Source organism: Podarcis liolepis (genome assembly GCF_965112155.1).
Source record: "Podarcis liolepis genome assembly, chromosome: 17".
Lineage (NCBI taxonomy): Eukaryota > Metazoa > Chordata > Lepidosauria > Squamata > Lacertidae > Podarcis > Podarcis liolepis.
In genome coordinates, this window is record NC_139571.1 from 35,125,303 (window position 1) to 35,267,763 (window position 142,461).

General features: G+C 44.3%; 5 protein-coding genes, 2 long non-coding RNA genes and 3 gene segments (V, D, J or C); 3 read left to right on the plus strand and 7 right to left on the minus strand.

Moving 5' to 3' along the window:
* Positions 1–469: 469 nt before the first annotated feature.
* On the plus strand, positions 470–8,372 carry LOC310696288. 2 transcript variants are annotated; one of them, XR_014520526.1, is made up of 3 exons: positions 470–647; positions 4,351–4,531; positions 7,800–8,372. It is a non-coding gene; the product is annotated as an uncharacterized lncRNA (long non-coding RNA). The 2 variants fall into 2 exon arrangements; XR_014520527.1 differs by having other exon boundaries at positions 4,364–4,531.
* A 4,356-nt stretch (positions 8,373–12,728) lies between these two features.
* On the minus strand, positions 12,729–37,221 carry LOC310696257 (T-cell receptor beta-2 chain C region-like). The segment is given in 6 exons: positions 37,126–37,221; positions 36,878–37,025; positions 16,944–17,279; positions 16,004–16,033; positions 13,764–13,870; positions 12,729–13,497 (listed from the first exon to the last, which is right to left on the minus strand).
* A 574-nt stretch (positions 37,222–37,795) lies between these two features.
* LOC310696271 (Ig heavy chain V region 3-like) lies at positions 37,796–40,982 on the minus strand. The segment is given in 3 exons: positions 40,895–40,982; positions 40,039–40,336; positions 37,796–38,095 (listed from the first exon to the last, which is right to left on the minus strand).
* Positions 40,983–45,794: 4,812 nt separating this feature from the next.
* LOC310696665 (anionic trypsin-like) lies at positions 45,795–53,549 on the minus strand. Its single transcript, XM_083482401.1, has 5 exons — positions 53,494–53,549; positions 52,049–52,208; positions 50,018–50,271; positions 48,382–48,518; positions 45,795–46,045 (listed from the first exon to the last, which is right to left on the minus strand). Exons 1-5 carry the CDS (start codon positions 53,531–53,533, stop codon positions 45,896–45,898), a joined length of 741 nt encoding a protein of 246 aa, XP_083338527.1. The 5' UTR covers positions 53,534–53,549; the 3' UTR covers positions 45,795–45,895.
* A 5,800-nt stretch (positions 53,550–59,349) lies between these two features.
* On the minus strand, positions 59,350–67,180 carry LOC310696262 (trypsin-like; the record flags this gene model as incomplete). The annotated part of the gene is made up of 5 exons (XM_083481585.1): positions 59,350–59,499; positions 60,486–60,622; positions 62,517–62,773; positions 64,393–64,549; positions 67,141–67,180. The coding sequence occupies 5 exons, from the start codon at positions 67,178–67,180 to the stop codon at positions 59,350–59,352; spliced, it is 741 nt and encodes a 246-aa protein (XP_083337711.1).
* A 17-nt stretch (positions 67,181–67,197) lies between these two features.
* Positions 67,198–68,705, minus strand: LOC310696670 (T cell receptor beta variable 4-2-like). The segment is given in 3 exons: positions 68,450–68,705; positions 67,935–68,347; positions 67,198–67,206 (listed from the first exon to the last, which is right to left on the minus strand).
* A 21,070-nt stretch (positions 68,706–89,775) lies between these two features.
* LOC310696259 (trypsin I-P38-like) lies at positions 89,776–102,977 on the plus strand. The gene is made up of 5 exons (XM_083481583.1): positions 89,776–89,876; positions 91,155–91,320; positions 98,188–98,441; positions 100,635–100,771; positions 102,696–102,977. The coding sequence occupies exons 1-5, from the start codon at positions 89,837–89,839 to the stop codon at positions 102,843–102,845; spliced, it is 747 nt and encodes a 248-aa protein (XP_083337709.1). The 5' UTR covers positions 89,776–89,836; the 3' UTR covers positions 102,846–102,977.
* A 100-nt stretch (positions 102,978–103,077) lies between these two features.
* On the minus strand, positions 103,078–103,998 carry LOC310697150. Its single transcript, XR_014520966.1, has 2 exons — positions 103,922–103,998; positions 103,078–103,578 (listed from the first exon to the last, which is right to left on the minus strand). It is a non-coding gene; the product is annotated as an uncharacterized lncRNA (long non-coding RNA).
* Positions 103,999–109,669: 5,671 nt separating this feature from the next.
* Positions 109,670–126,673, plus strand: ADAD1 (adenosine deaminase domain containing 1). Of its 4 annotated transcripts, none has more exons than XM_083481466.1 (12): positions 109,670–109,725; positions 113,243–113,458; positions 114,778–114,966; positions 115,669–115,836; positions 116,234–116,320; positions 117,373–117,498; positions 118,192–118,315; positions 118,651–118,821; positions 119,844–120,070; positions 121,355–121,592; positions 122,139–122,271; positions 124,885–126,673. In XM_083481466.1, exons 2-12 carry the CDS (start codon positions 113,254–113,256, stop codon positions 124,996–124,998), a joined length of 1,782 nt encoding a protein of 593 aa, XP_083337592.1. In that variant the 5' UTR covers positions 109,670–109,725; positions 113,243–113,253; the 3' UTR covers positions 124,999–126,673. The 4 variants fall into 4 exon arrangements, with proteins under 4 accessions (XP_083337592.1, XP_083337595.1, XP_083337594.1 ...); XM_083481469.1 differs by having other exon boundaries at positions 109,691–109,898; XM_083481468.1 differs by lacking the exon at positions 109,670–109,725 and adding an exon at positions 112,866–113,110.
* Positions 126,674–130,313: 3,640 nt separating this feature from the next.
* Positions 130,314–135,364, minus strand: LOC310696274 (uncharacterized protein). The gene is made up of 3 exons (XM_083481599.1): positions 135,229–135,364; positions 134,686–134,911; positions 130,314–131,337 (listed from the first exon to the last, which is right to left on the minus strand). The coding sequence occupies exons 1-3, from the start codon at positions 135,329–135,331 to the stop codon at positions 131,325–131,327; spliced, it is 342 nt and encodes a 113-aa protein (XP_083337725.1). The 5' UTR covers positions 135,332–135,364; the 3' UTR covers positions 130,314–131,324.
* Positions 135,365–142,461: the final 7,097 nt, after the last annotated feature.

Genomic DNA, 142,461 nt, shown 5'->3' on the forward strand with positions numbered 1-142,461 from the left:
TCTCTCTCTCTCTCTCAACATCCTCTGAGGTGCGCCTAGGATTTTGCACAAGATGGGATTATTATTCGTTTAAATTGCCACGTTTGCCCTGTTATGTGCCAACAAGAATGGTCTTAAGCTACAGTGGTGCCCCGCAAGAGGAATGCCTCGCAAGAAGAAAAACCCGCTAGACGAAAGGGTTTTCCGTTTTTCGATGTGCTTTGCAAGACGAATTTCCCTATGGGCTTGCTTCAGAAGACGAAAACGTCTTGCGAGTCTTGTGATTTTTTTCGCTCCCCCCCCCTTTTTCTAAGCTGCTAAGCCACTAATAGCCTTTTAGCCGCTAATCCGCTAAGCCTTTAATAGCCGCTAAACCGCTAATAGCGCTAATCCGCTAAGCCGCTAATAGGGTTGCTTCACAAGACGAAAAAACCGCTAGACGAAGAGACTCGCGGAATGGATTATTTTCGTCTTGCAAGGCACCACTGTATTTTAATGGGAGCAGGAGAGGTGTGGTTCTTCCATTGCAGGGGGTTGGACTAAATGACCTTTGGGATGACCAGCTCTACAACTCTATGATTCTATGGTCTTCAAAAACACGAGAACGGCTCAGAAAACACTGGCACACTGTAAGATAACAACGGCACCATCTGGGTGATCTGTAAAAGGTAAGTGAATAAAAGTTAGCAATTCCAGGAAAGTGGGCAAGTGTGGGAAAACAACCTGTGGGGTATATCCTCTGGCTTTGCTTGATTCCTTGTCTCAGAGCAGGCCCCATTCACCAGACCACATGCCTCTTGGAGGAAAATGAAGGCCCAGACTTTCAAAATGCTGATTATTTACTGTATTTATTGCTGAAAGAAGAATATCAGCCTCTTTTTGCCCTTCCGATGTGTTGTTTTAGGCTCAGGCAACTGTGGTTGTGCTTCTGTGCCTTTGGGCATGTTTGAGAGTTGCATTGTGATGCCTCAGTTGTTGATTTTAAGTGTTTATTTGATTGTGTGGTATTATTTTGTTAAGCTGTCCTGTTTTGTTAAGCTGTCCTCTGTGTTGGAACACAGAGTGACTCATAACTGAAATAAATGAATATCTCTTGCTGGAAATTGTGGCAGATTGCTATATTTCAGCCCCACTTCCTGCTAGCTGGTTAAACTGGACATGTTATTGGGGGAAATTGTGTGTGTGTTCAGTAATACTGTAGCAATAGTCCTAGGAATATTAATGGTAGTTGCGAGGGGGGCGGGGGAGCAATCAAATAGTTAAAGAAAAACCAGGGCACATCTTGTTCACTTCAGATCTGGATTGTGTAGGCTTAAATTACAGGAGGTTTCATGTGAACATTAGGAGAAATTCTTTGATAATAGGAGCAGTTCTGGAAATTGAATCAGTTACCGTATTTATGTGAATCTAATGCTCCATCAAATCTAATGTGCACCTCAAATTTCAATACCTTGAAACAAAAAAAGGATTTGCTATGTCAGCGGTGTTTTTCAAGCTTGTAATCAAATCTAATGGGCACCCTAAATTTGGCTAAGAAAGTTGTGCATGACATTCGAGTAAGTACAGTGGTGTTGTTGTTTAGTCGTTTAGTCGTGTTCAACACTTCGTGACCCCATGGACCAGAGCACGCCAGGCACTCCTGTCTTCCACTGCCTCCCGCAGTTTGGTCAGACTCATGTTTGTAGCTTCGAGAACACTGTCCAACCACCTCGTCCTCTTTCGTCCCCTTCTCCTTGTGCCCTCCATCTTTCCCAACATCAGGGTCTTTTCCAGGGAATCTTCTCTTCTCATGAGGTGGCCAAAGTATTGGAGCCTCAACTTCAGGATCTGTCCTTCCAGTGAGCACTCAGGTCTAATTTCCTTAAGAATGGATGCGTTTGATCTTCTTGCAGTCCATGGGACTCTCAAGAGTCTCCTCCAGCACCATAATTCAAAAGCATCAATTCTTCGGCGATCAGCCTTCTTTATGGTCCAGCTCTCACTTCCATACATCACTACTGGGAAAACCATGGCTTTAACTATACGGACCTTTGTTGGTAAGGTGATGTCTCTACTTTTTAAGATATTGTCTAGATTTGCCATCGCCTTTCTCCCAAGGAGCAGGCGTCTTTTAATTTCGTGACTGCTGTCACCATCTGCAGTGATCATGGAGCCCAAGAAAATAAAATCTCTCACTGCCTCAATTTCTTCCCCTTCTGTTTGCCAGGAGGTGATGGGAGTACAGTGGTACCTCGAGTTAAGTACTTAATTCGTTCTGGAGGTCCGTTCTTAACCTGAAACTGTTCTTAACCTGAAGCACCAGGTTTATCTAATGGGGCCTCCCGCTGCTGCCGCGCCACTGGAGCACTATTTCTGTTCTCATCCTGAAGCAAAGTTCTTAACCCAAGGTACTATTTCTGAGTTAGCGGAGCCATATGTAACCTGAAGCGTATGTAACCCGAGGTACCACTGTACAGTACTTAGAGGGGTGATTGTAGATGTAATAAATGGGACCTGATACAATCGTATCTTGGTTTTCAAACAGCTTAGTTTTTGAACGTTTTGGCTCCTGAACGCCGCAAACTCAGATATGACTGTTCCGGTTTGCGAACTATTTTTGGAAGCCGATCGTCCAATGGGGCTTCTGCTGCTTCCAATTGCAATCAGAAGCCGCGCTGTGGTTTCTGAACGTTTTGGAAGTTGAACGGTCCTCCGGAACAGATTACGTTCGACTTCCAAAGGAAGTGCAGTTACAATTAACATCACTAGGTGGCGCTGACAATACTAGAGAGTTACATAAGATTAGAGGTACAATAAACGAAGTATTCTTTTTTATTCAGCAGTCTGAGTGTGTGTCTTCTCCTTCATATGAAGCACCCAGGGCACTGGCTCCTGAGGGCCAAGGCACAGTGTCCCTCTGGGCTGGTCCCCCTCAATGTTCAGAGGGCCCTGCTCACAAAAGATCTTCAGGCAGAGGGCTGGAGGGCCACCTGTTGACGATGTTGTAGCTCCAAGGCGGTGATCCCATACTGTGGTCCGTGGATCACCAGTGGTCTGCATGTTTCATTCGGGTGGCCCATGTCATGTCTGCATTAAATGGTATTTTTAATTGCATTTCTATTGCTGCTTTTATTATTTATGTAACTGCATTTTTAATGTATTACGATATGAATTCAGCCAGCGCCAATTGTAATACAACAGAAGAAGAAGAAGAAGAGTTTGGATTTGATATCTTGCTTTATCACTACCTGAAGGAGTCTCAAAGCGGCTGACATTCTCCTTTCCCTTCCTCCCCCACAACAAACACTCTGTGAGGTGAGTGGGGCTGAGAGACTTCAGAGAAGTGTGACTGGCCCAAGGTCACCCAGCAGCTGCAGGTGGAGGAGCGGAGACGCGAACCTGGTTCACTAGATTACAAGTCTACCGCTCTTAACCACTACACCACACTGGCTCCCTTACAGAATGCAGTCTGTAAGAAGCAATAAAACACAATGATCGTACAGCACCCAGCACACTACGTTGAAATTGCAGGGAAACCAGTGAGTGCTCCACCAAGTCCCCCAGCAATTTTCAAGTGTCCATTGGTGGGAAGCCATTGCAGAAAAGGCCTGTTCTCGTGTTGCCACCCTCCGGACCTCACAGACCCTCCAAGTGTCCCTGTTTTCCAGGGGCAGTCCTGGATTTACAGAAGCCATTCTGCTCTCTGATTGGATCCTGGAATGTCCCGCTTTCCCTTAGGGCATCCCTATTTTCATCAGAGAAATGTTGGAGGGTATGAAGTTATGTGACCACCGAGCCAAGGAGGTACGTAAGTATACAGCCTTTACAAGACAACTGAAGGCAGCCCTATATAGGGATGTTTTTAAATGTTTTAGTATGTTTTTATATATGTTGGAAGCTGCCCAGAGTGTCTGGGGCAACCCAGCCAGATGGGTGGGGTATAAATAATAACATTATTACTATTCCTTCCAGTAGCACCTTAAAGACCAACTAAGTTAGTTCTTGGTATGAGCTTTCGTGTGCATGCACACTTCTTCAGATACACTGAAACAGAAGTTGCCAGATCCTTCTATATAGTGAGAAGGTGGGGAGGGGTATTACTCAGGAGGGTGGTGGGAATGGGAATGAAGAAGTGTGCATGCACACGAAAGCTCATACCAAGAACTAACTTAGTTGGTCTTTAAGGTGCTACTGGAAGGAATTTTTTCATTTTGACTATGGCAGACCAACACGGCTACCTATCTGTAATTATTACTATTATTATGATGGAATAGGGCATCCCTATTTTCATTGGAGAAATGTTGGGGGTATGATATTATTTATAAGAAAATCTTGGTGGAGACAGTGCCAATATCATAGGTGAGGGTGGAGTATTTGTGTCTGCAACTTCAGGCGTCTTCACCAGGGTGCACTGTAAACGAGGAATGTGACTGCAACGAAATGTTGTCCGCAAAGGCATAGAAACCAAGTCAAAGGAAGGACTCAGAAGGCAGCAGCGAGCCAAGAGAACAAGATTACATGGCAACCCTGTGGCCGATTTGTGCTTTGCTTTGGCTTGCCATAGGCATTTCATGTAAGTAGAGCAGCTCTTCCCATCTGTGTTGACTGTTTGCATTTGAGTTAAGTTAGCAATATGTGGCTTTGAGCGTATAACAATTAGAGGGGCATTGTCAAGGCACCCAGCTGAGCTGGTGTAGTTTAGAAGGTGGTGCAGAAATCCGTGGTTCATGCTCCTCAGGTCTGGGATGGCGAAATCTGTGGCCCTCCAGCGTTTGAAACATGGGAATTGGAATAAGTGCCAATTTCCTTTCACCAGGAAATGTCTGTTGCAACAGCTCAAGATATCAGCAGTTACTTGGTCGTTTGTGCTGTCGATCTCAGTGTTCTTAGACTCCCAACTTCTATCACCCAGCTGGCATGGCCAGTTGTAAGAAATGATGGGGCTGTAGTCTAGAGCCACAGGTTAGCCACTGCTGCATTAGGTGACCTGCAGCAAATGATTTTGCCTCTCTCGGTCCTCTGGGATAATAGCCCAGACCTCCCTTAGAAAGTGGTTTATACAGATTGCTGAGATAACGGTATGTGAGCCACTTCAAATACCGTATCAGCAGTACCATTTGGAAAGTCAACTTCACATGATGGGATTTACTAGGAAAAGTCTTTCCTCTGCTACATGTGTCAGTCTAAGCAAGTCAGCCTGGATAGCTCAGTTGGTTAGAGCGTGGCGCTGATAACACCAAGGTTGCAGGTTCAGTCCCTGTATGGGACAGCTGCAAATTCCTTCATTGCACAGGGTTGGACTAGATGATCCTCAGGGTCCCTCTACAATTCTATGAAGTGTGCTGATAACATGCCAACATCACATAGCCCTTGGGGGCACTCTGTCTGGTTGTGGACACCTCATACTGACTTAGGCCAACCTGCATGGTGGAGGCATTCAAACAGCACTCCCTGCCCCCAGGATTGCAGAACCAGGTCGGCAACCGCAGAAGATAAAGGAATGTGCACATCTGTTTTAAGACAAATCACCAGTATGGATAGCTTTTATTGAATCCCTCGTGGGAGGAAAAACTCAGCAAACTTCCCTATGCCTCGTGTGCGAAATGAAGGCGATGGATAACATTGATTGAATCAATCAGCACTGCTCAATTTGTTTCTCTAGGTTGGGGAAATTTCAAAACAAAGTGAAGAGGGAGACAGATGGTAGTTTCTAAAAAGGAGGAAATGCGAGATTGCCATGTTTGTGCTCGTTACTTTTGCTCTGCTACGTATATCTGGCCGAAGCAAAATTCTGAAGCAGTGTACAAATTGGCAAAACCTCTTTTGCCCCCCCCCCCAAACCATAAAAAACCCAAGGTCCATCAAGGCCAGCACCCTGAGTGGAATTTGCCTAATGAGTCGCATTAAATGGGAGCCCTCTGCAAGGATTTCCACCTGTGCAATGGGGCTTTGCACCCCTGCGTCCCCTGGAATTGGCTGGGGGGTGGGTGTCACAAGACCCTCCGGAACAGCATGTGGTTGGAAGGGGGAAAGTCCCATTGTCTCCCCCCCCCCCATTTCCAGCAGGGACCAACAAGATACTACAGGAAATTCCCAATGATGGCACACAAGCAACAAACCTCCCTGGGTGAGGAGTAGATATGCTAATCCTGAACATGGAGGGTCCATTTCATTATCATGGTTATTATAACAATGTGATAACTGGGTTTGGGGTGGAGGGGAAGATGTGCACACCCCCAGCCAGCACAGACTATCATGCCACCTGGTCCATTGCCTCTCTCTAGCCCTTGGGACATTATAGGGCATTGGGTAAGCTGCATGTCATTCTGGGGAACTGCAGCAGACCTTTGTTCTTTCATACAAAGTCAAGGTGTCCTGGAAAGGGGGCAGTCCCCTAGAGCAAGGTTCGGCAGACTTCAGACCTAGGTATTTTTTACAAAAATCTCATAGTTCACCAACAGGAGCCAAGCAAAAGACACCTGCTTCCTGAATTAAGGAATTACGAGCCATGAAATTAGCACTGCGGGTGACGCTGTGGGTTAAACCACAGAGCCTAGGGCTTGCTGATCAGAAGGTCGGTGGTTCGAATCCCCGCGACGGGGTGAGCTCCCGTTGCTCGGTCCCTGCTCCTGCCAACCTAGCAGTTCAAAAGCACCTCAAAGTGCAAGTAGATAAATAGGAACCGCACTGGCGGGAAGGTAAACGGCGTTTCCGTGCGCTGCTCTGGTTCGCCAGAAGCAGCTTAGTCATGCTGGCCACATGACCCAGAAGCTGTGCGCCGGCTCCCTTGGCCAATAAAGCGAGATGAGCGCCGCAACCCCAGAGTCGGTCACGACTGGACCTAATGGCCAGAGGTCCCTTTAGCTTACTAGAAGTAGTCCTTCCACAACACAAAAATCCACTCCTAGTTACCCTCTTCCCAGCTTTCTTAATTTCAGCAGCGTAATGTAGGTGCCTGGGTGCTGCTGTTATTGATAATCCTATGCAGTCTCTGAAAACCTTGTGTCATCTACCGGAAATCACCCAGCGATCCAGCAGTCGAATCCAACCTGCCTTTGCCCATCCTGTATCAAGCACCAAGCAATACCTCTCTGAATATCACGCCATAGATTTATTTAGTGGGAGATATTCCAGATGGGCTTTCCTGTTTGCTGATGGGCTAAAAGCCCACAATCGTAATTGACTTTGAAGATACTGGCTGCTTGTATGAGAAAACCTAGTTATAATGAATAGTAATAATTATGGCAACCATCCCCCCCACCCTGAAGTCAAGGGCAAAGTTCCAGTTGATTTTCCTGCTGGTAGACTGCATTCTCTTGAGCAGGGGGCAAAAGTTTTATAATGTGCTCTGCTATAAACATTATAGTTCCGTAAGCTTTTTAATTATTTGAGGGACATAAAGCATGAACTACGAATGCAGGATGGCAAGCAATTAATTGTTAAACAAAGCCAGAATGGAGGATCTGTAAGCAATTAATCGTGAACAATATATTGCCATGTGAAAATGTTAATTAGTTTTTCAAACACCGGAGGAGGGTGGTGGGTTAACTTATATGTGGTGGTGGTGGGACGTGTAGGAATGTATTTTCTTGGGCTGAATGAAATGTCACTGGAAATGAAAAATCAAAGCTAGCTAGGGTTCCTTATGTGAAACATCCTACAGATATTCTCAACTACAACTCCCATCGTCCTTGACCATTTGCCATGCCGTCAGGAGCAGATGGGAGCTTCAACAATATCTGGACAACACCACATTGGCTACCCCTAACATAGACACGCAGCAATAATGAAATATTCTTAACTGTAATAAGAGTTTTTCTGCTTTCTTTGGTGGATCCTAGGTGATGGTTCTCCAACCATTGTTCAGACACCACAGTCGGTGATACAGCGGCCAGAGAGCAAGGTATCTCTTAATTGCAACATAAATGGGGCATCCAACCCCTATATCTACTGGTACAGGCAAATTCTCAAAGGACAGATTCAGCTGCTCGCCTATTCTGTTGCCGTGGGATCCTCATCTGCCGAGGGACCGCCCCACATCCAAGGATCAAGACCTGAAGACACCAAGTTCTTCCTGAGCATCAAAAACCTCATGGCCGATGACACTGGGATTTATTATTGTGCCTGGAGCCCACACACTGTGCAAAGTGAATGTAACACCTCAACAAAAACCCTCCTCCTTGCTTGTGGCTCCATCTGCTCCCACACCGCAGGGAAGTGGGGAAAAGGTGTATTCTTTGAGTCATCAAGTTCCTTCCTGTTGAAATCACAAGGAAGGGGGCCCACATTAAATGCCTCCTGAAAATCGCGGCTCAGCTGAACAATGCACAATGTGACGAATTTGTGGGGTGCCTGAACACACACCCCTTCTAATTTCTGGATGCCAGGCACTGGGTTTAGCATGGTAAAATACAGACCAAGAGATGCAGAGCAGTGAAGCAGCACTCGGGTGAACAACATGTGAAAAACAGCTGCTGCAGAAATAATAATAATAGTAATTATTATTATTATTATTATTATTATTATTATTATTATTATTATTACCCTGCCCATCTGGCTGGGTTTCCCCAGGCACTCTGGGCAGCTTCCAACAAAGATTAAAAATACATTAAAACATGTGTTATGTGCATATGTGTTATGTGTATAGATACAAAACAATATATCCAATAAGATGCCGCTAGATGGCACCCTGTCAAAGGGATGCTGGATGTTATTTTTGTGGCCATAAACCCACCTGAAATGTCACCTCCTAAGCAGAGGTGGAAAGTGATCCATTGCAGCAACAATTTGGGACTTCTAAATAAAACACTTATGTGAGTAGCAGCCTGTATGGAATATCAGCTAAGACTTTACCTGTGAGTTTAGGGAGAAGTTATAAGCTGGCTCAGCTCCAGCCTCCCACACTTATTATCTTTCCTGCATTGGAAAAGTATTGATATCCCTTACAGGGTTGTGGTAAGGAGCACCAGGATGGTGGCTGGGTCTTCTAAAGGATCTACATTGGCTCCCAGTATGTTTCTGAGCACAATTCAAAGGGTTGGTGCTTACCTTTAAAGCCCTAAACAGCTTTGGTCCTGTATACCTGAAGGAGCGTCTCCATCCCCATCATTCAGGTTACAGGGTACCAGGCAGAGGGCCTTCTCAGTAGTTGCGCCTGCACTGTGGAACACCCTCTCACCAGATGTCAAGGAAATAAACAACTATCTGGCTTTTAGAAGACATCCGAAGGCAACCCTGTACAAGGAATTTTTCAATGTTTGATGTTCGAATTTGTTGGAAGCTGCACAAAGTGGCTGGGGTAACCTAGTCAGATGGGCAGGTTATTATTATTTTTATTTGAACACCTTTTATTTGAACTCCTACCTCCTTTATTTTTTTAAAAACATACACTGCTCTTCACATGTAAATAGATCCCAAAGAGGTTCACAATATACACATAACCTTTAAAAATAATAAATAGCAACAGCTACAACATCCAGATAGCCACATGGTTTCGACAACTGCCGCAGCAGGAGCCCAAACAGAACTCAAATATCTGTCGTTGGGAAATGCCAGGCTAAAAACAAAGATCTCTGGGCAAGCCAAACATCATTGCTGCACACCTGAATGCCACAGGGAGCTCAGTTCACAGCTACAACATACGTTTAAAGCACATTTCACAAAGGCCTTCCTTTGTATTAATCGCCACCATGTGTTCCCTGCCAGGTGCATCCATGTGCCCCCTTCCCTTCCTTGACATCAGTTGTGCCTGTTGTGTCACTGCAGTGGCAACACCAAAAAGAAATAAGAAATTGGTGCACTAGAAGGGGCACTAGAAGGGGCAAGGCACATGGAGTGGGGGGTTAACTTTGTCCCACAGGTTAGATTACAATGAAGTGAAAAAGTGGATCCTCCAAGTGTCCCTATTTTCCAGGGACAGTCCCAGATTTACAGAAGCCAAGCTGATTTCTGATTTGACCCTGGAATTTCCCACTTTTCCTTAGGACGTCCCTATTTTCGTGGGAGAACTGGGCATGAGATACACGTAGAAAAAAAACAACCAGTGATTTAATGAGGTAGCATGTGCAACAAGGAAGCTGGCAGCCACCTGGTGGGTGCCACACAAAAACTGGCTGCATGGAGTTATCCAACCCCTAAGCAGCCCTGTACAGTGGTACCTCGGGTTGCATACACTCCAGGTTACATACGCTTCAGGTTACAGACTCCGCTAACCCAGAAATAGTGCTTCAGGTTAATAACTTTGCTTCAGGATGAGAACAGAAATCGTTCTGCGGCGGCAGCAGGAGGCCCCATTAGCTAAAGTGGTGCTTCTGGGTAAGCACAGTTTCACGTTAAGAACGGACCTCCGGAACGAATTAAGTACCGTACTTAACCCGAGGTACCACTGTATAGAGAAGTTTTTCTAAAAATGTTTAATGCTTTATTATGTTTTTTTATATGTTGGAAGCCACCCAGAGTGGCTGGGGAAACCCAGTCAGATAGATGGGGTATAAATAAAAATTATTATCATTATTATTATTAATGATGGAGGGTATGAGATCAACAAGGTCAGGGTGATATCCAGGAATACTCTGCTACAGAGCACACCAGGCCATGTGTTGTTGATCTTCAGACACTCATCCTGGAAGAACAAAACTTCAAAAGGGAAACTTTTACAATGGTCACATGCGTACCATACATTTAAATCATATGGCTCCTACTGCCCCAGGAATCCTGGGAATTGTAGTTTATTAAGGGTGCTGGGGAATTACAGCTATGTTGGGTGTAGGCTACAGTTCCCAATAGTCTTTGGGGAAAGCCATGTGTTTTAAATGTATGGTGTGGATATTTGGAGAAGTTGACATGAGATAACCCTTTGCCCGTAAGAAACCCAATGCCTTGTACTTCCACTGTTATACTGTGTACATCTATACTTTACTCTGTATTCAGTAGCCTTTGCTTCTAAGTTCCAGACAAATACCGTATTTTTCGCTCCGTAAGACACACCAGACCACAAGACGCACCTAGTTTTTGGAGGAGGAAAACAAGAAAAAAATAAAATCTGAATCTCAGAAGCCAGAATAGCAAGAGGGATCACTGCGCAGTGAAAGCAGCAATCCCTCTTGCTGTTCTGGCTTCTGTGATAGGTGCGCAGCCTGCATTCGCTCCATAAGACGCACACACATTTCCCCTTACGTTTTAGGAGGGAAAAAGTGAGTCTTATAGAGCAAAAAATACGGTAACTAGTTTCTAAGGCACTGTCAGAAGAAGGCCCCCCCAAGGCAAGAGCTCCGCTGTCTCTCGCTCTTCTCTGTCACAATAAAAACTGAATTAAAAAGGAAATGGCACAAGGACATGCTGAGGACACATTATTCTCACAGTAAGAGTCATCTAGGCGACTCAGCAGCCTTCAGAAAGGAAAGGAAAGAGAGGACTCGATGTCGCTGAAATCCAGAGTGCTCATTTGTTATAGAGGCACGTTTGTGTCGGCAGGGGAGAGGTATCAAAGCACGTCAGGAGTAGTGCACAACAAATACCCACTGAACTTTCCATTTGAAATGCTGCACACACTGACCACAACCGGTGCACCTGCATCACGGAGCAACAGCTTTTGGCTGAGGCAGGAGATTGATTGTGCGATAGCGCCAGGCCCTGAAGCCGCCATTGTGGGTGGGACAACGCGTGCTATTTCTAACCGTGGCAGGAAAAGTGCCTGATCACCGAAGCCCCACGCTGCAACGAAACCTGCTCTGTGGTAACCACTGCTTGAGAGAAACAAGCAAATGTCAAGCCACATCCTGTTGTACGCATGAATGCCTTGCCTCGCTTGCTTATTTTCTTAAAGGGGGCGTTTTCGAGGTTGGCTAAGCAAATGACCCAATTTCTACAGGTCCGTCTAAAACAGTGTTTTCCAACCTTGGGTCTGCAACTGCTTTTGGACTACAATTCCCATCATCCCTGACCACTGGTCTTGCTAGCTAGGGATGATGGGAGTTGTAGTCCAAAAGGAGCTGAAGACCCAAAGTTGGGAAACAGTGATCTAAAACATCCTTGTTGCGTAGCAAAAGTTCATGATGCTTCTCAGTTTGGTGCTTCTAGGTGACTTTAAAAGCACGTTGGGCACAAGCGACAAGCACCTTGAAGAAGAGAAAACTTTGGCGGGCACAACTTGTCATTCAGGGGCAAGGAGTTTCCACCTTTAAGGACCCCTGACCATTAGGTCCAGTCGTGGCCGACTCTGGGGTTGCGGCACTCATCTCGCTTTACTGGCCAAGGGAGCCACCGTACAGCTTCCGGGTCATGTGGCCAGCATGACTAAGCCGCTTCTGGTGAACCAGAGCAGCGCACAGAAATGCCGTTTACCTTCCTGCCGGAGCAGTACCTATTTATCTACTTGCACTTTGACGTGCTTTTGAACTGCTAGGTTGGCAGGAGCAGGGACCGAGCAACGGGAGCTCACCCCGTCGCAGGGATTTGAACCGCTGACCTTCTGATCGGCAAGTCCTAGGCTCTGTGGTTTAACCCACAGCACCACCCGCGTCCACCGTTAATCGGTAGCAAAACATTGTATGTGCCCAATACTCTTGCTTTCATGATGTCATAATGCCTTTATTTCAAAAGCATTAAATCTATATTTAGCTAAAACAACCCTTGCCCTCCCTGCTAGCAAGCAGTCACAAGAAAACACATAGCCTCTCTTTGGAAAAAGACATTCACAACATCACCTTAGTTTGGATCTGAACTATTTTGACGCAACAGTTTATGAAAGGAAACACAGGAGTCTCAGCAAAAAGGATTTGGCGACTTTACTAAAAAACGTATCATGTTGGCTGCGGCTCGATCTCTGCACAAGAGTGATGCATAAGGCTCATTGAAAATCAATAGTACTTTAAGGTTGGAAGTCTAAGCATATGTATTTCCTAGTAAACATAGTTAAAAGTGGCGTGAAAGGCAAGGAACTCTGGGGGGGGGGGGAGTGCTGTGGCCTTACTAAAATAAAGCATTTAATTTTTTTAAGTGTTTTTATTGAAAAGTTTTGGCATAAAATACAATAAGAATCAAGCTAGCTTATAGAACAAGAATATTAAAAAAGCTGAAAGATAAAAAGTAAGAGGGGGGAAACACTTATATGGCCGTTTTCCATATTTATATCATGTATATACTGTCATTTATCCCTATGCAGAGAGGTAGACCTTCCCATCTTCCACCTGGGAGCCTGCTTTGCCCCCAGCCTCTCACCCTGGGAGATCCTTTCTACCCTACAGGGACAGCCCCACCAACTGTCCCCTGCCTTTGTGTGTCCTCCTCAGTCCAAGGTAAAGGACTTCTCTCCCCCCCCCCCAAAAAAAGCTTTTTATAAATGTTTCCAATGCAAAATAATAAAGCATTTAAGAGAACCAAAGAGATTATTTACTGACTGACCCTAAGCAACTGTTTTTGTTTTAAGAAAATGCTACTTTGGACTTCCGAGGTTGAGAGTATCCATCTTCCCTTCTGTCTTCATGGAGTTCACTCAGCTCAGGATAGATGCCCCCAGGTAAAACGTGCCTATGGTGCCAACTGTCATGGAACAGGAAGCAGAACAGAGCAGATTGTTACTTCTGGGCTAAATGCACCAGAATAATGAAAGATCGGGGGGGGGGGGTCCACAGAGTGCTTTTCCTCAGGGAACAGCAACACAACAAGAAGAAGTATGGATTAGCCTGTGGTGTTTAAAGGCTAAACAGAGTGAATTCAGTGCTGGGTCACAGCGGAAGAATCCGTATGTCACATTTTCAAAAGAAATTGGTGGGCCCAGGGCGGAAAGAATCAACACTGTACTTTACCTTTTTTCTTAGTTTTAATCCCATCACAAAGGCTCCATACAAGGTGCTCTTGAGAATGAGAAGAATATACACCAGTTCCCCAAGATAGGCTCCCGTGAGATACGACTCTAAAAATCAAGGGTGGGAAAGAAACGTGAATGATCACAAGGTCATCTACAGACGGTGGAGGTAGAACATGGCCACCATGACTACAACTCCCATCATCCACCCTGCTAGCTGTGGATGATGGGAGTTGTAGTCCAAAAGCAGCTGGAGGCCCAAGTTTGGGAAACGCTGGCCAAAAGTCATCCAAGCTGGTAGCCATCACCACATCTTGTGGCAGCAAAGTCCACAGTTTAACTCCCCCCCCCCAATGATATATATATATTTGTACAAATAGTACCTAATATTCCATTCCGCCTCCCCCCAAGAAATATTCCATACTACAATGCATTTTTATACATGATTTTCCCTAATTGAAGCATTTTTGGGTGCCCTTTCCCATAAAGTATGCTTCCTTCGTATGTGCCTTTTTTCGATGGAGAACGTCAACATAAAATTCAGAAAAGTGTGACAGCTGCATTTCTGTCTGCATGCTGGTTCAGGAAAATCTTCCTTTAGTTTGAGATGATATTGGGCACTTAAAGGTGGCTGGGAAATACCCAGTCTAGGGCTGTTCAGTCTAGGGTTACCTGACACACAACCATAAGTTTCACTTGTCTGTAGAGCCAATCAAATATAAGGAGGAAGAAATTTAGATGAAGTTCAGATAAAGCTTGGCCAGCTTCAAGGAACTGCTCATGTTTGTGCACCAGCTTATATTCAGATGGCACAATTTTCAGGGTTACATATTAAAACAGCACACAAGGCTCTGCATGAAGCAAGCAACTAACCCAGAGAACAATTAATGGCAATTCCTATTTGTGTAGCTTTTGACTGGAGGAACGGAGGTTATTAGATGAACAGATCTGTCAATGGGCAAAGAAACATGGATCAAAATGCAGGCACCTGCCCATCTACAGTTGCTGCGCTAATATTGTACCCATCCAGGATCAGGGTCAAAACCGAGGGTTCAGACTGGAGTCGAAGCCTTCTGAATAAGACGGGAGCAGGTGCTTTCTTGCAGGTTCTGGGGCCATTTTGGAAACAGCAGGGGAGGTCTACAGAGGACAGCTTGGAACATCCTCAAGCCTTGCTATACCTGCCTTCCCTGCTCATTCCTGAAGGATGGGGCTATTATTCTTCTCTTGCGGTGCTGCAGGCCATGCAATGAAAGCTACAGGCAATCTACAGTTGCCCTCATGTGCTCTGAGACTTCTGCTGGGAGTTGGGGTAGCAATATTGCTTTCCCTTCACCATGTTGGAAGCCCAGGATGATGACACGCCTGTATGAGTGCCCTGGAGGCTATCAGTAGGTGAGATGACGTTTATCATGGACTGTGTTATGTACTGAGTTGAATAGGATCCAAAATGCAGCAGTCTGATTGGTCCTAGAACAATAGGATCCAAAATGCAGCAGTCTGATTGGTCCTAGAACAATAGGATTCAGAATGCAGCAGTCTGATTGGTCCTAGAACAATGCAGCAGTATGATTGGTCTGCAGGAGCCACCCAATCCAGCTCCAGGTGGAAGTGAATCCACAACCTGATTGGCCACAGGAGAATCCCAGAATTAGCCAATCACGTGCAGCCCATTGTGTAAATAATGTATATAAAACAGATATTTGGGGGGAACTTTCATTCCTCATCACCACTATGAGCTGAATAAAGAGCATGAAATCCACTCTCGACTCCGAGTATATTTCAGATTGGCCGTGCCAAAATGTTTTGGAGCAGAACCAAGAGGTCCCCCTGCTGCCCAGTCACACTGAACTCAGAAGTAATCAAACCTACACAGGTAACCTCCTGCCTTCATGTACAGATCGTCATCCTCCCTAAACAGGAAGCTGTGTACACTGAAGTCAATGGGACTTAATTCCGACCATGTTTATTGCAAGGGCTGTTAGGTAGAAGACTGGTTGGCAGAAGGGCTCTAGCTCACTGGTAGGGGCATCTGATACAAAGCTCCCAAGGTTCAAACCTTGGCATCTCTAGCTAGGGCTGCGAGAGACCTTTGTAGAAATCCTGTACGGTTGCTGCCAGCCAGTGCTGACAAAACTGAGCTAGGTGAGTCAGTGGTCTGGCTCAGTATAAGGGAGGTTTCTTGTGTTTTTATTTCCAGTGAAATTCCAGCATTGAAAGCACAAGGTAATTTGGGTTTACCTCTTGCAGCCTCGCTGCCGCCACCACAATCTGAAAGCAGAAGGGGGAGAAGACACATTAGCTATCCTTAGACCTGGAAAAACTGAAAGTAGACAGGGAAAGTGACAGGTGGGTATGTGGGGGTGGGGGGTAATATTTCCAAAGCATGGCTTTAAAAACCCAAATGTGCATGTACTTCTGCTGAATGTCCCCAGAGGTTGTGTGTAAAAAAAAAAAAGGGGGGGGGGAAATAATGAACAATATATTGATAGCAAAATGATCTTTGCCCCCCGCCTGCAAAAGGCAGGAATGGAATCTTCCTTGAATATTGGCATCAGAAGATTTGGCTAGGTGTGAAAACAGCCACAATTTCTCGAACACATTTAGGGAAACTACATGCTATTTGGAAATCCATTGAGGATCAGTTGGTAGGATAAGACAAATGCAATGAAAGGAGTTCATCAACAAATGTTTGAATATGATAGAACACATTACTAGGAAAATGTATTAGAGATGAGGAATGGTTTGCAGTCAAATGGATCTGGGAGCATTTTGCCCATGTACAGTGGTACCTCAGGTTACATACGCTTCAGGTTACATATTCTTCAGGTTACAGACTCCGCTAACCCAGAAATAGCGCTTCAGGTTAAGACCTTTGCTTCAGGATGAGAACAGAAATCGTGTTCCGGTGGCGCGGCAGCAGCAGGAGGCCCCATTAGCTAAAGTGGTGCTTCAGGTTAAGAATAGTTTCAGGTTAAGAACAGACCTCTGGAACGAATTAAGTACTTAACCAGAGGTACCACTGTAAATAAAACTTTTTAAAAATGTGACCAGGACTGTGTATGGTGCAAAACTACAGGAATGCATAGAGAACGTGGTGGCTTGTGGTAGATTTCACCTTCCTGGGAATCTGAGCTCCCTAGTCTTTAGGGCAGTCTTTGCTAACCTGCTTTTCACTTACCTGCACCATTTATGTCATCCTCATAGTCTGTGGATCCTTCTGTACCGTGGAAACTGACTCTGCACACAAACTTATTATCTGCATTCTGCCACTCTTCCTTGGTGATTCTTAAACGGCTGGTCATTGAATAGCGCTTCGCGGTGTTGTCATATACTGGGTCCTCTGTCTTTACCCCGGCCGTTCTCTTCTCATTATTCACGGTCCAGCTCAGGGCGACATGATCTGGGAAGAAATCGGTGACTAAACACACAATGGTGGCTTTCTCCTTTTCATCGACCTCCTGCTTTGGCGGAGCAAATATGGTCACTTGAGGGGGGCTGACATCTTGGTCAACTCCTGGAAGAGAAAGGAACAAGGTAAACAGAGATGATATACCTCCTTGACCTTCGGTTGGCTATTTTGCCACTTTCAACGACATCACTTTCAACTTGCACGTGCAAACAGGCCATTGTGGATTTCACTTCTCCCTTGATGTCACCTGAAACTGGGGATGTGCAGATCGGTCCATGGTGGCGTCTCCCAGTTGCCCCATTTTTCCAATCTTATGTTAACTTCTCCACATTTCGGCATCCGTTTGAGATTTATTTTAAAGTAAGCATGAAAAATTCCAACTCTAAATAGACACATGTGAACTGAATGAACTTTATTACGGTCACAGACCAGGATAAAAACCAAACAAAAAGCAAAAATCCTATAAATAAAATAGCACTTAGGATTTTTTTTTAACAAATAATTGTTAGAGCAAATAAGGACAAAGAAACAAGCATTGGATAAAACATCTGAATAACATGGATAATGGATGGGTAAAAACTGATAATTAAAACAGATAAGAACTAAAAACAAATAAAAACACACAGTTAAGACAACTGTAAGAGCATAAGAACTAAAAGACTCGCAGCACAATGCTATGCACATTTACTCAGAAGTAACTCCCATTTAGCTCAGTGGAACTTACACCCAACTGAGTGTGCATATGTTTAAAGGGGGAAAAGGCTCTAAATCAGGATTTCCCAAACTTGGGTCTCCAGCAGTTTTTGGACTACAACTCCCATCATCCCTAGCTAGCAGAACCAGTGGTCAGGGATGATGGGAACTGTAGTCCAAAAACAGCTGGATATCCAAGTTTGGGAAACCTTGCTCTAAATGATGAGTTTGTTTTCAGTTCCAGGTTGGATAGCTTAAATCTTTCAAATGAAGTGTCATGGGTAGGCAAACTAAGGCCCGGGGGCTGGATCTGGCCCAATCGCCTTCTCTATCCAGCCCGTGGACGGTCTGGGAATCAGCATGTTTTTACATGAGTAGAATGTGTCCTTTTATTTAAAATGCATCTCTGGGTTATGTGTGGGGCATAGGAATTCGTTCATTTATTTATTTTTTACAAAATATAGTCCGGCCTCCCACAAGGTCTGAGCAACAGTGGACTGGCCCCCTACTGAAAAAGTTTGCTGACTAGATCCTACCATTGTGGTTATGGTTGCAATAATACTACCAGCCCTGATGCCAAGAATGAGCAGACCATCCATATTTTGCCAAGTTAAATAGCAACAATACAATGCAATGTGGAGCTGAAAACTCATTTGCACCAATTCTCTTCACAAGCTAGTCTATGTGTGTGCATGCCCATGTGGGCACTGTCCATTTTAACACTGTCATAACACTGTCCATTTTAAAGACTAATTTTGCTAATATTAAAAAGCTTCATCTATTATTGAAGGGGCGGAGAACAGAGCTCCTATTTGTGTGAGGGGAAAATATTTCACGGAATGGTTTCAGAGTTACCAAAATTCCCAGTTTTGCCATTTGGAGCCATAAAAATAATTGTGTACGAGAGGGAGCGGAGGGATGGGGGAGATAGGAAATACATGACTTTAGTCCACATTTTCCCCATTTTTCTTGCTCCTCATATCATTGTGGAACAAGAATTTCCTCCTCCCCACCCCACTCATAATTGCCTCGGGTGAAACAGAACCTGCAAATATTCGAAACAAGCTTTTAAAACCCAGCAAATTGTGTTAGAGGCAAAATGATGAGCATGCACATCACAGACACCAGTCCCTCTCTCAAACTACTTGCCGGTGCTCTGAGAAGAAGCAGGTACTCTAATTAGTCTCCGGCGAGATTCATGTGCCTATGCAATGGTGACTAAGAAATTCACCTTATTTCAGTAGGACTTGAAATGGGACACAGAATATTAGTATAAAGTCCAAACCTTATACCCCTGCCCTCTGCACATACAAACAGGCAAAAGTTCCACCAGAACCACCAACTTACAGCCAAGACCGTACCTAAGACAGTGAGTCTTGTTCCACTTCCAAAATGAAGTTCATATGCAGAGCACAGAGGTACGAGGCACTACGAAAATCATTTGCCTTCTTCTCTAGGCAGCAAACCAGTGCTTTTTTCCTGGGGGGGACGCAGACCCCTAAACATTTTGTGAATCTTTGTCCTATTGTCCATTTACTGTATCCCCCCCCCAATTTGAACTATAAAATTGTGATTTTTTTTCTTGAGTCGAAATGAGAGTACCCCAAACATTGTTTTTAAGAAAAAAAAGCACTGCACCAAACTGTCGTTTAGATATATCTTTGCCATGGAAGTTCACACTCAAACTGCATTTCTACAGCAGACTATTTGGGGTTTACTTAAAGATGTTTTTGATAGCTGGAGAACAGGAGAAGGGGGAGACAAGTGGAGACCCCAGGAGCACATCTGACCCCTTAAGTGGGGAGGGGGACCTATTGGTTCCCTGAATTGTCAACTCTGGAGGAGTGGGTTTTAAGTGAGATGGTGGCTGTGACTAGGGGTGGGGATGGGGGGAGTTCAGTTCACATTTAAAGGCAAACCTACCAAACTTTCTGCAAGAAGATGTGAATCAAAGCACAACCATCCTTTGAATTTCGAGCTTCCCCGAATTTTGAAATGCATTTCTCTCTTTTTAATTAAACGTCAAACTATATCTAATACACATTTCCTCTATTCCATTTATTGTCATTCTCAATCTGCTGCTCATCATTCAAATTCTGCCAGCCATTTCGTTTCACTACAGTTCTTTCTCAAATGTTCCATAAAGGGTTTCCAGTCTTCAGTTTTAAAAAGTTGGTTACGTTGGTCTCCCGCTCTTGCTTCCCAGGGAGTGTAAAATGCAGTTCTCCAGCAGAGTAGTATGTACAAAAAGGCTAGGATAACATGTGCATAAAATGCATATATTAGCGAAAGCACTCTGCAAACATGCATTACAGTGGGGAAACTTGCTTTGCAAAAATGTATATATTAATATTACAATTCTGGTGAATTTTCATGAGGGATATTTTTAAAAAGAAAGAAACTGATGTGGGAACCTGAACCTTGTGGTTGTGAGAAAGGCCACACCAGCAGTCCTCTTTAGGGCTGATCTGTATGTACCACCATCCTCTCCAGTTGTCAAAGGGATTTTTAGTGAAAACAAGTAGTTCTGGAGGAGGTAAAGTTTCAGGGTCAACAAAGACTGCACAGTGGTACCTCGGGTTAAGAACGTAATTCGTTCTGGAGGTCTGTTCTTAACTGATCTTAACCTGAGGTACCACTTTAGCTAATGGGGCCTCCCGCTGTCGCTGCCACGCAATTTCTGTTCTCATCTTGAAGCAAAGTTCTTAACCTGAGGTACTATTTCTGGGTTAGCGGAGTCCGTAACCTGAAGCGTCTGTAACCCGAGGTACCAATGAAGTCCTTTGACCTACCTCTTAGGTAGCAAATTTGTGTCTGGGGTATACCACTTTTAGACTGGGAGTGAGGGGCTCTCATCACTGAAGCCTGCTCTGGTGAAGGTGGAAACACATTTTTCAGACAGAAATCGGGGCTACCAGAACTCTAAAACCCGAAACATGAAAAGATTCAAGAAATTTAGTCGTGTGAGTCCCCAACTGCAATATGAAATAGGGCGTCCATATACAGTGGTACCTCAGGCTACATACGCTTCAGGTTACAGACTCTGCTAACCCATAAATAGTACCTCGGGTTAAGAACTGTGCTTCAGGATGAGAACAGAAATCGTGCTCCAGCGGCGCGGCAGCAGCAGGAGGCCCCATTAGCTAAAGTGGTGCTTCAGGTTAAGAACGGTTTCAGGTTAAGTACAGACCTCCGGAACGAATTATGCACTTAACCTGAGGTACCACTGTATTCTTTTACCACCTTGAGAACTAGGCCAATGTGGAACTCCAGAAGTAGCCGTTGACCCTACAATTAGTTTTCCTCCTCCAGAAACTACGACCAGTGTGGTGTAGAAATCCAGTGAGGTGTCGTGGTTAGACTGTTGCTTGACAAGGACCTGGGAGAACAGGGTTCAAATCCTTACTCGGCCACATGAAACCCACTGGGCGACCTTGGACCCATCTCAGTCTCTCCGCCTAACCCTAACTCACAGGGTGCTGTGAGGATAAAATGGGGTTGTGGGAGAATCATGTATACCACATTGAGCTTCTCGCAAGAAAGGCAGGCCATAAAAGCAACAGTGATAGCTGTTGAGCCTGAAACTAGAAGTGAAATGGTTATGCATTCATGGTTAAATGGCTCTCCTCAAGGAGCCCTGTTCCCTGCCGGATCATAGCAGCTGGGGTGGGCTGTGTGCCAAGTGGTCCCCCCACCCCCACCCCCCAAAAAAATCAATTTCCGAAGAGGGGTTTGCTTCAGGACTGCAGGAGTGGAGGAAATGGTTACCCACCTACCCCTGCTGCAATCCCAGTAATTATCATTCTCTCCCAGCTGTTGCTGCTGCTTGCATTTTTAAATGCTTGCGTGTTAAATGCAGAGATATCCTTAACACCACAACTCACTTGGCCCTAATTCTGCCCATTTTCCTTTTTCCTTTCTTCGTATCCACCAGAGTTAAGTCCTGGTGTCAAAACCAGATCCCAGAGCTCAGTCAAGGCAGAAGATAAAGTGTTGCTTTGCCTTCTCCTGATATCATTTTTTTTTGTAGAGTTCATGGTGTGTTGTTTTTTTTAAGTCAATGTTTTCTCAGGTTCAAATCCATGCAATCCCTGGTTCAAATCCCACATCAGCCATGAACTCTTGGGTGCTTTATAACTGTAAGCTATAATAATTTTGATTATTGTTGTTATTCTCACAAGGGGCCTTTTCCCTGAATGGGTTTGTATCGTACTTTGAATTGTGGCCACCGTGCATTTTGCTATTTTAGTTCCTCTGTGCCCCCTGCCTGCTGCCCCCTTGGTTCCTTTTAAGAGTAGATATTCTGACACTCAACTTGGAAATCTTAGAGATGCCAGCGTTTTACTTCCGCACGCAATCCAGCCAGAGCTGAGTCGCCCCTTTAAGATTCAGCAGAAAAGTGAAGCCTGTGCACCAGTCCTTCCTAGTGAAATCAATGGGGACAGTTAAAGGAACTGGGTGCTAATCCTACAGTCCTACATGCCTTGCAACCTTTGGCAAATTTCTTGCCTACCATTCCACCCACCGAGAGAACCCAAAATGCCAGACAATCCCAACATTCATTTAAAGGGTCCCACTCATCCTCAAAAACATTAGTGTTTCTGACTAGAATCCATCACCAAAAGTGTGCTTTGAATCTCATCTTTTTAAATGTTACAATGCAAAACAAAAAACCACAAACCTTTGCCCAAATCATTTATGGCTTCCCGAGTCCCTGGATTCTGTAGATTAGTTCAGCTGAGGTTTGCATCAATTGCACAGGCACATTTTTAATTTATTTGCTTCTGCTTTCTCTCGTGCTGCCAGCCCTGTGGCAAGACTTCCTTGCGCCTACCGTTCATGTGTTTCTTACCTAGTACAGTGAGCCGCGTTCCTTGCCCGAATTGCAGCTTTTCAGCGGAACACGGCATCACGTTCCTGTAGGCAAACCTTTACTAAAGAGCTAAAGGCACCTAGCCTCCCAACATGACACAGGTGAGGACAGGGAATGGTCTGCGTGTTTGTTATGCCTGTTCCCACACCTGAGCTGCCTCCCATGATTCCCACAGCTTAAGGCTATGCCTGCTTTAATTTGTGTGCTTGGCTCCACATTAGGCGTTTGCCTTCCAGAGTCTGGTGAAGCCAGACGTGCTAATAAACTGAGGTTGGAACTAGGTCGGTGGAGTTTCCCAAAGTGCTTGAAATTGACCATCTGGGACAGAGGGTGAAAAAAGACCTAGAAGTCAAAAGGTCAAAAGGAGCCTAGGTAGTGGGAAAGAATGTGGAGTTTCACTTCTAAAACAGTTTTTTCTTTACTTTCTTTCATTTACACTTATGGGAATTCGGTTTGGGGACAATGGCAACTTTATAAGCTCCTCAAGAGCTCAATAAACAGAGATTTGGGAAATCCCAGAGGAAGCACAAGACACATACACACACCTTTCCATTTTCTCTGGTATTGTTAAGATGATGAGAACCAATAAATGAAAGGCAGAGTGATCTAGTGGTTAGAGTGCCCATCTAGGACTCAGCCATGGAACTCACTGAGGGGACCTTGGCTCAGACGCTCTCTCTCCCTCGGTCTAGTCTACCTCACAAGGCTGTTGTGGGGAGAAAATGGAGGAGGGCAAGCAATGAGAAAGAACTAGAGATGCTACCTCGAGTGGAAATAAAATAATCAGACGATGACATTGCCGTACCTCACATAATTGTCACTCCTGTAAAATTTACCATATACAGTAAATCGTTAAATGTGAGCAGATATCTGAAGTGCTTTTGCAGCCCTTAAAATGAGCCATTATTTTAATTCCACCCCCACATTGCCAACCCCTTCTGCTTACCTAAAACAGTCAGTCGAGTTCCTTGGCCAAAGCTCAGAGGGTTATTGTAACACAGTGTGAAACCGTTATCGCCAAAGAGGGAATATCTCTCCTCAAAGATTGGGGAAGGTCTCTCAAAGAGAACGCCACCTGCGCAGGCAACCGCTTTGCCCTTAACTTTTTATCTGGCTGCCTGCTGCTGGGAAAAGCCTCTGGCCTAACAAACACAGCAACATCTGCAAGCCACAGGTTCCCCAAACTTGCTCCACAGCTTCCCAGATACTCCTGGAACATAGGAAGTTGCCTTGCCCTAGATTAGACTATGTATCGTCCAGACAAACCAGTATTGTCTAGACCAGGGGTCAGCAAACTTTTTCAGCAGGGGGCTGGTCCACTGTCCCTCGGACCTTGTGGGGGGCCGGACTGTATTTTTTTTAGGGGGCGTGGGAATGAATGGATTCCTATGCCTCACAAATAACCCAGAGATGCATTTTAAATAAAAGCACACATTCTACCCATGCAAAAATGTGCTGATTCCCGGACCGTCCGCGGGACGGATTTATAAGGCGATTGGGCTGGATCCAGCCCCCGGGCCTTAGCTTGCCTACCCATGGTCTAGGCTTTCCCAACCTTCTGCCCTCCAGATGTTTGGGACTACAGCTCCAATCATGCCTACTGGACATGCTAGCCAGGGTGAATAGCTGCTAGAGTGCAGAACATCTGGATGGCACTAGGTTGAGAGACAACTGTCCTAGTATATACACTAGCATGGTCAAATGTAACCCATGAACCAGCTGGTCGCAGGTATGGGCAGCCACAATTCCCATCTTTCCAGTGCTTATATTTCTAAATACCATGGTCATGCTATTTACTCCTAATGTATTATATCAATGACTGCCTTGTTTAGGTAGATGAGGAGGGCTTCTGCAAAATGTGCAGATTCTGATCATATTCATCCTCTGCTGTTTGGAACAGATGGCAGAGCATGAGACTCTTAATTTCAGGGTTATGGGTTCGAAACCCACGTTGGGCAAAAGGATTCCTGCATTGCAGGGGGTTGACTACAGGACCCTCGCGGCCCCTTCTATCTCTATGTTCCTATTGTAGCAGGAACCCCCCCACCCCAATCATTCTGTTTGCACAAACTTCACACACACTCACACTCACACACTACATACGCCACATTTCTGTTATAAATTCATAGAAAATCAACCATACATCAGATTTGCACTGTTCCATTTTTATTTTGCACTGTTCCATTTTTATTTTACTATCAAAGGAAGGGTGGCTTGGTTTCTGGTCAGCCATAATCTCTTCAGCATACCAGCACATCCACAGGAGCCCTGATAACCCCAGACAGAAGACAATCATAATGACAAAGAACTTGCATATGGTAGTGGATTCAGAACAGACTGAAACAAAGGACAATGATCAGATCTTCCCTCTGGGGGCAGGAAACTGCAAACTCTCCTTTGTCTCCTGGAAGTGACTCATGGGCAGGGGGAAGGCCAGGTGACTGGACGCTCAGGTTACCCCCACAATTCCTCCCTCAACCCCTCCTTTCTGTAATGTATGCATGATGTCAACCCCTTCTGTAATGTATGCATGATGTCAACCCCTCCTTTCTGTAATGTATGCATGATGTTTCTGGGGGTGGGCTTGACCTAGAGGAGGGGAATTTCAAAAGTTTTTATAAGGTCTTGCAGCCCATTGTTCTGGGTCTTTTCCTCTCTCTTGCAAGTGAAGGAAATACCCTGTTGCAACAGTTCAATAAAGGCCAAGCCTACAGGCTGCTGTTTTGCTCCAAGTTATCCTGGTTGGTGTCTTTGTTTTGTCCAAGAGAGCCCTCGGATTTTTCCGTTAACAGTTGGCGACCGCGACTCAGGGACACTTGGTTCTCCTGTAAAGGTGAGAGGGGAGATAGAAGGGATCGGGCGCCACTGGGCAACCTTAGCCCAGGGATCCTTCTTCCTCTCCCTGCCTCCTCTTTGCGGGCGGTAATCAATCGTCACCAAAAGCTCAACCAGGGGAGCAAAGGCGAGGTCAAGCCGGCTAAAAAGAAAAGGATCCTGGGATTTGCGGGGGACATCTTCGAACGTGAGTATGGTTTGAAGTAAATGCATTGGGAGGGGGGTGGAAAAGTAACGACCCCACGACAGCCAGACTTTCCTTCTTTCATTTCTGGCGTAGCCCCTCGGAGTCGGCCGGGTGCGCTCTAACTTTACCCTTTTCTAACCCGATTCTCCCCTTCGGAAAGTGGCCAGGGAGATCGCGGAACTTTACTGTGTGGCGCATACCTCTCGGAGTCGTCTGGGTACGCCAAAACCTTTCTCTTTCTCTCCCCTCAATTTCTTACACGGTGTGTGGCCGGGGAAATTGTGGTACCTTTTGCTGTTTTCCGATGTTCCCCCCCGGGGTCGTCCAGGAACATCTTAATCTCTCTATCTCTTTTCTCCCCCGTTTTCCGTCTTGGAATTGAGTCCGGGAAAGCGTGGCTCTTTTACTGTTTCTCTGACATCCCTCTCTCGGAGTCGTCCAGGGGAGTCTTTCAAGTATTCTCTTACTCTCCACCTACCCTAACTCTGCAAATGAAGCTGCCCCTCCTGCCTGGCGACCTTTGTTAGGGATGACCTGGGTATGTGAGAACGCAAGGTCGTTTGCTCCCCTTTCAAAACTTTGTTTTCTCGGACCCCCAATCTGGCACTGCATAGCGCAGGCGTCCAGTAGGGAGTTCCAAACTTAGTCTCAAAGGCTAGGCAGGAGGCTGTCGTGGAGGGAAGAAGGGGCGGTTCACGAGGTGGGGCCCCGCACTAGGACCAGTTGTGTAGGCAGTACTGCAGTAAAAAAAAAAAAATTCCAGGATCCGTGCTTGTGTATCGGGTGAAGAGAGAGACCCGGAGGTTTTGAGGCTGATGAATGAGGTTTATTGAGGATGATTTGATCATGGTTCAGTGGTAGGAAAGGCCACGTTAAAATAGAGATAAACAGAGGTACCTTAAAAAAAAAATTACTGAAAGAATACTATTTTCTCTACCCACTTCCTCTCTTTGTGTTGTGTTTCTTGTTTTCTTCTCTTTGTCCGTCCATCTTTAAACTTTAGTGCACACCGCTTGCGAATTACCCCTCTAAATCACAGAGTAATGGGGGCCCACTCTTCTCAACACTCTGATTGGACTCCTCCTGGCAACAAAGCTTCCATGAAGCCTTTTTGCCCCAGAGAGGATTCTAATATGCCCCTCCAGCTTGTCATCTCCAATTAGAGAAAAAATAGAAATAAAATAAAGGGAAAAAAATGGTCAAGTTTGTGTTGTTAAACTGTAGCCTAGAGCTAGAACATGAAACTGTAAACTTAATGGTGCTCAGAAGGCAGTAGATAAAATAACAGCCCAGCATTAGAGATCTTAGTTTCTCTTAAAATAAATATTTCAAGGGTTTGTATTTACATTGGCCTTGGCATCCACAAACTGTTCTTAAATGCACATAGTTTTAAATTGCAAGCTTGCTTCAAAATTGTAAATCTAAGGAAGCCATGTTGCGCCTTATTGATCTTAAACAAAACAAAATGGAGAATGGAGTGTACAAATCTTTGTTATTTGAGAGAGGCTCTAAAAGAGAGTTTCCCTCCCAAGTGGTGAAATCCTGTACACGTGCTACTTGTGTTCTGAAAGGGGGATTACCCCACCTCTTTCTTCTAGTTTTAAGTGAGGAGGGTGATTTTAAGTCTAATGGTAAATGATGTTTTATTGTAACTTTTGAGTTTGCTCCAGTCTATTTTGGAAGGAGAAGTTAACCAAATGTTTCTGCTGCAAAAGCCTAGTTGAGCACAACTGCTCTCTCAAGCTAAAATGCAGTGTATGTATTTCATTAAGCGTATGCCTATAAAAGTATGGTGTTCATTCTAAGAAAAAATATTTGAGTCCAGTTTCAACTTTGATTTGGTTGGACAGAAGAGTTATTGTAAGGCTCCTGATATCAGTCTCTATAAGACTTCATGGCCTCTTTTGTTAGAAAATGCCCCCCCTCCCCCTTGTTTCACTCTGCCTCTTTCAGTTGGTTTCTCCCTTCTTACTTCTGTGTTAGGTAAATTTACTCCCGAGTAAGCTTCCTTTAAAGGAAACTGCAAAGAGAGGAAGGGGGCAACACTTGTGTATTCCCTTTAAAAAAATCAAATCTAGGGCTGCTTTAACTGTGCTTTATAAGAGATCCTCTCAGGAGTATAGATGTTTCCTTTCCCAGCTGTAAAATCTGTACTTAAATGTGTATGCCTCTTTGGTAGTACAAATCTTGCTGCGAAATCTTACTGTGAACCCTATATTTTGGAGGGTGGGACTAGATGACCCCAGGGTCCCTTTCAACTCTCCCAATTTGTGGCTGTGTGGAAGACCATGTGTCTGCAAGCATTGGAGGGTAATTCTTAAATTCTGGTGTGGTAGTGGAGTTGAAATTCAGCCTAGCTTTGCTTTTAGTTTTAAAGGGTGCGAGATGAAGCCATGATGTTTTGAAGCACAACTGGTAACATCAAGCATTTGGGTGATTACAGTGTTTATCATTTTGTCTACTATTAAAAAAATCAGACTTCAAAGTCAACTCAATACATAGACGCCTTGACCATCCATCCTGTAAATAAAGGGCAGTACAATTTGTCTGCAAATGATAAGGCTAAATTGAATGACAATGTTAAAAAATCCTATAAATTCTAACTCTGGCCATTTTTACTCATAAATAAGAGAGCGGTTGATTGTTCCGCGAATGGCCAGAAGGATATTAGCCCTTTCCTGTACATAAAGGAAGCAGTCTCAGTTTGCTTGGGCTGAAATTGCTAGCTTTGGTGAATACTTAAATTGCTGAGTTTCTCTTTTTTGTTTAAAATCAAACCCTGTTTTCAAAATCTACTCCTTACCCTTCCTTTCCCTTATTCATATGGTAATTTAGCCAAAGGATGCAACATTTTCAATAGTATAAAAGGTTTGCTGAGACATGAACTCTGCACATGCACAGAGGCTAGATCAGCTAAAGAAGAGAGAGAGAGGAAGGGGGGAACTGTAAGGGGGGAGAGGAGGTTTCTTGGAACCATTGAGGGAAATCACCCTTAATCTGTCTTTGCTTCAGGGGCTACTTAAGACAAAAGGCTAAAAAAAACAAAACAAAACAAAACAACAACTAGCCCATCAAAAGTCAAGAGCTTTCCAAGTTCCAAATCTTAACATGCCAAATTCTTTTCACAGGTAAATATCAAAGCATTCCCCCCTCAATGGGAATTTTAGGAACAGCATTTCCTGACAAGCTTCTCACATGAAATAATTTTCCCTTTTAACAGGATATGTGAACCCCGATAACAAAGTGTTTGTCCCTTTTTCCTCCCACAGCAACTTTCTTTCTGTTCTGTGAAACAAGTCTGAATCCCTGCTATATTAGTAACTTCCATCTCTTTGTGGCCTTGACACTTTTTTTTTAAGTTACAAATAATCTGTTTTCATTTATTTAATCCGTTTCTCCATGATGTCTATGAAGTTAATCGAAGCACAACCAAACATTGTTTGTGGAATGGTATTTGTTTACCTTTTTGCCTGAGCATTTCTTATTAATTCTGTCATTTTGGCTAGTGCAAGGTACCTGCACAACTTTAAATTGCCATTCATTTTCTTGGTATTAACTCATTTCCCAGTATTAACATTACAGTTGATGTTGTCACATCAAGAAACACTATTTTATTTTCATTTCGGATGTTAGAATGCCAAAACAGATTACTTCAGGTTACTTATTAATTGTGTGTTTTAGCATTTATTTATTTGGTTCCTCATAGGTCATTTTGTGTGTGTGTGTTTTACTTTGGGGACATGTTCATCACATGTTGAAAGTCAGTTTCATGAAGTTCTTTTATCAGATAGCACATGGTGAATTTAAAGTTTTTTCCCCATGGTTTTCCCATTTTTTCAGTCTAGTAGTAATCTGCGTGGTTTTGATAATATATTTAATAATAATTCTTTTCTAAATCTGATGTCTTTGTGTCAAGTTTGTTTTCATCTGACTGGTAATCTAATTTTTTTGCTTTCTTTTGTATTTTTTAACCTTTGTATTTTTTACAGTTCTCTTTCTATACATGTGGAGTAATTTTTATTTTATAATATGAAAAGAACAACAACAGCAAAAACTAAGTGAAGGAAAGCAAACAAACTTAGCAGATAATAACAGTAATTATGTGGAAATGTGATAATAATATTGAAATGAATAAAATGCTTAATGTGCTAAGATTGTTATTATTTGCAGCTTCCCATGGAAACTGGAGGACATCCTTTTTGCCTTTTGCCCCCTCCTTTTTCTAACTGTCTTTAAGCCCCAAAACCCTGCCCCTTACAGGATATCACCTATACAGATGTGCAATGATGAAAAGCAGCAACAACCCCTCAACTCAGTTCTTCCGTCATCACAAGACACCAGAGTTTTCAAGTGCCCACAGCTATCTCTTTCAAAGGATATAGACTGCCAGGGGAGTGGGCCTGACAAAGGGGGGTGGAGTTGACTTGCAAGGACATCTTTTCACTTGAACCTCAAGCCTCTGTGCTCCAGGATTCAAAAGATACATGCGTAAAAGATCACAATTGTGTCAAGATATGCAACTGATATTTAATTAGTTTGTTTTGTTTTAAGTGTTATTATGTAGGAATGTTGAAATGTGTCTGACAGTGTGTTATTCCCACAAGGGGGGGGCTATTTTGTGTGTAATTATTTTTATGTTTAATGTCTTATTGCTTGCACACCAATTCTCATGCATTTTATACTTTCTGATAGCTCACACTATTGTGTAGTCCAATGTTTAGATAACCACATTTCATTGTCCCACCTGGCACTCTGCCAACTTTCCCTATCCACTTTAAAATGTGCTAAAACTTGCTTTACCAAGGAGAAGCTTATAAGATACATGAAGGTGCATATGCTTTGGTTTAGCAGGAATGATCCCTTATAGAGTTAAATTGTCTTATTTGGACAAAGTGCCCTTTTAAGAACGGTTTTCCTTTAACAGACTGGTTTGAAAGGTTGAGAACCATGGGCACATAAATTCAAATTGGACTCAGTTTGAATTGGGCAAGTGTATCCAGGCTGCAATTAGCTCTTTGATCCTTAAAGTGCAAGTGAGCAACTCCCATGACTGCAAGACCAGAGCCTGTAATAATAATAACAAATCCCATGGATTTTGGCCCAAGGCAAAGACATTTCTCTCAGGACGTGTCCGAAACCTGTGCCAACTGTGGTGGGTACCAGGCTACATGATAAATATGAAAGCCTTAAGTGGATTCACCAGGGATTGCCACTACTGCGACACCATGCCGATGTGAGACCACAGAAGAGCTACCTTGACACCTGAGAACACACAAATGGCGGGGGGGAAGCAAACTGCACTTTTCAGTCATTAGTGGACCTTCCTGCCTAAATGTAAAGCATAGATCACTATTGAGAAAACACTTCTTCCAAGGTGCTAGAATACCACAAGTAACTGAGCAACAAAATATTAATTTACGTGATATCCTATGTCTAACTATGTGCACTGTTACACCATTATATTTCTATGCAAATATCCTTAAAGTAGCATGATATCCAAGTCCCTTTCAGGTTCACATGGACACACACATCTGGGACGGAGAATACCAGGTTATTATTTACCACCTTAAATTGTGCGGAGAAAAGGATTGCAAAGTAGCCACCTTTGCAATCTTATCTCCGAAGGGGGGAACTGTAGCAGGAACCCCCCCACCCCAATCATTCTGTTTGCACAAACTTCACACACACTCACACTCACACACTACATACGCCACATTTCTGTTATAAATTCATAGAAAATCAACCATACATCAGATTTGCACTGTTCCATTTTTATTTTGCACTGTTCCATTTTTATTTTACTATCAAAGGAAGGGTGGCTTGGTTTCTGGTCAGCCATAATCTCTTCAGCATACCAGCACATCCACAGGAGCCCTGATAACCCCAGACAGAAGACAATCATAATGACAAAGAACTTGCATATGGTAGTGGATTCAGAACAGACTGAAACAAAGGACAATGATCAGATCTTCCCTCTGGGGGCAGGAAACTGCAAACTCTCCTTTGTCTCCTGGAAGTGACTCATGGGCAGGGGGAAGGCCAGGTGACTGGACGCTCAGGTTACCCCCACAATTCCTCCCTCAACCCCTCCTTTCTGTAATGTATGCATGATGTCAACCCCTTCTGTAATGTATGCATGATGTCAACCCCTCCTTTCTGTAATGTATGCATGATGTTTCTGGGGGTGGGCTTGACCTAGAGGAGGGGAATTTCAAAAGTTTTTATAAGGTCTTGCAGCCCATTGTTCTGGGTCTTTTCCTCTCTCTTGCAAGTGAAGGAAATACCCTGTTGCAACAGTTCAATAAAGGCCAAGCCTACAGGCTGCTGTTTTGCTCCAAGTTATCCTGGTTGGTGTCTTTGTTTTGTCCAAGAGAGCCCTCGGATTTTTCCGTTAACACTATGACACACCAGTCCAGCTAACACATTTATATTTCCTGCTTCTGTCTTCTCTCCCCCCGGGCTTTAAGAGATTGGCCTTTTGCTCTCTCCCTCTTTGTCAGCTTTCAGATTGAATGTGCAATGGATTGCCTGTGGCTACCTTTGAGCCCGATGTATGGAAGTGAGAGCTGGACCATCAAGAAGGCTGATCGCCGAAGAATGGATGCTTTTGAATTATGGTGCTGGAGGAGACTCTTGAGAGTCCCATGGACTGCAAGAAGATCAAACCTATCCATTCTGAAGGAAATCAGCCCTGAGTGCTCACTGGAAGGACAGATCCTGAAGCTGTGGCTCCAATACTTTGGCTACCTCATGAGAAGAGAAGACTCTCTGGAAAAGACCCTGATGTTGGGAAAGATTGAGGGCACAAGGAGAAGGGGACAACAGAGGACGAGATGGTTGTACAGTGTTCTTGAAGCTACCAGCATGAGTTTGACCAAACTGCGGGAGGCAGTGGAAGACAGGAGTGCCTGGCGTGCTCTGATCCATGGGGCCACAAAGAGTCGGACATGACTAAACGACTAAACAACAACAACAACCTTTGAGCCCTCAGTACAGTTTTGGGCAAACCAATTCCTAATTTTTTGTTTTGTTTAACAAAGCTCTCTTTTCTGTCTGGGACAGCTATGGAGTCAATGTTTGGAGCCAAGCTGCTTGTTAGGAGGAGGTTTCCCGCAGGTCAGCCAATTTGTGCCACACAATATATATCTAGTTTTGTTAAGATAGCAACGTGGAACTCGAAAGAATGTTAGATTTACCATTTTTTCAGTACAGAGGTTCGTGAGAAGGTTCGTCTTCTTACCTAATACCGTCAGCCTGGTCCCTGCTCCAAAGTGTAACGGATCAGTGTTTGCACAGCCAACTAGCTCATGAAATAACCCCACTTTGATTCCCCACAAGGTAATCCTCTGTCTGCTACAGTTGGAAAGCTGCTCTGTCAAAGTTCCTCCTCTCTGCCACTACTTCATAAGTTACCCAATGCTGATAAGACATGAAAAGAAATGAGGCTTTCTGTTGGAAGGCAGAGACATTTGTTTCCTCCTGATCTGTCACAGAAATTAATTGCAGAGCACACGTTATCTAAGGCATCTGTTTCTTGACAACATCTCTCCCCCTCCCCCTCTGCCCTTTAATTCCTTGGAGGCTCCAGGACAACGATAGATGAGCTGAGAATGTCACCTGCATGCTCTCTGAGCATGGAATCTGCTACTACATTAGGATTGTGATAATTTGCATGTGTGTGGATGGGACTTTAAGGACCTAACACCCCCAGACAGAATATTCACACCGTTTCATTTTATTCTCATAGAATGCTCACATGACTTTGCATGCAATACTTCTCAGTGAAGCTATCTCACAAATTCATAGCCAAGGTTGATGATCAGCAGAGATACGTGAAATGGGTCACCACCAATTCCCTTCTAGGGTGGCCTATTTTCAGGGCTGTTGGAGGACAGTCCTGTGTCTGAAGGTGTCTTCTACCTGAGGGCTGTCCAATTATGCAAACTTATTTTATAAATTTGCATATATACATATAAAATCCCAAGCAAGTTGGCCTCCTCTTTTTGTCATCCCTTTGGGCAACGCATCTGACCGCCCAAAGTCTCCATAAAGCAGGGGGAGGTGGGTGAAGGTATGGTATAAAGCTGTTGTTGGACTACAACTCCCATCGTCCCTAGCTAGCAGGGCTTGTGGTCAGGGATGATGGGAATTGTAGTCCAAAAACAGCTGGAAAGTTTGGGGAACCCTGATATAAAGCATGGTTTGGCAGGCAGGAATGAAAACTTCCATCCAGAGCTTTCCACCACACTTTCATTTTGTCTCTGAAATCACTTCTCTCCAGCAATATTTCTCCCAGTGGAGCTTCATGAATGGAAGTAATCCCTTTTTTTGGGGGGGGGACCAGCCAGAGAGTAGCAGTTCCATGGAGAGAGCATGCACAAAGGAAGGATTCAAGCCCCCTCCTCCCTTTCTTTAAACCTCCCCCAGCTTTATAGAAAAATCAGCACAACTTGGGTTTAGTTTTGCCTTTATCACAGGGGTGGGGAGCCCTCAATATGTTGCCAGACTACAAATCCCATCATTTCTGACCCTTCTAAGCTCGCTGGTGCTGACGGGAACTGTAGTTCAACAATTTCCCTCGCTTTATCACATCCAGCCTTCAGTAATCAGGTGCTAAGACACCAAGTGATGCACAGATGTGGAGAGTTATTCCTTGCGGAGAATGAAAAGACCTCTCTTGGGTGTCCCTACTAATTATTTAGCCAGTCTGTTCCTGCACTGAAATGGTTCGTTGGAGACTTGCCACAGACATTTTGCTTCAAACAGAGGTGGAATTTAAGAGTTCCTCCTCAGGCAAAACACCTGTGGAGTTTTGAAGGGAGCCAAATAGGTGTGAATAAGATTAGCTGAAACTCTTTCTCTCCTTCTCTACGCACACCAACCTAAGTAGTCCCCAAACTTCTCCTGGAGCAAAATTGCCAGTGAATTTGGGGATTGCTCCTAAGGCAAAAACATCTATTGCTGCTCAGGGGAATCCAAAATAAGTCTTGATGACTAACACATTTTCTTGGTAGGTGTGCTGATTCACAACATCCCCATTTCATTTTAGGGAACAGTTTAAAAAGGACCTACATCCCAGACCCCTTTGCTTTTACAAACCTCTGTCGCAATTAGCCAATTCCAATACAAAAAAAAAATGAAATAATTCACCATGGATTTTCTTACCAAGTACTGTGAGTCGAGTGCCCTTCCCAAAGTAAGCTTCAGAGTACACAGTGAAAAAGCCATCACCTAAAAACAATGGTGTTTTCTAACATAGATACTGCCTTTCTCTCGCCTTTTTCTGACCTGCCTGGCCCAACAATTGCCAGCCAAAAAATGAACAAGGGGTGGGAAGGCACGTCCTAATTTCCTCTGGTACAACTGTGTTTCCTGACCATGACCCTTGCAGAATGAAATTGCAGCCTCTATGGTTAACGTATGTCCAGGATTTTCATTGTTTGATTCAGATTAAGATGCCTCTTTCTTCCTACTCCCATTTTTAGGTTAAATTTTGAGCATATCAATAGCTCACTTGGTAGATCATGAGACTTCTTAATCTCAGGTTCATGGGTTCAAGCCCTACCCTGGGTAAAAAAAAATCCTGCATTTTAGGGGGTTGGACTAGATAACCAAAGGGGTCCCTTCCAACTCTACAATTCTATAACTCTGCTTATTCTCTGCATTTGTGAGAGGGGCATGTTTTTAGCTTCTTACTAATTGGGATACGATTGTAGTCTTGGGACACAGCTCATTTGGATGTCCTCCAAAGCAAACATAACTCTTCTCTTGAGCAGGGGATTTTAATTGGGCTTGCACACAGAAACCTTTCCTGGAGATTGTGTTCCTTATTAGTTTCTTCTAACAAACAGAATTTTCTTAGGGAGATAAAAAACTCACCTAGAACCGTCAGCCTGGTTCCTTGGCCAAAGTTCAGTGGGGTGTTTGACACAGTGTTAAACAGAGTAGCAAGAATAAATTTCCCAGAGAAGTTATCTCTGGTTAAGACAGGGTGATTTAGGAGCTCACAAGTGACTTATCTCATACGGCAAAGATAAAAACAAAACCACGTCAACAGTGTTTTCAGAAAATGATGGGACTTCTTATCTTTAGGTGGGGAAACTTCCAGAATATTTCTCTCCACCCTGCCCTGTCTCCAGACCCATTTCATCTCATAGAATTTCACCTTGACCTCCTTCTGTTTCTCCAAGATAACTATGGAAGAAGTGGGAAAGATATCTAGCAAACCTACCCATGGATCAACCAAGTCCCAAAGGGGCATCTGCATGTTAGACTTTACTGTAGCAAAGCCAGTCTTGTGGTGGCACTTTAAAGACTAATAGATTTATGGTGTATCGTGTGCTTTCACAGATCAGAGCCTGCCTCTGGCAGATGCACAAAATGTTATCTCCAGTTGGGAGATTTAGGATGTGTGGCCAAGAAGCAAAGGTCAGCTGTAGGGAAAGGGGCCAGACAGGACTGCTGCTGCCTTTTCTGTGGTATGGCCCTTTGGCTCCATCTGGCAAACTTTTTCTTTCTTGGTTCCCCTATATACCTGCATTTAATTGCACTGCAGTCTGAACCAAGAAAGTCACAGGACTCTTCGTTGCTTGTAAAACCTGTTTGTTCTATTTATATTTTAAGCCAGGACATTCCACAACACCTATTTTATGTATAATGCTTCTCTCCTTATTTAGTATTATCACTTTTTTAAAAGACAGTTTGAAATGGGGAAGGGTGCATACCAAAGTATATATTCTGCAGTCTAAAGAACCAAATATGTAGCTTTGGAAAATAATCTCATATGCCCAGGACTGAGATGATTTGTTTAAACTTAAGGCTCTAGAGAACAAACTGAAGGGAATGTTGTTTGCCCAATAGTGGTCTAGGAAGAGGGGATGTCTTCAGACAGAAAGGGTCTAAACTACACACACACACACACACACACACACACACACACACACACACACACACTTAGTTTGGTCTTGTGGAAGTTCAGCTGCCATGCTTTCCTCCAAATAATTGTAGTTTAATGAGGGTGCTGAGCAATATTCCCTATCCCTGGCAGAACTACAGTTCCCAGGAATGAGGGAATGATTATTCAATATTTCAAGTTATGGTGGAGGAAGTACTTACCTAAAACAGTGAGTCGAGTCCCTTTCCCAAAATACAGGATATTGTTGGAACACTGTGTTACCAGGCTTGGTAATATTGCCCATACTTTGCCTCGTAAAGTGTTTTGAAAGCAGGGTCTCCAGAATGATATTCCCTTAGGGGCAGATTCCTAGAACGAGAAAGAGCGTCACTGTGAGAGGAGACATGATTTAATAAGAGTGAATTCAAACAACTTCTCATCACAACAACTGGACCGCTTAAAAACCTACCTTAAAAACTTGCAGGGGCAATAATTGTGCAGAGAGGTGATTATGGAAATCCACCCTGAATGAGCAACTTAATGGAAGCATTGAGGATTTTATCCTTTTTTGAGCAGATTATAGACTTAGTCAGCCCCATCTTTCATGAGAAATCCAATAAACAGAAGGTCTCTGTGGGTTCTTCTACCCCAGTGTTCTTCAACTGATGGAGCATGATTCAGAACTGGAATTCATGCCAGCAGCCTCAGCTGGGTCACTCCAGGGGTACCAAATGCCATCTTCTTTTTGTAATTGTTTTTAAAGGAAAAGAGGCATAAAGAGTGAGAATGATGCATGGAGAGAAGGGAAAAGGACTGAGAGAAAGAGTAGGACACCTAAGATGTTTTGGGCCACTTTGGAAGTCTTGCGGGTTAGGAACGTGGGACAAAAATTCCAGAAATAATAATAATAATAACAATAATATTAATAATAATAATAAAAGGAACGAATGAATAAAATATGTGGCCAAATATTAAAAGCGGTTCTTCGATTGGAAATAATGGTGGCTCCCAAGTCTGAAAAGGCTGTGAAGTTCTTCATTGTTAGATCTGCTGTGAAACCCTGGCTGGAGCCCATTTGTTAAGCAAGGGAGGGTTTTTGTAAAGGCCTCTTGAAGAAACGAATCATTGTGAGCCCCCTGTCCCCACAATGATTTACTCTCATACAGTAATGGCTCCTCCCTGAGTTTCACCACAGACACCAACAGCCAGATGAAGGTTTCAGCCAAGTCAGGGAACAGTGGCAGAACTGGTGGGAACCGTCAAAGACATGTAACCAGACGCAGAATTTCCTTAGGGGGGTCCTCCGCTCAGGAAGCCACAGTGACCCGTGTTTCCCCTCCTCCTCCTTATTGCTATGCCAGCTGCCATATATAGTTTATATAGTCTTCAGGGGCATGTGATGAGTGGTGAACTAGAGGTAGAGCTCTCTGCCTGCCTTCCTGTTCAGAAAAAAAAATGAGCTTTTAATTCTAAAGAAAAGTTGTACAGAATAAAAACAAAACATTTACCAGAGAAAAGCTAAAGGATAGTGCCGTGGGTCAGAATGCAACTGAGGACTCTCCAGCTCAAATTTTACCTCATGGGCAAAATGGAAATCATAATCCTAGCCTACCCAACAGACAGGTACACAATCCTTCCAATAAGGATTCCTGAGGGAGCTCTTTAAACAGCCAAACACCCAAATTGTTATTAAATGCTCAGCGATGCATGTATACCTAGGTGATATTTCTTCTATGTGAGACGATTAAAAAATGCAATAATTCTCTCTTAAGAAGCCACTTTTATTTAAGGTGGTATCTTATTTCCTGTTAGCCAATCCAATCTGATTCTCCGATTCATGGGGGAGGAGCTAAAATCTTGCGCAAGATCCCTCCTGATTTGTTCTGCTCACATGACTATATATAATAGCACGTGACTGAACATCATACAGAGCTACAGGGTTGGGTGGGCATTCCTGCTGTCAGTGAGTGGAAGTTTGTGGAAGGTAATCTTTTTTTGAGAATGGGGCGTGATCCAATATTTTCTATTCATAGTGTGAGTTCTCCAAAGAGTAAAGGCAGTTGTTATATTCTTAGAGCACTGACTAAGGTTGAGTAAGTTTTGACTAAGTGCCCCAATTACATTCCTTTTAAAAAAAATAATTTTCTTTCCTTGAGCAAGTTTGAGTGGATGGAATTTTGCAAGTTTTCAATATGGCTTAATTTGAACCAAGGGGGTGGGGGAAGCCTGCTATGGAGGGTGTTGATTGGCTAGTATTTGTGATGTCATCAAGCTGCGTTTGACCAGTCTACAAAAACATTTTATAATTATTCTGAAAATAATTTCATTTTTAATAAAATGAGAGAGAAACACACGTCTCACAAAAAGATTAAAGGATAATAAGAAAGGACTGATTTGTGAACCAGTGCTCACCCTTTTCTTTTAGTTAGCATTTTATAAGTTTACAATGTTTCCAGATAATAACTTTACAATAAACTGAAAACAACATATGGCTGCACATTGCCATTGTTATTGAAATTGAAATTAACACTCATTTCTCCATGAATTAACTGGGTAGATTTATTGCATTCTGTCATAGTAGGCTAATCTGATCTTTATCACCACAGACCAAATCTTTTCAATCCATTCATAAATAGTAAGAGATGAGCTTCCCCCCCTTTTTTTTGCAATTACTGTTTTTTGCTGAGGTGAGAAGATCAAATTAGTCACCACCTTTACATTATTATTCCTTATCATAACATCTTTTAAGTTGCCAAGGGGGGAGGAAAGCCCCCACAAAATTTGCAAATGCCTAACATTTATGAAACAAAGTTGATATAGAATCCGGATTCTATATCTTTATAGATATCGATATCTACCAGTTCCCCTGGACAGGGCACCGAGACAAGGGGGTGCAAAATGGAGAAGATCCATAACTGAGAATATCCATTTTGGAGCACAGATTTTGACCTTGCACAGAGCAGCATACAGTGGTACCTCGGGTTACATACGCTTCAGGTTACAGACTCCGCTAACCCAGAAATAGTGCTTCAGGTTAAGAACTTTGCTTCAGGATGAGAACAGAAATCGTGCTCCGGCAGCGCAGCAGCAGCAGGAGGCTCCATTAGCTAAAGTGGTGCTTCAGGTTAAGAACAGTTTCAGGTTAAGAACAGACCTCCGGAATGAATTAAGTACTTAACCCGAGGTAACGCTGTATTACGAAAGGTTACCAAAGTCGGCTCCTGGAGGCAACTGGCTGAGCCGAGTGTTCGTGAGGGACAAAGAGAGAGGCCTGAAGGACTACATTCGCTCCTGAGTTCCTCATCTCCACCCTATAGGACTGTTTTTGTGGAGAGCAGCTGAAGGTTTGCAGCATGGTGCGGCTCCAGACGAACAGAAGTACCTGGCAGCATCCTCAGGTCTCAGCTCGCTTATTTGCAGGGAGCAGTGCTTTTTATCCTCGCTTCCCATCCTGAATCGCCCGCCTTTAAACCTGTCTTCAAAAGAGGGCTCTGGAGTCCCTCTAACCAGGATACCAATGAATTCCAGCTCTCCTCCTGCTGCCGGCTGCCGATACCAGTACATCCAGCTGTGGTCTATGCCGATCTGGTGGCAATTCATTTTGGCCGTGTCTCCAAGCTGCTTTACTTCCCACAGGGGAGTCTGGGAGAGAAACAAGCGCTGTTCTCCATCGCAAAGAACTGTCAAGAGGCAAGGAAAGGATGCAATCAGAAAGGCTGTAGGTTGTATCCAGTGTCCTGGTGATCAGGAACACAAGCTACTCAACAGCCAAGAAAATATAATTTATCCGTTAAAAAATGCCATATATGACTTGGTCTCTCTCTCTCTCAACCTTTGTTTGCTAAGACGGGAGAAATGAGAGGCAAAGATGGTTTGGAAGAGGGGTCTTTGCCTGGGGTCTTCCCACTCACCCCACTCACCCCACTCTTCTAATCAGGCTTTTGTGGATTTTAGTTGTTAAAAAAGCTGCCAAACTTATTTGATCAGAAGTGGCAGTAGGGCAGAAAGAAATTATCTGTCTACCATGGGGCACATGCCTCTCCCACCACTTCCACATTTTAAAAGCAGTCTTTCACCAGCCTAATTCTTTCTTTCTTTCTTTCTTTCTTTCTTTCTTTCTTTCTTTCTTTCTTTCTTTCTTTCTTTATCTCTTTCTTTCTCTCTTTCTCTCTTTCTCTCTTTCTCTCTTTCTCTCTTTCTCTCTCTCTCTCTCTCCCCCGCCCACCTCTCCCTCTTACAAAGAGGCACGAAGAGCCACGAAAGGATCAGGAGCAGTTGAGACATCATTTGATCTGTACACTGAACTGAGCTCAAATGATGAAAGAGGTGAACTCCTGGCACAGACCATGAAGGAAATTATGTCAGTTGATTTGCACTTCCTGTGCCCAAACTGGCCGACGATAGCTCGAGATATGTCAAGTCCTTCTTAGTTTATTAATAATCTCTTTCGACTCTGCTGCTTGCGAGTAGGCCTTGCGCTATGCAAGCATGGGCAGGTGTTCACGGCTGGCACTGGAAATCTCACACACCCGCCACCCAGACACACACAAAATACATACACACACAATCCGGGGGCCATTTCAAGTGTGCCAAGTAGGGTCAATGGAATGCCACAGCCCAACCGTTGACCTAACATGTGGCCTGGCTTGCCCTCGTGCTGGATTTCTGGCCTCTGTAAGTGACACTCCCCAAATTTGAAGCATTCAGTGTGCAAACACCCAATTTACCATGAATCAGGGCATCTTGGTTCACTCCCAGAAACCATTCCTAAGAACCCAAGCAGCTGAATGAAATGTCAAAGGGGAAGTACCACAACAAAGCCTATGTCCGGGCTGTCAGGAGTTCAGCCTACACTCGAGTAGGACTCTGGCATGTTCCCTCCCTCCTGGTCGATTGTTTGGGAGCTTCAAAAGCTTTCTTCTACCCAAACATCACAGCGACCGATACCAACTGACACCGGTACACTTAGAGATCTGCAGAGTTTGCACAGTTGTGTAACAGACCTCAGCAACTCAGCATTTTAGCTAATCTACTTTATTTACATATAAACACACACAGAGCACTGCAACATGGCTCCCTCTCTCTCTCTAGCATCAGATAACAAAGAGAAAAAGAACAAAAGACAATAGTCCCACTTCACGGAACACAGTAACACAAACATCCTGCCTCCATCACTTTCCACTCTATGGAGTCAAAACACATACCGTCATGTGAAAGACAAAAGTCCCATGATTGCAATCATAGATCAGGAATTCTAACACTGTTGTGGGGTTTTGTATGTAGAATCTGTGGGTTAGATCCAGACTTATAGCGTAATCCTATTGTTCCCACCCCCCACGAGCAAATTATAGCTTGTGGTGTTGGGATGGCACAAAGATTCAGTCCCAAGCTATACCCAGTGTTATAAGAATTCTAAGGTCTCAAAAACAAGATAAATGTTCATTAGTGCACAAGGTAAACACACATACGTAAGGATATAAACCACATGTCTGAAATAGTACAGGAGAGCAATCCAGAAGCCATCTTAATAACCCCAAATATTTATTCTGTAGAAGGAAATATATTGGAGAAACTTTTCCCAGTAGTACTTTTCAAATCCTGTCTGAAGGGGATATTTTGTGTATGAATAGGGTATGTCTGTGACCTGGATTCTTACCATCTCAAATGAATGGGCACACTGGCTAAGTAATGCAATCAGTGGCCATCATCAAGTACAGTCGTACCTCCGAAGTCAAACGGAATCTGTTCCGGGAGTCTGTTTGACTTCCAAAACGTTTGGAAACCAAAGCACGGCTTCAGATTGGCTGCAGGAAGTTCCTGCAGCCAATCAGAAGCCACGGAAGCCCCATTGGATGATCGGCTTCCAAAAATAGTTCATAAATCGGAACAGTCACTTCCGGGTTTGTGGTGTTCAGGAGTCAAAACGTTCGAGAACTAAGCTGTTTGAAAACCAAGGTACAACTGTATCTTGTCAGATAGGAGACACTCTCAAAATTTCTGTGGGAGACTGCCTCTTAATGTGACATGTGTATGATGCTTTTTGGGTGGTCTTTGGCTAAGGGGTTGGGCAATTTCAACTAATTCAGAGCATATACAGTGTGCTGCAACTTTCAGTTCCTCCAATTATTTTGCATCCCTGCACCCACATGACTAATGCACAAATGCGCTCATGGGTAAAATACATGCTCTGCCCATTTTCTTGGCATGTTTTAATGTTTGATGGAGCAGGTAGCAAAATACGTGAACGCTGTCATCTCTCTCCAGTATATGAAAAGTCAGTATTAATAACTAACACTCCATAAATGCTTGATTGACAGACTGAACATTTTTCAACACATGCTCCCATCTGCATCATTTCTACCAGTCTGGCTTATTTTAAGAGGGTTTCTTTCTCTTGAAGAGTCAAAGGCTTCTGTGCATACTGCCATCTGCTGTCATGCTGAGCCATGCAATTCACGTGAACATTGATTTGTTTTATTCATTTCATAACATTTAAAGGTAAAGGTAAAGGGACCCCTGACCATTAGGTCCAGTCGTGGCTGACTCTGGGGTTGCGGTGCTCATCTCGCTTTATTGGCCAGCATGACTAAGCCGCTTCTGGCGAACCAGAGCAGCGCACGGAAATGCCATTTACCTTCCTGCCAGAGTGGTACCTATTTATCTACTTGCACTTTGACATGCTTTCAAACTGCTAGGTTGGCAGGAGCAGGGACTGAGCAATGGGAGCGCACCCCGTCATGGGGATTCGAACCGCCGACCTTCTGATCAGCAAGTCCTAGGCTCTGTGGTTTAACCCACAGCGCCACCCGCGTCATAACATTTATATTGTTGTAATTGATTGGGGGAGGGGTGGGAAGCATCAAAGCGGTTTGCAAAAGATCATCATCATTATTTAATGTTCAGGAGGAATTTTAAAACATTACTGTTCATAGATCCTGACAGCCTTGATATCCCAGGTCAGATCAGGGCCACTCCAAGGTGCAGGATCAGGCCTTGGATCGGGGCCCCACGTACAGCCCTGGTATTTTTTGACATTTTAAGAAATGTTTCTGTTCTTTAAGAGGAAAGTCAAAACAAAAGTGGAGAAAGGGGCACAATAAATGTTTAAATGAACAAATACGTGTGCTGGTTTAGAAATAAAATAGGCAGACAGCCCCCCCAAAGCATGGGCAAGGAGTGGCAGGAGGGGTGACCGAATCTGTGTTTGTTTCATGGGCCAACCTAGCAGATCTGTAAACTCCACTGTGAACCCAGAAGGAAGCCTAGGTTTAGGGTTGCCATATTTCAAAAAGTAAAATTCCTGACACCCACAAAGTGCCAGGCTTTTTTTTTTTAGGAAGACCCCATAATTGTTGAACTTTTCTTTCCTGTCATACAACTGGGTTTCCCCTGACATTTTGCCGACTCAGCAAAATTACACACACACACACACACACACACACACACACACACACACACCATTTTTACACCTGAAAACCAGGACATGTCAGGAATTTTCCTGACGTATGGCAAGCCTACCTGGTTTACTTCTCTAAAGTGGGAGGGGGTTACACAGCCACTCCTGATTTGCAGGGACATTTTTGTACACCCCCTGTATTTACCTATGGAAGCTTCTGGTTTTTCATGGGGGGGGGAAGTCCCTAAAGCGGCCAGCAGAGGGAAGCCTCCAACTGTAATGTTTTGAAGCAGAGGACAGAGTTATTGCGGGATATTCTTCACATAGATCCGATACCTTAACTAAATCCACATACAAGAGGGAACGAAAGGCTATCTAGAGAACTAACAAATCGCCTGACTCTGCACATGGTATCCATCAAAGGCTGATGCAGAATTTCTGCCTTCCCAAGATGGAAGACAAACAAACAGGCTTCAGACTGAAGGATCTTAGTCTAAGTTCCTCCACTGCATACCCTCCAACATTTATCTGATGAAAATAGGGACATCTTTGGCTTGCCGATCAGAAGGTCGGCGGTTCGAATCCCCGCGATGGGGTGAGCTCCCGTTGCTCAGTCCCTGCTCCTGCCAACCTAGCAGTTCGAAAGCACGTCAAAGTGCAAGTAGATAAATAGGTACCACTCTGGCGGGAAGGTAAACGGCATTTCCGTGCGCTGCTTTGGTTCGCCAGAAGCGGCTTAGTCATGCTGGCCACATGACCTGGAAGCTGTACGCCGGCTCCCTCAGCCAATAAAGCGAGATGAGTGCCACAACCCCAGAGTCAGCCACGACTGGACCTAAGGGTCAGGGGTCCCTTTACCTTTCCCTTTTACTACTATATTTTACTATTTATACCCCACCCATCTGACTGGGTTGTCCCAGCCACTCTGGGTGGCTTCCAACATATATAAAACCATAATGTTTAATGAACATTAAAAAAACTTCCCTATACAGGGCTGCTCTCAGATGGCTTGGGGATGGCATAGCGCCAAACCCACCAACATTTCTCCAATTAAAATAGGGATGTTCTAAGTAAAAACAGGACATTCTGGGATCAAATTAGAAACCGGAATGTCTTCTGTAAGTCTGGGACTGTCTCTGGAAAATAGGAACACTCGGAGGGTCTGGCACTGCCAAGAGAAAAGGAAGCACTGCAGAATTTAAATTTCATCTTTGCATTGCAGCATGGTAATGTTATTGTGCATAAGTCGCCTGAAATTCATATTCTTTTCCTGTTGGGTATTTGTTTATTTTCTTAGTTGCTTTATCTTGCCCAGGGCAACTCACAGCAACTTGCAACCAGCCAACCAAAAGACAATAACCCATGTACAGTACATACATTAAAGCAAAAGGGGAAAAGAAATATATATTTTTAAAAATCCCACCTAATTCTAAAAGGGTTAGGGTTAGAAAATCTGAGTTTGCTCAGTGTGATGCTGTTTCTAATATGTTAACATTTTAAATGTGTTCTTTTTCCTTTTAGGTTTTTTTTAAAGGGTTCTTTTGTAATCGAATGTTAGTTGCAAGTCGTCTTGGTAGGAATCATCATAAATAAATAAATGCACTTTATAAATAGGTTAAAAAGAAGTGGAAATATGAAAGTGAACAGTGCCCTGATAAAAGTCTATAGCACAGATATGCCCTTTGATTGGAGTGTGGTGAAAAGAAAACAACCATGAACCAGGATAAGTTTAGTAATCTGTATTCATTTATTTCCTTGGAATTCTTTTTTTATATTGTTATTATTAAGACGAATTACATGAGAAGGGTGCTAGTATGTTGAAACTAGAGGAGGGATTGCTGTCTTAGTTAGCAGCAATGGTTTCCTGGATCCAGTCAATATAGTTGCAGACCTTGGTGTAGACTCCGGGGTAGCCAGAGAGAGCGCAGCCCATTCCCCATGAAACGATGCCCTGGAGCTCGCCATTGCAGACCACGGGGCCACCGGAATCCCCCTGCGAGACAAAAGAGGTTGCAAGTGAAACATGGCATGCATGCAGCCCAGGTCATGTTGCTTTTCCTTGTACGACAGCTAAAATATCCATTAAAAACACAAGAAGTGCCAACGGTGGAGGAATGGCAGATGAAGATGATGGACTTTTGGGAGCTAGCCGACCTGACCAGAAGAGTCCGCGACCAGGAGGAGGAGGAGTACCAGGAGCAATGGATGAAATTTAAAGACTATTCAGCTAAATATGCTAAGATAACTCAAATAGAAATACTTGCAAGTACCAGATTGGCTTAGGATTTAAATATGTGATGTTATAGAATAATATGTCTAAAGTTAATATGAAAATAAAGAAAGATGTTAACTGACTAAGTAAATTTTATGAGAAATTAGTTTTGGAAAACTCCTACAATGATATACATTGAAACTCAGCCAGGGGGGTTTGAGGAAGTCGAATGTTAACAAAAGTGGAACTATTATAGTTAGGATTTATGTTTGTTTGTTTGTCCATGTTTGTTATAAATTTGGAAAATCAATAAAAAAAATTGGAAAAAATATCAATTGAAGTCTTGTTTTCCCTTGAATTCTGGGAATCTCTCTTCTCCATGTCTCTGCCCCAGTTTTGGGGCTTCTTCTGCCCAGCCCACAAGAACAGAAGAGCAGCAGCAACCAGAGTCCTCCCGTTCTCACAGTAAAATGGTCACACCAAGCAAGTGCCCAGATAACATGGCAGTGTTCTACAGCATGTGCTGCTATAGAACATGTGCTCTACAGCAAGCGATGAGTCAAATAGTCAGTTTTGGTTTCTGATTTTCCAGACTTAAGTTTAATTTGCCTCTCCTGGTATGTCCCACAGAGGAACTTACGGTCTTCAAACAAAAACATCTTGGAGGTCCTGGGCCACAGAGAGGTTAGGCTGGCCTCAACCAGAGCCAGGGCTTTTTCGGCTGTGGCTCCGATCTGGTGGAACGCTCTGTCACAAGAGACCAGGGCCCTGCGGGACTTGACATCTTTCCGCAGGACCTGCAAGACAGAGCTGATCCACCAGGCCTTTGGCCAGGGCACAACATGACCCCCTCCTTTGACAGAGCCCACTGGTCTGATCTCAACTGATTTTATAATGAAATGATTTTAGAATGTTGTATCATTTTACTGTTGTTAGCCGCTCTGAGCCCGGCTTCGGCTGGGGAGGGCGGGATATAAATAATTTTTTTAAAAAATTATTATTATTATTATTATTATTATTATTATTATTAGTTCTCCACATTTCCACCTAAGGTTTTGTGTTTTTTTTAAGTCCTCGGGATAATTTATCAGCATTTTTGCATGAATTTCTCTGAATATACACATTTTTATATGCAATGCTGGCTAATATACAGACTTTTGCAAAGCGATTTCCCGCAATATACTGCATTTTTGAAACGTTATTTTCACCAATATATGCATTTTTAGACACACTTTACCCTAGTGCGTATGTATTTTTTGTTTATGTGACTTGCTTAAAGAACTGCATTGCAATATTTGGAGACATGTGAATTTAGGGCAGAGCTGTGCTTTGGTTTGTGTATTGTTTTAGAAAGTGTGAATTATGTAGGTTTCCCTTCACATGGGAACTGAACTGAATTTCTACCCCCTCCTTGTGCTGCAATATAGTTGCTTTGCAGTGTGAATTCAGCCTCTGAGGAAGCAAGCAGTGATTCTTGCTTAAGATGCTGATTTCGCCCTCAGACAAAGTGTGCAATCTGATCCTTCGCAAATATCCCCACCTCCACCACAGACAAAGGTGGAAGCAGCATAAACACAAAGTGTATTATGCAAACATGGGTGTAGCCAAGGGGAGGGGCAGCTGCCCCCCTCATCAGGTAAAACAATAGAAATAACTAACTGACCAATCACATCGGTTCTGCCCCCTCTAACAAAAGGCCTGCCCCCCCAAAAAACATCCAGGCATGCAAAGTTCAAGCTTTGCTCCCACTCAGGGCTAACATCTTACAGGATACCTGTAACTATTTGTGGCTGCTGCCAAAGAAAGCAGAGTGGCAAAAAAAAAAAAAAAATGTGGTTAATTACAGTGGTACCTCGGCTTACAGATGCTTCAGGTTACAGACTCTGCTAACCCAGAAATATTACCTCGGGTTAAGAACTTTGCTTCAGGATGAGAACAGAAATCGTGTGGCGGCAATGGGAGGCCCCATCGGCTAAAGTGGTACCTCAGGTTAAGAACAGTTTCAGGTTAAGAATGGACCTCCAGGATGAATTAAGTTCTTAACCCGAGGTCCCACTGTATTTTCAAGGGCTCAGAGCTCCTCATTTAATAATGGAACTAAAGGCGAATCCTCTCACCTGGCAGGAGTCTTTGCCGCCCTCCAAGTACCCGACACAGATCATGTTGTCAGTGATTTGCCCTGGATAAGCATCTCGGCACTCGGCGTCAGCGAGGATGGGAGCGTTCAAGCACTGAAGAAGGTCAGGGTAGTTGACTGGAAGGAAAAGGAAAAGGGGTGCAACTAAGACAAGAAGCCAGGAATGTTGGGAAGAGAGATGTTGTCTATCTTTGTGAGCCTCTAAAGGTAAAGGTAAAGGGACCCCTGACCATTAGGTCCAGTTGTGACCGACTCTGGTGTTGTGGTGTTCCTCTTGCTTTATTGGCTGAGAGAGCCGGCGTACAGCTTGTGGGTCATGTGGCCAGTATGACTAAGCTGCTTCTGGCGAACCAGAGCAGCGCACGGAAATGCCGTTTACCTTCCCGCCGGAGCGGTACCTATTTATCTACTTGCACTTTGACGTGCTTTCGAACTGCTAGGTTGGCAGGAGCAGGGGCAGTGCAACGGGAGCTCACCCCATCACGGTGATTCGAACTGCAGCCTTCTGATCGGCAAGTCCTAGGCTCTGTGGTTTAACCCACAGCGCCACCCGTGTCCCTATTTGTGGGCCTCTAGCCTTATGTAAAAAGGCATAAGGGCTTCACTGATCAGCTCACAAGATATCAAAATTTTGGGGATGCTTCCATTTCATTTATTGAATTTATATACCACCCTATACCCAGAGATCTCAGGGTGCTTCACAAAAAAGATCACAATATATAAAATAAAAATAGAAACAATAATAAGGTAAAGGTAAAGGTACCCCTGCCCATATGGGCCAGTCTTGACAGACTCTAGGGTTGTGCGCTCATCTTACTCTATAGGCCGGGAGCCAGCGCTGTCTGCAGACACGTCCGGGTCACGTGGCCAGCATGACAAACCATATCTGGCGAGCCAGCGCAGCACACGGAACACCGTTTACCTTCCCGCTGGTAAGCGGTCCCTATTTATCTACCTGCACCCGGGGGTGCTTTTGAACTGCAAGGTTGGCAGGCGCTGGGACCGAACGACGGGAGTGCACCCTGCCGCGGGGATTCGAACCGCTGACCATGCGATCGGCAAGTCCTAGGCGCTGAGGTTTTACCCACAGCGCCACACCGCGTCCCTAGAAACAATAGTAACACCCCCCCAAAAAAGGAGCTACATTTTTAAAGGGTATAGGATGTCAGTCAGGTCAACCAAAGGCCTGGTTAAAAAGGAACGTTTTTGCCTGGCAAACTTCCCTGGGGAGAGCATTCCACAGGCGGGGAGCCACTGCAGAGAAGGCCCCGTTTTTGTGTTGCCACCCTCCGGACCTCTCGAGGAGGAGGCACATGAAGGAGGGCCTCAGAAGATGATCTCAGGGTCCGGGTAGGTTCATATGGGAAGAGGCGGACCTTGAGGTATTGCAGTCCTGAGCCGTTTAAGGCTTTATAGGTCAAAACCAACACTATGAATTGGGCCTGACATCTTTTCTATCTGCCCCATCAGACCTTTGGGGATCGACGAGAAAGTGGGCTGATTTGTTAACTGTGGAATTAGGTATTGCTGAGATGGGAACCTTGGTTGAAAGGTAGTTTAAATAATAAGTAAATAAATAAAAACCGATGGGTTGACTAAACCATGTTCATGCTCACCTCCACTGCTAAGAGTGTTGCCCCACCCTGAGATCAAGCATTCAGTTCCGGCAGCTGCGCATCCGCTAGGCAAGGTGATGGGGGTGATGCGTGCGGAAATCTCAGCATTGGAGCTCAGCTTGATGAGCATGATGTCGTTATCCAGGAGCCAAGAGTTGTACTTTGGATGGCGAATGACCTTTTCGGAATTGATGAACTGCTCGCCTCCTTCCACCTGCATAATGTCGTGCTCTCCAAGCCTCACTTCGATGCGGCTGCAAAATCAAGTGTTGACAGGGTGCTGAGGGCACTATGCGGTGTCCGGCCTGTCAGGGGCTGGACTGAGGAGCAATGGTGGGGGGCCGCACCCCCCTTCTGCTGAACCTTCCCAAGAATAGGAGGACAGTACAGTGGTACCTCAGGTTACATACACTTCAGGTTACAGGCTCTGCTAACCCAGAAATAGTGCTTCAGGTTAAGAACTTTGCTTCAGGATGAGAACAGAAATTGTGCAGCGGTGGCACGGCAGCAGCGGGAGGCCCCATTAGCTAAAGTGGTGCTTCAGGTTAAGAACTGTTTCAGATTAAGAACAGACCTCCGGAACAAATTAAGTACGTAACCAGATGTACCACTGTATAGATTTAGAACAGTGGTTTGCAGAAGGCCACAGTTCAGAGGATGCAGAGGGGGAAAGCTGGGAAAGATTGGGAGAAGAACAGCAGGAAGAAGACGCATTGGGGGAGAGACAGCTGATAGATTCAGTGTCTATTACTGACCCCCCCTCCCAGGACTAGGCAGGCATTGCAAGTAGTAGAACAGAAAGCTCAGAGGCAGAAAGCTCAGATCAGCCACCGTAGGGATGAAGTAGAATAGGAGAGGCGGAGGGGGTAGGACTAGGAGCAACGCCATTATTTAACAGAAACTGCATTCCTTTGTCTCTCTTTGTGAATACTGAATAAATAAATTCTAATTCTAATTCTAATAATAATAATAATAACAATAATAATAATAATAATAATAATAGCTATATATTTATATCATTCCATTAATTGTTGTTGTTGTTGCTATATATTTATTTATACCACCACACCTTTTTACCTGTCATAAAAATATGAATTGCTAAAAACACAGAAAAACATATCATAAAAAAACATTTAAACATACATCGATAGAGATATATATATATATTAAACCATACAAATTGTTACTATAAAAAACAGCATGGTACCAGCCCGTTCATTAAAATGACTATAAGTGGTGCCTTTCTGCTGTTCCTGGAAGTTTTGTGGGAGGTTTTGTTTGTTTTTTAAATTGAACATTAGATTCGAGATTTCATATAAACCAGTTAGAAGGGTTACTACAATAAAATGGCTGAGCTCTGGCACTTCTTCTTCTAGAAAAATAGCACTGAAGTGGTAAATAAATCATGTTCAATAAAAAATGGAAATAATCCCAGCAAAGCTCTAAGTACACAACACAATTTAGCGAAAGGTGTGAGACTCAAGACAGAGAAACTTCTGCTTTGTGGCTCAATCCTCATGCTCAGATCTCAGAGTCCTCTTTAAGTTCAGAGGGAAGTGCTTGTTTCTTTCTTTGTTTGTTTGTTCATTAAATTTATATCCTGCCCTTTCTCCCAAAGGGACTCAGGAGGCATCGGGTACTGTGAGACACTGTTTGACAGATGGCAAGAAGTCTCTGGATTGGATGGGTCTAGTATAAATATTAGAAATCCTGCCTTTTGCCTTTCCTGGATCAATAGAGGGCTTTCTTCATTCTACACTTCAGGATCTAGTTCAGCGCATTGTCCTGGAACCCAGAATATGCTTTCAAAATCTATATTCAGATGCAGCTACCAATGGCTCCATCATGGCAATGGGCTGTGGTGTTGCTTAGTTACATAAAAATGAGAGCGGTCTACTCTGAACAATCTGGAGCCCTCGAAACCCACACTGGCTCTTACTATTCCTAAACTCCAGCTCCGCTGAAATGTTGAGCTCTTGTGGGTTTGCAGTACAAACACGGCAATGGAGAAAGGAAGTGTCAGTCACTCACGATTTGTAGCAATGAGCAGCTGAGACAACCCATTGTTCATTGATGAGGGAACCGCCGCAGAAGTGGTACCCAGAATTCAGTGATACTTGGTAGGGGACGGAGTTCTTCTCGCAAGTGTATCCTCCCACAATCTTGTCGTCATCATCAAAGGGGCGAGCAACTGACAAAAACAGGGAAAATCAGAATGAGCACGGACTGCAAAGTAACTTGGATTCTTCAGAAAGCAAAACAAAACCCCAAATTAGTCACAGTTTCTTCTTGATAACATGACCTGGCCTTGAAGTTAAGGTTAAGAAGGGAGAGGCAGTTGCTTGATCCCTTGAGTTTCATGTGGTCACATCTCAGGAATATTTCTATTTCTGGTTCTTAGGGATGTGCAAATCAGTTTTACATATGTTCACCCATAGGACTGCTCTGTCCAGTTCCCATACAAATCTGTATTTAAAAGACACCGCATGAAGATGCACATATAAACATATGTCTTTTTAAATGAATATTTTTAAATCTCTTCTCAGTTTCTGTATTTTCTGTATACTGTACCTCGGCCCAGTATACCTGAAGGAGCATCTCTATCCCCATCATTCAGCTCAGACACTGACATTCTGCACGGACACTGAGGTCCAGCTCCAAGGGCCTTCTGGTGGTTCCCTCACTGTGAGAAGGGAGGTTACAGGGAACCAGGCAGAGGGCCTTCTCGGTAGTGGCACCCACCCTGTGGAACGCCCTCCCATCAGATGTCAAGGAAATAAACAACTATCAGACTTTTAGAAGATGTCTGAAGTCAGCCCTGTTTAGGGAAGTTTTTAATGTTTGAAGTTTTACTCGGTTTTTAATGTTCTGTTGAAAGCCGCCCAGAGTGGCTGGGGAAACCCAGCCAGATGGGTGGGGGTAGAAATAATAAATTAGTAGTATTTTCTCTCAAAAGAGATGTCATATGTTTCTATATGATTTTTGAATTGAGAACTGGAAAGTGCAGAAACTAATGAATCACTGTGTTGCAATCCACATATTAGAGCAGATAATTTTACATTAGAATTCTTAAAGAATGAATTCCTCAAGCATCTACAGCAGGCATAGGCAACCTCGGTTCTCCAGATGTTTTGGGACTACAATTCCCATCATCCCTTACCAGTGGTCCTGATAGCTAGGGATCATGGGAGTTGTAGTCCCAAAATATCTGGAGGGCCGACGCTGCCTATGGCTGATCTACAGCAACGGTCTTACCTAGTATAGACCCACGACTTCAGAACTCCATTATTTTATAACCTCCTCGTTACTCTGTAATAAATTAATTTACGAATCACCTTTTACATCTGTCTCAAGGCGATATGCAGACATACCATAAAAAAGAGCTAACAAATTCTTTTCAAAACAGTACCCAAAACCCACTGGAAACAGGGGCTCATTTTGTATTCTTTTAAAACCTGGCATTTTGAAAGACTCACCTGCTGCTCCCAGGAAGGCAATGACCAAGAGGAGTTTCATGATGTCTTCTCAGTGGATTCGTCAATTACAACAGGACTTTCTGAAGGCATCTCTCCACATTTATACCTTCCCTAGGACCTTATCTCCTCAGCCCAAGGTCCCAACAGCTTTCCACTTCCCATAGTCTTGCATCAGCTTGGTTAAAATAGACCTTGCAAGTGCCCAAGGTGATAACATAACCCCAGGTGCCTTGTCTCTGAAGTGAAACATTTCTAGGAATTGAGATGTGGTGGTGCGTGTAGTTCTGCCAATGTACACAGCTGAGTCCTGTCTCGGGCCCCCTTTCCGCCATCTTGGATGCTTATGAAACATCACAAATCCTGTAATCCTGTTCTGTGTGGGCTACAGCCCAAGGGAGTGCAGAATTCTAAAGCCCGTCGGAACTGTAGGGCATGGAATTATATATATATATATATTTATAAATATTTATTAAATTTTCACAAATTTTTGAAAACACATACAATACACACAATACAAAAAATATACATACAATAACAAACAAACACGTATAATTTCCACTCCTTTTTTCTTAAACTTACTTCATCGACTTCCCCATACCTCCCCTTTCTGCATTCCAATTCCCCAGATTATTTCAGCAAATCCTTCCCCTTGATTTTATCCAGTTTTTCCCTTTCTTTTCTTTTACTTAATCTTTTACAGCTGTAATCCCTTACATTATATAACCACAACATTTTAACATTCATTAATTTTACAATATTTTTTAAGATAAATTTTAAATTTCTTCCAATCTTCTTCCGCCGTCTCTTTCCCCTGGTCTCGGATTCTGTCAGTCATTTCAGCCAGTCCCATGTAGTCAATCACCTTCATCTGCCACTCTTCCAAGGTGGGTAGATCTTGTGTCTTCCAATACTTTGCTATGAGTATTCTTGCTGCTGTTGTAGCATACATAAAGAACGTTCTGTCCCTCTTTGACACCAATTGGCCGACAATGCCCAAGAGAAAGGCCTCTGGTTTCTTAGGAAAAGTACATTTAAGTACCTTTTTCATTTCATTATATATCATTTCCCAAAAGGCCTTAATCTTCGGGCACGTCCACCAAAGGTGAAAGAAAGTGCCTTCAAGGGCATGGAATTATATGGCAGATAAATGGCAGGCCTATGCTGAGCTTCGGCCAGACTGGACAGGAAATATACAGTGCCGAGGAAACCACCAAGCCCTGTTCATACATTGTTCTGACCTTCTTTAGCTTTACAGAGAATTTCATAACCTAATAACTACACTATTCTGGCTAGGGCGTGTTGTGAATCCTTTGTAGCTACAGATCCCACACACAGACCCTCCAAATTTCCCTGTTTTTCAGGGACAGTCCCAGATTTAAAGAAGCCATTCTGGTTTCTTATTTGATCACGGAATGTCCCGCTTTTCCTTAGGACGTATGTTCACCAGAGAAATGTTGGAGGAAATGGAGTTATGTGGCTCCCAAGCCAAGGAGATGAGTAACTATACAACCTTTAGATGACACTGAAGGAAGCCCTGCAGAGGGAAGTTTTTAAATGTTTCATCTTTTATTATGTTTTAATATATGTTGAAAGCGGCCCAGAGTGGCTGGGGCAACCCAGTCAGATAGGTAAAAGGTAAAGGGACCCCTGACCATTAGATCCAGTCGTGGCCGACTCTGAGGTTGCGGCTCTCATCTTGCTTTACTTGCCGAGGGAGCCAGCATACAGCTTCCAGGTCATGTGGCCAGCATGACTAAACTGCTTCTAGCAAACGAGAGCAGTACACGGAAACGCCATTTACCTTCCTAGTTATCTTCTTGCACTTTGATGTGCTTTTGAACTGCTAGGTTGACAGGAGCAGGGACCGAGCAACAAGAGCTCACCCCATTGCGGGATTCGAACTGCCAACCTTCTGATCGGGAAGTCCAAGGCTCTGTGGTTTAACCCACAGTGCCACCCGCGTCCCTCAGTCAGATAGGTAGAGTGGTATTATTATGACAATGACGGTGATGGTGATGATGATGATGATGGAATAGGACATCCTTATTTTCATCGGAGAGATGTTGGAGGACACGAGCTTTATGTGGGTGCACCATGCCCAGAAGGAACATTCATGCCCCAGAATGCCCCAGCTGTCCTCAAATAAAAGGTCACCTATTGCCTGCTAATGGCAGACATATCTCCAGTTGCATCAGCTAGTAAAATCTGCCCAGTATCTTCTGAACTTGAATATGGACACGCACATCCGGTGGGTGTAGTTGTGGTTATTTCATGAGTTTAGATTCTCCTGCCCGGCATATGACAAAATGTTGGCGCAGGGAGCATTCGTTCCCCTACCCTGGGTTGCAAAAGACCTCCCCCTGGCCCTGAGAAGTCAGAAAGATTCCAGAGATCAATTCTGCACTCCCTCATTATCCTATCTATACAACTCTGTCAGACCCAGGTTTTTCCTTCCCAGAGCGGGGAGAAAACTTTCCTGCTGGTTGGTGCCCATAGTTCTGGCACAGAGAACCATGGAGAATTGTTGCTAGTGTAACACGTGCAAGGGGAAGTGATACAGAAGGTTGCAGTTTTTCTTCTTCCCCTGCTCTTTCGCATTTCACAGTAGGCTGGAATAGAGAAATTTAACATGGTATCTCCATGCCAGGAAAAGCTTCACCTATTAATGGCACTGAGTGCTTCTCCTCCCTACCATCTTCATACCTCCTTTTTCCAGGGTTCATACCAGTTAATGCTACTTATCTTGGTTGAGATCCAGGCTGTAGAGAGACAAATTCATGGAGGATAAGGCTATGAGATAAATGTGCCCCTGAAGGACCAGGCACGCAGCTTGAGGGTCATTTTGGACTCACAGCTGTCTATGGAAGCACAGGTCAGTTATGGGTCCAGGGCAGCTGTCTACCAGCTCCATCTGGTACACTGACTGAGACTGGGAATCTGATACAATTCCCTGTCTCGCTAGAATGGTGCATGCTCTAGTTATCTCCAGCTTGGACTACTGCAACGCGCTCTACGTGGGGCTACCTTTGAAGGTGACTCAGAAACTACAACAAATCCAGAACGTGGCAGCTAGACTTATGTCCGGGAGTGGCCACTGGGACCACATAACACTGGTCCTAAAGGATCTACACTGGCTCCCAGTACATTTCCAAGCACAATTCAAAGTGTTGGTGCTGACCTTTAAAGCCCTAAATGACCTCAGCCCAGCATACCTGAAGGAGCGTTTCCACCTCCATCATCCAGTCTAGACACTGAGATCTATCTCTGAGGGCCTTCTGGCGGTTCCCTCACTATGAGAAATAAGGTTGCAGGGAACCAGGCAGAGGGCCTTCTCGGTAGTGGCCCCTCCCAGTGGAACACCTCTTTCCAATGTAAACCTATGTATATAGACCTCCACAGGTCTCAAGTCCTTCGGGGAAGAGATGTGTGGCTCATTGGTAGCACTTCTGCCTTGTGTGTAGCAGGTCCACCATTCAGTCTGCAGCATGCCCAGGTAGGGTTGGGAGAGAACTCCCTCCAAAACTCTGCAGAGCCACCCCAATCCATGCTGACAATGCTCAAGATTTTCAGAAAAGTCTTTGTGCCTGATAGACTGTTATTTGTCAGGCGGTGGAGGACCCCCGTTCTGTCCTCCAAGCATGAATCTGTGTAATACAGGCATGGCCAAACCTGGCCCTCCAGCTGTTTTGGGACTACAATTCCCATCATTCCCGACCACTGGTCCTGTTATCTAGGGATGATGGGAGTTGTAGTCCAAAAACAGCAAGTTGGGCGATGCCTGGTAATACATGGGTTCTGGTAATCAGCTGCTTGAGTCAATAGAGTTTGACCTGGGAGGCTTTCTCAAAGCATCTGGCTAGACATTAATGGTGTTATAGATTCGGTGGGGGGATGACCCCTAGAAATTAACAAATGGTAAGATTTTGATGACTTGGGATGTGAAGGGGGAAATACAAGCTGCAGAGGGATTCCTGGGCCAGCCTATGCAAAAGGACCTGGCCAAGCTAGGGCCATTAAGAAACAATGCAGGGCCATTGAAGGCCATTTGGCAGCACCTGCCCTGAGGTGTGAACAGACTGGGGGTTTGGAAGGTTGCCTGGGTAACTGGGTGCGAGGTGACATGAAAAGAGTTTATTTAACAAGGTGTGCTGAGAGGAAGAAGGGAGGAAAAAGAGAAAGAGGTGCCCTGGACTTTAGAGCTGCCCTGCTGGTGGGAACAAGCCCCTCTTGAGATAACCATGCTTTAAGATCTGGACTCCATCTAAAATCAGGTGTAAATACAGTGGTACCTCGGGTTAAGAACTTAATTCGTTCTGGAGGTCCGTTCTTAACCTGAAACTGTTCTTAACCTGAGGTACCACTTTAGCTAATGGGGCCTCCCACTTCTGCCGCGCGATTTCTGTTCTCATCCTGAGGTAAAGTTCTTAACCCGAGGTACTATATCTGGGTTAGCAGAGTCTGTAACCTGAAGCGTCTGTAACCCGAGGTACCACTGCATGTGAATAAATCACATTTTTAAAGCTACCACAGCCTCCGCCATGTCTTCAATTCCCCAAAGGACCACAGACCCTGGATTTGTGCCTGGTACCCATGGGCTCTTGCCACTGGTCAGCATAGAAATGGGGAAGCACCTAACTTTTGTAACAATATATTTAAACAGGAGGATTCTCGGTTTTATCCAGGAGGGCAATTCTTCATTATTCATTCATTAGACTCGTATTTCTTTCGGTACCTACATGCATTTTTGTTCTTTGGTTCTTGCTTCTGACTTTAGGGGTGGGTGGGAAAGTTGCTGTCGCCATGGGGGCAGTGATAGCAAAACTGATTTCAGTAGTTAACAGTTGTGGGGGCACTTTTTTGTGTTAGCTACTATCCCCCCCCCCCCGGAATGTCGTACAATTCATCATGGATAAATAAAACGACAGCCTCTAAGAGCATCAGCCCCCAAAGCCAGGTAAGCTTCACTGCCAACAAATGGGTACAAATGGGGCAAGAAATCTACACAACCATTCATTGCCCGATGCATTTATTTTGAAACTGAACCCCATTTGGTTCAATTCTCCATTCATTCCAAAATGAACTTACTTCCTTAATGGGTGGTATAATCAGTGCTTTCTTCTGGGGGTACGCAGGGTACGCATACCCCTAAACATTTTGTGAATCTAACGGGAGAATAAACTTTAAAAAGTATAAAAAATTAGTTTCTTCTCTAGCACGGTGAATCGTCAGTTCTGTTGCTACCCCTGATGGTAGCCTCATTTCTTGTCACAGTGTTTCCTGAGTCTCAGAAGGAAGCGAGCGTTTAATGTGTGAAGTAGGAATTAGAATCTAGCACGGTGATTGGTCAGTTTGGTTGTTACCACCTCCAATGGCAGCTTCCTTTCCTTTCCCAGTGTTTCCTGAGTCTCATATGAAAGTGAGTGTTTAATGTGTGAAGCAGTGTGGAATGTGGATGTGTGGTTTTTTACTGATGAAAGTTTGGCCTCATTGAGGGGCAGTATTTCAATATGAGTAATGCATGTTCTTTGTACTTTTGTCCATTTACTGTATTTATTTCCCTCATTTGAACTATAAAATGGTCATTTTCTTGAGTCAAAATGAGAGTACCCCTAAACATATTTTTTTAAAGAAAAATAGCACTGGATATAAAAGTCAGGAATACTGTGTGACAGGGATGTTTAACACGGATGCCCAGTATAAAAACTTCAAAGTATAGAGGGGGGGATTAGTTCACTTTTAGAACCCTGCTAACTCATGAAAGAAAAAGATGGCTGCATCACATGATATGACTTTATTTAGCACGGTGCTGAATTAAACAGAAGAAAAGGCAAATATCCAAAGACAGGGATGGATCTTTCAGTTGGCCGCAATTGTTTCTTGGATCCAGTCCACATAGTTACAGACCTTGGTGTATACGCCAGGAAAACCTTTCAGAGCACACCCTATGCCCCAAGACACAATTCCTTGGAGCTCCCCATTGCATACCATGGGTCCACCAGAATCCCCCTGTAAATAAAAGATTTGGGTAGTTAAGAAACTTTTTTCTTTAGTTGGGTACCAATTTATGCATCTGAAGCCTGATTATGGCATTCTAAAGGGGGAAACACACACACACACACACACACACACACACACACACACAATCCTCTGAAGGTCTTAAAGGGGTTTCATTTTCCCAATTACAGATAGGTAGCCGTGTTGGTCTGCCATAGTCAAAATAAAAAAATTCCTTCCAGTAGCACCTTAAAGACCAACTAAGTTAGTTCTTGGTATGAGCTTTCGTGTGCATGCACACTTCTTCAGATACACTGAAACAGAAGTTGCCAGATCCTTCTATATAGTGAGAAGGTGGGGAGGGGTATTACTCAGAAGGGTGGTGGGAATGGGGCTCATCTCAGCTATCTGCCAATCTCCCATTCCCACCACCCTTCTGAGTAATACCCCTCCCCACCTTCTCACTATATAGAAGGATCTGGCAACTTCTGTTTCAGTGTATCTGAAGAAGTGTGCATGCACACGAAAGCTCATACCAAGAACTAACTTAGTTGGTCTTTAAGGTGCTACTGGAAGGAATTTTTTTATTTTCATTTTCCCAACTTAGCACTGGAGATGGTTTGAACCCTTAGGCTCTACTCCACAACAAGCCAATATTTCCCAGTTTGGATTCAACCTGCCTTCTAGAATGTGTCCTATTTTTAATGTATGGAACATCATCTTCTATTTGTGCACAGCTGGTTTTCCCTGTCTAAGTGAAAAACCTTGCATTTATCCCTATTGGAATTCATTTTATTAGTTTGGTTCCCATCCTCCAATCTGTTAAGGTCATTTCGAATCCTGATTCTGTCATCTTGCGGCATTGGCTACCCCTCCCCCGGTTTGGTGTCATCTGCAAATGTGACCCAGACGGTTCTTCTAATTAAAGGCACAAGTGTAGCAGCAGCAGCAGCATTTGTGTCTGGGCAAAAGAAAAAAGGCACAGAAAAGCATCTCACGTCACAGGAATCTTTGCCGCCTTCCAGGTATCCTGCGCATATCATGTTTGGGGTGATTTGCCCCACCAGGGCATCCTTGCACTCGGTGTCACTTAGAACGGGAGCATCCAGGCACTGTAGAAGCTCTGGCAAGTTGACTGCCCCAAAATGGAGTGGGTGGGGAAAAAGGAATTAAGGAATGTTGTTATAAACCAAGAAATTAAGAGAGAAGCAAAAACTACCAAACCACAGCATGACCTGTGATATTGTATCGTGTTCCTGGGGCCATACCACTACAGTTTGCAAAGTTCAGGAATTACACCAGGAATTAAACCACCAAAAACTTGCCCTTTCTATGTTCCTACTTTGTAGTTTGCTATTTTCCTCATCCCTCCCTGCCCCGTTTTTCCTTTTGTGTTGTGTTGGTAAAATGGCAAACTTGCAAGCAGGAACTACCTTGTTTTAACTGATGGTACATAAGCCACCTTGGGGATGTGGGTGGCACTTTGGTCTAAACCACAGAGCCTAGGGCTTGCCGATTGGAAGGTCGGCAGTTCAAATCCCCATGACGGGGTGAGTTCCCGTTGCTCGGTCCCTGCTCCTGCCAACCTAGCAGTTTGAAAGCACGTCAAAGTGCAAGTAGATAAATAGGTACCGCTCTGGTGGGAAGGTAAACGGTGTTTCCGTGTACTGTTCTGGTTTCTCCAGAAGCGGCTTAGTCACACTGGCCACATGACCCAGAAAAACTGTCTGCGGACAAACGCCGGCTCCCTCGGCCTGTAAAGCAAGATGAGCACTGCAACCCCAGAGTCGTTCATGACTGGACTTAACTGTCAGGGGTCCTTTACCTTTAAGCCACCTTAGAAGCCCTTTTTTGACTAAACAGTGGGGGTAAAGGTAAAGGTACCCCTGCCCGTCAGGGCCAGTCGTGACCGAATCTAGGGTTGCGCACTCATCTCGCTCAAGAGGCCGGGAGCCGGCGCTGTCCGAAGACCCTTCCGAGTCACGTGGCCAGCGTGATGAAGCTGCATCTGGCGAGCCAGCACCAGCGCCGCACACGGAAACGCCGTTTACCTTCCTGCTAGAAAGCGGTCCCTAATTATCTACTTGCACTTAAGGGTGCTTTCAAACTGCTAGGTGGGCAGGAGCAGGGACCAAATGACGGGAGCTCACCCCGCCGCGAGGATTCGAACCACCGACCTTTCGATCAGCAAGTCCTAGGCTCTGTGGTTTAACCCACAGCACCACCCGCGTCCAGTGGGGGTACCAATGCGCTAAATAACAATCCCATAAGAAATGAGTTTCAGCTTAATCTCCCTAACGTGCCATATTTCAATATTCGGGCAGGTTTGTTTTGTACGGAGAAGCATCCAAACATGCCATTTCTCCATTTGAAATGGTACATGGGCTGTGGAACATCCAGGGAGGAAAAGGTTAAGCAGCCCCTACATGTGCTGCTATAAATTATTATTATTATTATTATTATTATTATTATTATTATTATTATTATTATCATCATCATCATATTCGCCGAAGAATTGATGCTTTTGAATTATGGTGCTGGAGGAGACTCTTGAGAGTCCCATGGACTGCAAGAAGATCAAACCTATCCATTCTTAAGGAAATCAGCCCTGAGTGCTCACTAGAAGGACAGATCCTGAAGCTGAGGCTCCAATACTTTGGCCACCTCATGAGAAGAGAAGACTCCCTGGAAAAGACCCTGAAGTTGGGAAAGATGGAGGGCACACGGAGAAGGGGATAACAGAGGACAAGATGGTTGGACAGTGTTCTGGAAGCTACCAGCATGAGTTTGACCAAACTGGGGGAGGCAGTGGAAGACAGGAGTGCCTGGTGTGCTCTGGTCCATGGGGTCACGAAGAGTCAGACACGACTAAACAACAACATTATTATTATTATTACTGCTACTACTACTAAAAGTGCTGAGAGGCTGCTAGATGCACCTCCATGGCAATGTCTAGTTTGGCCTTGAATTCCTGCAGAAAGAAAAGTTGCCCTGTGTGATTTGAATGCATGAAACATGCTTTAACTCACATCCATCACTGAGGGTGTTGCCCCATCCTGAGATCAGGCACTCGGTCCCAGCAGCCACACATTTCGAAGGCAAGGAAATGGCTCGGACGCGGGAGTTCAGGGTGGCAGGGGTAGCCAGCTTGATGAGCATAATGTCGTTGTCCGTGGTAACCGGGTCATACTTGGGATGGGGAATTTGTTTCTCAGCATCAATGAGCTCCTCTGACCCTTCCAGGACATTTATGTTGTATTCCCCAAGCCTCACCTGGATGCGGAAACTGAAATATTTGCAACACGTTACAGTGGTTATTATTAAGTGTATGTTACAGTGTGGAATTCTCAGCCCAAGTACAAAATGTTTAATCTAAATGAAGCTCTAAAATGTGATATGGTTGATTCACATAGAGCATGTACAGAAAAGTGCCAGAAAAACCACAGACAAAATGGAAAGCAGCAGAAGTCCCACTAAAGGAAGAATGGATACAAAAACTCATGGAATATGCAGGAATGGTGAAACTTACCAGAAGAATAAGAAATCCAGATAACAAACTTTTTATAAAAGAATGGAAATGGTTTATTGAATATTTACAGATAAATTGTGAACAGATAAGAACATTAGCAGGCTTATTGTAATAACCTGCAGTTTCACAAGAGTATATATTTACAGTAGATGATTAAATGAGCAAGTGAAATGAATTTGGATATCCAGAAGATTATTTTTTTAAAAAATTAAGGAACTGCAGAAAGACAGGGAAGGAAGTCAAGTTTTGAAATGTTAAATTGATTTGTAAAACTAATGGAATGTATAAACTTGAAACGTATAAAGAAAAACTTTAAAAAGGAAGAAAAAGAAAATCCACAGACAATCTTCCAGGTCATATTTAAGGCCAGGCAGTGATTAAAAAAGGAAGCTTAGGATTGTCAACAACTGTTTAGCAAATGGCAAGGGATATGTGTAGCAAAGCTTTGGAAAGACGCAAAAGTTCCTATGAGGAAATGCTGGTTGCCCAAACTGTGTGAACTCAACTTTAGGTTCATTCTTTGGTTATCATTATTTTCAAATGCATGGATAAGAGAAGGTATACGTTCATAACTCAATGGAAGTCTTTTATGTCATTTAGGGAAGTTTTTAATATTTGATGTTTTATTCTGTTTTTAATCTGTTGGGAACCGCCTTGGAGTGGCTGGGGAGGCCCAGCCGGATGGGCAGCGTATACATAATAAATTATTATTACTATTATTATTTCATGATTATGGGGCGCTGACTTGAAAGTTGCAAGCACACTTCCCCTCCCTCAGAGAAGCCATCACCACAAACATTTGACCCAAGGTTACTGTGCGGCTATGTGGAGAATTAGGGATCCGGGTGGTGCTGTGGGTTAAACCACAGAGCCTAGGATTTGCCGATCGGAAGGTCGGCGGTTCGAATCCCCGTGATGGGGTGAGCTCCCGTTGCTCAGTCCCTGCTCCTGCCAACCTAGCAGTTCGAAAGCACGTCAAAGTGCAAGTAGATAAGTAGGTACCACTCCAGCAGGAAGGTAAACGGCGTTTTCGTGCACTGCTCTGGTTCGCTAGAAGTGGCTTAGTCATGCTGGCCACATGACCCGGAAGCTGCACGCCGGCTCCCTCGGCCAATAAAGCGAGATGAGCGCTGCAACCCCAGAGTCGGCCACGACTGGACCTAATGGTCAGGGGTCCCTTTACCCTTTACCTTTATGTGGAGAATTGTTTTATTTGATCTGTCCTGAGTATCTGCAGCATGTAGGTGCCAAGGTACCTGTCTCCCTGGTGATGCCCTAGTCCCATCCAAACTTTGTTAGCTCTGAAAGAAGGTTCCGGGGAGAGGGAAACAGAGCCTAAGCAACACTGATGAAGGATTTGAATGTTCTTTACTCACGACTGGAAGCAGTGAGCAGCTGATACGACCCATTGACTGCTGATGAGAGAGCCCCCACAGAAGTGATATCCAGCATTCAGTGACACCTGGTAGGGGACCGAGAGCTCCTGGCAGGTGTAGCCTCCCACAATCTTGTCGTCATCAAAGGGGACAGCAGCTGTGACAGCCAAGGACAGTTGTCAACTAAGCAAAGTGACGATCACCCTGCTATGTTCTCCAGAAATGCATAATCTTACTGAACAGAAGCGCCTTGAATCAAGAAGATCCTTGTAATTTTTTTTGCCAATTCGCTGCACACAAAGAACGGCACCACATTTCTTATGGATAGGCCAAAGATTGGATTGCATGAATGCTTTAAATCAGGGGTAGTTTTTTGTGGTGCCCTCCAAATATTTCATTTCATTTCACTTTTAGTTTGTGTACTGCCTTTCTAGATTACTATACACAAGGCGTTTTACAATCTGAAGAAACAACAAAATAGACAGCAAAGATTGCACACGTAATAACAATCTGATCCAATACATTGATACCTTGGTACTCAAACAGCTCGTCTCCCAAACAAATTGGCTCCCAAACGCTGCAAACCTGGAAGTGAGTGTTCCGGTTTGCGAACGTTTTTTGGAAGCCGAATGTCCGACGCGGCTTCCAATTGAGTGCAGGAAGCTCCTGCAGCCAATCGGAAGCCGTGCCTTGGTTTTCAAACGGTTTCGGGAGTCAAACGGACTCCCAGAATGGATTAAGTTTGAGAACCAAGGTACCACTGTACAAAAAAGTCACAATAACTTTAAAATAAACAACCTATATCAAATAAAGCAATATTCAAACATCCATTAAAATATAATAGTCAACAGTAAAATTAAATACCAGCAAATAATAATTAAACATTTTACACTTATCAATTACAATCAAGAATTAATAAACTATAATCATAGACACAATGCATAAAAATTCCAGAAAGCATACGAAACCATGTAAAAAGATTCAACTGAGAAACAAGGACACACATAAAATTATTTTTTTAAGAATATCTCCTCTTCTCTCTTCTAAGCTGCTTCCGCTGTTCTCAAATTATGGTCTGGGAAAGTCTCCTGGGGCTGGAGGGTTGGGCAAAGCAGGTGGGAAAAGCCATTGCCTGATGGTCAGCAGAAAGTATCTTTCTCCATACTGGTGGACTACAGCTCTCAGAATCCCTGACTGTGGGTGATACTGGCTGGGGCTGATGGGAGTTGGAGTCCAACAACATTTTGAGGCCCCTGTATTGCCTAAACTTTTACAAGGCACCATCACTCCTGAAGCAACTGCGCCGTGCTAAAATCCACCTTGCTCTCTGTTTTCAGCTGCAGAGCAGAGGCTGCAACAAAACTTATGCACAGACAAATTATTTATCATTACATAAGGCTCTTCAGTGTATGAGTACTGAAGTTATTGCCACAGTTTTCTTTGAAACACTACCCTGTTGAAGGTTGGTTTGGCTAAGGCAGTGCCTTGCCAAATCATGCAGCGAACCAGGGAACGAGCAAGGTGGAGGTCTTTACAAAACAGTGGCAATATGGTGACTCTAGCTGCCTGTCGTAAATAGCTTTACTATGAATAGTGCTGGCCCAAGATATTCTGGCAGCTGAGGTGAACCACAAAATGGCTCCTCACCGCACCCTGGGCTATGGAAGAAGGGGTGAGTGAAGATCTACATCAGGAACAAAGGTTGGGGGCAAAAAATCTTCATTGGGAACAAGGGTGGGAGGAAACCAGCAGTGCCTCCTATTGCCAAAAGGCCTCTGCAGAGGTGGCATTGGGTATGGGGCTGCCGAGGAGGCAGCAGATGTGGCCTTCAAGGAGCAGGTCACACCCTGGAGACTAGGTCTGCTGCCTGAGGCAATTGCCTCACCTTGCTTCATGATTGGTCTGGCCCTGACCATGTAGACCTGTAAAGGTAAAAGGTAAAGGGACCCCTGACCACTGGGTCCAGTCATGACAGACTCTGGGGTTGCGGCGCTCATCTCGCTTTATTGGCCGAGGGAGCTGGCGTACAGGTTCCGGGTCATGTGGCCAGCATGACTAAGCCGCTTCCGGTGAACCAGAGCAGCATATGGAAACGCTGTTTACCTTCCCACTGGAGCTGTACCTATTTATCTACTTGCACTTTGACGTGCTTTCGAACTGCTAGGTTGGCAGGAGCAGGGACCGAGCAACGGGAGCTCACCCCGTCACGGGGATTCGAACCGCCGACCTTCTGATTGGCAAGTCCTAGGCTCTGTGGTTTAACCCACAGCGCCACCCGCGTCCCATATGAAGACCTGTATCTTAGTGCAAACAAACAAACAAACAAACAAACAAACAAACAAACAGACAGACAGACAGGCAGGCAGACAGGCAGACAGGCAGACCCAAGAATAGTCTAAAGCTGGGCCTTTTTTTCAGCCAGAAATCACCAGAACTCAGTTCCAGCACCTCTCAGATGCACGTCATTGCCATTCTAAGAAAACGAAGGAGAAGTTCATGGAGAGTTCTGGCACCTCTTTTGCTAGGAAAAAATGCACTGGGCTTAGGGCACTACAGACAGCTTGCTCCATGTGTTCATATGCTAGCCCTACCACTGCTCACAACTACGTTATCCCAGCAGGTTGACAAATATAACTTCTGGATGGCGTTTGCTGTCTCCAGTGGAGCCTATGATAGAAAATTCATTAATTTGTTTTAGTTGTCCTAAGTTCCAAGGAGAGAAAGATGAAGCAGCATCAAAGGACCCACCCGCTACTCCCAGACAGGTAAGGATCAAGAGGAACTTCATGGTGTCTCTGCCAATGATCACTCTACCTGCTCAGAGTAGAAAATTGGTGGAGGTTTCATGTCCTAAATAGCTGCTGGCAGGCTTTGTCTGGCTGAACGCCCACCTCCCGAGGTCATCACGGCAGCTTTTCACTTCCCAGGATCTCGGGATAATTTGAGCATTTTATCGTATGGAAAAGTGATAAAGACATGCTATTTCCAATAATAGAAAAGGCAAATGTTGCAGCCTGAGGCTGCCAGCTCAGCCAGCAAACCTGCCTGGCCCTGAACACTGTTTTATAATGTTTATAATGTCCCGAATCCCAACTCCTTAGAGGATTCTGGAGCACATGCTTTTCCTGAGAGTTTCCCATTGCCAGAAGCCTTGCAGAGGAACTGGAATCTCACATTGGTCCATACATGGTTGTTATGTACTGAGTTGAATAGGATCCAAAATGCAGCAGTCTGATTGGTCCTAGAACAATAGGATCCAAAATGCAGCCGTCTGATTGGTCTTAGAACAACAGGATTCAGAATGCAGCAGTCTGATTGGTCCTAGAACAATGCAGCAGTATGATTGGTTCGCAGGAGCCACCCAATCCATCTCCAGGTGGGAGTGACTTCACAACCTGATTGGCCTACAGGAGGATCCCAGAATTAGCCAATCACGTGCAGCCCATTGTGTAAATAATGTATATAAAGCAGATATTGTGGAGGAACTTCCACTCCTCCTCACCACTATGAGCTGAATAAAGAGCATGAAAACCACTCTCGACTCTTGAGTATATTTCATGGTAAATGGAATCGTACCACTCAAGCACAGTTGCCCACACAGGCAGAGTGATGAGGACACATAGAGGATTTTGTAGGAAGGAGAGGTTACTTTGAAATGCTGTGTCTCTGCTGCTTGCACAGAAATACACAGCTGAATCTTCCTGCTTTGCAGGGGAAATATTCAGGATCAAGCGATCTGTGCTGGGCATATCAGCTGTGAACCGGTCAGAAACATTGCCTGCAGGCTGTTGCTGGGCATAATAGTAGTGAAAGAGGAGCTGTAGACCTGGCTCAGCACCCTGGCGGTACCAGAACATGACGTTGTGCTGATATTTTTGTTCGCACTCGATCCGTGCAGTTTTGTCTTCCTGCAGCACCAGGCTCCATGGCTGGGTGATCTCACCATTTGAGAATCCTGAAAGAGAAAGAGGAAAGAGGAAATTTAAACCTGGGTCTCGGATTAGAATATTAAAAGCCGCCTGTAAAGCAGAGAAGAGGATTCTGACAAAGGACTTACCGAATTTTAAGAAGCACATAGCCACACACCAGATGATCCACATCTCTGAGCTCTTTGCAAGTGTCGAATGTGGCTTTTATGTGACTGTATTATATCGGCTTCCTTCCCCGGCACCAACAGTCTGGTTCTGTCTATATGAACACAACAAAGCTCTCTTAGTTCAGTAGTCCTCCCTGTGCAACCCAAACTGGGATCGTTAACATGTTTTGTGAGACTCTTAAATTTGTGCAGAGGTATCAAGATATTCCTCTCTCTCACACCCTCACCCAGTGATGACTAGCAGAGATGTTTAATCGCAGACTTCGGTCTAGAAATTTGGGTTGTCTCTGAGCAGCTGAAGGAAGCTCCACCTACAATATAGTATCACTCCATCTCAAAAAGGACGCTGTAGTCCAGGAAAGGGGAAACAAAAACAATCACCTTTCCTTTCAGGCTAGCCTAAAGCTATGTTTTCCCCAGCAGTGATGTATGGAAGTGAGAGCTGGACCATAAAGAAGGCTGATCGCCGAAGAATTGTTGTTTTTGAATTATGGTGCTGGAGGAGACTCTTGAGAGTCCCATGGACTGCAAGAAGATCCAACCTCTCCATTCTGAAGGAAATCAGCCCTGAGTGCTCACTGGAAGGACAGATCGTGAAGCTGAGGCTCCAATACTCTGGCCACCTCATGAGAAGAGAAGACTCCCTGGAAAAGACCCTGATGTTGGGAAAGATGGAGGGCACAAGGAGAAGGGGACGACAGAGGACAAGATGGTTGGACAGTGTTCTCAAAGCTACCAGCATGAGTTTGACTAAACTGCGGGAGGCAGTGGAAGACAAGAGTGCCTGGTGTGCTCTGGTCCAGGGGGTCACGAAGAGTCGAACACGACTAAACAATAACATGAGGGTTATTTGCATTTTATGTAATTGTTACAAGATAAGATATATAAGAATCATGTGGAGAGACAGAAATCCCTCTCTCCTCAACTCTAAAACTCAAGGGCCTGATGGGATGAATCGGCTGTAGATTTGGGTCAAAGAAAAGAAAATATTTCTATGCAAGATACGCAAATAACTGTCAGGATGCTGTCAGTGGCTCCCAGCTAGTTACCCAGGAAAGTATAAAGACAAGGGAAAGTTTATTACCGTCCTTTTTTATTTCAGTCTTTATAGAGAGAGGCTATAGAATCCAGCCTCTTGGATAATGGTGTTGTCCTGAGTGAATCTCCACCCCCTGTCTCTCCCACTTCCTCATTCATCATGCTCATCAACTCCTCTATGGGTGCTGCTATGTGCCCTCTGTCTTTGAGCTCTTTGCTCTCCTTCTTTTAAGGCTTGCCAGGTTCTGGGAGATGGGGGGTGGGTTGGTTGGTGTTAAGTTGTGGGTGAACATATCAGACGACACAGCAATTCTTCAAACAGCTCTTGTTTAGTCACAGGCCAGGACAGAACAGAACTGAAGGGCTCAGTCAGCCTGCTTATATAGAGCTCCAGTACCATGTTACTGTAACAACTTTCTAAAACTATCCAATCACTTAATGTCACTTTCGATCCTTCATCTGCATAACTATCTACAGTATCCATCCAATCACTGAACGTCACTTTCGATCCTTCATTTGCATAACTATCTACAGTATCCCCCTGCTGGCCCAGGGTGAGAACTTCAGTACATAACGGTTGGAATGCTTTCTAAAGACACCGTGTCAGCCAGCTTACTGGGAAATGATATATAATGAATTGAAAAAGATGTTTGAAAGAACGTATGTAAAAGAAACAGAAGTCCTGCTTTTGGGGATTATAGGGACAGAACTACCCAAACTGTATAGAAATATATTCATGTATTTAACTACAGCGGCAAGAATGTTACTTGCCCAAAAATGGAACGAAGAAGAAGTCCCAGCAAAAGGAGAATGGATACAAAAGCTTATGGAATATGCAGAAATGGCGAAACTTACCGGAAAAATAAGAAATCAAGATAACAAACTTTTTATAAAAGAATAGAAATGGTATATTGAATATTTACAAATAAATTGTAAACAGATAAGAACATTGGCAGGATTATTGTAATAACCTGCAGTGTTATAAGAGTATACATTTAAAGGAGATGAATAAATGAGCAAATTAATTTTGATATGCAGAAAATATTTAAAATAATTTTAAGGAACCGCAGAAAGAGGGGGAAGGAAGTCAAGTTTTGAAATGTTCAAATGATTGTAAAATTATTGAAATGTATGCAATTGAAAATCATAATTAATGCTGTTGGCCATAAGCCCATACCCTCCAACATTTCTCCGATGAAAATAGGGGCATCCTAAGGAAAAGTTAAGGGAGACGGGTGGCGCTGTGGGTTAAGCCACAGAGCCTAGGACTTGCCGATCAGAAGGTCGTCGGTTCGAATCCCCGCGACGGGGTGAGCTCCCGTTGCTCGGTCCCTGCTCCTGCCAACCTAGCAGTTCAAAAGCACATCAAAGTGCAAGTACACAAATAGGTACTGCTCCAGGGGGAAGGTAAACGGTATTTCTGTGCACTGCTCTGGTTCACCAGAAGCGGCTTAGTCATGCTGGCCACATGGCCTGGAAGCTGTACGCCGGCTCCCTCGGCCTATAGAGCTAGATGAGCGCCGCAACTCCAGAGTCGGTCACGACTGGACCTAATAGTCAGGGGTCCCTTTACCTTTACCTTAAGGAAAAGTGGGACATTTCGGGATCAAATCAGAAACAGGACAGCTTCTGTAAATTTAGGACTGTGCCTGGAAAATAGGCACATGTGGAGGGTCCATAAGCCCACAGTGGCAGATAGTGCTGCTGTTTCTCATTGTCTTATGAAACAGGACTCTGTAAGTGACTGGTGTGTGTGTGTGTGTGTGTGTGTGTGTGTGTGTGTGTGGGCAGGAAGGGGAGTGTTGGCAGAGCTGCAGTGTTTATGTGCAGCTGTGAGGCAGAAAGTTCTTGCTGTGCCTTTACTGGCTGCGCAAAAATACACGGCTGAATCTGTAGTTTGTTCTGGAGTGATGGACAGGGAAGCATGTGTCACATTTGTTGATTCTATACTGTATTTCTCCATATTTGGCTCCATAGACACAGATCCATGTACAGAGTAGCCAATAAGCTCCAGCCGCTTGTCTGCATGGTTGCTCTCCTGCCGATACCAAAGGATAGTTGTGTAGGTGCTGTCATTGTGGGAACACTCCATACTTGCTTTGGCCCCCTTCCGGGCAAATTTGAACTGTTCCTTCTGCGTCACAGTGACTCCACTGCAGAAACCTGTAAAAGACCTGAGAAGTGAACAAGGACCCCCCAAGAAGGAGAGCTCGCTCAGCTTTACATGTCACAGTTCGGTTTCCACAAGGAAGAAACTGCCCTTTCCCTCAACTAAATCCCACCTCATATTTGCACTGAGCGCTTGCATTCAGCAGAGAACGGCCTGTGGAATTTCAAAAGCAGGAGAGGATGAGTTGGCAGTGAATGGCCCGTCAGTTTATCTCAGTTCTTTCCCATCAGTTCCTTTATCCCCTTCTTTCCAGTCCTCAACCCATAGAATTGTAGAGTTGAAAGGGACCCTGCCCCCTGCAATGACCGAATCTTTAGCCCAACGTGGGGCTCGAACCTGCGACCTTGAGATTGAGAGTCTCGTGCTCTACAGGCTGCACTATCCCCATAATCTCCTCCTCCCCACTAGCATGCCATCCACCCTTGTGGTGCACTTTATGTTCCCCATAGGAATGAAGCACAGCCATTCTTTGGCCAGAAGAAAATTAAGGGATTCATATAGATCAGCCCAATTGCTGAGATCTTCAGTGGAGGTTAAGGTCTAGCAGTGTGGAGACCTGCGGAAATCCATCTTGCTGCAACGCAGAAAAGGACCTTCTCTCTGGTTTAAGGACCTACTTATCTAGGTAGGTCCTAATCTGTTACTAGGAGCATCAAGGACGCAAGATATGACAAGAACCAACTCTTAAGTAAATACATTCAGTGCTTTTTTTCTATATATAAAAAAATGTTTGGGGGTACTCTCATTTTCCTACTCATATTGAAATACTGCCCCTCAATGAGGCCGAACTTAGATTCACAAAATGTTTAGGGGCATGCGTACCCCCAGAAAAAAGCACTGAATACATTATACATATTCAAATATATTAAGAATGAAAGAAAGCAAGAGAAAGAGAGAACTATGGGACACCTCTACTGCCCAGGACCCCTTTAGATTTGCTGGGCTTCTGCCCCTCATTTCCCCATCCTGAATACCTGAAGGAGCGTCTCCACCCCTATTGTTCTGCCCGGACACTGAGGTCCAGCGCCGAGGGCCTTCTGGCGGTTCCCTCACTGCGACAAGCCAAGTTACAGGGAACCAGACAGAGGGCCTTCTCAGTAGTGGCACCTGCCCTGTGGAATGCCCTCCCACCAGATATCAAAGAGAAAAATAACTACCAAACTTTTAGAAGACATCTGAAGGCAGCCCTGTTTAGGGAAGCTTTTAATGTTTAATGGGTTATTGTATTTTAGTGTTTTTTTGGAAGCCGCCCAGAGTGGCTGGGGAAACCCAGCCAGATGGGCGGGGTATAAATAAATTATTATTATTATTATTATTATTATTATTATTATTATTATTATTATTATTATCCTGGCCCTCCTCCTTTCTCATTTCTCTGCCTGTTTCTTTTCTCTGTTGAAAATTCCATATTGCTTGCAGGGTGCTCTTTTTATCCCATTGCCGACTCTCTTGGTAGATCTCCCCTAAAGCGCCCCAGCCTGTGCAGCTGGGTTCTTCCTTTCTTTTACAGTTGTGGAAGCCCTTGGACAGGCCTATCCTGCCTGTGAGAGTGATTCTCCTACCTGCCAACAGCTGCAAGCCAACACCCAGCGCTTTCCACCACATGGTCTCTGCTGCAAGAGCAACGTGGAGCAAGGCAGCTGCTGCCTCTGAGCCTCGAAGAAGAGTTGAAGAGGAATGCACCTCTTGAGTGCACCTCACTGGTGGCAGGAACTGGTTCTGAGACCTTTCTGCCAAGGAGGTGGAGCAGCTGGGGACCTGCTGAAAAAGAGAAGCTCATCTCTCTGAAGATAGCATAATCTTAAACTGATAGGTCAATTCAGCGGTAAAAACAACAACCAGGCAGATAGTCAAATCTGAATGAATTAGTAGCTAGGGATGTCAGAGGAATCCACTATATATTTTCCTATATATGTAATAAACAAACTGAATTTCTTCCCCATTCCTAGGTATAACTTTTTAAAAAATGGTTTTCAATACGTTGAAGATTGTTTGGTGTAAAAACAAAAAAAGGGGGGGTAATCTCACATGTTTGGGGTCAGAAACAGTGCTGAACAGCTATCTTTTCCCTTTCCTGTGATGGAGTGTGTTATGTCAGGAGGCAAACAAGCAATTTCAAACCTAACATTAATGGAATAGTGGGTGTGCTGGGCAGGACACACACAAAAATGAAATATAAAACCCAAATTCCACAGTGTAAAGTGTTTTGTTTTAATTTGGCATCATCTAGATTTATAGACTGGGCATTAGAAAAATACTACCTTCTCTATTAATCCATTTATCTCTCCAGGTTTACCATACGTGTACAATAATTCAATGGAATGGTTGGCGCGTTTCCTAAAAACCATTACCTACCAGACTGAGGTTTTCAATATTGTCAGAGATGTATATTGATCACAAACTATTACACCTTGTATTTATTGCACGTAACCTCACTGTATCTATTTAGATCAGTCAAGTGTTTTACTTCTGGTGACAGTGCTGGGTTTTTAGGCACATTTCTTGACCACTGAGGAAGACCCTTGTGGGATGAAGCATGTCTGGTCTTCAACATTAATTTTATCATTGTTGATCCTGTGAGCTCAATGTTTCAGCATCAGGTTATTATATTGTTGCATGTATATAATGATGTCCTCTTGGAAATCTCATCTGTTCTTTACGTCTGGTTATATTATGGGGGGGGGGGTTGAAGTTATATAATTTTTAACAGCCACCCATAAATATTATTTTGCTCGCAATCAAATTTGTGGCTCTGCTGGGGCAGGAAACAGAGAGAGGACAAAGGCGGGGGTCCTGAGCTCCTATGCAGCAGCTGATTCTCCTCTGCCCATCACACCTTTAAGGCTTGTCGCCACCCCTATTGGCAAAACCTATTGGTGTTTGGCAACTTTCTGACTAGTTGCAGGACCTAGCAGAGTACACGCAGAATCCACGGAAGCAATTGGCAACTTGGCTGCAGACTGGATAGACGAAGCAGGAACCAGGAACTTGTAGTTAGGTGTTTATTATATACAGTGGACTATTTACAGGAACAGAACATGGATCTTTAGCTAGCTCTCTCTTACACGACTCACAACTCCTACACTGACACAGAACTCTGAACAATGAACTCCTGAACTAACACATTCCAGTTAGTAGGCCATTAATTATCACTCCCTTGAGAGAGCTTGACCAATCAGGGAGCGGTCTCCATGTCTCTGTTATGTCCAGGCATACTTACTCCTTCAGATTGCCTTCTGGCTGTCTGCCAAACCTTAATTGACTCTGTGTGAGTAGCTGCACGTACACAGTTTCCCAACAACCCCCCTCTTAGCAAGCCATGCTCAGTTCCTAATTTCAGAGCCCAGTTGGTCCAACATCAATTAAAACAATCGTCTGCTTTTGCAGCTGAGCGCTGGCCATTGTGGGGTTAAGAACCCTCTGCCACTAGCTAAGTCATCTTCGCTCTCCCCTCCATGCACATCAATGAAGCGAGGTTTTGGTAGGAAGAAGAGGTGACTTTGAAATGCTGTGTCTTTGCTGCTTGCACAGAAATACACGGCTGAATCCTCTGTTCTGGCTGGGGAAATGTTAAGGTGGCATTGCTTTGTTTCACGCTGCTCAGCTTGGAAACGCTCAGAAACGTTGCCTTGATGCTGTAGCTGGTTTAAATAGAAACTAAAGAGAAGCTGCAGACCCTGTCCTGGGTCTTGCCGGAACCAAAACATGTTGTTGTGGTCGGTAGTTTGTTCGCACTCCAGCCTGGCATTTCTGCCTTCCTGAAGCACCAGACTCCACTGCTGCCTGATCTCTGCATTGGACCATCCTGGGGGAGAGAGGGAGAGGGAAGCTTGTGAAGAAACCCTTTAAAACAATGTCTTAAATAAGAATCCTTGAGTGAAGGTCTTACCTACTTCCAAGAGGCAAGTGGCCACACACCAGATGATCCACATCTCTTCCCCTCTGAGCTGCGGCAAACGGTTGTGGGCAAACGTTTTAGAACAGCCGCAGCGTCTACTTCCTTCTCTTGACTCCAGTTTATGTCATCGCAAAGGCGGAGACAGCAATGACTGCCCAGGGCTGCAGTGCAATTCATTTTATGTCTATTTGAAAGTCCCACTGAGAGTGTTCACTGGGGTTTACTTTCATGCCATCTCCAATGCTTCGAATTATTCCATCCACGGTGTCTCTGAAATTTTTTTACACATCACCTTGCGAAGACAGGTGAACTAATGCCAGTGTACTGGAAGAAGCAAAGATCACCAGTGTCAAAGCAGTCATCAACTTCGTGGGACTGGTCATGTTGTGCGGATGCCTGATTATCGTCTTCCAAAGCAACTACTCTATTCTGAACTTAAAAATGGAAAGCGTAATGCTGGTGGTCAACAAAAGAGGTTTAAAGTCTCTCTCAAGGCAAATCTAAAAAAATGTAGTATAAACACCGACAACTGGGAAACACTGACCTGCCAGCGTTTCAACTGGAGAACAGCCTTTACCAAAGGTGTCATGGGTTTTGAAGACACTCAAACTCGGGATGAAAGGGAGAAACTTGCTAAGAGGAAGGCACGCTGGGCAAACCCTCACCATGATCAACTCCTGCCCGGAAACCTATGTCCCCACTGTGGAAGGACGCGTGGAACGAGAATTGGCCTCCACAGTCACTTACGGACTCACTGTTAAGACTGTGTCTATAGAAGACAATTTTACTCGGCTACAAGTGATTGCCAAAGAAGACTCTCATGCAGGTTTGTGGCTGCCTACTCACACTCACACACGGATCCTGGGAACTGTAGTTTATGCCCCACAGGGGTACAATTCTCCAGCACCCTCTACAAACTACAGTTCCCAGAATGTTTTGAATCTATGGTGTGCATAAAGCCTATATCAGATCACCTCATACTTTTGAATAATCAGCTCAACTTTAATTGATTCCATTTTATATGGCAGAGCCGAATTGCCCAGGGGCAAAAAGCAGTTCGTGCTCTTTTTTTTAGAAATCTGCCATTGTTGCTGCCAGGCACCGCTGCACAATCCAGGTAAGGGAGGCTGGGGCGGTGGTATAATTTTCTTTCAGCCTCTTGTACGCTGAAAGAAAATTATATGAAAATGATATACTGGTGGTATTTGACTCCTTGTAAGCTTGCAAAAATGTATAAGACAAGTGCAAATATCTGCTGGAAAGGTAAGCAAAAGGAAGGCACCTTCTATCATATGTGGTGGACCTGTAAGGTTCTAAAAGCATTCTGGGAAACGATATATAGTATTCCCTGCCAATCTGGCTGGGTTTCCCCAGACGCTCTTCGTGGCCCCCAAACAGAATATTAAAAACACAATAAAACATCAAACATTAACAACTTCCCTAAACAGGGTTGCCTTCAGATGTCTTCTAAAAGTCAGATAGTTGTTTATTTCCTTGACATCTGATGGGAGGGCGGTCCACAGGGCAGGCGCCACTACCAAGAAAGCCCTCTGCCTGGTTCTCTGTAACCTCACTTCTTGCAGTGAGGTTAAATTAATTCAAAGCGGGCAGACAGGGCAGAGGTTAAGCACTTCCTCTCTCATCCACTGATTTGTCTATACAAATACTGCCCCAATTCCCAGCATGAGTGTTATGAGAAAAACACAAGATCGTGTCTGTCTCGTTCTACCCTCAGACGCTCATACATATGAAATGTTTTTGCAGGTGGGAAGCATTACTTTGAACTGCTGTGTCAAGGCTGGTTGCACAGAAATAGATGGCTGAATCCTCTTGTTTCACAGAGGAAATCTTCAGCTGAAGGCGCTGAGTCTCAGGCTGCTTGGCTGCGAACCGTTCAGGAAGACTGCTGTTCTCCATAAGTTCTCGATACTGGAAAAAATAGAGAAACTGCAGACCTCGATTTGCACCCTGCCGGTACCAGAACATATAGTTGTGAGACTCCGTTTGATTGCATTCCAGCTGAGCAGTGTCCCCGTCTCTCAGCACTAAACCCGGTGTTTGGTCGATGCGAGCATTTGAGCTTCCTAGAAGAGAGAAAACTAAGTGTTATAACATTGGGGGTGAGGGTTTAAACCAGTGTTTTCCAAACTTGGGTCTTGAGCTGTTTGGGGACTACAGCATCCCTAGCTAGCAGGACCAGTGGTCAGGGATGATGGGAATTGTAGTCCAAAAACAGCCAAAGACCCAAGTTTGGGAAACCCTGGTTTAAACCAATGTCGCAGATGAGCTTTATATAAAAAGGGTTCGATGAAGGCTTTACCTATTTCCAAAAGCCAAACGCTCAGAAGGCACCAGCTAATCCACATTTCTTCTCTAACGCAGCCACTAGACTTTTGGCAAGTTTCATGTGGCTGTGATACTCTACGCTTCCTTCTGTGGTTCCGTCACACTGGCTCCCCTCCTGACATCACAAAGTCAAGGTAAGCAGATACTGCTGGCTTTGCTGCTCTAGTTTAGGGGCACGAAATCTGTGGGCTGTGAACTGTTGCTGGACTCCCATCAATGCTTGGCAGGGGGTTGGACTCGATGGCCCTTGTGGTCTTTTCCAACTCTATGATTCTATGATTCTATGAATAGCCCTACTGCCTGGGGCTGATTGGAGTTGAAGTGCAACAACAAAAGTCCCCTTCCTTGTATACAATGCAATAAACCAACAAACATTTTAACCCGACGCATCAATGTGCTCCAATTTTAATTGGTGGGACTGAGAGTTTAGGGCATGCTTGTTTGTGTCCAGAGGATATTCGCAACACAATCCTGTTTATGCCCTGGAAGCAGCTCACACTGCTAGGTTTGATAACAGCATTTTTATATTTATTGTCCAATTTTCCTGCTTTTTTAGTATGCTTTCCACAATTAAATTCTTCTCTTTTTTGCCCAGGAATATTCTATTACATGGCAAGCCACAAATGTTTATATCACTTGTTATATCCTGGCAGGGATGTAACTCTGTGTAGACAAAGAGAGAGTTGATTAGGCAATCTCAGTGCTGTTTTTCTAAAAAAAGAGGTGCTGGAACTCACCTTGAACACCTCCCTTGTTCTCTTATAATGGCAATGGCGCCACTTGAGAGGTGCTGGAACTGAGTTCCGGAGAGTTCCGGCTGAAAAAAAGCCCTGGGCAATCTGATGGTATCAAAGTATCTCCACCTAAGGTAAAGGTTAAGGGACTCCTGACCATTAGGTCCAGTCGTGGATGACTCTGGGGTTGCGGCGCTCATCTCACTTTATTGGCCGAGGGAGCCGGCGTACAGCTTCCGGGTCATGTGGCCAGCATGACTAAGCCACTTCTGGCGAACCAGAGCAGTGCACGGAAATGCTGTTTACCTTCCTGCCAGAGTGGTACCTATTTATCTACTTGCACTTTGACGTGCTTTTGAACTGCTAGGTTGGCAGGAGCAGGGACCGAGCAACGGGAGCTCACCCAGTCACGGGGATTTGAACCGCCGACCTTCTGATCGGCAAGCCCTAGGCTCTGTGGTTTAACCCACAGCTCCACCCGCGTCCCTACATATCTCTAAATATACATACCACCTACATATCTCTAAATATGTGAGAGAAACTGAATGCCAGTGTGAATCTTAGTTACTTGCTAATTTTCCCCCTTAAAAGTCACCTCCCAGCTGGATCAGAATAAGGCTCCCATGGTTGTGTTCTGAAAACTATGGCAGCCTTCTCAGAATGCTTCCAGAGCATATGTGGAGGGCCCTTTCCTTGTGAAAGGAACTAATTTCTGCTTTCTTTTTAAATGAAGCTGTAAAGTACCCTTTGCCAAACAATTGCACTGGCTGGGGCTGATGGGAGTCCAAAACATTTTGCCCGGTTAGCAAAACTGATTAAAAGGAATAGTTGCCTCAAAGCATCATCCTATAAAATATATTTTACACACTTATTTAACTTCTAGACCACCCTTCATCCGAAGATCACAGGGCGGCTTACAACATAAAAACACAAAAAACCATACTGTAATAACAAATGAAAACAATAACCCCCACACTCAATTTAAAAGGCCATAGATCAGCACAATCAGACACCTTCATCTTCCCCAGATGCAACAAAACATGTCTCTCCCCTAATTGGTCTCTACGGCAGGCGCTGTAACTCGCCAATGGTTTGACTTCACCCCCCAACGGCACATTCTTCCATTGTCACCCTAGACAAAAGGATGCCTGCCAACCAACCAACCAACCAACCAACCAACCAACCAGAGATTGTCTAATTAGCCAAGGGCCTGAGATATTTATTGTTTTATTTAAAACAGAAGAAGAGAAATGCATCACCGGCAACTCAAGGGTTCAGCAGCCCTCGATGGACCCTGTGATGTAATTCTTAAATGATAAGGGACGGATTGGTGGCCCTCCATCAAACTACAGCCCCCAGCCAACATGGTCATTATTCAGAGATGATGGGAACTGTAACAACATCAAGGTGACCCTGGCGCAGGGTCTGCGGTGATGAATGCAGTTCCTCTCCCATCAGTCAGAGTGAAACGGTGGCAGCACACATTACGCCGGGTGGAATTCCCCAGTCAGAGCAAAACTCCTTTCAAACAGCAGCCCACCCCTTCTAAGGCCTAGTTCTCAAAGACAACAGGTGTCACGTTGCTAAACACAGCCAGGGCAGGCAGTTATTGCACACTGCAGGAAGAGCTCCCGACTACTGTGTATCTGCTGCTAGCACAGAAATACACGGCTGTATCGCTTGCTTCGACCGAGGAGATGTTCAAGCAAAGGACTTTATTGTCCAGCCGACGAGCCGTCAGTCTGTCCGACTTGATCTCGTTGGTCTCCACAGCATTTTCAATGGAGTAATAGAGAAGCTGAAGGCCCATTCCCTGGGGCTGTTGCTTGTACCAATACATGTTATCGTGTCCGTAGGTTTGACTGCATTCCAGCTGGGCTATTCCGCCCTCCTTCACCATCAAACTTGGTGCCTGGTGGATCTCTTTGCCTGCAAGCCCTTGGGGGGAGAAAAAGATGCACTCAAAGAAATTGCTCGGATAATCGTATTCATTTTTCTATTTCTACACGTATCTGTGCTACAAACGTACACTGGTCGCATGATTTGTATGCCACACTAAGTGTCCTGGGACTTGCCCCCCCCCCCAGCATCTGGCTGATGACCCTCTGTGACTGCTAGCTCCTCCATCCCTCACAGAACTGGGAGGTGGGCAGTATGAAGCTGGTTTGCCTGTACAGTGGTACCTCAGGTTACATACACTTCAGGTTACAGACCCTTCAGGTTACAGACTCCGCTAACCCAGAAATAGTACCTCGGGGTAAGAACTTTACCTCAGGATGAGAACAGAAATCCCCCGGCGGCACCAGGAGGCCCCATTAGCTAAAGTGGTGCTTCAGGTTAAGGACAGTTTCAGGTTAAGTACGGACCTCCGGAACGAATTAAGTACTTAACCTGAGGTACCACTGTAGTCAGAGATGCCGTCTATTAAATCTATGCAACTGTTTCAGAAATGGAGCACAGTGTTGGCTTATTAGATTAACATTCACAGAACTGATGAAAGCAATCCTCTATAGAGAACTCAGCAGTAGTCAGGGAAATAGCCAAACATTGCCCTTCAGCTTCTGGGGTGGCCACTTCTTGCCAGGACACCAGGAAGCTGGTTAAATCTCCTAGTGGAGCAGAATACCTCTGACTTTCCCCTCCCCAGCCCTTTTCTGCCCTGTCATCTGTGGCACCACCCCTACCAGGTAGGCCACTCACCTGCCGTCCTGTTGGCATGGCAGGTGAGAGAGGGTCAGCAGAGGCCTTGAGAGAAAATGAGTGGCAGAAATAGTTGTCAGTATTACTATTGTTATTAAGTTACAGTGGTACCTCGGGTTAAGTACTTAATACGTTCCAGAGGTCCGTCCTTAACCTAAAACTGTTCTTAACCTGAAGCACCACTTTAGCTAATGGGGCCTCCTGCTGCCGCCGCGCCGCCAGAGCACGATTTCTGTTCTCATCCTGAAGCAAAGTTCTTAACCTGAAGCACTATTTCTGGGTTAGCGGAGTCTGTAACCTGAAGCGTCTGTAACCTGAAGCGTCTGTAACCCGAGGTAACACTGTAATAATATTATTATATATTATTTATGTACTGCCCTTCATCCATGGGTCACAGGGTGGTTTACAACATAGAAACCCACAATAACAACAGAAACCCATAACAACAACAACAACAACAACACACACACAAACACACACAGCATTAAAGACCTCCTGCTAGTGTCTGGCACAGTCTTCCCCAACCTGGTGCCCTCCAGTTGTTTCGGACTACAAATCCTATCATAAAATTGTTGGTTTGGAAGAGACCAGGAGGGTCATCTCGTCCAATTCCCCTGCGATGCAGGAATCCTTGGCCCAACGTGGGGCTTGAACCCACAATCCTGAGATTAAGAGTCTCATGCTCTGCTGACTGAGCTTTCTGAAGTGCCATCAGTCATGCTAGCCAGGATTGATAGGAGTTGTAATCCAGCAATAATACATGGATGCCACCAGGTTGACGAAGCAAGTCCACAGCAAGAGGTGCCCCAGAAGCTTCGATTCTCCAACTTGCCCTCCTTGTTCTTTGCTCCTCGGTTTGTATCAACCTGAGGTAAATTGTAAGAACATTTAAATTCCAACAGAATATTTTAGGGTTTCTTGACTGGTCGTTTCCTCCCAGCTACGAACGCACCTGCAGCCAAGAGAGAAACAGCCACACACCACACGGTCTGGACCTTCATCTCGGAGCGTTTGCTGTTTCTCAACCATCTCCTTGCAGAAATACGGTGTAGGCTCAACCGCTCCCCCTTGAGGATGGAAGACTCCCTTGAATGGCCAAGTTCGAACGGAGAAACACACATTTAAATTGATTTCCTGCATTTCATAAAACTTATAACACTGCTGGATTTTTTTTTAAAAAAGGAAAACAACAACAACATGAAAAGCGGTTTACAAAAATGCATTGCACCCCTCATTAAAAAGATATATTGAAAACACGGACGCAGAGCATTTTTTAAAGCTGACCCAGAGATGGTAGGGGAACAATTAGGATCAGAGACATCATGCTTCCCTCCCTAAGATGGGCAGAAGCTTTCTGGGCTTTGAGAAGGAGGCACCGGACTTTAATACTTTAAGGTTCTAAACTAAAGAAGAATGGCAACTTAAGCTGTCAGAATATGTGCAGCTTGCAGACTTAGCATATAGAATAAGAGAACATACGTTTAGAGAAGATTGGAAAACCTTTATTGAATACATGGTGGGGAATTGTGTACACTTGAAAACGTTGGCAGCATTAAGATAAATTCAACAGTGTAAATAAGTTTTGATGGATGCAATAACGGAATACTGAATGGTTTAGTTTTTGTAAAATATGCAGGGATTTATGATATGCAAAATGAACTATGGAAATAGAAGAGGGGAAGTCATTGAAATTTTAAGGATGTTTAAATGAGTATTTTAAATTGTAAAACAGAAAAATGTAATAAAAATTATATATATAATACTTTCAGGCTCCAATTTACTGGGAACCAGTGCTCCCCCCCCCCGGGGGTACTCAAGGGTACGCAGTAGCGGCACATCTTTTTGTTCCTAAAAAGTGTGGTACTTACTGTAACAACTTCATGGTGAGCACCTCTTTTTCTAGAAAAAAAGCAGTGGCGGGAACATTTAGGGGACTAGCCCTGTCCCCCTAGTCCAGTGACTGCTTGCTACTGAGCAGAACATACAACTATCTGACTTTTGGAAGACATCTGAAGGCAGCCCTGTTTAGGGAAGTTTTTAATGTTTGGTGTTTTATTGTATTTTTAATACAATAATATTAATACAATGGAACATTGTATTAATAATTTAATACAATGGAACACTGTCACAAGAGACTAGGGCCCTGCAGGACTTGACATCTTTCCACAGGGCCTGCAAGACAGAGCTGTTCCACCAGGCCTTTGGCCAGGGCACAGCCTGACTCCCTCCTTCGGCAACCTTCGCGGAGCTCTGGCCCAATGCTTGCCATTGGTTTGATTTGAATTAATTAATTTTATAATGAATGATTTTAGAGTGTTGTGTTGTGTTGTACTGTTATACTGTTTTATTGTTGTTAGCCGTCCTGAGCCCGGCTTCAGCTGGCTGGGGAGGGCGGGATATAAATAAATTTATTATTATTATTATTATTATTATTATTATTATTATTATTATTATTATTATTTTGTTGGAAGCTGCCCAGAGTGGTTGGGGAAACCCAACCAGATGGGTGGGGTATGTATGTATGTATGTATGTATGTATGTATGTATGTATGTTTGGTTTCTGGGGAGCTAACCTGGCTCTCCCTCTTCGGCTTGTCTGGGACAAGGTTCTGTCATCACGCTTCAAGTTAAGCAACTTCTCAAAAGCAATTTGGGGGACATACAACTGAAGTTCTGAGTGAACTGTGGTTAGAGAACACTGGGTGATCATTGCAGACATGCCATCAGCAACGGCAGCGGCAGCTGTTTCCTGCCCTCCTCCGAACACGAAGGTGACTGGTTATAGTTTGCGTGTGTTTGTGGCCTAGGTGGGAGTTTGGGCAGAGCTGCGATGTTCATGTGCAGCTGCGAGGCAGAGAACTCTCGCTGTGCATTTACTAGCTGCACAGAAATACACTGCTGTGTCTGCAACTTGTCCCAGAGGGATGGACAAGGAGGCACGAGTCACTTCTGGTCTGTCTATGCTGTATTGGGTCATCTCCATCTCTGGGTCATTCCCATGTATAGAGAATCCAATGAGTTGCAGCTGCTTCTGCACACTGTTGCTCTTCTGCTGGTACCAAAAAACATATAAGTAGGACGAGTCATCATGCTTGCAGTCTATGCTTGTTTTGCTCCCTTCCCGGATGATTTGGAAGCGATCCTCCTGTATCACGTTGATCCCACTGCAGAGACCTGCAAAACACCAGAGAGACGAAGAAGGGCCCATAATAACAGAGAGCGCATGTCCCAGTTCGGCTCCACATTTCCCCCCTTGCTTTGTTGTTGTTTTCTTCTTCGTTCTTTAGTTCCGTCCAACTTTTGTGCTAGCTACTTGCTTAAACTTCATCAGAAAAAGGTTGTGGTGAAGGTTCCATCCCATAATCCCAGCTCTTCCCAGTCCACTCCCTTACCCCTTTCTTGCTAGTTCTCCTACGCACTCCCTCCTCAATATTTCCCACTCCACTTTTCACTGCTGAGCTTCTCTTCTTCAGGAAAGACACAGAGTGAACCTAGAGACCAGATTGGTGGTGAACTCCCTTTCCCTGGTACCCTGGCCATTAGGAATCAAGCCTTCACTAGGCTCTTCTATGTCTGAACTACGAACCTCCTCTTCTCCCAAGGCAGATAACTTATTTTTTGTGCTTCTCCTTCTCATTTATCAAATCTCTCCCAGTATTCTCTCTCCTCCTAATTTCTCTTCCCCATCGCAATTTCCATATTGCTTGTAGGATGCATTTTTTTCTATCTCATTGCTAACCACCTTGGCAGATCTCTCCTGAAAGGACTACCCTGTGCAGCTGGTTTCTTTTCAGCCTGCCTTTTGCAAATATGGAGGCCCTTAGATACATCCTGCCTGTGAGAGAGAGATCCCTACCTGTCAACAGCTGCAGGCCAACAGAGACACCCAGCACCGACCACCACATGGTGTCTGTTGCAAGAGAAATGCAGAGCAAGACATCTGTTGCCTCCTCAGTGCTGGAGTGGAGTTCCATTAAAGAAGAGGCTCACTTGAGCACCTCATTGGCTCTGATTCTGAGACCGTCCAGCCAATGGGGTGAAGCAGCTGGGGACCGACAGAGAAAGAGGAGCTCATCTCTCTGCTAGGGGCATATAATCTCAAACTGATGTTAGCTGACACCTGAATGAGTTAGCAATCCTATATTTTTTGAAAAAGTGTTTATTATTAAAATAATTCAGCATTAATACACACTTATTGCGAATATACAAGCATACAAACATACATTTCATGCAATCCTTAAAAATGTTCAAACATACCTACACTCAATCCCACAGATAATTCCCTTTTCCCATCACCACCCACCACCCCTCACCCCACCTTTGTGTTAGACTTCCAATCTACTCAATTGCAATTTCTTTCCACTTCTGTTACTTTCTTTCACACACCTTTAACCTAATTTCATGCTTCTTTTTCTATTACACATTGTTATCCATCTTATTTAGTATTTCAGTATTTAAAATGGAATTTGTTTATTCTAACAGGAGTTCTGATTTTTCAATATGGTTTTGCAAGTATCCTTTAAACACCTTCCAGTCCCTATCTATCTTCTCTTTTGAGATCCTTCCAATTTCTCCCGTTGTTTTGGATATATTGTAATACTCCAATAATTTGGCAAGCCACTCTGTTTTTGTTGGTATAATACCACTTTTTCAATTTTTCACAATCCTATTTTTATTATGTTTCCTGAGTTACCCATACTGCATCTCAACTTGCAGCCATTATTTGGCTCATAAGCCAAGAAAACTTTACTCTTGAACCCCCATATCTTGCTCTGTGAGCCTTATTCTGTGTTCTTCAGTACAAGGTGTGTTCTCCGTTTTTTCTCTTCTGTATGCATTCTGAGTCTACTGATGGTTTACACATACAAGTTGTTTTATGATTTGGGGAGGGCACATATCCCCCTCCAGGTAATAAGAGATTTATGGGAACAACTGTTTTATTTCTCGCTTTGGATTCTGTGTAACAGATAGAGAAATTGGCTCTACAGTAAATTTAAGTTAAATCCAAGTACAGTCGTACCTTGGAAGTCGAATGGAATCCATTCCGGAAGTCCATTTGACTTCCAAAATGTTCGGAAACCAAAGAAACCAATCGGAAGCCGCGGAAGCCCCATCAGACATTCGAGTTCCAAAGAACGTTTGCAAACCGGAACACTCACTTCCAGGTTTGCGGCATTTGGGACCCAAAACATCCAGGTACCAAGGCGTTTGGGATCTAAGGAACGACTGTACTCCAAAGTAATTGGGTTTTTCATCTGTTAAGAACGTGAGCCTCATATATGCAGAATTGTGCTTGAAGCTCAACAGAGACTTCACCAAACTGCAAAATTTGTCAAGATTTCAGTGTTTGTACCTAGGTTTGGAGTATTTGCTAGACCACCATACCATCCCCAAATAAAACAAATGCAATTTTTAGTAATAAATATTTTGGCACAAAACATATAATTCATTCAGAGTCCAACTTGGGCAATGGACATTGGCATGATCTCAAAGTCGGACAGAAGCAGAAACTGTAGACCAGAGAAAAACGTTAACCCTCTTGCTTCTCTCATCTGAGATTGGAAGTACATGCTGAGCTCTGTATTCTAGTATAGAGCAGGGGTTCATAGGAGAGCCCTTCACTCATATCGTGACTCTACCTTGAAGCACACTGAGTGATCATGCTTCGGCGGTCACTAGCCCACACACCTGAGCAACTTCAATAAATGAGGAAAACCAGGAACACCATGCAAAACTGCTTAGAAGAATGGTAGTGAATAAAATACACCTGTTTCCCATTGCAGTTCTCCTTTCACTTAAAGAAAAATTCAGTTAGTCAGCTGTACCCAGTACCTCTGGCTCCAGTTCTCCATATTTCTGGTTGCACACGGTGAGGGAGCTGATAAACGCTCCCCTTTGTTGTCTTCCATCTTTCTTCCCCAAAGCCTCAGCAAGGCGCTGTCTTTTGTGATCCCTGCTGCTCATCTTGCTTAGAAAAAAGAGAACGACATAGTCGGGAGAGAGAAGACATATTTCTGCCCCTAGGAACATGTAAATGACGAGGGTGGTAAGAAAACAGAAGAATGAGAAGAATTACCAATGATTGAAGAATGGAGGATGAAGTTGATGGACTATGCAGAATTAGATAAACTAACAGGAAGGTTTCTAAACCGGCGGGACCAGAAATTCACGGAAGACTGGAGTAAATTTACGGACTATTTGAAAAGTATTTGTGAAGATCAGACGACGTTTGTAGGTTTGCAAGAAGTTTTGTGAGGAGTATTATTGGAAGTGTTGCAAAAATGGAGAAGGGGAAGGATGATTTGTTAAGAGATGTAAAGGCAATATAAAGTTAAGAAATGCATAAGAAGTGACAGATTAGAGAACTGGGCAAAAACAAACAAGATGAATTTTAACAGGGAGAAATGTAAAGTATTGCACTTGGGCAAAAAAAATGAGAGGCACAAATACAAGATGGGTGACACCTGGCTTGAGAGCAGTACATGTGAAAAGGATCTAGGAGTCTTGGTTGACCACAAACTTGACATGAGCCAACAGTGTGACGCGGCAGCTAAAAAAGCCAATGCAATTCTGGGCTGCATCAATAGGAGTATAGCATCTAGATCAAGGGAAGTAATAGTGCCACTGTATTCTGCTCTGGTCAGACCACACCTGGAGTACTGTGTCCAGTTCTGGGCACCACAATTCAAGAAGGACACTGACAAACTGGAACGTGTCCAGAGGAGGGCAACCAAAATGGTCAAAGGCCTGGAAACGATGCCTTATGAGGAACGGCTAAGGGAGCTGGGCATGTTTAGCCTGGAGAAGAGGAGGTTAAGGGGTGATATGATAGCCATGTTCAAATATATAAAAGGATGTCACATAGAGGAGGGAGAAAGGTTGTTTTCTGCTGCTCCAGAGAAGCGGACACGGAGCAATGGATCCAAACTACAAGAAAGAAGATTCCACCTAAACATTAGGAAGAACTTCCTGACAGTAAGAGCTGTTCGACAGTGGAATTTGCTGCCAAGGAATGTGGTGGAGTCTCCTACTTTGGAGGTCTTTAAGCAGAGGCTTGACAACCATATGTCAGGAGTGCTCTGATGGTGTTTCCTGCTTGGCAGGGGGTTGGACTCGATGGCCCTTGTGGTCTCTTCCAACTCTATGATTCTATGATTCTATGGTTAAAACGGTGGATCATCAGAGGTGCTGATGGAAGTCTAAAAAGATTGTATAAGTGATAAGTTTTGTGGTACATTTTATAATTTATATGTTAAAATCAATAAAAATATTTTTTAAAAAAAAGAAAACAGAAGAATGGGACAAACAAGGGGAGTGAATGTGAGCAAATGCCATCGGCAAGTACAGTGGTACCTCAGGTTAAGAACTTAATTCGTTCTGGAGGTCTGTTCTTAACCTGAAACTGTTCTTAACCTGAGGTACCACTTTAGCTAATGGGGCCTCCTGCTGCCACCGCGCCGCTGGAACACAATTTCTGTTCTCATCCTGAAGCAAAGTTCTTAACCAGAGGTATCATTTCTGGGTTAGCGGAGTCTGTAACCTGAAGCATCTGTAACCTGAGGTACCACTGTACTTGGCCTGAGGTTGGGGTCTGAAAACCGAAGGACTGGGTCAACCAAGGGCTTCATAGCAGAAGCATTGCAGGATTCGAAGAAATATAGTTTTCAATCTGGAGCAAAATTCCGGAGTGATGCTCTGGACAAATGCCTCTTTATTTAGAGCACAAGTTCAAACATATTTCTGAGGGAAATTTCCTAAGGCCAATATAAAATTAAGATCAAATCTCAATCCCACACTATTACATATTACAGATACCTGGTGGGGAGGAATTTAAAACATCTGGACTCTCAAATAGGAGTTAAGATTAAGGAAGGTTACCATCTATATTTTGTGAATTTATGATTACATACCATCCAACATTTCGCTGATGAAAATAGGGACATCCTATTTAATAAATAAATAAATAATACCCCACCCATCTGACTGGGTTGCCCCAGTCACTCTGGGTGGCTTTCAACATATATAAAAACATAATAAAACATTAAACATTTAAAAAAACCTTCCCTGTGTAGGGCTGCTTTCAGATGCCTTCTAAAGCTTGTATAGTTACTTATCTCCTTGGTTCGGGGGTTTGCATAACTCCATACTCTCCAACATTTCTCCAATGAAAATAGGGGCATCTTAAGGAAAAGTGGGACATTCTGGGATCAAATCAGAAACTGAGATGGCTTCTGTAAATCTGGGACTATCCCTAGAAAAGAGGGACACTTGGAGGGTCTGTGATTAATGTATGATTGATTCTCTTTTTCCTCACCACCTGTTGCTAATGCAAACCCAAGTATGGATTTTCTAGATTTTCCATTGTGTACTTTTCCATTGGATAAAGTCCTTGGGGTGGAGATAACCCCAGGATATAAATAAGCAATGCTTCCTCTTGGCTTTCCCACTTGGAAGAAAACACCATGAAATCTGTTTGGTTCATAGCCTTCTTGGGAGTGGCTGGTAAGTGTCTGGGTTTCTCATGGTTCCTGTCTGGGTAACAAGGGGAGATGTCTCTTCCTGCCACTTTGAACACTCCTGAGACTGTTTAGCTCTTTGACAAGTAGGGGTCACACCCGAAGGGAAGCTATGCCTCTGCGATGTCTGTCGCTGCCTTCCAGTCCTGACCAGCTTCAGCCAAATGGAGACAAACACACGAGGCCTGTTATTTTAGGGTTATCAGACGTCCCCGGTTCCCGGGGACAGTCCCCAGATTTGCAAATCTGTCCCCGGACAAATTCTGTCCCAGGAATTGCAAATCTCCCCCCGTGGCAGCGGCAGCAGCCCGGAGCCAGCCTGTTAGCGCAGTTGGCTCTTGCCGGCTTCAGGAGCTGCTCGCTGCCGCTGCCACTGCTGAAGGAGAACTGGGGACGTCTGGCGGTACAGATCTCCTGCCCCCTTCCCCTTTGTTTTGACAGATCAGGGGAGGCTCGGGAGTTGTGGGGTGGGCGGCGTTTGCCCAGGAGGGGTGCAAGGCGAGTGGTTTCTCTGTCAAGCCAGGTGCAAAGCCCTTCAGTCAAAACAAAGGGGGAAGCGGGCAGGAGATTGGGGGAGGTTTGGGAGTCACGGGCAGGCAGCGCACCGTTGGCCAGTTTTTCAAAACCTCTGTGTATTTATGTTTCACAGGGTGCGAAAGAAGGGCTTTGTACCTTTATACAATATGCATGTGTGCTTGGGCCCAGGGTCTTTTGCCTCACCATCCCCACTACTGACTCCCTGTTGCTACTCAGCTTCAAAAAAAAAAAAGTGTCCCCGGCTTCATTGAAAAAAATCTGGTAACCATACGTTATTTTAAAGACAGATTCTTGAAGGAAGAGTAGATGGGCAAAGTGGCTAACCTTCCAATTGGAGACATTGGTGGCTCTTTGCTTAGTCCACAAGTATGTATGAAACAGGACTTGACCAGGCTAGGAAAACATCTGGGAGATATGGAAATTTGGAGTTCTCTTGCTTTCCCTTTCACCAGATGTTTCCTGGTACACTGTGCAATTAGACAACTCTTTGCCTACATGGAGATTACAGACAAGAACCTTGCCTTGCTAAATGGAAGGAAAAAATTGTGGCATGCCAGGGTTTTTTAGTTAATGGTAGGCAAGACGGACAGCAGGTTGAGTTTCTGCTATGCTTGATCATTTGCACAGTAGAGCCATGGAACATAGACCTCATGAAGCCCAATCTGTAGGCTGGTGTGTCTCCCAGGACCCCAAATACTGAATTTGATGTTCTTTATTCCTCCCCCAGTTGCCTTCCCCATCAATGATGATGATGATGATAAAATTGTGGGAGGCTACACCTGCCAGGTGCATTCTGTTCCCTACCAAGTTTCCCTGAATTCCGGATACCACTTCTGTGGTGGTTCGCTCATCAACAACCAGTGGGTTGTTTCAGCTGCTCACTGCTATAAGTCGTAAGTTTGAAAAACAAACAAACTGGTCATGCTGCTCCTTTCAGCAGTATTGCTCTGAATTTTTATTTACAGTGGTACCTCGGGTTACAGATGCTTCAGGTTACAAACTCTGCTAACCAGGAAGTGGTTGCTCCAGGTTAAGAACTTTGCCCCAGGATAAGAATGGAAATCACGCACCAGTGGCACAGTGGCAGCAGGAGGCCCCATTAGCGAAAGCATGCCTCAGGTTAAGAACCGTTTCAGGTTAAGAACGGACCTCTGGAACGAATTAAGTTCTTAACCTGAGGTACCACTGTATTTATTTTGGTATTCCTTTTGTGAGCAGTAGTAGACACTGCCCCCTGCAGTTAACACTGGAAATAATAATAATAACCACTGGAACATTTAACCTGCATGAGGGTGCATGGGATGTTGGATGAGGGGGTAGTACCTCTGATGGGGGACACATTGTGCTTCTTCTGGGGTAGTTAGTCTACCTTTGGTTCCCACCCTGCACTCAGCTCTCACCTGTGGCCCCTAGAAGCTATCAGCACGTGGCAGCAGCCACACCCTGGGAACGGCATCAGCTGGACAGCTAAACCAGGTGAGGGTAGCCACTGGGTTTCAAACCCTTGGTGAGTTTGGGACCTCCCTGCATGTGAAGACAGGCTCTGGTGGATTGAGCAGATGAGGCCACCAGCGGGTCCAATGGTCAAGAAGGCTGTTTCTGCATGTGTTATAGAGGGAAGTGAGGGGCAGATGGGGCTCATCAACCTGAGAAGGTAGCCCATCTAGGAGAAGGAAACTGTTAGGGTGTGAAACCTAAGACGCTGGCAAGTTAGCAATGTCATGTGACTTTAAGTAGTCAAGCTCGTTAAGTTGTTAAGTTGTTAAGTTGCTCAGTATATAAAGAGTGTTTGTTTTCTCTGTGTGTGGGGCGTGAAGCAAAAATGTCCGAAAGCTCCGGAGGTGTTTCTGTTATCTTTCTGCAATAAACCTGTCTTTGGAAAGACAGGCTTCCCTGTGTCCTTATTTCTTTGCTGCTGAGACTCTGAAGCTTGTACTGCAACAAGAATCTCTGCACTGGACTTAATTAATACTCTGCAAAGAGAGCTGTTGCTGGTGGCGCAGCAGAAGTGTTTACTGGACCAGTACAAACTCTCTTAGGTTATGGCTCCTTCTACGTTTCTACAGCTGTATTGTGTGCAGAGAAAGTGAAAGCAGCTTTCGGATGAGAGAAGACCGGCTTGGTCGTAAATCCAGCTCTTAAAGGAACTGAGAGGCTTCAGAGGAGGCTGGAGGCGTCTGAAAAGTGAGTAAGACAAATCCCAAGGTGAAAGAGAAGAAAGGGCACACAGAGGGAGTAGCAGCAGACCCCAAGAATGGCAGTGGAAAATTTCCAGGTTCCCTTTACAAAGTTGAACTCTGCTAATTACGTGCAGTGGTCTAAGAGGGCTCAAGTCTGGTTGGAAGCCAAAGAAGTGTGGGCTGACTATGTCCAGAGGCGAAAGCCGTTTGTGGCTGTTGCAGCAGATGCCACAGCAGAGCAACAGGCTGCTGCACATGCTCAGAACAGGGAACATGATAAAATGGACACTAAAGCTAGATGCATGTTGATGGTATCGATAGACGATTCCCAATTACCTCATGTGGAAAATTTAAGGTCTGCATTTGAAATTTGGGAAGCTCTTAGGCGAATTCACCATAGAGCCACGCCCGGAGAGAAGGTGAACATTATACGTGCTTTGTATGAGTTGAAACTGAAGCCAGGGGATAGTGTGGTTGAACACACGTCACAGATGACTGAGTATTTCAACCGACTGTCATCTTTAGGTGTGAATTTTCCTGAAAATATTAAAGTTTATACTCTGCTTAGCAGCCTGCATGCAGGGTTTGAAAACTTAGTACTAACTTTACAAGTTTTGCCAGAGGACCAGCTGAATATGAATTATGTGACTGGTAGATTGTGTGAGCAAGAATATCAATATCAACAAACTAGCAGGCAGAGCTGTAAGGAAGCCTCACAAGTGTCTGCTATGGCCAGCAAGTCATGTTTTCGATGTGGCAGCAGGTTTCATTTGATAGCAAAGTGTCCAGAAAAGCAACAGGAATTTCAACAGTCCAGGGCCAGTTTCCGGAGCTACAGGGGAAGACGACGTGAGAACTACAAGAATCAACGATCCAGAGGGGGAGCAGGTGCTGATAAGGGACTATCTGCAATGGCAGCACAACAGAGTCCTAAAAGGAGCCAACAAACTTTGAAGTGGATAATTGACAGTGGAGCAAGTCACAGTTTAGTTCCAGCGACATCTAGGGGCCGCTTGATGAACTGCAAGACATTGCCAGTTGCAAAAACTGTGACTATAGCAGACAATAGTAAACGAGAAATGAACCTTAAAGGCACAATTTATGTTAACTGTTTGCAAACTAACCTTCCTGTTTTTGTTCTTCCAGGAATGAAGAATGGACTTTTGAGTGTGTCATGCCTGGTAAAAAGTGGTTTTAAGGTTGAGTTTGAAAATGATGTGTGCACCATTTCGAAACAGGGAAAGGAGCTAGTTAAAATTCCCTGTGAGGACGGGCTTTTTGTTTTGGATGAAGAGCAGTTAGCAGCAGGTAGATGTTCAACAGGTGAAGCGCAAGCTAAGTGTGTAAATAAGGCTCCTCATACAGGTTGTGCACATCTACTACACAGAAGGTTAGCTCATATATGCTTTAAGTATGTAAGCAAGATGCCAGATTTAGCTGAGGAGTGTAACATTAAACCCTGTCCAAATTTTCTGGATTGTTGTGCTTGTAAACATGCTAAGGTTAAGACATGTAACTATCCTAGATCTGATAGAGTAAGCAAGAAACCCTTTGAACTTGTGCACACAGACGTGTGTGGCCCTATGCCAGTCAAATCGCTTGGAGGTGCGAGATTTATGCAAATTTTGGTGGATGATTTTTCAAGGGCTAGTTGGGTTTTCTTTCTGAAAGAAAAATCACAAGCAGCTTCCATCCTGATGGATTGGATTGAAGAAGTCGAATGTAAATTTGACACCAGGGTACGTAAAATACAATCAGATCGTGGTGGGGAATATGTGAACCACACGCTGGAAACGTGGTTAAAAAGGAAAGGTATAGTTCATAGACTTACCAATCCCTATTCACCACAGGAGAATGCAGTTGCCGAAAGAAAATTTCGAACATTACAGGAAGCCATTGCTGCTTTGCTGTTTGATTCTGGACTTCCACAGCGTTTTTGGGCTGAGGCTGCACTGTATGCGAATTATACTTTTAACAGAGTGTACAATAGCACAGTAGGCAACACTCCTTACTTCATGCTATTTGGGAAAAAACCAAAAATTGATCATCTAAGAGTTTTTGGATGTCGTGCTTATGTGCTGGTGCCTAGGGCACAACGTAGGAAAGGCGATCCTAGGTCTAAAGAAATGTTTTTCTGTGGTTATCAAGCAAACACAAAAGGTTGGAGATTTGTGAATGTAGAAGGCAATCAAACGAAAATCACAATCAGCAGAAGTGCGGAATTTTGTGAACAGGATGGTTGGAATAAAATTCATGGAAATCCTGACATACTATTTGATGTAGTGAACAGTAACAATGAAACTCAGGCCCCAGGGCAGGTATTAGTTCCAGAACAGACTGAGGAATATGAGTCTGAGGACATGGGTGAGAAATCGCCTAGTTCACCCAAGTCTGTAAAGTCAGAATCTTCTAGCTCTAAAAGTTCACCTGTACAGCAAGAGAGACGTGTAAAGTCAGAATCAGAAAGTTCTTCAACTACTAGTGACAAACAGGTGACGACTAGTGATTCTGGGTCAGAGGGGGAAACTGAAGGAACATCGCAGGAACTGTTAAGGCGTTCTAAGCGTACCAACAAAGGTAAACCTCCTGAAAGGTACCAAGCTATTAGTGTTTGGGCTGGTTTGGCAAATTGCGAACCTGAAAGTTTTGAGGAGGTTGAGCAATTACCCCAGGAGGAGGCCAGTAGGTGGCGTGAGGCCATGCAAAAGGAGTTGAATTCTATGAAAGAACTGGGTGTGTTTTCCATCACCAAACTGCCAGAAGGTACCAAGGCAGTAAGTTGTAGGTGGGTGTACAGGATAAAGACAACAGCGATGGGGAAACCAGAGTACAAAGCAAGGCTTGTAGCTCGAGGTTTTACGCAAAGAAAGGGGTTACATTATTCCGAAGTCTATGCACCCACTTCAAGGAGTGAAACCCTACGGGCACTATTAGCAGTTGCTGCTCAGAAAGGGTTCAAAGTGAATCAATTTGATGTCTCTACAGCTTATCTTCATTCAGACTTGGCTGAAGAGCTCTATATGGAGCTACCGCCAGGATTGAAAGTTGGTAAATCAAATCAGGTATGGAAACTACATAAATCTATTTATGGACTCAAGCAATCTGCTCATAATTGGAATGAGTGTTTGAATGACATTTTGGTAGGCATTGGTTTTAGCAGGAGCAAGGCTGACAATTGCTTATATTTCAGAAGTTCAGGAGATGCTCAAGAATCTTTGCTTGTTTATGTAGATGACCTGATTTATACTTCAAAGACACAAGAACAAGTAAAAAAACTAGCCAAAGAGTTAAATAAACACTTCAAAGTTAAGAATCTTGGTGATGTGAAGGTCTATCTTGGTGTTCAGATAGATAGGACCAAAAATGGCAGTTTTCTACTGAATCAAAAAGGCAAGATATTGCAAATGTTGAAAAAGTTTAACATGACGGAGTGTGCAGGTGTTAGAACACCAATGGAAATGGGTTTTGTAAAAGACAATGAGTTCAAGGATAGTGCTGAATTCAAGCGTGCAGAAATCTTTCAGTCAGCACTGGGAAGCTTACTTCATCTTTCGCAATGGAGTAGACCAGATATTGCTTACGCTGTTAACTTACTCAGCAGAGAAGCTTCGAAACCGAGTGTAAATGCATGGAAAGGAATTCAAAGAGTGTTAAGATATTTACAATACACCAAAGATTTTTGCCTTGAATTATCTTCGGAAGGACAAGCACAGATTACTTGTTGGGCAGATAGTGATTGGGCAAATTTAAAGGATAGAAAATCAGTGTCTGGCTGTGTAATAAAATTTGGTAACTCTCTGATTGGGTGGAGATCCAAGAAACAGAACCTGATTGCTTTGTCGTCAACAGAAGCTGAGTTCTGTGCCTTATCTGAGTTATGTAGAGATCTAGAATTTTACAAATGCTTGGCACAAGAGATGTATGAAAAGGCCATCACTCCAATCACTGTATGGGGTGATAATCAACCGTGTCTTAAGTTAGCACAAAGTGGGCAGTTTAAAGGTCGTACAAAACATTTGGATATCCGCTTTCAAAATGTTTGTCAAACGGTAAAAGCAGGAATTGTTAAATTAAATTACTGTCCCAGTCATGAAAATCAAGCTGATGGTTTTACAAAACCGCTTGGGTTTCAGCGGCATGAAAACTTTTGTGAAGAAATGGGTCTGAAGTAATTTTGTTTTTTGTATTGCCAGCGAGAGGGGGTGTTAGGGTGTGAAACCTAAGACGCTGGCAAGTTAGCAATGTCATGTGACTTTAAGTAGTCAAGCTCGTTAAGTTGTTAAGTTGTTAAGTTGCTCAGTATATAAAGAGTGTTTGTTTTCTCTGTGTGTGGGGCGTGAAGCAAAAATGTCCGAAAGCTCCGGAGGTGTTTCTGTTATCTTTCTGCAATAAACCTGTCTTTGGAAAGACAGGCTTCCCTGTGTCCTTATTTCTTTGCTGCTGAGACTCTGAAGCTTGTACTGCAACAAGAATCTCTGCACTGGACTTAATTAATACTCTGCAAAGAGAGCTGTTGCTGGTGGCGCAGCAGAAGTGTTTACTGGACCAGTACAAACTCCGGTCCTAAACCTCTGCTGCCTTCCTGGGTGGCTTCAGGAGAAGAAAGGGCTGAGGAGTAAACCTACACAAATCCAGAGTGGAGTCCCTGCGCCAGTTAGATGGTTCCTTGTACGCTTCCTTCTGGCAACTCCTAGAGGCCAAGGTGTATTTGGTTCCCCAATAAAATGTTTGACAGCCCCACCCTAAGTTGATGGGCATTGCCATTCAAATGATGTACACGCACCTCGTCTTGTGATCAATTATATGAGGAGGGGCTTACCTGCTCCTCCCCAATATTTTATTCAAGTTGACACCCCGTCTGCTGCCAAGCTGGTGCCAAACGTATTCTTCTGCTTTCCTTTGGACCACATCAGAGAGGCCAAGAGGTGGGTCTTGTCATCTGGGCAGCCCAGGACCTCCAAAAACACTGCCCTGGCTTGTGCCCTGGGGAGGTCACTTTGGTGCTGCTAACCCAGTGGTTTCACCCCCAGAGGCACACACTGCATTGTCTCATGAGACAGACAGGTGCCAACAACTCAGCCTGCACTGAAGCAGGAACCACATAGCTCAGTAGAAGAGCATCTGTTTGCATGCAGAAGTTTCCAGGTTCAATCCTTGGCATCTCCAGGTAGAGTTGGGGGGAAAGAGTTCCTACCTCAAACTTGGAGCACCATTGCTAGTCAGTGTAGACCAGGGTTTCCCCAAACTTGGGACTCCAGCCGCTCTTGAACTACAATTCCCACCATCCCTGACCACTGGTCCTGCTAGCTAGGGATGATGAGAGCTGTAGCCCCAAAATAGCTGGAGACCCATGTTTGGAAAAGCCTGGTGTAGACCATTCTGAGCTAGATGGACCAGATGGCCTGAGTATTTTGGGACTAGAAGCTAACTTGCAACCAATCCCACATTTGTCAGGATTCAAGTCACTTTGGAGAATGGTGTGCTCCAAAGAAAAGGAGCAATGTCAGTGGTTCTGGGGTTGTGTGGGGTGTTGAAACAGGAATGTGGATGATCAAGGTCCTCTTCTTTGTCTGAAACCAGACATATCCAGGTGAGACTTGGGGAACACAGTTTGACCTTAAACGATGGCAGCGAGCAGTACATTAATTCAGCCAAAGTCATCCGCCACCCAAGATACAACGCCAACACACTGGACAATGACATCATGCTCATCAAGCTGTCCACCCAGGCAACCATCAACACCCGGGTCAGATCGGTCAGCCTGCCCACCAGCTGCGTGACCACTGGGACACAGTGCCTCATTTCTGGCTGGGGCAACACCCGTAGCAGTGGCAGTGAGTCCTCCTTTGTGTTCTTTTGTGATGCAGGTGCAAGGGCAAGAATGCTGAGTACAAATCGGGGGTGGGGGTGGGGTAGAGAGCAACATGTTAGCCACCCAACCATGTCCTTCCATCTCCTTCTGCTGCCTTTAAAAAAAGACCTAGTTGCTTTTAACATGCCCTTTAAAGTTAAGACTAAGATTGCCATTGTAACTTACTCTCTAAAAGCAATACCCAGATTGCATGGGCATAACCAGGATTGAATTCTGGTGCTGGAGGAGACTCTTGAGCGTCCCATGGACTGCAAGAAGATCAAACCTATCCATTCTTAAGGAAATCAGCCCTGAGTGCTCACTGGAAGGACAGATCCTGAAGCTGAGGCTCCAATACTTTGGCCACCTCATGAGAAGAGAAGACTCCCTGGAAAAGACCCTGATGCTGGGAAAGATGGAGGGCACAAGGAGAAGGGGACGACAGGGGACGAGATAGTGGGACAGTGTTCTCGAAGCTACCAGCATGAGTTTGACCAAACTGTGGGAGGCAGTGGAAGACAGGAGTGCCTGGCGTGCTCTGGTCCATGGGGTCATGAAGAGGTGGACACGACTAAACAACAACAACAACCAGGATTTATGTTAGGGAGGGAAGAACCCCAGTTAGTTAAGTATTTTTATTGATTAACTTTCATGGATGGGCAGCTGCCCCCTTGCTCCCCGTTGGCTATGGCCATGCAGAGCTGGTCCAAGTACTTTTGCAGAATGGGACAGGCAGGTTGCTCACTCCAGCAGCAGAGTGTGTCTTCATGGAGCCTGGGGTGGGTGGGTGCGCCCGGGGCAGGGCATGGCAGCTCACCCCTCAATGTTGATGTGATGGCATCATGAGGACACAACAGCTAGGTGCCCTTTGACCCCAGCTTTGCCCTCACTCTGAGGCTGGGATCGAAGGGCGCATGCCTGCTGTGTCCTCCCCATGCCACCCTGCCAGTGCCCCCCAGAAAAAGTGCACCCAGGGCCATCGCACCGGCAGCCCCCCTGACTCCACACCCCTGGCTTACCCTGCTCTCCACTCCATTCCATGTGTATAAGCCAGGCTGACTGGCAGCTGTATCTTATTTCAACACTGACCATGTTCTCTTATCACGAGGGCAGTCTCCTTTAGCAGGAGAATCCCTCCTCATTGCTTCACTTCCCCAAATCACCCCCAGCCCTGTGCCCCAAATACTATCTATAATCTATAGTTACAGGGGAAAGAAAATCACGAAAGGAAGTTTTCCCCGTTTTCAAAATCATTTTATGTCACCTTTCCAAAGTCGAAACCATGCTCAAGACTGCTTACAACATATGAAAAATTACAGGGCGAAAGTAGTCATAAACAATATCAAAAAGTCTTCTTCTTCTTTGGTGATCACTTGTAGTCAAGTAAGATTGTCTTCGATAGACACGGTTTGAACAGTGGGTTTGTAAGTGACTGTGGAGGGCAATTCTAGATCCACATGTTCTTCCGCAGTGGGGACATTGGTTTCCGGGCAGGAGTTGATCATGGTGTGGATTTGCCAAGCATGCCTTCCTCTTAGCACGTTTCTCCTTTTTGTCCTGAGTTCGAGTGTCTTCAAAGCCCATGACACCTTTGGTAAAGGCTGTTCTCCAATTGGAGCGCTCCCAGGCCAGTGTTTACCAGTTGTCATTGTTTATACTACATGTTTTTTTATTTGCCTTGAGTGAGTCTTTAAACCTCTTTTGTTGACCACCAGCATTATCCTTACCATTTTAAAGTTCGGAATTGAGTAGTTACTTTGGAAGACAACAATCAGGCATCCGCACAACATAACCATTTGGTCCAGTCGTGACCAACTGTGGGGTTGTGGCGCTCATCTCGCTTTATTGGCCGAGGGAGCCGGCGTACAGCTTCCAGGTCAATGTGGCCAGCATGACTAAGCCGCTTCTGGTGAACCAGTGCACGGAGATGTCGTTTACCTTCCCACCAGAGTGGTACCTATTTATCTACTTGCACTTTGACGTGCTTTCGAACTGCTAGGTTGGCAGGAGCAGGGACCGAGAAACGGGAGCTCACCCCGTCGCGGGGATTGGAACCGTCAACCTTCTGATCAGCAAGCCCTAGGCTCTGTGGTTTAACCCACAGCGCCACCTGAGTCCCTCTATCATAATAATGAATACAACATTCTTATTTTCTTTTCTCCTATGCTTCCTGCAGCCAGCTACCCTGACGTCCTGCAGTGCCTGAATGCTCCCGTGCTTTCCTCTAGCCAGTGCACAAAGGCTTATCCGGGGCAAATCACGCAAAACATGATGTGTGTGGGATTTCTGGAGGGCGGCAAAGACTCCTGCCAGGTAAATCTTCTCTCTTTCCGTAGGCACTTCAGTGTAGTGGCATAGAGGTCCCTTGGCAGATGATACAGATGTTCAGTTGGTAGTCAATGATTCAGGAAGGGCAACCCAGCCAGATGGGTGTGGTATAAATACTAAAAATTATTATTATTATGTCTGCTGAGCAAGGTCTAAAGGGATAATAGCAAGGGAGGGATGATTTCTTTGTGATCAGGCGGTTCAGAGGGACAGGAGGAATTTTCCCGTTAGGCAGAGTAACCCCCCCCCCCAGTCTCTAGTTGCCTATTGCTACCATGGAGGTTTAGGGATGGGGAGAAACCCAATTCAGTTTGCATTTAAATGAGTACCTACCACAGCCGTCCATCAAAATTTGCACTTCTCCAAATTTGCATTGCATTTCTGCAGCCAAGGAATACATATAAAAATGTGTATACGAGGGGAAAGTGTGCATTTTTAAAAATGTGTATATTAGTGAAAATTAAAAAGCACTATATTTGGAGAAATTGCTTTGCAAAAAATGTGTAATGTATATTAGGCAAAATGTGTATGGGAGGGGATATTGGTGTTATTTTCAGGCCCCACAAACAGTTTTATCAGATTCCCCCCCCCCCCCCCGAAGGTTTCGCAAATTTCTACCAGGATGGTGAGAATTTTATTACGATCAGCCCCAAAAAGATTTTATACATACAACATCCTCTGTTAATAGTGCAAATCACCTGATGGCTGGTGGGTTCTCCTTATTTGTCCCAGAGAGCTGGGAGAAAGAGTCTTTTATACTTGCATTACAAGTACCTGAAGATAGTTTTGAGATTTGCTTTAGCGTTAATCCCTCCTCTTGTTCAGCCGGGATTAATCCTTGAGTTATTGGTCTGTTTGCAAAAGACAACTCGATAGTTGAGCGAACTAAGTATAAGTCTACTTTCTGCTCTTCATTATAACTGTAGAGAGACCCTATAAGTTCAGTATTAGTTTTGGGGGCCCTGCTGTTTATTTGGCAATTCTGCTGCTTTGAAATCCTGTAAAAACTTACAGTGGGGTGAAAGGCCTTGGAAATTGTTATGTACTGAAGTTCTCACCCTGGGCCAGCAGGGGGATACTGTAGATAGTTCAGGTCCACATATGCAAATAAGGGATCGAAAGTGACGTTCAGTGATTGGATAGTTACGGAAAATGGTTACTGTTGCATTCTAGTGGAGCTCTATATAAGCAGGCTGGCTGAACCCTTCAGTTCAGTTCTGTTCTGACCTGTGAATAAACAAGAGCTGTTTGAAGAATCGCTGTGTCGTCTGATATGTTCACCTACAACTTAACAGAAATCATGGCTGTTTCAACTTATTGGTTGGAAGAAAATGCCACCCTGTTCATTTATTTAACAACATTTATACACCGCTTGAATGTTGGGTGGGAGAGGGAACTCAAAAAGTGAATAGACCACTTTGCCTTATGGTGAATAGCTTGTCAGTGCAAGCATTCAAGCATTCACTCTCTGCCCCTGTTCTGGGGGCTTTCCCAACCCCTCCATTTGGGGTGGGTGTGGGGAGGAGGAGGATGGGAAAGACCCATAGCAGAAGCTCTTGTGCAGGGCTTGCATCGACAGAACAAACCTTACTCGGTTCTGAGTTGCTTTAACTGCCGTAGCTCCCCTGCCTCCCCATAATCCTTGGGGTTATCATTTTGGGGAGGTGCTGAGCAGTTTCCCTCAGAAATCCCACCCCAACTCCACAGTTATCAGGCTTCGGTGGTACTGTCCAAGAGACTGATGCCTGTGTGGCAGGAATTAGACAAAAAGGATCTCAATGACAGTTAGTCTATAGTTTTGCAGGGGCACATTCTACGAACTGTCGCAAGGTATTGGAGTAACACAAGTCATACTCCGTCTCTCGCTTCTACCGCTTACTGAATAGATTTTCCTTGTGTTCTTTCACAGGGAGACTCTGGTGGTCCGGTGGTCTGCAACGGGCAGCTCCAGGGAATTGTCTCCTGGGGCATTGGTTGTGCTCAGAAAGGCTACCCTGGAGTCTACACCAAAGTTTGCAACTACGTCTCGTGGATTGATAGCACTATGAGATCCAACTGATCAAAATCCAACATATTTTGAGAAGATTCACTCTCCTCTCTTTGCACGCACCGAGAGGACATCCCAGTGAATCGAAATGTATGGATTCAATACTCAAAAAAATAAAACAGTGGTGAAGCTCTTTAATGCAAAGGAAGATCTTGGAATTGTCACATTGCGTTCACATTCACCTGAAATAATGTGTGTGTGTGTGTATGTGAGAGAGAGAGAGAGAGAGAGAGAGAGAGAGAGAGAGAGAGAGAGAGAGACTGATCCAGGAGAACTTCCCAGTCAGTTATGTCTCATGTTAATTAGTAGAACATGGATGGCACTTGGATTTTCCCTCCTCAGGCAGCAAAATATCTTGGGTCATATCTGTGCAGCAACAATTATCATGTACATTCCCCAGTGAAGGGGTTTGTGACTGGTTTCCTGTGCAGCCTCTTCACTGTGTGATCTTGCTTAGCGCAGAAGTAGGTGCCCGTGTCTCTCGGCTTTGCTTCTTTCAAGATCAGATTCAAGCTGAAATCTCGCATTCCAGGGCTCTCAAAGAAGTCTTGAAATTCCGTCTCAATAGGAAACCTGTCTCCAGCACCTTCTCTCGAATAAATCACTAGCTGGAGCCGTGCATCTTCCCTCCTTTCTTGCTTATACCAGTACATGTAGGTAAAGCGGGTTTTCGGTTGGGAGCATTTCAGGATGACTCGCTCATTTCCCCTGACAATCATATCTGCAGACTGGTCTACAGCACTGCCTTATAAGAAAAAGAGAGGAATGCAGGTAAAAGAAATTAAGAGTTGAATCAGATGGCTTACAATTCAAGGGAGATGTTGCAACTTCAAAAAGAGTATGTGTCAACCTGATTAACCCCAGATAATCAAGATTAGCCAATACTAATAAATAATAGTTTGACAGTAAATAATAGTTTGACTATTATTATTATTTAGTTTGACTAAATAATAGTTTGACCGTACCATTAAAAACTATTGATATAAGCAAAAAAAAAATAGTGAATTTTGGGGTTAAAAATGAATCCCAGGTTAGAATAGTTTAAAGCCCATGGAGTTAAGAGATGGTGGTAGTAAGAAGTTGCTTACCTGACGGGAACAGTAAAGTGAGCAGCAACTGGAAGCTTATTGACGGAAAGGAACCTCTCAGCAGATATTTGCCCAACTCCAGGCACAAAACCATCCTTGGTGTCTTCAAACAGCTAATGCAATGAAGCGCAGATTGGAGAACAGGATGTGTTGTCAGGAAAGGAGTGGAAATAAAAGAGAAACCACTCAAAGGGGGGGCTAGAAGCAGAGTCAGCTGGGGAGGGAACCGTTCAGGGGGGATAATAATACGCATTAAATGGCAATCTGGTTTTGCTGAAATTTCTTTCAGTAGTTCGCAAATCTCAAAAAGAGAAACAAAAGAAGTTGGATGAGGCCAATAGCCCACAAATGCTTGAATCCTGTTTTTACAGCAGTCAACCAGGTGACTGAGCACATGCGCATAGCATTACCATTTATGCCATAAAGAAACATGTGGCAGGAAGAGGTGCCAACATGTGAGTGAGATGGCAGAGGCTGATATTTAGGCCTGGGCAATGTATCATTCCATTGCCCCGGACTGGTACGAGGAACATACTGCGATGGTGGCTTCACCTTGGTGGAAGAGGGACTCAGGAACAGTGGTGGTTTCACCTGTGATATACTGCCAGGTGAAACTGCCATTATGGTCTGGCCCTCATACCACACAAACTGAGGTTGGTGGGGTCTTGATCACAAGGCATCTGACCCTCACGGGAAATAATTAGCATCACGCGTCATACCCAGCAGGTATATAAGAGGACGACCTGGCCTGCCTAGGCCATAGGCCTGCCCATATTCAGCAACATCAAGTTACAGTATAGGAAAACTGGTGCTATTAACAGTAATCCTTCTAGTTGGTTAATTGGTTCGGCAACTTTCATGCACATGACATGTGATGCTAATTATTTCCCGTGAGAGTTAAATGATAAGCAATCAGAGGCAGCTACAGGAGAGCTATGAGATTAAGGTGAGGGTCAGATGCCTTGTCAATCCCAGCAGGTATATAAGAGGACGACCCAGCCTGCCCAGGCCATAGGCTTGCCCAACTTGTTTCTCCAACTGAGTCCCCTGCCTCCAGATTGTGTGAGCTTCAGTCACCTCTGCCCGGGGATGGGGGTTCCTTCTCTCTCCTGGAAGAAGGAGATAGCCCGGCCGGGCAAAGGAGGAGGCGGCAACATCAAATGGCCCCCCGGCTTATTACCAAAAGAAAGCGCAAACCCTGCATGAGTCTCACATACTGAAGTGTAAGTTGTTTCCCGTGAGGCAAGACACAGTGATAACAGCAAGAACCTTTATTGAACTACATAACTGGGTAACAGGGGCAAAGCAACTGCTTATATACATTTCTGAAGGCCTGGGCCACTCCCACTCCCAACATGATTGGCTGTCTAAACTTTGAAGCTGCGAATCATGACTCAGAGTTTAACGGCCAATGGCAGAGGCCCAAATCCTGAATTGTTCTGTGATTGGATATCATGTATCGAATCGGAACACAGGAGCTCAGAATCCTTAGTCCAGACTCAAGCTCAGGCAAACACAGACCACTGAATACATAACATGCATTGCCACCCCTTTCCCCCCTATCACTCGTCTATTGCTTCCTCCCCCCACCCCACCCCTCTGTTTGCAAGGAACTCAACCTGCATAACATAACAACAAAACAAAACAACATTACACACACCTCCCACAGCACTGTGAGGCCCCTGCTGGTGTCTGGATCAGTCTTCCTCAACCTGGCACATTCCAGAGGTTTTGGACTACAATTCCTATAATAAAATCATAGAATTGTAGAGTTGGAAAGGACCATGAGGGTCATCTAGATCAAGGCAGGAATCTTTTACCCAACGTGGGACTCGAACCTGCAGTCCTGAGGTTAAGCGCCTCATGCTCTACCAACTGGGCTATCTGAAGTGCCATCGGCCATGCTAGCCAGGGTTGATGGGAGTTGTAATCCTGCGAAATGTGGACGCTACCAGGCTGACAAGGCAAGTCCAGAGCAAGAGGCGTCTGCCCCCAGAAGCTTCATTTCTCTACTTGTCCTCTTTGTTCTTTCCTCCTCAGTTTAGGGTTTCCTGGCTGTTAATTTTCCCTTCAGCTGCAAACCCACCTGCAACCAAGAGGGAAACCGCCACACACCACGTGATCTCGACCTTCGTCTCCGAGGGTTTGCTGTTTCTAAGCAATCTTCAGTCTTTTCTCAGAGGTCAGGATTTCCTCTCCTTGCAGAAATAGGAAGGCTCATCCCTTCGGGATAGAAAGCTCCTCTGTATAACCGTTCCAAAAGGTGCCACACATTTTAAAACTGATTTACTGCATTTCATAAAATTTATAGCACCGCCTGGTTATGTAAAAAGAAAAGAAAAAACCCACTCAAAGTGGCTTACACAAAATGCATTAAAAACTCAAACCCCCATTAATGGGATATATTGAAAACACAGACACAGAGCCCTTTTTAACCTGACCCAGAGATGGTTACTCCAAAAGATCAACGTGGAAGCATCTGCTTGTTGTGGAAGTCTTTCTTCAACCATGGATTTGCATGGAAAAATAAAAACCTTTGCTGTAGCTTCAAATGTCCTTTGGGTGAGGTGTCTGTGTGGAGTTGCAAAGGAGCCGCCGGCAGGTGAGATGCTTTATAAGCATTATTTATTAATTATTTATTAAGTTTCATTTAAAACTTGTAAGTTGCTTTGAGTAACCTTTCCCTACATCATAAAGGTAAAGGGAAAGGGACCCCTGACCATTAGGTCCAGTCACGGATGACTCTGGGGTTGCGGCACTCATTGGCTTTATTGGCCGAAGGAGCCAGCGTACAGCTTCCGGGTCATGTGGCCGGCATGACTAAGCCGCTTCTGGCGAACCAGAGCAGCGCACGGAAACACCGTTTACCTTCCCGCTGGAGCGGTACCTATTTATCTACTTGCACTTTGAGGTGCTTTCGAACTGCTAGGTTGGCAGGAGCAGGGACCGAGCAACGGGAGCTCACCCAGTCGCGGGGATTCGAACCGCCGACCTTCTGATCGGCAAGTCCTAGGCTCTGTGGTTTAACCCACAGTGCCACCCACGTCCCTTTCCCACCATCATAGCACTCCACAAATAAAAGCAATAAACCTTTGAAGAATTGCAAGGGCAAATGCAGCTGGGAGAGGAGCAAAACTGACCACAGTAGCACTCTGGGGGTGGGCATGATGTTCTTTGCAGGCTCTTTTTGCAGTTAGAACTGCCCGTCTGCATATGGGGTCCTCTGTAGATGGGAAAGCAGAAGGGAGTAGGGAAAGAGAAAACCTGCCGAGGAAAGGCTTCATTCAGCAGCCCTTGTTGGGGGGTCGTCTGAGCCTTGTGGCAGCAGCAGACCTTACGGGGCCTTGTAGCAGTGGTGGCAGTGGGCCTAGCAATGGTGGCAGGGCCTCGCAGAAGTGGTAGGCCTTACTGGGCATCGCAGCAGCAGCAGACGTTGCAGCAGTGGCCTTATCACAGCTGTGGCAGAGGAAGTAGAGAGAGATCCTAGCTGCCGGCAAAAGTCAGGCAGCGGGGGGTGAGGAGATGGCAGTGGTGGCAATGGGCTGAAGTGGCTTGAGCGGGGCAGCAGGCAGGTTGTGCAGGGGGTGACAGGTGGGGTGCCCTGGATTTAGGTCAGAATAGAGTTTCTCAAACTTGGGTCTGTAATCCTCTGCCAAGAAGTAGTACTATAGTCATAGCTGTCAAGTGTCCCTTATTTGGCGGGACAGTCCCTCATCCCAGTGCTGTGTCCCACTGCTGTCCCTTATTGATGATGTCCCTTAAATTTCCCGGGTTTCAAAGGAAGCAGTTCTTCTCCCTCCCTCCCTGCCGGCCAGGGAGGAGGGAGGCTCCAACTGTGTTACTTGGCTGCGTTGCTCACCCAATAAGGAGTCTAAGAACGACTAGGGGGTGGAGCTTGCATGCTTTTTGCCGATCAAATCGGCCACATTGCCTGGGGACTCGCCTTTGCTCAGCGCTTCCCAGCGGAGAGGTGACGGTGGTTTTCCTTGCTGCATCCCCTTTGCCGGGTTGCTGCGCTATGGGAACCATCACTTGAGGCTTCGTTTGGCTGCTGGTTGACTAAAATCCCTTATTTTGGCTGCTGATCCCTTATTTTCAAGGCTGCTGGTCCCTTATTTTCAAATCTGTAAGTTGACAGCTATGTATAGTTTTAATGAGTGTATCACTTCTTTCTTTCTTTTTTGACAGCAGGACAGAGGGAGTGCAACTCTGCTTCTCGATCTCTCTGCAGCTTTGGATACTCTAGACTAGTCTTTGTTAAACTTGGGTCTCCAGTTGTTGTTTTTTTCAGACTATAAATCCCATCATCCTTGACCACCGGTCTTGCCAGCTAGGGTTGATGGGAGTTGTAGTCCAAAAACAGCTAGACACCCAAGTTTGGGAAGCCCTGGGTTAGACGTTGGTGGCTATGCTTTCCTGCATGTTTCCTTGTGCACTGGTGAAAACAATGGGTGTTCACCAGTATGCAGGTGATACCCAGCTCTACCTCTCCTTCAAACTGGAACCAGTGAAGGCAGTGAAGGTCCTGTGTGAAAGTCTAGAGGCGGTTGGAGGATGGATGGCGGCTAACAGATTGAGGTTGAATCCTGACAAGACAGAAGTACTGTTTTGGGGGGACGGGGTGGGCGGGTGTGGGGGACTCCCTGGTCCTGAATGGGGTAACTGTGCCCCTGAAGGAGCAGGTGGACAGCTTGGGAGTCGTTTTGGACTCACAGCTGTCCATGGAGGCAGAGGTCAATTCTGTGTCCAGGGCAGCTGTCTACCAGCTCCACCTGGTACGCAGGCTGAGACCCTATCTGCCTGTGGACTGTCTTGCCAGAGTGGTACATGCTCTGGTTATCTCCCGCTTGGATTACTGCAATGCACTCTACATGGGGCTACCTTTGAAGGTGACCCAGAAGCTACAACAAATCCAGAATGCAGCAGCTAGACTGATGACTGGGAGTGGCCACCGGAACCAAACAACACTGGTCCTAAAAGATCTTCAATGGCTCCCAGTGCATTCCGAGCACAATTCAAAGTGTTGGTGCTGACCTTTAAAATCCCAAATGGCCTCAGCCCAGTATACCTGAAGGAGCGTCTCCACCTCCATCGTTCTGCACAGACACTGAGGTCCACCTCCAAGGGCCTTCTGGCTGTTCCCTCACTGCAAGAAATGAAGTTACAGGGAACCAGGCAGAGGGCCTTCTTGGTAGTGGCACCCGCCCTGTGGAACATGCTCCCATCAGATGTCAAGGAAATAAACAACTATACAACTTTTAGAAGACATCTGAAGGCAACGCTGCTTAGGGAAGTTTTTAATGTTTGATTATTTATTATGTTTTATATATTCTGTAAGCCGACCAGAGTGGCTGGGGAAACCCAGCCAGGTCAACAGGGTATAAATAATAAAATTCATTATTATTCTCATTCTTATCATACAAAAATAAATGGTTTAATCGCAGCCCTAGAACTCTCCTTAGTAGACCCCATGTAATCTTCTTGCACCACACCCCTTCATCAATGAGGTCTTGCACAAACCATCTTTTCTACAGCAGGGGGAGAAACCTTTTCTTAATACTCCTCCTGTAGGATATACTAAACATATTATACAGTATGAAGAATAGGTCAGAGGTGTTTTTAAATGCTGGAGAAATGTTATAGTAATAAAAAGAAAAATGGACTTTAAATAATAAGAAAGGGAGAATGAACTCTCCCTGTCACCCCTTTTTTCCTTTGAGTTGGTTTGGTCTGTTGCTTTTCCTCTCCTGCTCTGTTTGCAGGGAGCCCAGATTGAGACGAGCGTGGTTGGGAGTTGCGTGTAGGTGAGGAGGAGTTGCAAGCTGGCTGACTGTTTCCACGTGTCAGCAGTTGCCTTTGATATGCAAAAGCATGTTTTGGGTCTTGTAATTGTACTTGGGGGCTCAGCTGGTCCCTTGTTCTTCCTCACTTACTGAGAGATTGCTAGGTCTCTGCTTTTAGTTGTGCCAGTTGTAAAGTAGGTTTAACTGGGTAAATTTTGCCAGTGTTTTTTATGTTTAATTTGAACATGAAATGTTTGTGTAGGGACACTTTTTTTTAAAAAAAGCCTTCTCTTCATTAATGCCGTTTGGAATTTGGTTGAGTAATGCTTGATATATAAAATACAAACTTTTTTTTAATGGTTTTACATAAAAGGAAGTAAATTGAGGATGGAAAGGTTAATGTGCATATATGCTGTCATTTCTCTTAGAAATGTGGCAGGTGGCCTGCCCAACCAGAAATGTGCTTTGCCTCTTGTTGCCTTTTTAAAAAGTATTTTTATTTAGGTACAGATAGGTAGCTGTTTTGGTCTGCCATAGTCAAAATAAAAAATTCCTTCCAGTAGCACCTTAAAGACCAACTAAGTTAGTTCTTGATATGAGCTTTCGTGTGCATGCACACTACTTCAGATACTGAAGAAGTGTGTATGCACACAAAAGCTCATACCAAGAACTAACTTAGTTGGTCTTTAAGGTGCTACTGGAAGGAATTTTTTATTTTTATTTAGGTACTAAAAGGTACAGAACATCAAAATAACTGCACATAAATAGTAGAGGGAAGATCAGATACTAGCAGTGTGGTGGCCTGGGTGAGAGGGGGGGGCATTCCTTTCTGCAGCTCCAAAGTTAGGGAATTTCCTCCCTGCAGTGGGTCAGTGTATCTTGCTGTTAACCAGAAGGTTGGGGGTTCGAGCCCACCCAGGGGTGGCTGTGGGCAGGTTTCCTGCTTTGCAGGGGGTTGCAGTAGATGACCTTTAAGGTCCCTTCCATGTCCACAACTCTTGAGATTCTGTCTCTGCACTTTTGAAGGCCAACTACTTGACTCTGATGATTATCACCTGCGTAGTGTGTCTTCAGGACCCTCCCTATTCCTGTGACTAATCTGTTTTAGCTGTGTTTAATTAGGAATTTCAAATAGTTTTAGCATGCCCCGGAACCTGCTGTTGGAGGGAGGGTAATGAATTTAATAATAAAAACAATATTGTCGTCTTTGTAGCTTTAGTTTCCGTCGCTGCCATGGCTCTGTAATCACTCAATATATTCAGAACTTCTGGGATGGGCTGGAAAGCATAAATGCTTTAAAAAGAAACTCAGATAAATGCTTTTGTATTGTTATGTGGTTCAGAGACCTTAGGGCTGTCTTATCATTGCTGGGGTTTGGGTTTCTTTGAAGGGGGGTGCCTAATGAAAAGTTGAATGTAAGTGGGGAGCAAAATGTAATTTGTTAGATGTGAATACAAGGCACAAAAAGAAAGTTAGTAGAGAAGTGTATTAAAATAAAAGTAGTAGTGATAATAATAGAGCGTGATTATTAGAGCACAGATTCATTGATGTCAGTTGAGAGAAAGCTGACCCAAATTTTTAATACTACTTTAGTTAATAAGAGATGTATTGTTTTGGTTTGAGATTTCCTGTAGAGATGTTCCAATTCCACTTGCTTCTCAGATGTGTACATTCTGTTTATTAGAGCTAATTTGGATGCATGGTAGTATCACATTGGGAAGTCCCACTCACCCACCGAAAAACATAAAGTCTGTAACATCTGCAGATAAATTTAACTTGTGTGTTGTATCATGTATTATGACACCCTCCAAAAGTGGTTTGTCTCTAATTTTTTTAAATACAATGGGTGTTTTTCATTACTATTTTGCCATATTTGTTTTTCCTTTTCCTCTTTTTGTTATTAAATTTGCAAATTAAAGTTTTAATTTTTATAGCCAAGGTCTCTACTTATTGTCAAAAGTTCCAAAAAGTAGGGGTAATAAAAGGCCCCTCTGTTTTGTGTGTCTATCCCAACCATGATTTTTGATTATAGCCTTACTGCTTTTCTGTAAATTATGTAGAAGTTGAACGAATTTGGAATTGAACCTCATTTGTTTTAAGAGAAGGAAGAAAGAAAATCTGATTGTGGAATGCATTGTGAAATCCAGTGATGCTATTTAAGCTTATTTGCCAGTTCTTTTTCTGAAATAAAAAAAAATTAAAGTATTTGAATCCTCCCTCTTACAAAGCCCACCTGATTTTTGCCAACCAGGTGAGGCGTTAATTCTGCTAATCTGTCTGCATGAAAATATTGTTGAATCTTGATTAATGCAGTTCAACGGTATGAGTCTAATAACAGGATCTTTGCCAGGTTTTGGTACCATTACTAACCTTGAGTCTTTCCAAGTTTCTGGAATTCATACCCCTTCTTTTTAATTCAGATATGATGCCAAGTTTTCTTTAAAATGTTTTGTTTAAAAGTCCCATAAACCACCCAAGCCAGGTGTTTTGGATTATTATTTTTTAAGGCACTTTCCATGTATTTTTACAGTGTGGTGCAATGATTAAAGTATTTGACTAGGGCCTGGGAGAGCAGGGTTCAAATCCCCACTCAGCTGTGAACCTCGCTGGGCCACCTTGGGCCTAACTTACTTCACAGGCTTTGGGGGGGGGGGGCGGGGAAGAGAACCATACACCCCAGCAGGGCCAGATTTAGGTTTGATGAGGCCCTAAGCTACTGAAGGCAATGGGGCCCTTTATATGTTCAGCTGTCCTTGTTGTTGACAAATGGTTGCCATTTTTTGTGTTGCATATATGCTATATGGTAATTTATGGACCAGTCCATGCAGACTGTAGGCACCCTATATATAGAAATGAGCAAACCAGTGATATTTTAGGGAGCAGGCTAGCAGGCGGGGCCCATTACTTACATCACAGGAGCCTACACATCATATTCGCAACCCGAGCACCCACTGTATAGAGATGTAAATAATTAAAGAAATAATAAATAAATGTCCACAGGACCCCACACACACACATTTCAGGGGTGCCAGTGACCATTGAGTATTTGTGGTGCCGCAGGAGCCGCTAGGACGATGGTGGATGTAGGGGGAGAGAGACCAAGGAAGCAAGCCGCCTGTGTTACGTGTGGGGCGTTCTCCCTCGGGCGGTTGTTGTGGGACCGCGAAAAGCGCTTCGAGAGCTTGAGCAGCCATGCCCCTCTTTGCAGCCTGCGCGCCCGGCTTCTGTTGGAATTGGTTTGGCCCGAAGGATGCTGCGTTCCGTTGGGCCAAGGTGGCGTCATTCCGTGGCTCCGGAAGGGAGGCCTACAGGCCCGGCGCATTGCTGCGCCATCTTGTCTGTGGAAGGATAGTGTCTTTGACCTTTGTTGTCGGTTTAAATCATTTTCTGAGGAAGGTCCGGTCAAGTCAGCGGCCTTTGGGTTGCTTTCCCCCTCCTCCATATTGTGTTACCAGGAGCGGGCAGGTCTCCTTAAGGCTGGGCCCACACGCCCCAGCAGCCCTGAATCTCTGGCAATAACTCCTGCTTTTGTTTCCAGGTTAGGGCAAGATGGCGAGCGACTGGCCCCAGGCGTCCCGAGTGCCCAGCTTTGCCCAAATGCTGAAGAAGAACCTGCCCGCCCAGCCGCCGCCGCCACCTTCTCTGCAGGCCTCGGCTCCCTTGTTTCCGCAGGCAGAGAGCGCCAAAGCCATGTTTTTACCGGCAGAAACGTCTAACATTTCCACCTTGGCTTCCAAGGTGACGAACATCTCAGGTAATCATATTGGTTTTTATAAACAGTCGTTTTTGGCTGAACGGTCTTGGAAGGCTTTTTCCTGTTATCTTGGGAATATCTGGAGGATTTTGCTTCTGTCTGGAGGAAAAGGCAGTTTCTGGCAGTTTTCTTGAATAATTTGTAACCCAGTGTCCCCCCCCCCTCTCTTTGTGGCCAAATGCTGGCCAGAATATCTGGAGGTGGTGGGCCCTGGCCTCTCCAGATGTTGCCATGCTGGCCAAGGCTGTCAGAGTTAGGTCACATCTGCATGGCATATTTTAGAGCCCTTTTAATTCTGTTTTAACTGCCATTGCTTTGCTTGAGGAATCCTACAAACTGTAGTTTTGCACTCAGAGCTACAGTTTCCAGTACCCTTAACAACTACCATTTCCATACTTTGGGTAGGCCGGGTGAGCCATAATTATTAAAGTGGCATAAGTGTTTCAAATGTGTTTCAAATAAGGCTATTTCCTATGTCTGATGTGATTGCAGCCAAATTAGCATTTTTAACTTACTCTGCTGGTCTTAACCTGATCTGTGCTCTTCCAGATTTCTGCTGCTGCTATTTGTTTTTGTTCTCCAAAATCGTTTTTGCTTTTAACAGCAAGGTTTCTTCACCGGTCTGGCCAAAAGAAAAGATACTCATTGGCCATCTGAATGTTGTGTGAGTTTATACCTCTTAAGACCGCATACCTGTGAAATCAGAATTTTTGGAGACTCAAAAAAAAAAAAAAGTGTGGAGAGAACATTGGTTTTACTTATCTTAAAGCTACTTGTACAAAGATCTTCCAGTTAATACCTCAATGCTTCATCATGTTTTAATGGTTTTAATATATGCTTTTGCTTTAATAATGAAAACCCCTATTGAGACAAGGAATCTAGATGCATTGCTATGGGATTGTGTTCACAGTTCTTTAACAGCCCCACATTTGTGTCTTTCTTTTTAAATGTTTGTCTTTAAAGTGCCTGAAGTCCCTTAATTATATGTGGAAATATCCCAAGAATTCCCCAGTATCCATAATAGGCTTTATGTGCAAGCAGTCTACAGTTCAATCTCTCTCCACCTGATTGACTCTAATTACCTTGTTCATTGGGAGAAATATCACATAAATGTCATATATAAAAACTTCATAAAGTAACAACCCTGAAAATAAATATAGCTTTTAAAAAGTTGAAAAATATCACGATGCTTTTGATAAGGTGGAGAAGCACTTTCTGAATAGCCAAAAATGAACTGACAAAAGCTGCCAAGCAAATATTTTGACTTATGCTAACTTTGATCTGCAAGTTTTAAGATATTATCAACTTACGCATTTTAGGTCAAGTTCCTGACTGCGTATATTCCAAAGCAGGACCCATTGTTCCAATCACTTCACTTCCTCCCAAGAAAATTCCGAAGGAATTTGTCACAAAATATAAACGAGGGGATATAAACCCAGTGTCTGCTTTGCATCAGTTTGCACAAATGCAGCGTGTACAGCTTGAATTAAAGGAAACAGTAGCAACAGGTAAATATATATATATATTAAATAAAACCACTTTCTTGGGAATCCACTCTATTCTAGTACTGGGACATTACAGGTGCTGTTTAATAGGTGGCATTCAAAGCTGCCATATAATATTAGTTTGGTCCCTCTGTTATTTCAATGGCTGCACAACTTGATTAAAATTGACCCATGACATACTATTCCTTGGTTGCCATTTAGATATTTTGCAGCCTTTCCTATGATACCGCCATTGCTTCATAAAATGTTGGAGAGGTCACTTGCCTTTGCTCGGTTGCAACTTAGTATCCTCATTCCCTGCTCTAGAAATGTAAAGCATAAGTCATAATGCTGGGAATTGGTGAAATCAGTAACTCCATCTAAAACATTTATCTAGAAGAAGTTTCTGTTCATTTGACAGTCCCAAATAACTGATTAGGAACCCAATTTAAATTGGAAATGAAAACAATATTCAAATTTATGTCATAGTTGAAGTTTGGTGTCACAATGATATGATAGCTATGTCTTGGTTTGGCTGGAGAATGAAGATTATGAAAGAGCAGCGCTGTCTGCATATCCCTGGAATGGTTGGTTTTCTACCAATATTGAGCTATTAGATACAACGGAATTCAAATTTGGTGAAATGCAATATTCATAAATTATAATAATATAAAACTTTTACAGTTGCATTTATCTAAAAAAAGATTTCCTGTGGCACTTTTTAAGGTAATCTCTTGGGATCATACTTTGCATTTTGTGCTGTGGTTGATGGCATTCAGTATAAGACTGGATTGGGGCAAAACAAGAAGGAATCAAAATCCAATGCCGCAAAACTTGCTCTGGATGAATTACTGCAGCTAGATGAGACAGAACCAAAACCTCTAGAAAATCCAGGTACTTTTGCTACTATGGTGTTTTTCTCTTCACTGTCAGGTTCAGGGGTGGGGGAACAATGTTATCGTAGACTAACCCAATCTTTTATTCTGTATTGGGGCCCTAGCGCTGGGGATACTGAAAAGAGTGGTAGATAGTACTGTATCTTCTTGCCCCCGTTTCAAGTAGCACTGCCATGTTTTTGAATCTTATAGTGTCTATGACGTGTGTCGGAATATTCCAAAGTTTTGGCCCCACATGGTCTAGTTGTATTGCAGACAGTTGATGTCCGGGGTACTTTGACTATTCCAGAGACCAGTTGTGTTGGTTTGTAGCATATATTGGTTAAAGGAGCATATATTTCTCTTAAGTAAAATGTTAGGTTGTTCTCATTTTTTCCAATTCGGTATCTTTGCAGGTCCTCCTAGGAATCTTTCAGAAACTACAACCATAACTGAACCTCAAAGAACAGCTGAAGCTAGCTACATTTCAAAGCTTCCTTATGGTAGGCATTTTCTGTTTTTCTATCAAATGTATGATCGTGCATGTTCATTTTTTATCACCAAATAAACTGCTATTTCCATAGCACAGTTTACAACGTGAGCCACTAACCCAGCGCTTGGGGTGCCAAGCAAGACCTTCATTGATGCCTTAACATCTGCAGGTGTTGGTTTGGTGATCGCTGTATAAAGTGTAGAATTGTTAGGCTTATAAAGATGGAACTTTGTTGTGGCATCTCAAGTTAGCTGTCACTCCGTTTTTTTCGTTTTTGCTTTGTTTTTGGTCAACTAAAAACAACATTGGTGATATAACCAGAGATGCAGTAGGCTACATAATCTAGTGAATGGCATGGAAGAGCTGTTGTGTAAAGATAAGCTTGCTTGTGTACTACTTGAATATTCTTAAGAAAGCAGATCATTACATGGCTCTTCCATGCCATTCACTCTGTGGACGCCTAAGAGAAGGATTTACCATTCCATACTTATTGGCAAAACCTATTTGGTATTTCGCAACTTTCTGACTAGTTGCAGGACCTTAGCCAGACCTAGCAGAGTACACACAGAATCCACGGAAGCAATTGGCAACTTGGCTGCAGACAGGATAGACGAAGCAGGAACCAGGAACTTGTAGTTAGGTGTTTATTATATACAGTGGACTATTTACAGGAACAGAACACAGATCTTTTGCTAGCTGTCTCTGACACGACTCACAACTCCTACACTGACACACAGAACTCTGAACCTCTGAACTAACACATTCCAGTTAGTAGACCATTAATTATCACTCCTTTGAGAGAGCTTGACCAATCAGGGAGCTGTCTCCATGTCTCTGTTATCACCAGGCAGACTTACTCCTTCACATGACCTTCTGGCTGTCTGCCAAACCTTAATTGTCTCTGTGTGAGTAGTTGCACGTACACAGTTTCCCAACAATACTTCCTCCTTATACCAAGGAGAATAAACGTTCATGCACACTATTTTTCCCATTTAGTGATGATTTCCAATATTTCTAAACAGTTGGTTTTGATTCTTTGCTTTTTCTTTATAACTTTACTAGAAGGGCTGCATCTTGCGTATGAAAAAATTTCTCAAGCTGTGAGGGAAACATTCAACAGTTTGACTGCTAAATATCCAGAGTACCAGAGTTGTAGCAGTTCGCTGGCTGCTTTCATAATTGAAAGAGGTAAGCATAAACGTTGTTGTTGTTTAAATTGCTCTAGGGCAGCATTGGCAACTTCTGGTCCCCATAAAGCCGCCCTATCCCCCCCCCCCAAGTGATGTGGTTTGGCTCAAACCATGCTCACTTGTTCATCACTGAAAGTCAGGCATGGGACTGGTGAGGATCTAGCGTCAAATTCAAAAAGAAATATTGAGAGGTGCTGTCGCTTAGGGATTTGGCCCATACAGTGGTACCTTGGTTTAAGAACAGCTTGGTTTATGAACAACTTGGATTAAGAACACCGCAAACCCAGAAGTAGGTGTTTTGGTTTGTGAACTTTGCCTTGGAAGCAGAACATGTTCCGCTTCTTGTTGAGTGTGTGCCATTTGTAAATTGAGTCCCCCGCTGCTATGGGAAAGCACGCCTTGGTTTAAGAACGCTTTGGTTTAAGAACGGACTTCCAGAATGTATTAAGTTCGTAAACCAAAGTACCACTGTATTGCCTGGCTTGCATCTTACGTATGATGTTAGGTGATGGATAGGCCTGTCAAACTGGCCTACAGGGAGCTGACAGCTTGTGGCTCCAGTCCTTTGTTCAAATTCAGTTCTGCACCCCTGCTCTAGGACATATCTCTAAAAATATCATTAAATAAAAAGAAAGCTGAATTCCAAAATGGGCAACTAAATTTTTCAAATGTTTTGTTTGTTTGTTTTTAGTTAGACAGCATGAGGTGGTCGCTATCGGAACAGGTGAATTCAACTATAGTCAATGTGGTCATCCAGATGGGAGAATATTGCATGACTCTCATGCTGTTGTTACTGCAAGACGCTCTCTTCTTAGGTAAAAAAATAAATAACGCTGCTGCTTTTTCTCAAATTAAAACTGCTGCCGGGTACACTTGTACCGTGTCTTGGAGGGCTAAACTGGTCAGGGACCCATACCAGGGGTCTACTGGACTTAAACTGTAATGCCAAGAATGCCCTGGGCCTCCCAGCCAACTGGGGACTCCCGCCGCAGGCCTCAGACCATTCTTCCTGGGCCTCCTAATTCTTGGGAATATGTAATTTGACTCTAAAAGTAATTTGACACTAAAGGTTTTGTGTTCATCCTGGTTCTCTAATACAGATTTTAAATATATCCTGTGTTGTATCTGAAATACTTATGCTTCTTTCAAGGTATTTTTATAGACAGCTTTTGCTCTACTACAGTAAAAATGCTGCCATGATGGATAAGTCCATATTTTGCATTGAGCCATCTTCAAACTTGCTTGCGCTAAAACCAAACGTAAGCATATTTCTCTACATGAATCAGTTACCAAAAGGATCTGCTCAGATTAAGTCCAGGCTGTAAGTATTAGACATTGCAACTTTACAAATTTTAATTCATGCAGATGCATTTTTCTCATTAAGGTGGTTTTATATTGTATTTGCTGCACAAGGAAGTAATATTAATTAGTCTGATTTGTAACACATTATCGCAGAGGTTTGCAGTTATGATTATTGGAAGGCCAACCTACTGAAAAGAAAAAGGGAGAGTAAGGTAGAAGTGATGCAAAATCAAATTTAAGTGTAGCCCAGTTCATACAGATAGCTGATAATTTTGTTTTCACTGCTTCAAACATCTATCTTTTGATTTTCCCCCAGCACTGAGTTAGTGTAAATTTACAGTGCTTTGTTCACGACTGAAGGGATAGAACTCTCTTTGATAAATTAACCCATATGCAATTAGCCAATTATTACCAAACATGTTTTGCTTTTTTATGTATGTATGTATGCAGACTTGTACCCATTTACAGTAGGTTTTTCTGGGCTGTGAACAGGAATAGAGGGCAGTTTTTGGTGGGCACCACCTGTTTTCATCTTGGAAAGGAGCTCCCTGCCTTCCCAAACTGGCTCTGTTTATATTGAAGGATGAAGACTAGCTGTTGCAGAATCCAAGCCTTAAAAGATCCCCCTTGTTGGCATAGCTTCCTAGTGGTTGAGAAGGGGTCCTCTTGAAAGAAATAATTGATATTGTGATTGTGACAACAGTTATGAATGTGGACCCTGTCCTGCTATGTGTATTTCCATGTATTAGCATTCTATTGCTTGCCAGGGTGATAGCAAAAGGTCAGTTGGAAGGAAATCACATACTGCTGATAGCTCCCTATTAGCCAAAGATACCATAGTTCTTTGAGCTGTTGACCTAGCACAAAAGGAACCTTGGCAGCTACCTTTAGTTCCTGAGAGGTGCTAAAACTGTCTTCTGGCAAGTTCTGGCTGGGAAAAAAGCCCTCCTATAAAGGCATCCACTTAGAGGCTGACTTCTATTTTGCTATGACTGGGGAAACTGCTATATCTTAATTATTGTGCTATATACTTAATTATAGACGCCTCAGTCCCAATTCTGCAACTGCCTTTGAAGCTGATGAGGAACTGTGCCTTCATGTCGCTGTTGAAGGCAAGGTTTATCTCACTGTCTACTGCCCTGCTGAAATTTCCAGAATAAGCAGCATGTCTGCTAGTGACAAACTGACAAGATGGGAAGTACTGGGGGTTCAGGGAGCCCTGCTAAGTCACTTCATTCAGCCCGTTTATGTTAACAGGATCATTGTTGGTAAGTGGGTGACTTCTACATATTAAATACTGTTAAAAGGCAACATAACAAATCACATACTTTCACGCTTGTCTGTTGGGTTGTTAAGTGGCCCCCAAAACAGAACAGCTTCTGAAACGTACAGTGACATGAAATTTAGCTTTAAGTTTGATAAATGTCCTATCTTTTTTTCTATTCAAAGTATTTAACCAGCTTACAAAATTCAGTACTAAAATATAAAATGACATTTTAAAAGCCTTTCACAACCTAGTGCCCTCCAGATGTCATGGGTTACAGTTCCCATAGCCCTGGTGGGGCCCGTAGTTTGAGATATCAAAACATAGTTTTGAAAAATTTTGATTTAGAGGTTGAAAGCTAAGTCTATCCAATCTCTGGGCCAATTGACATGAAATCAGTTCATCTGGATGCTACACTCGCATGGTATCTGTACTTTTATTCTGTACCCTTTGCATGAAAAGATCACCTCTCTGCCATTTCTGATTGTGAACACCAGTAATTTTTGAGAGAGAGTTCCATGTTTGTGAACACTTATGCACAGGGTAGAAAGCTGCACTTGGTGTAAGAATAATAATATTATTATAATAATTTATTATTTGTACCCCGCCCATCTGGCTGGGTTTCCCCAGCCACTCTGGGCGGCTTCCACAAAGACCAAAAATACACTAAGATGTCACATGTTAAAAACTTCCCTGAACAGGGCTGGCTTAAGATGTCTTCTGAATGTCAGGTAGTTGTTTATCTCTTTGACATCTGATGGGAGGGCGTTCCACAGGGCGGGCGCCACTCTGCCTGGTTCCCTGTAGCTTTGCTTCTCGCAATGAGGGAACTGCCAGAAGGCCCTCGGCGCTGGATCTCAGCGTCCGGGCAAAACGATGGGGGTGGAGACGCTCCTTCAGGTATACTGGGCCGAGGCCGTTTAGCGCTTTAAAGGTTGACACCAACACTTTGAATTGTACTCAGAAACGTACTGGGAGCCAATGTAGGTCTTTCAAGACCGGTGTTATGTGGTAAACCTCCTAGTGCACATCCAGTATGAACCTTGTGTGTTTAGAGCTGAGTCTCTCCTTTCAGTCAGTATTAAATATTAAAACACTGGCTGTTTCCTAGTATCTGCGTTCAGTGTGCTACATGTCTTGTTAACTTCTGAAAACTAATGTTCTATGGGAATGGGGCTTAAAGCAGAGAGTAAATGGTAACTGTGCTCTCCATAGAGCAAAGCTTCAGAATCTAGAAGCATGCCTTGATCTTCTCTTAATATTTGGTGTGGTTCTTAATGTTTTTTAGGGGATGGGAACTGCCATGATACTCGAGGATTGGAAATAGCTATCAAACAACGGGTAGATGATGCTCTCACTTCAAAACTGCCCATGTTCTACATGGTGAACAAACCTCGCATTAGCTTGGTACCTGCTGCTTGCGCTGTACAGGTAGATTTGGAACGCAGATCTCTTAGTTTGAATTGGTCCCAAGGAGACTTGTCGTTGGAGGTCGTAGATGGGCTAAATGGGAAGATCACAGAAAGGTAAATGTTTATAACGAAAAGTACGTTAAATTGAAAGAAGCACCTTAGCTTCAAAACCTCTGTTCAAAACAAGTGGGAAGTTATTCTCATGCGCTCGGTCCCTGCTCCTGCCAACCTAGCAGTTCGAAAGCACACCAAAAAGTGCAAGTAGATAAATAGGTACTGCTCCGGCGGGAAGGTAAACGGCGTTTCCGTTCACTGCTCTGGTTTCGGTGTTCCGTTGCGCCAGAAGTGGCTTAGTCATGCTGGCTACATGACCTGGAAAAACTGTCTGCAGACAAATGTCGGCTCCCTTGGCCTGTAAAGCAAGATGAGCGCCAAACCCCAGCGTCATCCGTGACTGGACTTAACTGTCAGGGGTCCTTTACCTTTACTTTTAATCTTGGTTATGCATTCTATAAAATAACTTTGAAACAGAGGCTTCTAGTTTTCCACGTAACCCTAAAACCTGTTAAGGATTTTCAGTAACTTTGCTCTCTATAACTAGTTGAATTCAGACAAATAACCCCTAGTGTGCTCTTTATCATCACTATTTTTCATACCTAGTTCACCCTTCAAAAGTGGAATTTCAATGGCAAGTCGTCTTTGCAAGGCCGCGATGTTAAGTCGTTTCAATTTAGTGGTTAAAGAATCAAAGAGAGATGATTTACTTAAAGCGGGCACATACCACGAAGCAAAGGTAAGACTTGATGAAAGGAAACTTGCTGTAAGCGCAGATCTCATGAAGTCTATTTTGTTCATTCACTGAGTTCAGAATTGGTTTGGTTTTAACGCTAGCAAGAGGAAACAGTGTCCTAGATCTTGTTATTTGAATAGCTGTTAATCTAAAGTTCACAGTTCAATAGTATTCATTAATCTGGAAAGTAATTCAGTAGTATACATGGTTTTATTGTATTTTAAAACAAGAGCACATCGGTAATTTGTTTACCATGATACAGGGAAGAAATTTAGTAATCTATCCATCTGCTTTAACCAATGTGTTAAATTGGCTTTAATCCTGTATTAAAAAGATAGGAATAGCATGATAAAGTAGCTGATAGATCCTTGCGCCCTCTTCAGCTTTGAACTGTAGAAAGGGTTGGGGCTGGGAATTAAAGGCAGTTTGCAGAGGTAGGAGAATGTATACTCCTGACAGGAGGCTTAGTTGGGTCGGAATTGAGTGTAAACTTCCAGAGTTAGTTTTAAATACAGTAATTCTGCTAAATGAGCCACACAGCTGCTAAAAGGTTGTGAAGGTTGGCAGTTCAAATCCCCACGACGGGGTGAGCTCCCGTTGCTTGGTCCCTGCTCCTGCCCACCTAGCAGTTCAAAAGCACGCAGTGCAAGTAGATAAATAGGTACCACTTCGGCGGGAAGGTAAACGGCATTTCCGTGCGCTGCTCTGGTTCGCCAGAAGCGGCTTAGTCATGCTGGCTGCATGACCCGGAAGCTTTACTTCCTCGGCCACTAATGCGAGATGAGCGCCACAACCCCAGAGTCGTCTGCGACTGGACATAACAGTCAGGGTCCCTTTACCTTTTTACCCATGTACTATATGAAACCAAAGGGGTGCATTGGTTGCCAGATGTGAAATATATTGGCATTATTTTAAGCTCTCCTCCCCAGCTAAGTTATGCAAGAGTGCTGTACCCAGGGAGGCTTGCTTGTCACCTTATTTAGGCACCAAGTGAAAACATTTCCCTGTAACCCAGGGGTGTCAAACTCAAATTCATCGGGGGGCCACATCAGCAGTTTGGTCACCCTCAAAGGGCCGGTTGTATCTGTAGGACTTTATCAAAGTTATTTTTCCTTAGGCACTGGTGTGTGTTGTCTTGAACCTATACACTATTTAATATACCTATTCCAGTACGATTTTAAATAAGAATAGAAGAAGAAATAATAATGATTTTTTAAAAAGATGACGAGATGGGCTTCCAGGCAGACTGGAGCTCCAATGGGGAAGAGACAGGAGCCTGTCCCAACAGAGCAGAGCAGAAGCAAATGTTGCCTCCCCCCGCCCTGCCGCCGCACTCAGGAGTCGGAGGATACGGAGCTGCAGTTTGGACAGCAGCAGTTTCTTCCTTGCAAGGGAGCCCCAGCGGCACTGCGGGCGCGGGTGGCCAGGATGTCCTGCTGGGGCCCCGAGCTGCTGCAGTTGCTCCCGGGGAGGGGGCTATCCGCCAAGTCCTCCGCCCGGAGAAAGCCGATGTGTCGGCGTGGGGAGGGGGGCGGTGTTTCGTAGCCAGGCTCCCGCAGCCAAGTTGCTGGCAGGCTCCCACTTTGCTTCAGCCGCCCAGATGCCGGCGCGGTCCTCTTCGGGGTGGGAGGCGCCCCTGCTTTGCGGTGTGGCACACCGCCCACCCGCCCGGCTCCCTCCACCCCACTCTGCGCAGCTGAACCGGCAGCAGCTTCGCCTCTCCCAGCCCAGCCAGGGCGCGCCGCCTGCGGCAAGACCTGCGCCGGGTCCCCACTCTCCACTTGCCTCCGCGTTCCCTTCCCTGCCTGCCGGCCCAGCCCACCAGGGCGACCCCAGCCAGCCCCTGGCCCCGCCGCCCGCGCCCCCGGCCATCTCCTCGCCAGCTGCAGCGCCGCAGTGGCCTCTTCTTGCGGCCCGAGCGAGCGGCGTCCCAAGCGTGGCTCTCGCTCCCTGCCCTCGCTGCCAGCCTCCGCGGCTCTCTTGGGCTCCAAAAGTTGCCGCGCGCATGACCCGCCCCCTTGAGCAGCCGCGCCTGGGAGCCTCCGAGGGGCGGAGGCAGCCGGCTCCGAGCTCGGCTTCGCGGGACCGCCTCCTCTGCAGCGAGCCCCGGACTGGACCGAGCGAGCAGAAAGCCTCTTTGCCCGGCCCGCGAGGCAGGCGAAAGTTGAGGGACCGGCCGGTAGGCAGGGCCGACGGGGTGCGTCGATTGGAGCCCTGTCTGCAAGCAGGCAGGGAAGGCTTCCTCGCCCTTGATGCCACGGGCCACATGACGAGGTCTGGCGGGCCGGATTCGGCCCGCGGGCCTTGTGTTTGACACCCGTGCTGTAACCAGTCCTTTGGCAGATTAAGCAATTTATGTCTTTTTAAATATGTTTGTGGCCGGGGGGGGTATTGGTTTTCATTTCTTATATTGCATTTTGTGTTTTTATGTTGTGTACTGCCCTGTGATTTTTGGATGATAATTATTATTAATAATAATTTTATTAGAGATAAATAGGCCTTTTGGAGCATGTACATTTCAACAAGCTTGCCGTATGCAAACGTTCAAAATGCATTGTGAGGATTTCTTCATACCAACCTCCCTGTTAAATTATTAATTGAACTTTCAAAATTTAGATTATGGCAGAGTCCTACCAAGGAGCGAAATATTTGCTGAAAACCTACCTGGAGCAGCATGGTTTTGGGTCTTGGATTGTGAAGTCTCCACGTATGGAACAATTCAGTATGTAAAGATTAATATATCGGCTCCGGAGCTCTTGAAGTAGACTAGTTTTTTGAGTTTCTTAACTTTTTTCATTGGTTAGTAGTTTTAGATCAGTACAGTGTCAACTGATTGCTGAAAAAAATGTACATACGCAAAATAAGTTAGCTAAGTTGTTAATATATGCGGGCCATTTTTATTACTTAAGTCTCTTGCCAGTATAAAGATATCTGGCATTAAAGTATAGTTTGGTGTTTTATGTGTGTTATGCATTTGCAGTAATATACTTTTAATTGATTTCTCATACTTTGACTACGAAGCTTTAAAATAAGTGAGGCTGAACAATGTAAAAGTGGAGAATTGTGTGCTGGCAATTATTATTTTGCCAGGTTCAGTACCTGCTTGTAATGGCAGTGCAAGTTACCATGTCATCACCATGTTTTAAAGATTGGTTGCTTCTCTTCTGGCTTTAGAATTTTCCTTATTAATCATCATTAAACTCTGTGGGCTATATATTTTTTCAGTTGTGGGCACTCAAGTTTAAGCCTGTAGGAAACTACAGCAGTAGAAAATCCCCACGAGCGCAGGGTCAAACCAAATATGTGATCTACTCATGGTACGTTATGGAAAACAGGCCTGCAAGCTTTTCAAGCCCAGTATTTTGTGCATAATTGTGTTTGCATTTGGAAACAACTTGGAAATTGTATCAGGTGTCTTAAATATTTCATTTGCAATTTGACTTCAGAGATGATCTTGACGACTTAATGTCCTTTCCCCTCTAAAATCCTTAAGACTGGAAGGGTCTTAATCACATACTGTAGTTTGCCATTAAAATTAATCTTACCCAGCTTCATAAAAAGTTGTGTGTGATACATCCATTTCCGAGAACTAGCAAGCTCACAAATGTTCTACTGCTTCTGTGGTCCAAATGGTAAAAATGTGCAAACCAGTAGCCAAAGGGATATATTTAATGCCATTTCATTGAAGTTGGTTTACATATGGAAAAGGCATTTATTGTGGTTAAGCTATTTCAAGAGTCATCATAATCTAAGTTTTTGAATCAAAGTGAAGGAAGTTTCGTGTATATTGGCAGTCAAATGCTATTTGCCAGGAACATGCTTGGAACTGAATGGCTGTAATGTATATATGACTGTCTGCATGGAGAGTCTTTGCTGGCCACAAAGCGGAGATGGATCTGTACAGTTGCACAAACAACAGGGCAAACAGCTTTTATACCATGTGAAGCCACTGCCCCCCAAGTATTTTCACAGCACCTTCATTGTGACACTTTTGTGAATGAAACAGGCCTGAGCTTCTGAAGACTAGCCTGACCTACGCTGTAACTTTTTTTTTTTAAAGGGGGTGGTTTGACTCACTGTTTTCTGATTCACATTTAGAGGCTTTGAACAGTAAGATGAGATTTCTAGTTTTTTAATAGGAATTATCCCAGGTAGCCGGCATGGTGCTTTCCAGTTGGCTTACAATTCCCATCATCCCTGACCACTGGCCATTCTCACTGGGCATACTGGGAGTTTAAGTCCAACAACATCTGAGGGGCATCACTTTGGCTGCTCCTAAATTAGTGTGTGTTACTGAGCAATAACTTTTAGCCTGATGAAGAAATAAATGCGTTGAGTTTTTTGTTTTTTTTGTTAAATTGTGGGTCCCGGTCCCCCCCCAATAAAACTTGTTTTTTGCTGAGAATTGTTGTTTGACTTGTATGGCTTGAAGTAATAATAATGCGTTCCTTTTCACTGGAAAGTTTGATCCCCACTGCTGCCCCCGTTCTTAAAGCCTATTGCAACAAATCTATGGAGAGTTATTCTTTTTTTGCCATTTTCTCCACTGGCGCGCATTCCCACAATGCACCTCGATGCCAAACTTCATGCGCTCATGCTGCCATGTTAACACGTCCTCAATATCAAAAGTGTGCAGGGTTCTTCACAGGACACAAGTGACAATAGGCCTCGCCCAACACCCCTCTCCTTCATGAACCAAAGGGAGGGGGGTATCTAAGGACAGAACAACAAATTACGCTACAGAAGTCCAGGAATTATATTGAGGTGATATTTACGGATAAATGTAGCAGATCATTTGGGGAAAGGCACATTTTCTTCATGTAAACTAGCTAGCGAGAATAATACCTTAATAGTGTGTACAGTCGTACCTCGAGTTACAAATGCCTCTGGTTACAAACGCTTCAGGTTACAAACTCCGCTAACCTGGAAGAGTTACCTCGAGTTGAGAACTTTGCCCCAGGATGAGAACGGAAATCGTGTGCTGGCGGTGCAGCGAAAGCACGCCTCTAGTTAAGAACAGTTTCAGGTTAAGAACGGACCTCCGAAACAAATTAAGTTCGTAACTAGAGGCACCAGTGTAATTACTCTTAATCCATTGCTAGAAGACATGGAGACAAATATGAACAGTGGGCATGAGAGAAAACAATGCAGAAGTAAATCATGATTCAAACCTAATGTGGGGTGGTCTGTCTACTGTCCCAGTTTTCATGTTTATTTTCCTCCAGGCATTTATATACTGAATCATTAGCATGTCTAAGAAATGATATAAGGACTCAGGTTGTCCTCAAAATATTATGAAGGTTTTATATTAATACAATACATGAAATTGCCCTGGTAGTACTGGCAGCCACTGCAAGCTTTTTAGAAGAAGAAGAAGAAGAAGAAGAAGAAGAAGAAGAGTTTGGATTTGATATCCCGCTTTATCACTACCCTAAGGAGTCTCAAAGTGGCTAACAATCTCCTTTCCCTTCCTCCCCCACAACAAACACTCTGTGAGGTGAGTGAGGCTGAGAGACTTCAGAGAAGTGTGACTGGCCCAAGGTCACCCAGCAGCTGCATGTGGAGGAACGGGGAATCGAACCCAGTTCACCAGATTACGGGTCCACTGCTCTTAACCACTACACCACACTGGCTCTCTTTTAAGCACTGGAGTTAAGTGCTGGCAGGAGTCTGTCCCTATTGACAAATATAGCTGCAGTATTGTGCACAGGAGGAGGTTCCAGACAACCCTACAAAGAGTATATTGCAATAATCAAGTCTTGAAATTACCAAAACACAACCCGTCACATCCAGGCTATCCTTCCCTGTCCTGATATTGCTATCGTCTATGTACCTGCCCTCACTGCCACTAATATATTTATTTATTTTATTTTATTTCATTTCTATACCACTTTATATTTTAAAAGAAAATCTCAAAGCGGTTTACAGAATATTAAAACATCAAGAAAACAATCTGAAGAAAGTCAGATATAGAGCATACCGCAAAAGCAACTTAATTAACAGAAAACTACATTATTAAAGATTTCAAAATAAAACATTACAAAGGAGGTCAACTATGGAACACATATTTAAGACAAACCAAGTTGACCAAAAAAAACAACAACCCCAAACATTTCAAAAGAAAAAACATTGCTAAGTGAAGTCAAATATAAAATGCACATTTCAAACAGCATAATTAACAAGAGTATATACTCTTATAAAGAGTATAAGGCACGGCTGTTTGGCAGGCACCAAAAGATGGGGCAAAAGAATCCAGTAGTTAGGGTTTGTTGTCAGGCATAGCGATGTCCCTCTGGTCTCCCCATGAACCACTTTGGTAGAGCTGGGTGAGTGTGGGCCCCGCCCCCTCGGCCAGGTGGAAAGGACCTTCATGACTCAGAGCCAGGCGATGTCCCTCTGGTCTCACTACATCCCTAGTACTTTTTAAAAGAGTCTAACTTCACATCTTCGTTTGTTTAGGAAACAACACACACAAAATGCAGCCTATTTAAATTATGTGGAAAATGAACAAGGTCTCAATGACAGAGCAACTTGTACCACATGCACACATTAGCAGAACAAGCAGGGCAAAGACAGGGTGGTCAGTGTCCTCCTTTGGAGAAGACTTGTGTCCATTTGAAGGGCTATCAGAAGGTTAGGATAAGGACAGGTGGCAGGATAAGGACAGGTGGCAGTTCTCTGTATGATGTCCTCTGTTTGAATGGCTGTCCATTCCAAACCTGGTTTAAAAGTAAAGGAGGAAAGCAGGGGCCCAGGAACAGGCCATCAGAAGTGAGCACCTTGGCAGAAGACTGAGCACATGCACACAGGCCCTGGTCCTCCCCACTACAGTGAGATGTATTGCATTCCTCTAAAAATTATAGGGTCATATCTAACATTAGTCATGCATTAAAATCATGCATCCAGCTAATTCATACTTGGATTCACCGAAACCAATGGGTCTACTTTGTATGACTCAGTAGGGTAGTAATCATTTTTAAATGTGCATCTATATGAAGCATTTGCAAAGTATAGTAGGAGTAGGAGCTGGATCATCCAGTCCAACCCTCCTGCGATGCAGGAATCTCAACGAAAACATCCATGACAGGTGGCCATCCAACCTCTGCTTCCAAACCTCCAAGGAAGGAGAGTCCACCGCCCTCCTAGAGAGTCTGTTCCACTGCCTAACAGCTCTTACGGTCAGAAGGATCTTCCTACACTTTGTCGGAAAGGCCTCTACAGGCATATATGGGCATTGTTGGCAACCGATGCCACACAGCATGGCATTACCCTGGTCCCCTACTCTAAGTAAGTTGTTTTGAGAACAACAAAAAACAGGACATAAATACTCTCCTGGACACGAGAACCACCAGTTTACTGTGTTTCTCATTTTGGGGGAGTTCAAGCTCAGTTTATTGGCCTTCATCCAGTCCACAAGTGCACAGACAACAGTCCAAACCATGCGCTCCCTGTCCTGGGCAAGTTGAGCAGTGTGTCATCAGTGTGCTGAATATTCTTTGCCTGCAAACTCCTAACAACCACATCCAGTGGCGTCATAGATCTTAAATAGCACAGGGGCCAAGAGTAGCCTGTGACCACACTATGGAGCTTAAACAGCCTCGCAGTGGTAATCTCTAGGCATAGCCCTGCAGGTAGGAGTGGCAGCACTGTAAAATAGTGCCCCCATGTCCATCCCACATGGCCAGTCCATCAGGCTCATGCAGTCAATGGTATCAAAAGCATCCCTCTGTCCTCTCTATACAGGTAATCTAGCAGGGTGACCAAGACTGAATTGGTCCCCAAACCAGACCAGAATCCAGATTGAAATGGATCCAGATAGGCCATATCTTCCAGGACGTTTGGTAACTGCTCTGCCATCCCTCTGCCCCAACCTCCATAAGGAGGAAATATTTGTGACCAAGTTCTCTGTGTGTGTAGTTTTGTTTTGTTACTTATTTCTTACCATATTTATATTCCACTTTTGCTCCAAAGACTTCAGGCATTTGAACCAGGGTGGATTAAAATCAATATTTTTAAATAACACAAACCCCAACAAAACAGATTTTTTTTATTTTAATCAGATTTTTAAAATTTAAATTGGATTTTTAAAATAAAATGCTTTTGGAGGAAAAATCTTTCTAAAGATAGTTTTCTATTTAAGTTACATTATAGTCCAAAGGACATTCATCAGGAAATAAGGATTTGTTTAAAGTTTTACATGCGTGCTAAAACTGTCTACGTTTCCCCCCCAAATTGTTTAACCGCCTCAGTTAACAAATATGGGTACATACGCTGTTATGTTACTGTTTTAGTTAAATAAATTGTTTCTATTGTTATTAATGACATGGTTATTTTTCTCCTTCCAATGAAGTACAGCAGAAATTCCATAATTTCATAATTCTCTTGTCTATGTATTTCTAACCGTATAACCAAATCAGTAATTTGTGATGGAACTGTAAAAACTACTCTAAAAAAATTATTATTCCAAAAACGAAACCTTCATCTGGTTGGAAATATTAAGATTATACCAGCAAGAATGAGTCTTTCTGTAAAAAGAATGATTTAAATCAAGTCTTACTGGCCGGTGATTTAAATCAAATCCACCCTGATTCCCCACGTCCCAGTCCAACTCTATAGCCACGGGCGTGGGCTTTTTCTCGTAGATGCGACTTGAGATTTCTCTCCTCGGGCACCAAAATAATTTGGGCCTGTCTCCATATGGCAGCCATTATCACCTACACATACATTCTCTAGTGAAGGGGTTTGTGTTTGGTTTCCTGTGCAATTTCCTCACTGTGTGATATTGCTTAGCACAGAAGTAAGTGCCTGTGTCTCCTAGCTGCGCTTTCTTCAAGGTCAGAGGCAATGAATTCTTTTTTATTTCAGGGCTCTGGAAGTGACCTTCAAATTCTTTCTCAATTTGTGATCCTCCTTCTGTAGATAGAACAATGAGCAGGAGCTGTGGGTTCTTCTCCCTTTCTTGCTTATACCAGAACATGTAGCTATAACTAGTCTTCAGTTGAGAACATTCGAGGGTGGCCGATGTGTTTTCCCTGACAACCATGTCTGGAGACTGCTTAACAGCACAGCCTGTAAAAATAATTTTATTATTATGATTTATTAAATGTGTATACTGCCTCTCATTCGAAGATCCCAGAGCGGTTTTCAACAGAAAAATAATAAAATACAAATGAGAATCAGTTCAGGTGACTTACAATTAAGTAATGATGTTGTTACTATTATTTATTAAATTTCTACACCGCCTTTCATCCAGAGATCACAGGGCGGTTTACAATACAAAAAACACAAAGATACATAACATAATAACAAACAATAACAATACCCCCCCAAAAAAAACACAGTTTAAAAGGCCATAAATTGTTTTAAGTAGCCAGAGGTGGGGGAGAAGAGTGTTTTTGCCTGGCATCTAAAGATGTGCAGTGAAGGCACCAGGCAACTTCAAAAACAGTATTTCTAAAAGATTTCTAAAAGATTTGGGTCTCTGCAGTACATTGTAAACCTTAGAACCTAAGTGATGTTGTTGTTTTTCTGTGACAACTCTAGAATATTCAGAAGAATAAAATAAAACATCCAAAACCCTTTTGGAAATAACCAGGAGAGGAATTGCAACTTCAGGTTATCTAGATCTATAAGTCAAACATCTGCCAGCTTACTCAGGTCTTGTACAAATTACTGGTTTTTGTGATTCACAACTGGGTCTTGTCACAGTCAAAAGAGGGTCACATCAATGGTACCAGCACAGGTTTTCTTTGAAGGCTTTCACAAGACTTTCACTCTTTTTTTCAGGGACCTAATTGACCCAAGTCAATTAAGACTAGCATATAGGAATATGTCAGGTAATATTTGACAGTGTCGCTTTTAGCTGTTAAAAACTATTGATATGAACAAAAAATAAAAGTGGGCCTGATATTTCAGGTTGGGGTTCAAAATCCCACATCAGCAAAGTTTGGAGACCCCTGGTTTAAGCAATTGTGGTAATAATAAGCCACTTCTCCGGATGAGAAGAGTAAAGTGAGCGGGAAATGGAAGCTTTATTGGAGCAAAGGAGCCTTTGGGCAGACATTTGCCCAACCGAGCCACAACCCCAGATGCAGCAACATGGCCGACGATCTTCAAGTAGCTAATGCAATAAAGCTCAGTCAGATGGGAGAGGTGTTGTGGGGCGAAGGAGAGCGGATGAGAGAGAAACCACTCAAGCAGGGAGGCTGGAACCAGAGTCAGCTGGGGAGGGAACTGTTTCGGGGAGACAAGGATGGACATTAAACGGCAGTCTGGTTTTGCTGAAAGAAAATCTGTGGACCTGTCTCAAATAAAGAAATTTAATAAGAGCCAGTGGCCCATCGAGTTCAGAATCTTGTTCTCACAACAATGAATCAAGTGTCTGTGAGAAACCCACTAGCAGGATATGAGCACAACAGCATCATCCATCCATCCACCCTCACTCTCTCACACACACACACCCCAATAAGGCTCCACAGTTCCAACTGGTGATTCCCCCCTGGAAGAAGCTCTCCCATTGACATAGCTGTCAACCGTCCCTTATTTGGTGGGAAGCTCCCTTATCCCAGCGCTGTGTCCCGCTGCTGTCCCTTATTGATGATGTCCCTTAAATTTCCCGGGTTTCAAAGGAAGCAGCTCCTCTCCCTCCCTCCCTGCCGGCCAGGGAGGAGGGAGGCTCCAACTGTGTTGCTTGGTTGCATTGCTCACCCAATAAGGAGTCTAAGAATGACTGGGGGGTGGAGCTTGCATGCCTTGTGCCGATCAAATCGGCCACATTGCCTGGGGACCCGTCTTTGCTCAGCGCTTCCCAGCGGAGAGGTGACAGTGGTTTCCCTTGCTGCATCCCCTTTGCCGGGTTGCTGCGCTGTGGGAACCACCGCTTGAGGCTTCGTTTGGCTGCTGGCTGGGCTTTCTGCCTTTGGCTCGGAGGGGCTCAGAAGTTGAACATACCTGTGCCCTGAAAATCCCTTATTTTGGCTGCTGGTCCCTTATTTTCAAATCTGTAAGTTGACAGCTATGCCATTGAGAAGGAATTCTGAGTCCACTTTGAGAGCCCTGGAGCAAACTGGTATTCTTTGCCTCTGGCCTTGAAGAAAGCCAAGTTGACACAGTGAGGTGACTGTATAGGAAACCAAACACAAATCCCTTAAGCAGGTAATATACTGGGAATGTAGACTGTCATGGCTATGATGCAGGAAAAGGCCCCAAATATTTTTGGTGCGAGAGGAGAATAACCCATAGCTGCTCCCACCTCACCAGGGGTGGTGAGAGAAACCCACTCCATGGAAACCTTGATTGATGTTTCGTCCGGTTCAGCAGACTACCAGCGAAAGCAGCAATACAAACTGACAAATGCTCGGACCTGTGCTTTCTAGGCAAAGTGTGGGGTTGCGCTTGTTCACCTGAAGGAAATGCCTTTGCCACTGAATGAACACAAACCTGCCAGGCTGTATTCGGTTAAACTTTTCTCTCCCTCCAATGGGAGCCTCCACTGGCTTCCCATCCCGTCTGTGAAAATAAAAGTCTCTTCCATTCACAGAAAAGGTCCTCTGGGTCCAGTACTTTTAAAATTATCTAGCACCAAGAATGCTGTACGTGACTCTTAAACGGTTCCTGCCCCCCCCCTTTCTTAATGGGACTTGGAGAACCTCCCAGTGAATTCTGCCCCATGCTAATAACTGGGAAGTTGGTGGGTTTTTCTCCTTATGTACCAAAGTGTTTTGGGTCTGTCCATGGGTGTAGGTGGGAGGGGGGCACTTGCCTTCCTCCCAAATTAACTAACTAACTAAATAAAAATACTTAACAAAAAGTAGAAATTGGAAGAAGATTCTGGCAGACTTTTCTGAGCATTTGGGATCAAAAGAAAGTACCGTATTTTTCGCTCTATAAGACGCACCAGACCACAAGACGCACCTAGCTTTTGGAGGAGGAAAACAAGAAAAAAATAATTCTGAATCTCAGAAGCCAGAACAGCAAGAGGGATCGCTGTGCAGTGAAAGCAGCAATCCCTCTTGCTGTTCTGGCTTCTGGGATAGCTGCGCAGCCTGCATTCACCCCATAAGACGCACACACATTTCCCCTTACTTTTTAGGAGGGGAAAAGTGAGTCTTATAGAGCCAAAATTACGATAATTTAAAGCAACTGTTGTTGAGAAGTTTCATTCCGAATCTGCTAGACAGAACCAAACATAGGGTGATGGCAGGTGGGTGGTCCTCCCCACCCCCAACATAAACCTCAGCTACACCCATGAGTCTGTCCCTGTGTAACAGCCATTATCACGTTCATGTATATTCCCTGATGAAGGGGTTTGTGTCTGGTTTCCTGTGCAGTTGCCTCATTGTGTTATCTTGCTTGGCGCAGAAGTAGGTGCCTGTGTCGCTCGGCTTTGCCTCTTTCAAGGTCAGATTGAAGACATACCCATCCATTCCACGGCTCTCAAAGCGGCCTTCAAATTCTTTCTGAATGATATCGCTTCCTCCGAAACCTTCCACCGAAAAAGCCACCAGCTGGAGCTGCGGATCCTTCTTCCCTTCTTGCTTATACCAGTACATGTAGCTAAAAGTGGTTTTCTCTTGGAAACAACTCAGCAGAACTTCCTCGTTTCCCCTGACAATCGTATCTGAAGTCTGCTGCACAGCGCTACCTATAAGAGTGAAAACAAAATGAAGGTACAAGTAAAAGAGATGAGAATTGAATCGGATGGCTTGCGATCGGAGGGAGATGTTCACAACTTCAAAAACAGTGTTTTTACACCTCCTTGACCCCAGACAATAATAAAAAGCAGCATAGATGAACACATAATATTTTGACAGTACTATTTTCAGCTCTGGTAAAAACTATTGACAGACACCAAAAATAAAAGTGGGTCCTATCTTCCCAATTGGCGTTAAAAATAAATCCCAGTTCAGAAGCACTGGAAGGCCACCAATGTTATGAAGGCAGTCATAATATATCACTTACCTGATGAGAACAGCAGTGTGAGGAGAAGATGGGAGCTTACTGGAGTAAAGGAGCATTTCAGCAGACATTTGCCCCACCGAGCCAATTCCAGGCGCAGCAACATCCTTGATGCTCTTCACGTAGCGACTGCAATAAAACCCAGATGGGAAAACAGGAGGTGTTGTGGGCAAGGGAGTGGAAATGAGAGAGAAACCACTTTTTTGGGGGGGGGGAGGTGGCTAGAAGCAGAGTCAGCTGGGGAGGGTGCTGTTCAGAGGAGATGACAAGATGCACTCAATGGCAACCTTTAGTTTTGCTAAAAGAAATCCCGTGGACAAATCTCAATACAGTGGTACCTCGGGTTAAGAACTTAATTCGTTCTGGAGGTCCGTTCTTAACCTGAAACTGTTCTTAACCTGAAGCACCACTTTAGCTAATGGAGCCTCCTGCTGCTGCTGCCACGCGATTTCTGTTCTCATCCTGAAGCAAAGTTCTTAAGCCGAGGTACTACTTCCGGGTTAGCAGAGTCTGTAACCTGAAGTGTCTGTAACCTGAAGCGTCTGTAACCCAAGGTACCACTGTACAATAAACATAAGGAAAGCCTGCTAGTATAGACCAGCAGCCTTGTTCTCACAGTGATGAACCTGTGGGAAGCACCCACTCCCCCAATATGCAATACATGAGTGCCACAGCACCATAAGGAAAACAAGACAGATAATTGGGGTGGGCCATTAATTGGATTGTCTATTCTTTTGCCCTGTTGTCATTATTATTTCACCACCACAGAGAGGTCCAGTTTGGATTGGGCCCAGGCATCAGTAAACCTGGGGTTACTGTGAGTGTAACAGCAACCCTGTGAATAAGTCTGTCCTTTGTTTCTTCGGCATTTGCCTCTCAGTGTGTAATCTTCCTTGGTACAGAACTGGGAGCCTGTGTCTCTCGGCTAGGTCAGGGACAACTCAAAATTTTCATTTCTGGGCTCCTGAAGCAGCCTTAAACTTCCTTCTCAGTGGTAGACTCTCCTGCTGGGGGAAAAACGACCAGATTAAGCTGGGTGTCCATTCCCCTTTCTTGCTTTTACCAGTCCATCTAAAGATAATTGGTTTTGTCCTTTTCCTTACCACCATGAAGCACGAAACTTGGAGCAGAGCCTTACTGGGACTTTTGAACACCTCTGAGGAGACATTTTCATGACACAGTAGCATCTTTGATGTCAACCAGGAAATTAGCACAATGAAACATAGGTGGGCAAGAGAAAATGAAGGACCACCACATACAACGAGAATATTGGAATAGGTGGGCCTTTTGGCCTTGTCTAACAAGCAGTTTTTAGGTTCTTAGCCTCAACAGAGCAAGAAATGGGACACAATATGGCCTTAGGGCCATAGTTTTAAAGGGAGGCCATGACACAGAAGAGAGGCTATGGCCCGCCATCAAACATAATGAACAATCCTCTGTTTCGAGTGGCAAGGAGACTTCTTTTGATGGCTGTGCTTCAAAACATGTACAGTGGTACCTCAGGTTACATACGCTTCAGGTTACAGACGCTTCAGTTTACATACTCTACTAACCCAGAAATAGTACCTCGGGTTAAGAACTTTGCTTCAGGATGAGAACAGAAATCGTGCTCCGGCGGCGCGGCAGCAGCAGGAGGCCCCATTAGCTAAAGTGGTGCTTTAGGTTAAGAACAGTTTCAGGTTAAGAACGGACCTCCAGAACAAATTAAGTTCTTAACCCAAGGTACCACTGTATTTTTGTATTTTATAGTGTGGTAGTTGCACATGTGGGACGCGGGTGGTGCTGTGGGTTAAACCACAGAGCCTAGGACTTGCCGATCAGAAGGTCGGCGGTTCAAATCCCTGTGACGGGGTGAGCTCCCATTGCTTGGTCCCAGCTCCTGCCAACCTAGCAGTTCAAAAGCACGTCAAAGTACAAGTAGATAAATAGGTACCACTCCAGCGGGAAGGTAAACAGCGTTTCTGTGCGCTGCTCTGGTTCACCAGAAGCGGCTTAGTCATGCTGGCCTCATGACCTGGAAGCTGTATGCCGGCTCCCTCGGCCAATAAAGCGAGATGAGCACTGCAACGCCAGAGTTGGTCACGACTGGACCTAATGGTCAGGGGTCCCTTTACCTAGTTGCACATGTGTGGTATGCTGAACAGATCCAAGCCTTGGAATCTCCTGTTAATTGTTCTCATGGAGGCAAGCTGGGGCAAACCTTAAAAGTTCAGGCAGCTACGGCCCAGCAGGTAGACCATGCCTGGGCTAAACAGCCAACCTTGTGTTCAAAGTGAGCACCTGCCATATATTTGTACAACACTGACCCCTACTGGAAAGGATCGGAGAGGAGAGCATTGGTACAGACAAATGAACACATGCCATAGCTATATTATTGCAGATGTAAGTTCATGGGGAGAGGACTATGGGAAGGGATCAGTGCCGGATTTATGTATAAACTAAACAAGCTATATAGGGCCCCACTCTCTTGGGGGCCCTAAAAAAATTAAAGGAAAATTAAAAAAAAATTAAAGGCCTGGAAATGATGCCTTATGAGGAACGGCTAAGGGAGCTGGGCATGTTTAGCCTGGAGAAGAGGAGGTTAAGGGGTGATATGATAGCCATGTTCAAATATATAAAAGGATGTCACATAGAGGAGGGAGAAAGGTTGTTTTCTGCTGCTCCAGAGAAGCGGACACAGAGCAATGGATCCAAACTACAAGAAAGAAGATTCCACCTAAACATTAGGAAGAACTTCCTGACAGTAAGAGCTGTTTGACAGTGGAATTTGCTGCCAGGGAGTGTGGTGGAGTCTCCTTCTTTGGAGGTCTTTAAGCAGAGGCTTGACAACCATATGTCAGGAGTGCTCTGATGGTGTTTCCTGCTTGGCAGGGGGTTGGACTCGATGGCCCTTGTGGTCTCTTCCAACTCTATGATTCTATGAAAAAACACCTGGATGTACATTTCCAAAATATAAGATAAAAAACAAATAAAATAAAACCTACATACAGCAACAGTGTTTTGTGTTGTGTAGGCTCCTATAATGTAAGTAATAGATACCTATTAGGTCCATAAATTACCATATAGCATATATTCAACACAAAAAAACAGAGACAATTTGTTGTTGACAAAGGGCAGCTGGACATATAAAGGGTCCCATTACCTTCAGTAGCTTAGGGCTAAATCCTGCCCTGGGAAGGGTTGTAACTACCCCCACACTGTAAATTTGAAAAACAAAACAAAGCTACAAAAAGAATGTAATTGGGATCAGGGAAGTGATGAGATATAAAAAGGCAGGGGTGCAATGAAAAGGAGATGAAAAGATGAGGAAATGAGAGAAGAAAACAAGTCTATGGCCTTGTGGCAGGCGGCACATGATGTACTGGGGCGGGAATCTGTGTTGCTGTTCATTTGTAAAGATGGGTTTGCAGATATCACTTGCAAGTTTTGCTCTGAGGGACACAAAAATGTTTTCTTTCACAAGGGCCATTGAAGTGAATGGGAACTGCGCGAGAGCACAGACTGAGGGGAGTAGATAGACTCTTCCTCAGGCCTTGCAGAGCCAAAAGTGTGGACCATTATCAGATGATGTGTCTGCCTCGGTAAAATATCTCCATCCATAAATGTACAAGCTCTTGCACAGCCCCTGTTCATTTAAACAGGCCCTGTGCAGGAGAACTTCCTGGTAGATAGTGTCCCATGTTACATTACGAAAAGCCTGCCCCCTTGTATTTTTGTCCTTGGCCTGCAAGATATATTCAGGCGGTCCTGTTTCCTGGGAAGAGAATTATGTTTGTCTTCCTCAGCTGTTGTCTCACTGTGTGATCTTGCTTGGCACAGAAGTAGGTGCCTGTGTCTTCTGGCCGGGCTCCCTCACAGATCAGAGACAGCCGCTTATTCTGTGTTCCAGGGCTCTTGAACCGGTCTTTAAATTCCTTCTCAACATCAGAAGTCCCTGTTGAATAAATCACCAGCTGAAGCTGTGCATGCGTCTTCCGCTCTTGCTTGTACCAGTACATGCTAACGTAATTGGAATTTTTTTGGGAACAGTCTAGGGTTACATTGTCCCCTTTCTTGACGACCATGTCTTGAGACTGATCAAGAGCAGAACCTATAAGGAGAAAAATGCAAAATAAAAGAGTTGAAAGATTTAATTGTGAATCAGAAGTATAAAGGGAGAATTGTGTGACATAAGGGTCCCCCAAATACATGGATCCATTTGTGCCCTGCAAATTTTTGTGCCTAAGTTGTGCTTTTGTTATCACAACATTGTGGAAAGTACAAAAAAAAGTGATATGAGTGACTATTCAGAAGAGGCTGGAATTGAGAACTTCTATTAACTCCTTTCCCACGTTGATGCTTTTGATATTTATAAGGCAAATATCTGCAACCATATCAGATAGATAGATAGATAGATAGATAGATAGATAGATAGATAGATGATAGATAGATAGATAGATAGATAGATAGATAGATAGATAGATGATAGATAGATAGATAAAAACATTTATATTCTCTGTGGATTAGGACTGAATGATACCAACACCACTTTCTTGTTTGAAAAAGAGAAGGAGAAGGAGACAGGAAGAGAAGAACAGACAGAGACAAAGAAAAAGAGAGCAGAGAGGTCAGAGAAGGATGGTCAAGGGCTGGAAACATACAACAGTTTTCTCAGAGAATTGACATTGGCAGCATTCCGCATGGCATGTGCGTTTATCCTGCCTTGTCACTACTCTTCACGCATTTCAGATCAGTACAGCAACTCTCTTTAAAGCTATTGTATTTCTTCAGTCATTCCAGTAAGTGGAAGATTAAAACTGAGCTCGGTGTTTCCAGTGGGCGTTATAAACGAGACCCGATCTGCAAAAGTCTGGCTTTATATCATGGTGACTGGACACTTACCTGATGAGAGCAGTAAAGCGAGAAGGAGATGGAAGCTCATTGGAGACAAGGAGTGTCTCTGCAGACATTGCCTGACTGAGCCAACTGGAGACATGGCAACATCCTTGGCACCCATCAGGGACCTAATGCAGCAAAACACAGGTGGGAGAACAGGAAGTCATGTGGCAAAGGAAGAGGAAACCACTTGATGACTGTGAATGCCTGAACGCCTGAACCAGTAGAGTGCCATAGTAACTTTCTGAACAGATCATAGGGTCTGAAAGGCTCGTTTTCTTCCGGTGCTTTGGCTTCTTGTTCTTCTCCAACCTCCTTACCTTTTCCTCTGAGCGATAGGAGCTCACAGTGGGCAGGACAGCTTTAATTTTACTGATATTATAATGTCTCTATACAAATGTATGTTCAGCCGCACTTTGAATACTGTGAAGTGTTCTGGTTGGCACATCTCAACTAGGCAGATGGTTGCACAGCTGGAAACGGTTCGGATAAATGCCCAACAAAATGATGGATGGGCTGGAGCGTGGGTAGGCAACCTAAGGCCCCGGGGGCCTGATCCGGCCCAATCGCCTTCTCAATCCGGCCCGGAGACGGTTCAGGAATCAGCCTGTTTTTACATGAGTAGAATTTGTGCTTTTATTTATAGTGCATCTTTGGATTATTTGTGGGGCCTGCCTGGTGTTTTTACATGAGTAGAATGTGTGCTTTTATTTATTTTATTTGTGGGGCATAGGAATTCATTAATTTTTTCCCCCAAAATATAGTCTGGCCCCCAATAAGGTCTGAGGGACAGTGGACTGGCCCCCTGCTGAAAAAGTTTGCTGACCCCTGGGCTGGAGCAACTCCCCTTGGAGTAAAGGTTACATTGGGGGCCGTTTAGTTTAGATCTGTGGTTCCCAGCCTTTTTGATATGCCAACCCACCAGTTCAAATTTACATGTTATGGTGACCCATTGCTTTATTGTCACGTGAATTTTGGATGTTTTGCTCTTCAGCCATCAATTATGTGCACTTCAGCTGCAAGTTTGCCTATTTTACAACCATAGCGTGAGGCATCCAAGGAAAAGTGATAAGTTGCCACATATAGGGAGTAGTTTTGAGTGACTATTGGAGTCAGTGTGGTGTAGTGGTTAAGAGCGGTAGACTTGTAATCTGGTGAACCGGGTTCGCTTCCCCGCTCCTCCACCTGCAGCTGCTGGGTGACCTTGGGCCAGTCACACTTCTCTGAAGTCTCTCAGCCCCATTCACCTCACAGAGTGTTTGTTGTGGGGGAGGAAGGGGAAAGGAGAATGTTAGCCGCTTTGAGACTCCTTCGGGTAGTGATAAAGCGGGATATCAAATCCAAATAAAAAAATAAAAACTTCCATCTGATGTGCAGGCACTGCCATTGACACTTACACATCAGAGGAGAGCTGTAATAGCCTCCCTGCATGAGCACCTTGTTTGCTGATCCAGATGTATAGCTCAGTTGGTCAGAGCGTGGTGCTGATAATGCCAAGGTTGCAGGTTCAATCCCCGTATGGGGCAGCTGCATATTCCTGCATTGCAGGGGGTTGGACTAGATAATCCTCACGGTTCCTTCCAACTCTACAATTCTATGATCATTGCTGGATCTGTAACAAGAGAGCAATTTCCAAGTGTTAAAAAGCAAGACTCGAGCCTTTCTTGTGTTCTGTTGCAAACGTCAACACAGCACTATTGTCATATGGAACATATGTTTTATGGAAGCCGCCCAGAGTGGCTGGGGAGGCCCAGCCAGATGGGCGGGGTATAAATAATAAATTATTATTATATTATTATTATTATATGCCAACAAAACAAATGGTCGTAAGAGGTAGTCACCATATCAGTGAAATATTAAAAGCAATAATTGTTTTGGGTTTGTTCATAAAGCCCTGCGTAGAACCAAAGGTGAACTGTCCCAGAAGCTCTGCAAACACCGTCTTGGTAGTCAAGATAACCACACAATTAATTGGCAGTTGTAGCAATGAGCTCATATATTCACTTGCTTTTATAGAAGCTAATAGAGTTTGCTTTGATGCTATCCTTATCTGTGGGCTTGAGGGGCTGGGCTCTGAGCCCAGAAAGGGGAATCTTATCTGCAAGATTTGGGTATTTGCCACCTATGCCCTCATCTGGTCAGGTGGAGCAATGGGAAGTCCTGGCCAAAGTGCCATATGCTGTTTTTTATATAAAGAATGTATGAATGTTTGCTTGAGTGAGGACAAGCCGTATATTTGCTGCAGTGTCTGTCCCAAGTCTCTAAAGGCTGGGAGACCTGGCAGACTGATCTGCTGTAAGTCTGTTGTTGTTTAGTCATTTAGTCGTGTCCGACACTTCGTGACCCCATGGACCAGAGCAC

What these genes read in the sequence shown, in the direction of transcription:
- LOC310696665 (XM_083482401.1), bottom strand. Translation starts at nt 53,533, where the DNA reads ATGAAACTCCTCTTGGTCATTGCCTTCCTGGGAGCAGCAG. An exon ending in TGCCTTCCTGGGAGCAGCAG is followed by an intron (nt 52,209 to 53,493) that starts GTGAGTCTTTCA and finishes TGTTTTTGTCAG; the next exon opens with TTGCTCGCCCCTTTGATGAT. An exon ending in CAACACTCTTAGCAGTGGAG is followed by an intron (nt 48,519 to 50,017) that starts GTGAGCATGAAC and finishes TTTTCCTTCCAG; the next exon opens with TCAACTACCCTGACCTTCTT.
- LOC310696259 (XM_083481583.1), top strand. Translation starts at nt 89,837, where the DNA reads ATGAAATCTGTTTGGTTCATAGCCTTCTTGGGAGTGGCTG. An exon ending in GCTGCTCACTGCTATAAGTC is followed by an intron (nt 91,321 to 98,187) that starts GTAAGTTTGAAA and finishes GTCTGAAACCAG; the next exon opens with ACATATCCAGGTGAGACTTG. An exon ending in CAACACCCGTAGCAGTGGCA is followed by an intron (nt 98,442 to 100,634) that starts GTGAGTCCTCCT and finishes TGCTTCCTGCAG; the next exon opens with CCAGCTACCCTGACGTCCTG.
- ADAD1 (XM_083481466.1), top strand. Translation starts at nt 113,254, where the DNA reads ATGGCGAGCGACTGGCCCCAGGCGTCCCGAGTGCCCAGCTTTGCCCAA. An exon ending in AAAGGAAACAGTAGCAACAG is followed by an intron (nt 114,967 to 115,668) that starts GTAAATATATAT and finishes GCACTTTTTAAG; the next exon opens with GTAATCTCTTGGGATCATAC. An exon ending in GCACATACCACGAAGCAAAG is followed by an intron (nt 122,272 to 124,884) that starts GTAAGACTTGAT and finishes TTCAAAATTTAG; the next exon opens with ATTATGGCAGAGTCCTACCA.
- LOC310696274 (XM_083481599.1), bottom strand. Translation starts at nt 135,331, where the DNA reads ATGTTGCTGCGCCTGGAATTGGCTCGGTGGGGCAAATGTCTGCTGAAA. An exon ending in CACACTGCTGTTCTCATCAG is followed by an intron (nt 134,912 to 135,228) that starts GTAAGTGATATA and finishes TCACTCTTATAG; the next exon opens with GTAGCGCTGTGCAGCAGACT.